We start from the raw sequence: 134,559 nt of genomic DNA on the forward strand, positions 1-134,559 counted from the left end.
TGCTACCTAGAAGGTGGACAGGTAACACAACATTCAAGTGATATTGCTCTTTTTTTATATAGGGATTGAAACTCGGTTACAATATCCCCAATTTTATGAAAGTTAAAAAGTATCGCTACTGTCAAATTATAAGTTATTCTTTTTCGTTAGCTTTTTGCCATTTTTTTCATAATGCTCTCAAACATTTGTCAAGGGAAGGGTAGATTAGTCGTGGAATTTTTCTTTGATTTTAAATATATTATACTTTATTGCAGGCGATTGCATTTTTACGATAGAGTGAACTTCTGTTATCTGACAATATTAAATGTCATGCTTTCTGGCTATAGGTTGTTCAATATATGTATTGATTATTCAGTTTATGAGGAATTCGAAACCTTTTCATTTTTTACTTTCGTACTTTCTTTTTCTTTAGCTTTATTTCTTTTGTTGTCTGTTATATCACTTTTTGAAGAATTCAGGACTGATTTTCAGGTGGATGGTATGGTGAAGCAGTGTTCTGGTTCAGTTGACAGAACTTTGCCAAAGGAGATCATGCGGAAGACTTTCCCTTGTGATATATTCTTTGGTCGTGATTCGTCGCATTCATGGGGACTGGGAGGCGTTGCATTTCTTAATCCTGAAAAAAAGTTTGAAGGCAAGACCTACATGTGCTTGTACAAAATTTCGTAAGTAAATAGTTCAAATTTGCTTCTATTTGCGCAGATAGTATGTCCCTTTCAAAGTTTTCCTGTTAGAGCGTGACATTGTTGAATCATTTATTGGGGGGCTTTCTTATGTAGCCAATGGAAGCGTTGACTTTAGATTTTCGTCCACATTTGTTACAGGCTAGAGCAGTTCAATGATATTTTATTTCAGGAGAACATTTTAAGCCTTGATGCGGCCTCTCCTTTATTTGATATAACTACCTTGAATGCTATCTCTGACAAGGAGTTCAACTCCCTGGAGGTTGTCAAGGTATGTATCCCTTGTTCCGACTCAATTTTCTGATAATAATTAATGCATTTTTTTTTATTTTGTTTAATTCCAGCGTCTGCTCATTACCTTTTTTTCTTAATGTTGTGCAGGATGCTTGGTATGGCAATGTTGTCTACTTAGGAAAGGAGCAGGATATTCCTGTGATTACCATGACGTGAGTAACATTATAATTTGTATTTGTGCATTTGGGTAACATAATTGTTGGTCATTGTCATGACATTTATGTTACTTTATCCAGGTCTTCGTTTCTTGATATTGAACGTTTCAAATCTGGGAAGCTACCATTACATGCCCCTAATAAGGCGTATGCCAACTCCTTAATTAAAGGGTTGGTAGAGGGAGAACAACTTTCGGAGCAGGAAGCCATTGCTTATATAGAAGGTGCTGCTAAATCGTTATAATAGGCGCGTCGTTTACTTTAGGTGTAAAATCTGCTAGTACAACTTGTACAGAAAAAGTATTCCCTTAGAGATCATTCATCCCCCACATTACAGTGCTTGAAAAGTTTGTATTTTATCGTATTTTCGTTCGTGAACTACAGTTTTATTTGCAACTATGATGGTGCCTGCATTGCATGTATATTTGTTATTATATAGTGTTTTTTGTTTTAGCCATATTCTATAGATTAAATCTCCGACCCTAGCTAAAGCAAAGTTATAGATTATCTGCCACCGTCCATGAGGGAACTCGATGGTGTGTTTGTCTCGACTGCCACAACAAGGTGGTGGCGAAAATGATTCCATCTCTATAGATTATCTGCCACTCCTTCTGCCAAGAAACAGAAGATTGGTATGCTGGCATTGATAGAGCGCGAAGTGATCGGGGCTCGTTCTGCCCCTCCTTTGAAGGGGTCCATAAGTGGTGGTCGAAGTGGTGGCCTTATCATCTGGTGATACTTCTGAAGAGCATGAGGGGAAAGGTTGTGTGTCTGAGCCTGGGGTCAACGAGGCGTTAAGGGGTCGACCGTTCAGGTGAGTACATCAGCTATTGGTCCGTCTACTATGCCTTCCCCCAACGTGGGCCCCTTCCCTGGCTTTACTTGCCAAGGTTCGAGTTTTCGCCTAGAGCACCCCATGACGCCGGGTGTAGAGTCGTTGTGGCATTTAGACATGCGGGGGAGTGATATAGAGTGCAAGCACCTACCCAACCCCTGTGACCGTCAGATGATCAACAACGTAGGCATGGTGGAGATGCTTGATTTGAGCTTGGTGATGTTGGCACGGGTGTTTGCGATTATAGTGTCGCGAAGGAGTACGCGAAGGAGCATCCCAAGTGGATGGCCCAGCTGGATGCAAAAGAGGAGAGGGTTCGACAAGAGGTCGAGCTAGCTGTTGCAAACCAAAAACTGAAAGAGAAAGACACTCAGTTGGACAAGCTGGCGGTGGAGGCGACCATGTTGGCAAACATTCTTAGGCGTTGTAGGCTGAGGTGGTGGGATTGAAGGCTACCAATGAGGTGCTGGCCAAGCAGGTGGCAAGCAAGGACGTCAAGTTGGATGCGCGTGCCACCAACTTACTAAGCTAACAACAGAGAAGAGCAACTTGGAGATGGATCTAGGCAAGGCCAAGGTGGCCTCCGAGTTGTTGACTGCAAGAATTGGCGACCTTGAGGTTGATGTGAAACGCTTGCAGGCAAAAACCACAACTCTGGTGGAGGGAGGGCTGGAGGCCTACGTTGCTGGGTTTTAGAAGGCCAAGGGGCAGGTTGCCCTCTTTATGCCTAATCTTGATATGGGGAAATTTGATGTGGACAAAGAGGTGGTGGATGGAGCCCTGATGGTTGAAGTGGCCGTGGAGGAGCCTGTTGAAACTGTGTGGAAAATGGTAGAGCTCGACGTGGATGTCTAAGTGGCCTTTGTGATTGCTGAAGTGACCCTGCCAATTTTGAAAATATGAAATTGGTTATTTTGGTTGATATCTGTTATCACTGTATTTTATGTCTTAGGAGGGGTTAGTACCTCGTTGGGACGAGCTCTCATTATTAGATTGTACATGCACTGAATGGATCGTCTAAAGGACAAGCTCTCAGTATTAGGTTATAAATATTTTTTAGTATCTATACTAAACGATTTTGACGCAACAATCCGTTTTGTTGGAAGAGCCGTCAACAGTAAGGGACCATCACGCGAGTGATTCCCTTTTGATCAGGAGCTCAATGAGGAAGTCAACTAGGAACTATGATTTTATTGGGTCCCTACTTTTGTAGGTCAATCCAAATTCAGAGAGTTCAACGGACAATGTTGTCATGCGGCCAACCAGCTCAAGTTTCTACAAGTTCTGTTTAGTAGGTGTGCGGTGGGTGCCAAATGGCAAGTTGGCTTTTTAGCTCTCGTCGAGGAACTACTATTGATCTTGTTTCTTTTGCTTTTTAGTAAACTCTTTTTCGCCTTTATGCCTTGTCCCCTTTTCCAATAGTGTTTATTTGTATTTATAGAGGGGTTGACATGAACTATGCGCACGAGGCGTCGAGGTAGGCTTTTGCTCCCCCTCTTGCACTCCCTCTTCAGTTAGTTAATGACTCGGACGTGAACCAGACACGAGTTGAGCTTCCTACGATAAGGAAAAAGGCCGGCCCAAGAAGGTTGGCCTTGAAGCCCAAACCCGAGCACGTTGGATACTGTGTTCCCTAGCCCGCTTCCTCGTCCAACAACCGTTTACTTAGTTAGAGCTTGGCCCACGAGTACTTCCAGGATTTTGTAGTGATAACCGAGATCTTGACAGGACGATGAATTAAAAATAAAATTTGTAAAAACAAAGTTTGAAGTCGCTACAATAGTTTATTTTGAAAAACTAAGGAAAAACAAAAAAAGATAAAATTAGGTCTGCGAAAAACCAGATTTTGGGTTCGGAAGTCGGTTATGCGTGAGGAAGCTATTAACACTCCACAACACCCATCCTAAGACATTACCTTTCATTAAACATGCAAAAAGATGTGGTTTTCAAAATATTTAATTTTCCTCAAAAATAGCAATAAATGAATGTACACAAAAACAAATAATTTTTTGGTTTTTTTGGACCCGACGAGGATTAATCATCACTCCTACGTATCTCCATGTGAACAGAGAATCATGGTTACATAGTTTTTTATGAAAAACTATTTGAGAAACTTTTTTATTTGATTTTTGTTTCTAATTTTGAAAACTTTTTTTAATGTTTATTTTTTGAAATTTGGAAATAGGTGTCATGTGACGTGAGCGGTCAAATAGACACTAGAAATTAAACAAAGAAACATTTTTTATTTTAGTTTTTTATATATTTTCTGAAGAAAAAGAATTTTGAAAATTGGTGTTAAACAAACACCAAAGAAACGAGGAAAACTATTTTTTGTTATGATTTTTAGAATAAGATAAAAAAAGAAGCTCAAAAGTAAGTGAAAAAAATGTATAATATTAAAACAAAATATAGTGAGAATTTGGGAATGAATAAATGAAAAAATTTGCCACTAACATACCTTTTAAACTTTTCCGTTCCTCCTTTTTCTTATCAATCTCTTTTGTTCCCTACATTATAACTATCTTCTCTCCTTATTTTTTCTACTTCCTCTAGTAAGAATTTTGCTCTTCTCCCCCAAAAGAGATAGAAAGGAGGTGTGACTATGTGAGTGGTATTGACAAAAAAAAGAGAAAGTGTAAAGAATATTTTTGTTCCTCATGACAAAGTGCGTATCTATATTCACACATTGCAATATCAATGTTATCTGCTTTAATTGTAATGAACAATATAAGGAAGTAATTGATTATGATAGCAGCACATTATGAGATCAAATTGCAGTCAATCAGAGTACAAAATCAAATTAAGACTGGTAATATTGATTCTAATCATTAACAAATCAGAGCACAAAATCAATCTCAATTAGTAATATTGATTATTATCATTTGAAGAGATATTGCTTCTAATGATTAGAATCATATCACTAATTCCTCTATCAGGAACAAAGAACAAAGGGTATAAAATATTTGAGTTGTTGGACTCATGAAGATGAGTGTGATAATTAATAACAAATTGGGTTCTTCCTTCTTCCTTTTTTTTTTCATCTTTTTTTTTTCTAAAATTAAAGTTTGAAAAATCTTTAAAGAAAATTTGGTTTTATATTTTTTTTTTAAAATAAATTTATTCACCCGGACGAAATTGGGTATTGACAATTGTGTTGCTCTCCGTGGAAGGTACAATAACCATTCCCAGGGATATCTACTTAAGTGCATGTAAACTTGGTTTCATGCCAATTTATTAATTGATTAAATTACTCTTTTGGTCTCTCTATTTGTCAAGCAATATATGGTGTTAAAATCTAACGTCACGTGTCAATTTATGCTTTTTTGAACTTTTTAATTTCTTTTAATTTCTTTTTTATTTTTTGAATTTTTACACGTGTTACTTCACAGTTGTCTCAAGTGTTAAAATGACTCAATTTGATTTCTATATTTGTTTTTAGTTTCAATTTAATCCCAATTTTTGTAGACATGAAGCAATATTATCTCTTCTTAAATTGACTTTCAATTTAATTTTTTTATAAATCTTATGATAATATTCTTAATAAAATATTTTTATTAAGAATTAAAAAAAAACAAAAATTGATACATAACTTTAACACCATCTAATCAAACTAACAGTAAAAATTAAATTGAATATTTTAAAAAAAATGAGAACCAAATTAATATTAATTGACAAATAATAATTTAACTTTATTAATTTTACCACTTTACAAAATATTTGATGTGACAATGCTTAAAATAATTGACCATAGACACTTAGATTGCATTATCTCTAAAGTGCATAATTAGATCAACCTGATAGAAGTGTTTACAAGAGATTGTTAGGTGGATTCAATATTCGTTGAGCCTGGTGAATATTTTAAAAGATTAAAAAGATCATCTATAATCATTCAAGAATTTCTTACACTCTAATTCGTTTAAACACTTCTCAGCTCTAGACATGAAACTATAAAAATTAACGTAGTAAGGGATCCAGCAAATTAGTGCAAAGACCTCTATATCCATGTCTCTCTCAACTAAACAAATAACAGAATGCATTCTGCCGAAGGATTACACAAAAATTCTTATATTAAGAATTAAAGAATGGACCAGTATTTTTTGCTGGTCAATATCTCGAACTGGAATAATACTCGGGAAAGCGCTTGAATTGAATAACTTCAACTGCAGTTTCCTTTATCGACCTCTTATTATGGTCGCATGCCCAGAATCGCCAAGATGTTTATGTAATTTATTTCTGCGTAGCAAATCAAACGAAGTTATGCAACAGTTTAGTATGATGTAGCAAGATTTATTATTAGAACAATATGAAATTTGATTTTGATAACTAAGAGAGGCATAAAGTTAGTTACCTTGAGTCAAACTCCTCTCCACACGCATCACAAGTATTACCAACGTTTTTCGATGTCACCTTATTCAAGAAACAAAATCACAATCAGTTAGGAGCACAAAAAGCAGATTGTCAAACTATAACACAGAATAAAGATGACAAAAATTGGAAAACTAAATAACCCAGATTGTCATGTCAACAAATTACGTCAGGTATTGCTCGCTAATCGATCAGAAGATGGCTAAGTGGTGTCTGGTCCTTTTAAAAGCTCTGTTTTTGGTTGAAAGAAAAGAAGGGACAGGGAGCACTATGTAGTAGTGGAGGTGAATGAAGGGAAGCAGAGATAAAAAAAATTCCTTATCATAGTTAGAGCTTAGAATAGTCAAATAAAACTAAAGAATTTAAGATAATTTAGTCTAATTAATGTAAAACCCAATCTAACATTCAAATCTCCTCCATTTTGGGGGAAGTCAAAGTTGAACGAGGAGGGAATTTGGCCCCCGCTACTCCATTTCCCAGCATTCTACTGTATTTAGGTAACTAACGACTAATATATCCCGCATAACCACAATTTAAAATCAGGTTAATTCAACTTTTAAAATACCCTAAACATAACGCAGAACCCATATTGCAGGTGCATATATTCATTTAAAGACAAATTAACAATTCTAAACAATTCACGTAAAGATATGATAGGAGATAAAATAAAAACATTCTCAATAATACATCAATAATCTAAATATTCGTGTATAAGATTCTTATATAATAAGTTTAAGAATTTTTAAATTATGTTGAAATTATTTCAATGACTTATGAGGCAAGAATAACAGTCCAGGTATACTCCGAAGTTCTTACCTTGGCTTTTCTTCCTTTGGATGAAATTTTGGCTTTGATTTTTGTGTCCTTGCCAGCTCCCTTTTTATCAGCAGGTTGGTTTGAAATCTTATTACCTCTACTAACCTGCTGCTCATTTCCTATAATGTTATCCCCATTTTCCACAAAATGTTGGGAACAAGACTCCTCTGCACGAGAATTATCATTTCCATTACCGTTTATATTCTCATCATTGCAACTGCCAGCATTCCCCTGAGATTCTTCCCAATTTTCCCTACCCTTCTCTTTCTTAGCTCTACGTTTCTTTCTTGTGCTCTTCCGGTTGCTGTATTCCATAGGGCCAAATTCATCCTCCTCAGTTTCAATTTGAGATTGAGCTATTGCAGCCTTGGATTTGTGGGTTGAAGCTCGTGGCTTTCTGTTCTTGTGGCCAGCCACCATTGCTTCAAGAACACCATTTTCATCGTTATCATCATCTTCATTGCCACTATCATCAAGATTAACCGACCCGTTGGAATCTTCCCCCTCCTTCACATGCGAAGCATCGTAAAACTCATCACCACCACCATCATCATCATCATCCGATTCACCCCCGTTTTTAATTACCCCCTCTTCAACATTAAGACCATCCCGAATCCTCGCCTCCAAATCACCAACACCATGACCACCATCACCATCCACTCCAACCCCATCTTCCTCACTTCCCAGTCCCTCCTTTCCTTCTTCCAAATCCTCCTCATCACCAATGGAATCCCTGAACTCCGCAACCCTCTCCTTATGCTTCTTGGACTGCTCATGGTTTTTCCACTGCTTTTCACTCTTAAACTTCTTCCCACACAGCACACAATAAAACTCCTTATCATTCTTCTTCTCCTCCTCACCCTCCTCAACCCACTCCTCCACCACCTCCTCCTCCTCAACCTTAGCCCAATCAGGCTCCTCATACGCCATGGCCCTCTCCTTCTTCTCCTTCTCCAACCTCTTTTTTTTCTCTCTCTCCTCTTCCTTCTTCCTCTCCATCTCCACACTCTTCTTCACCCTCATATCAATCACCCTCTTATCCCTCTTCTTCACAAAATCCCCCAACCTCCTCACAGTATCATTATACTCCTTTTTCGCCTTCCTCCTCGCCTTATTATTCTCCTCTTCCATAAGCCGCCGCGACTTCCGGTTCGGCCCTGCCATAGCGTCATACTCATCCGCCCAACAAAAGTCCATCACAGTACAAAACCCTAACCAGTATCCATAAAACGCAGTGACCTGAGCGTAGGGGCTATCCAAGTTCCCCATTACAGGAGCCTGTCGAACCGCATCAACTCCAAGCCCCATTTTCCGCGCGAAATTGATCTCGTTAGCGTGGATTTTATCGAAAACATCAGAATAAACTTTATAGAAGCCCTTTCCGGTGTCAGAGTAGCCGGAATAGACGGTGTTGGAGAAGAAGGAGAAGAGGTCCGGGACGACCGATTTGGAGAGGGAATTGGGGTCGGAGAAGAGGATTTGAGAACGGTGGGAATCGTACCAAGCACGTTCCTTGGGATCGGAAAGAACTTCGTATGCGTGTTGGAGTTCCTGGAACTGCGCAGTGGCTTCTTCCTGGGAGAGACCCGATTTTATGAGCTTGTCTGGGTGGCGCTGAAGGGCGAGGCGGCGGTAGGAGGAGCGGATCTCCTCGGGAGAACTATCTTGCGAGAGATCGAGCACTTCGTAGTGGCATCGCTTCGTCAGCGACGACGAAGACGCCATTGATGCTTGCTAGGGTTCCGGTCTTGTGTATTCAGGTAAAACCAATAAAACACACCAAATCTTCTATACAAAAGGAACAAGTGCATCTATATATATACATGTTTACACACTGCATTTGTGGATTTCTAATGTCATCATTTTAGTTTAATTATTTTAGTTTAAATTTTAAAGATATGATTCATATCTTATCTTATAATACAATTTTCTTTTATGCGTGACTATATTATTTATTTGTCGCTTTGTTTTGCATCCTTAAAATTTACAACAAATAAATCTTTTTTAAATATGCAAGTTATATTGTGAGTGTAATTTGTAGTGACATTTCTTTAAAGATAAAGTTGTATTTAAATTATGATATTATGTGTATCTATCTTTATTGAAGAATAACACCTAAAAATATTCTTATTAGTAAAAGTATTCTAATCTTTATATAACTTTTTTATTTATTTTAATTTACACTTTTGATCTTCTTTTATCTAAATAATTAGATGTGATCTATATGTTATAAGAATATTGAATATATGATATACTGTTTCTAAAAAATATCTAATATTTCCCATGAATCCTATCCCATTAACGTTGGGAGTATTGGAAGAAAGGTTACATCAAATATATTGTTTTAAAAATTTATAGTATCAAATTGAATATTATAAAAATAACCAAATCAAATCAAATCATTTAAAATAAAAATCTGAAAATATAATTTAATATATTATTTATTACTTTTCTTTATCTAACTAATTTAATATTTACTTTAATAATTTGTGTTATCCGGGTATATTCGAGTTTTTTATATCTTCGTAGTATTTTAATTTTACATACATCTTCTTCCTTTGTTTTTTTTGTTTTTTTGTTTTAGTTTTTTACATATTTTTCTATTTCAAATACTTAGTTACTCCTTCTAACTTCATTCATTGTTTCAAGAAACTTTTTGGAGAGGGGGAGTATAAGTGAGAAAAAATATATTAAATAATTAATTAGTTATTTTTTAGTTTCTTAAATTTGAAACCATTTTCTTAGCCTATAATTAAAGAAAAAAAGTCCACCAATGACGATAGGTCGACAAGAGTACATTTTTATGCGACCAATTTACAATACTTTATTATATTTTATTGAGTAATTAAATTTGCATGTTATTATTAAAAATAGTTGTAATTTGATAGCAGATGAAAAAAGTTGTCTTTATTTAAAGAAAGTCATCTTATCCTAGCTAAAATGATCTTGTTAGAAAATTTTCAAATATGTTATATATAAGATAATGAGATATTTACATGTATACATTTTTATACTTATTTTTATATTGTAATTTTATTTGATAATAATTTATTATCACAACTATTTTTTTATGGACAAGATATATGTAAACTTCAGGTGTTATGCGCTTTGGGTCCTCAAATTTCAGAGCATCCATATTGTGACCCTTTGAGCTTTTATTAGAATTGTCCTAGAAATTCAAAATTTGTTTTATGTACTTATGTAATATAAAACAATGTCACTTGCTTATGACAATTGACACCAACGTTTCTATATTATATTTCATAAATAATTGATCATGATAAACTCATTAAATCAGTGTTACATTTCAAATCCGTATAAATAGTCCAATCTGATTAGTTCGTTTAATCAAAGAGAACTCTTGTTTTATAGATAGTAGAGCAAAACTTTATCTGACCAAGTAGAAAATGAATGGAACATGCCATTACTTTGTTTTAAAATGTCTTAGTTTCAAGAATAATTAATTATAACATATATTTAATTGGATTTTGTTTTAGATGTGCGAATTATATGATTACTAAGATATGATCATATGCATGAATGTGTAATTGTTAAATAATGCTAATTTTGTGATAGAATCTTATACATGATATATCAATTATTGTGAGTATAATAAATGTTATGGGATAGTTTAAATAGAGTACATGCATTAATTTTTCCATTTTTTATTTATTGGAAACTAGTAGTGATGTTTTTGGATTCACATTATTCGAGGATGGATTAATACTCGATCAATAAATAATAATAATAATTATACTTATTGCTAATATTGTTGAAGTGTTAACATGGACTTAATATATTACTCAAATGTTGAGATGTGACAATGGTAGAACTCATTATTTAGTGAGTTTTTGGAATTGTTTCTCTACTGAGTTTTTAAAATACACTGATGTTGATATATTAAAAAATTAATATATTTTAAAACATCAAAATCAATATTCATCCAACTTGACAATGTTACATAGTGTTTTTTGAAGTTTAGTAGAGTGTGCAAGTAATAATCTTCTTGAGGAGAAGGTTGTGCATACTATTTTTTAAACTTGTAGTATACTATAAGTATCGTGATTTATCCAATAGTCATGGAATGAGTAAAGAGGGTTTTAATTAGTCTTCAATAATTAAAATAAGATCTACTTTGAATGTAAGTTTTAGATTGTAAACAATAATTTAGTATTTGGGTCTATTCAAGTCTAACAAAATTAGGAGATGAGCATTGAAAGGCAAGGAAACAAATGAAATTTTGAAATTCAACCCACTAAATTCTTGGTCAAACATTAAGGAAAAATATAAGAGAAGACTAGACATGATACACATGACTTTGATGACGAAAATGTAACTCATGAGGACCATGATCCAAATTAGTTAATTGATCTAGATCTAGATTTAAAATTTAAATTTAAATAATTTATAAAGTTTTCATTCAAAGTAAATTATAGGTACTCATCACAAAGGCACTAATATAATGCTTGAGTGATGCAAAAGGAAGGATCATCACTTAAGCGATGATAAGATGACACTCAAACAAGAGAGAGACCAAACCAATAACCTCTTCTATAGGTGTTGCTCAAGTAATGTAAGGTTACTACAATGTGATAAATGTGCTTAAGTGATGTACACGTAATAGTAATTGTGTTATTTTGGTATATATGTGTGTGCACACTTGAGTGAGAATGATTATGATATACATATATGTGGTACTATAATTTAGTGTGGATGAATATATTAACACCTAATATGATGTTGTAATCCTTTCATGAGTTTGTAATGAAAAATACTTAGATAATATTTTTACTCCAATTATGGTAATTTTAAGTAGATGATCTCATTACAAAAATGAGATGTTTTGATCTCACTTATAACCTAAATCACAAATTATGACACCTATGATATAAAAAATTAAAGAAATTTTATGCACCAAATTGTTATAAATTTGACAAACCACATTAACATGAAAATTAGAATAAATTTTCAACATGTTTTAAATTAATCAAGTATTAGTTACTAATTAGACATATTTAATACAATTTTTGTTAAAATATTGAGTATGTCAAATTATTCAGGATGATCCAATATGTAATTGAAGATATACGTAATTTTGGATGATAGTTAAAGTTTAACTTGTCGTAGTATTATTTAAACTGAGATTATAATATATGATTAATATATTATATGTTGTCACCGATTGTTTGGATTATTAACTTAATCTTATATAGTGAGACTTTTATAATCTTGGTGTGTAGAAAAGTAGGTAACATTAGACATGATAACATAGAAGATGTTACGTGACATTAACAAAATTTCTTTCTAATGTATGTATAAATACATATTCTTTTAAATATCTATAATTCCGATATTTATATATTATTATATGAAGAAAATTGAATGTACTTTTTAACTTATTTATAAATTTATAAATATTGTATGATATTTTTTTTTCAGGCATTATAATGTTAGGTACAAGTTTAAATTATTCTTTTATTTGAAATTTAAAGTTTTAAAATTTTATTAATAATTGACTATACTATTATGTTTGATACAATCAATGTCAAAAATATTATTTTTATTATAAAAAAACATAAAATAAAGCTTGACAGTGTTATGAAGACACGGGCACAATGCATTACATAGCAAAGAATTAGAGAAACTGTTCGCAAATAATCTTCTGTAGGAGAGCATTCGTATCTACGCTCTTAAACTGTTTTACCGAATTTTGTAAATAAAAAGTGTGGGATTCGGCGAAAGTTGGAGCAGAATCGGCTTCGGTGCCTACATGACTATGAATTTATGCCACAACAACGCTTTTTCCCTCTTCAACCCACCATTTCAAACCACACCTCAACTTCCTCTCACTTCAATCTCATCCCTCTTCAACTTCAATTCCCTTCAAAAATCCAAGTTCCCACGCGCCACCGCAAATGCTACCGGCGAAGCAACTCTGCCAACCATGTCCCAAATTCTAGAAGCGTCGCGAGCGCAGAAACTCGACCTTCACCTCAAAACTCTGGGACCCTTTTTCAGAATCACAGCAAGGAGCTTGGTAACCGACGCAGAGCTCGGAAGGGCCGAGGGGTTCGTAAGATTCTGGGTAGATGGCAAAATCCTTCACTTGGACTCGATTAAACTACGGAGAGAAACACTGGGCATGGAGAAATCAATCTTTGGCCTTGGCCTGTTCATTGGAGCCGTTGCAATTCGACACGGTTATGATTCTGGCTGCAGAACAGCGCAGCTATTGGCCATCAATGACTCCGATCTTTACCATTCCAAGGTTCTCTTCTCACCAACCTTATCCAAAATCTCACACCTTTTACTCATTATATTTTCTACTTCTTTTACACTTTTATTATTCTATTGTTATGATTTTAACTTTTTTTAATATAAAAGTTACTAAATTTATTTTAAATATCGATGTAAGAAATCTTTACATTATCGATTCATAGGTTTTTTTCTCTTCCTTTATGGAACAACGTAGGCTTTATTTCGATATGTATGGTTATGGACTGGAGAGGTTGAATTTGATACTGTTTTCGCAGTTGGTTCGATTCTACAGTAGACTTGGGTTTAAAGCAGTGTACGAGGTAACGGGGTCATCCCTTGGAGATGTTGGGCACATGCTTGTGTGGGGTGGTGTTGGTACCCGCATGGATGCTAGTGTTGAAGAACTGATGGTAAAGTGGTGTACAAGATTGAAATCTCCTCATAAATAATTATGTCACGGTTGGAGGAGCAATTGAATTACAGCAAAAGTAACATAGTAAGAAATAGGCATAGCAGAAGAAAAACAACGTTTTTTTGTCGATTTGATCTTTGTTCTCATCCTAATGAGAAATGAATCTAGAGAATATGTACAAGTTCTAGTTTGTTTGATGGTTGGTTGTATGATCACTAGTTACTCATCACTTCAGCTCTGTGTAAAAGTTTGCTGCTTAAAAATATGAGAGATTGTAATGAAAAGGGGATATAGATTAATGTTACAAGTAAAGACCGGATAATTACAAAGTATGGTTGTAATACTTTTTGTAAAATTTATTCATCATTTATATTTCTCCTATACGTATGGTTTGCTACTTGAGGTCTATAGGAAAAACCGAAATGTAATGGATAGATACTCAACTTACAACGATGAATGAGGACTAAGGTATTTTCTTTCATTCTTCAGTTGCTGAACCACTCCTTCAATTTGGTATGTAGGAGGCACCAGAGCAGCAAATGTATTTACAGATTCTCTGGCAAAACAAAAGGAAGCTGCCCGAGATTCTGAAGGTAACCCTACTTGGTACAACAGGTGTCATTCCTTCAGAAACAAGTTTAATAATTTTCCTTGTGGAAAACAAATCTAGTTGTGGTTTTGGTGGAAAATTTGGTGCACAACTTCGTCAACTCTCTTGCTAATTTAGATGGGCCACAGTAGAAAACCCCTGTGGAAAAAAACCAACATTATTAGTTAGGAAGATAATCTAACCTCTTTGGAACAGAGTTGGGTAAAACTTTAGCCTCCAAATTAAATTTCCATTTCAATGATTAAACTAGACACAAAGTAGGGAATGTATACCAAGTAAGAAGTTTCAGAAAAAGAAAATTAGTAATCCTGATGAGGGATAATTTTCTCACCAATCTTAGCTCCTCCATGCTTGCGAGCCAATCTAGAAAATATGTTGAACCAATTTGGTCGAGCAAAATGTGTGTGTATCTGAAAATTTCCACGGAGAAATGGTTTTTTAGTGAAGCAGTAGCAAAACATGCCTGAATGTGACAAATTATTCACTTTTTGGTAGTTGATGTCAAGATTCTTCCAAACGACTTTAAGTTAGAGTAGTTAATAACAAGATTGTTCGAAATGACAAATTGAAGAATGTTGTCTTGATATGCCAAACTTAACATACGCGAAAAGACAATAACATATTCTAGCTTCAACCAGAAGGCATCAAACATAAAGTATCTTGAGTGTTTTTCATTAAAGCCACTCCATCAAGTTTAAAGCTTGCTTGTAATTTACAGAGTTTGGCTACATAAATTGGCCAAAACTGAGGAGAAGTGCACTTACAGGAGTCCTGGAAACTATGTCAGTGCCATTCTTGGCAAGATGCAAGGCCTGAATGACACTTAGCAGAGCCGAACGAATATCTCCTTCTGGATGTACACTGGTCAGGAAATTGTGCATCTCCACAACGGACTTCAAGGTTATTAGAAAACTAGATTGGTAAGAAAATGCTCGAAGATCTTAAATTGCATCAAAGATATAGTTTCTACAGTGAGCATAATGCCAATGTCATGGCCAAAACAAAATTGCAGTTAGGCATACCTGCTTTTTGGTTGAATTTGAGATTTCTTTCATGACATCTCTGAACCAGTCAAAAGAGTTTGGCTCCCTTGTAACCCAATAAAGATATGCTTTTAATGGACCCTTTGTTAAGCTGCATTTTCTGAGACCACTCTATTTCAAATGCCCAAGTGTGGCATTTGTTCAAAGAAACAGAAGCAGAGCAATTGAATTTTGGTGAAGACATTATCATCACAGTAAGAAAATGCTTACATGAATAAACACAAAGAAACTTACATGATCAATTTCTGTTGTCTGGACACCTTTAGCTACATCTTTTAGGATGCTAATGAAAGGTGTGGCTCCTATTCCAAGACCAATTAATACCAGAATGTCATACTTTACATGGTCTTGAGCAGCACAACCATAAGGGCCATCTATGTACAGTTTTGGACATCCCTGTGATCGTGATAACACTGCCTGCAGATCGAGGAGAAATTGAGTCCAAAGAATATAAGAAGCATACAATTTAAAATTTGTTATCTTCACCTCTTGGAATAGATCATATATTTGGTAGCTCCAGTCTCCGAGTGTTCTAATGTGCACACTGAGGTAGTCATCTTGTGGCCCTGAAGTCAAGGAAAATGGATGCCTGAAAATTTAGACAAAAGAAACTCAAATAGAACATCAATATTCATTGACCTACTTGACATCACAGAACCGAAAGAATGCATTGAAATAGGATATGTTTGAACATATTTATCAATAAACACTTTTTGTTTAGACAAAATAAAAAATATATATAAATTAAAATAAAAATTTAGAGAAGTTAAAGTATAAATTTTCTACATATCACGTAGTCTATAAGTTAATTTTAACTTATAAAAATGTTTTTTTTTTAAGTGTTTAAGGGAAAATTTGTTCAAACAGTCTTAGTTAAAATAAAAATGGCAAAATATCTTGAATGAAATTGTCACTTGAAGGAAATAAAAGTACCATTCGAAAGGCGAAATTTGAGGGCACTGGAGGAATATATACATGCCACTGTGGAACTTGAAACCTTCTGGTTTTTGCATTTTGAGGTACAGAACTTTCCCTGGATAGAGACTAGCCTACATGGAAAAAAAGAGGGGAGGATAACATTATTATTATCATTGACAAAAACAATAAAAGAAATTGAAAATTTTCATATTTTGGGCTGTACCATAAATTTTTTACAGAACTTTAAGCCCACAGATTTTACAAAATTAGTTGAAAATGGAAAAAGCTGATCAAATACCTTCAAAATATCAACTTCATAAGATCCAGATCTAAAGGCTCTGAAGATCCTCTCTCCAGTGTACAACAAAACTGGAAAAGCTATGTACATCCATGTCTGCACATGGAAAGATAGATGGAAATTGAGTTTCTACACCAAAGTTTGTTCTGTAATTTTTTAAATTATACAGCTTTTATAAGAACTATAGCAATCCTCTAAATCACAATGTGTGCAACTAGGAATAAACTAGTAACGAGGAGTTCAAATAATTCAGAAGAGCTTATAATTCACACAGCACATTCTCAATGTCAAGTTTTTATATATTTTTTTCGATAAAAATTATGTTCCAAAATAATGCACGTTAGAAAATAGAAAGAGCTAATAAATTGAAGAGCTTTATAACAACTTTTGCTACTGTCTTAATCAAAATGGTAAACAACTAGCATAAACTAGTCGTCGCAAGGACTTTAAATAATTCAGAAGAGCTAATAATTCAGCATGCACATTGGCCGCATTATCAATGTCACATTTTTATATAAATATTTGTGTTCCGGTGAAACAAGAGAGAAAAGAGTTACATGCATGTTAAAAAATGTAAAGAGAAACACACGCGATAGAACACCAAGTTCGAATGATTTTGACTTTTTACCATTGCATGCACTGGTTTTAGATTAAAAAACATCTTCACCATGTAAAACTAGATATTGTAGTTTCACAGAGAAAGACCGTTACAAAGGTAAATCACCAAAATCAAGGCTAGAATCACGAGAAAGTAAACAGTAACAGGTAGAATAAGGACGGAAAAAGACATGAAAAAGGGGTACCGTTTTCTCCATCAACTTGTCGGTCAGGAACAGGAACATGGAGTGAATGATGAGGAGGGCGTAGACAAGGACAAACAAATGGTGGGAATACCAAAAGGTGTTGTAGCCAGTGACACGACGGAGAGACACCGGTAACACAGGTGAGCGACGCCTTGGCCACTTGGTGGCTAGTGAAAATGCAACGCCCATTAACACCACCATGGCTATTCCACTTGTCACCTCCGTCGTGGCCAAAATTTCTGTGTACGTTGGTCGGTGGTACCCAAATCCTGCGGCAATTGTTTGCCGGAATATTGATCTGTCTGACTCACTAATTCTTGGGAAATCACACGCAAGGTGCGTTCCTCCGTGCAATATCACTCCCACCACTATTCCTCCTGCAATAACCTGCACACGTAACCCAAAGACTTTGTGTATTCACATCATTGTTATTGTCAATGGTACAAGGTGGTTTTGCTCCTATTTCTCAGAATTTTGGTAGGAACTCAATCTCAAAAGTCCAACCAATAATTAAAGATTGTCCCCTCTCTGTATACATAATTCCTCACACATTATTCTAGAGTACGAAAAAAGATTGAATATCTGCAAGTAATTCAATATACACATGATCCTACAGCCCATCAAACAATAGTATTGAATAGGAACAATCTTTAATATTTCAGTCAAGTTCAACTGTTTAAGATCATAATTTAGATAAATACAAAAATGTATACACATCCATCATTTTGGTCTGCTAATCAATACTTGAAACAATTTTTTTTTTTTTACCAAAAATACAAAGGAATCGGCGATCATATACATCCATCTAACAATAATATATTTCCTATCTGTTTACCAGTGCTTCAATCCAAAATTTGTTTACCAAAACACAGAAGGAGTTGGTGGTCGTATACATGCATTTGATTAACAACCATATATTGTCGAACCATTTGGTGAATATGACAGCTTATCTAACTATTCATATAATATTCAATGTTGTTTATCGATATTAATCAAAGTTTAATATGAATAAGCCTTAAGAAGTATAAACAACTTGCATGAAACGAGGGGGGAATTAGAGAAGTTTACCTTGTGGAAGTTGATGTTGTCGTTAAACGGAATGACAGAGTTTATGGGACGGTGCTTGCGGAGCCATGTGATGGTGTTTCTACAAACAGGGAGAAGAACAAGTGCCATGTTGAGTTTTAAGGTCTCAGCTGCACCTTTAGCAGTGGGAAGGCAATAACCCATGACTTCAAAACCTGATCTATGGCTGTACTGAACAAATTTCCACACAAATAACCCCAAACATGCAAGGAACCAAAGCAGAACAACCCAAGCACGTCTCCAATAAGTTCTGAACAACACTTCCGTCCTTGACATTGGTTCTTGCTCTTCACAAAAGTCACCACTGCTACTGTGAACATTCTGTGTGCTGCCTGTTGTTGCTGATACTTGTTTCATTGGAGAGTGTGCCTTTGACAGACTTGCCTTGAATAGAGACCCCATTTGGGATATCTACAAATGATGACGACTCTTTGTATTTAGATTAATAAAATATGGAATAGGGTTGGATTGTAATGGGGGGTTGAGGCTTGATTGGTACCTCAAGGTAGCCTTTGTTTTTCTTGTCCAGAGATTCCATTATCAAAGAAGCATAGTTCTCTGCTTCATCATGTGTCACGGATAGCTTATTTGTAGAAGCAGTTAATAAAATTGTCTGTATGAGTACAAAAACAATCATACTCACATCAAACACTTATATACAGAAATATGCAAATTATAATTGACGGTTTGTATAAACAGCACATAGAATTAATTATACAAGGTTTGTCTGCGGAAGAGCCAAAATCAACCCAACATGCGGAACAAGACAACTAACACATGCAAATTTAAGCAGCCTCACGCCTAGTGAAGTTAATTATGAATTAAGACATTAAATAAATAATAACCTGCTTTATATCTGTCTCGGTAATTCTTCCATCCTTGTTTCTATTGCACCTAAATTAAAGCCAAGGAAAAATTAATACTTGATTTCAGAATTGGGCATAACAGAGTTTAGCAAAGTTTTTTTTTTTAATTACATGTCAAAGAAGATTCTCATTCTTGAATTAAAAGAATTATCCTTCATGCGAAACCAGAGATTGTACAAATCAGCTTTGGTGATTTTGTGTTTCCAATTCTCGCCGCCTCTCAGTGCACAGAGTAATTCGTTGGCAAACTCTGGTGATGACTGCATCCCTATAAAATAAGAAATAATTGAAAGTGGAAAATTAACACAATAATTGGAAGAATAAAATCAGCATTAAGTAAGAACTGGTAGGTGTAGATAAGGCATCTGGTTTCATATTATACTTAGAAATGTATTAAGCTAAAGGAGACTTAAAAAAAGAGAAATAAAGTGTTGAACATCGATCATTGAAATAAATAAAGTAGAAAGAATAACAATGATAAAAATGAAACAAGTTGTCTTATATTCCGGCACTATAGCGTATCCGAAGAACATGGCTAAGGTGGCTAACTACTTTGCTCACTATGATTCTCTTGTGTTAATTGCCAGTGCCAGATGATAAACAGAAGAGACACCGAAAAGGACTTGTGAATGTCACAATGCATTAATGCATCATGAATTATTGTATTTGTGGTCGTGAAACCAAGCGATATAATGTTACATGAACTGTTGACTTTAGTTTTCTTTTCTCACCAATGCAGAAGCCAAATTCGGACCATCTCACAACCGGTTCGGTGCTCCTTCCGGTTCGGGCCACTTGGTCGAACCGCTTCTCCACATCCCTCCACTCCATTCCACTTTGACCAAAAAAGGCATCGATGAATCCGACTCCTTGAGTTGCTTCATTTTCTACTATCTGAGAACGGGTTTGTTCTGAACTCGAGTTTGTTGTATCGTTAGGATCACCTTCATGCAGAACCTTTGACCCGGTCGGAACCGGAGACAAGGAATGAAGGACTTGGATCCAAGAAGAGGAGGAGGAGGAGGTGGTGGCGGTGGTGGTGGAGGAGGACAAGGAAGAAGAAGAAGGTGATGATTTGAAGAGAGCAATGAGGGAGCGTTCATGAGGAATTTTGGACTTTACAAGCCCATCCATTGATGGGTTGTGAAGAGAATTGAAGCTTTGATTAATTTGTCATTGAAAGTGGAGGTTTTGTTTCCATCATATTGTAAAGAAAATGCGAATTGAGTATGTAGTGCACAATGGTGGAATTAATAAAAAAAAAAAAACTTTCAGGGAAAGATGGTGAGTAGTTTTCTTGAGGAGCATTGAATAATAATTGGTTTGACCAAGGAAGGAGGTAGAAGCAGGTAGCAAGAACTGGTGTATATGGATTTGTTTATGTTGTTTTACAGAGAGATGTACAAGAAAAGTGGAGATTTTGTTCCCTCTCTCTCTTTTCATGTAGGAGGGAGTGTGAAATTTTGTTTGGAATTGAGTGGTTGAGTGAGGGAAATGAAAAAAAAAGGTAAGTTATTGAAAAGAATAAACGATGATGCGTATGGTTTGGTAAGAGTGTGTGGACTACGTTAGAGAAAACGAAGTTAATAAATGGAGGTTTTGTTGGAAATTTGCCAGATTGGGAGAGAATGGAGATTAAGTAAGAGCAGGTGAAGATTGAAAACAGATCCACGCAATGGAAAGGGTGTGTGTGTGTGTGTGTGTGTGTTGGTTGAAGATGGGAGGGAAAAAGAGAACATGTTTCATTTGTAGCTAATATATGCATCAAGAACAGCTCAGAGTATTACAACGTAAGCAAGCAATAGAAAATAATAGAACAATCATTAATTGTGAAAGGAATGACGTGTCTTGGCTACTTTTTTTTATTATTCTTTTTCACCCATGCTACCACGGAGCCACCGAGGCCTTCAGAATTTATTTATTTATTTATATACAATTAATTTATTAAAAAATATATATTAAATTGCAAATTACTTCTGTAATTTAAGAAAAAAAAAACTCTCAGTGCCAGTTCAGGTATAAAGAGTTGAAGATATAATGACATATGCTATTTAGAAAAAAAAAACATGTCAACAAATTAAAAACAAAAAATTATATTTGGAAATTCATACTCACGACTAAAGGATAAAAAGGATCTTTAATTATATATTTTATAGTTAAATATATTTTTAGTTAAAATTTGATCCAAAATTAGAATCTTTCTTATATACATTTTAGCTCTCTAATTTTAAAAATAATGAATATTTTATTTTAACAGTAAAAAGAATAGATACGATGATTTTAATTTAATTATATTAAACTTTTTTTTTATATACTATATCATTTGAGTTATTTAAATTTTAATTTAATATCAATTGAAAAACACATTTAACATGCAAAAAAAAATTAAATAATTGAAATAAAATAATTAGGATAAAAGAAATATTTATCATATATTTTTTTAATTTGAGACCGAAATATATCAATAAATTAAAAAATAGACTGTTAAACCATAAAGTTTAATTCAAAACCGTAAGTCAACGTAGTGAAAATTATATTTACTCGTAAACTCTAAATTAAACGTTAAGAAAAAAATATGTTCAATATAAAGTTTTTTATATAGTTTTATTTGTTTGAGGAATTTATTTTATAACTTTTATACATTTATTTATGTATATTTTATCAAGATAAGAGGATACGGTAAAAGTTATCTGACAACTTGTTATTAGAAAGTTTTTTATCCTTTCTATATGTTTGTGTGCAAATTGGAATCATGAATCAACTAAGCGCTATTTTCTTTTGAAAAAGTGGCATAAATGATCATATCTTAGATAGGTTAGGAAGCACAGTGCACCATTCCTAAATGAACAATATCAGCATACATCACATGCATCAGAATAATTCTAATTTCTTTTGGAATATCTTCTTACAATCTTTATTAAACGAAATAGAAGGGTAGTGTGTTAATCCACTAAATTACAAAAGAACCATAACAATGAAGTAGGTTAAAACACCCAACCCATAAAACAAGTGCGTTTGGTTTCACAAACCAAACTATTAAAATATAATAAAAATAAAAGTAAAAATATTACATAAAAAATTAAACAATTCCACTAAAAACGATGACACGGTAAAAAATCATAAATATTTCATTGATAGCGTTGAAAAATAAATTTCCACCAGTCCAGTAGTTGTTCGCTTACAAAGACAAAATAAAAAATAAGTTGTTATAAATAATAGTTTTAATGTGTTAAATCACTTCTATAAAGCCAAGTTAAACAAACTAACATCGATTGCTTCCTAAGTTAAAGAAAAGGTTTTTAGGTTTTGTATTATAGTAACATAATTTAAAGTGAACTTTAGATTTTAGACTGATTAATAGTAATAGATAAATTAAAAAAAATCCAATAATCTTAAAAATATTTAGAAAAAAAATAAGACAGTTATATCTTCAAGAAAGGTAATTTAAATTATCGTTTTAGAATTTATATTTTTTCATATATTAATAGGATAAGTCAATTTTTTTAAAAAAATAATTTAGATTAACTTTTTAAGATTTTATATATTTTTATTTACTAAAAGCTACGTAGACCACATAAGTAGTTATTTAGTCTGCAACTCTCCTGGCCATAAATACGAAAGTAATATAAGTTTGAACATTTGGATTTTCTAACTTCAAATAACATCGACTTTGAACCAGAGCATTCATAAAAATTAATTCTAATTATTTGTATTTGATATGGCTTAAAGGTGGTAAATCGGCTAGTTCGACTCATTTTGTCCATTCCATCTTTGGTTTGGTCCGTAAAAATGGGTTGAGTCGGACTAGTCTGTTACTAAAAAAAATACGTTAGACATTGTAACATGTTCCACCAACCACTTTTTTAAAAAAATTTGTTTATAAAATTGGTTTATATATATAAATTTGTTTATATAATGTAAAAAAATTAATTATTTTTAATTTTTAAACATACAAAAAATAGACTAGCGGGTCAAGAATGGACTTATCCATTTTTGGTCCGTCAATTTGAGAGGTTAAACTAACCGAATCAAATTGAGTTGGTGGATTGGAAACTCTAACATAATTCTTCATTTTTTGATACAATCTAAATACAATGAAATCCTAGAATATATTTATTTGTTTTCTTCCATTTTTTAAGGAAAGGATCAGCATGGTATAGCAGGTTAATGATAAAAAAAAAATAGAGTTTAATAAGTGAGTGGGTCAATTTTTTAATATAACGAAACAATTAAAAGCATTTATCTTTTTAAGATAATAAATAAATACATACACTTTTTTATTTGATATTTACTGATCTTTTTAGTTTTTACAAGTCACATTCTGGAATCTTATCAGTTTAAAAAAAATTGTTAAAATGAAATGTTTTTTGAAGTATGGTACTTCATGTTTAAAACCACTTTTAATAAATTATTCCCTTTTTCTCAATATTGAAATGTATAGGTATATTGAAATTAATGGAATAATATAAATGTAATTAAGGTGAAGAGAAAAATTAATGGAATTGGAGAGAAATTTTAACGATGATTTTGAAAAAACTTATGTTAGTTTTTTTTTTTTTGTAAGACTGCTTTAACTAATTTTAACAATCTTCCACTGGTCTAATTAGTTAAACTTTTAAAGATTAACGTTAGTTAATGTAAATATCATTTTATATGAACTAAAAATACCTTCATTGCAATTAATTAGTGGTAGTTAAGAGAAAGACGCATGATGTAAGTGAAGAAGACACATGAATAATTAAGAATATATTATTGGGAAAAAAATGGACTTTAATTTCCTCTAAAACAACTAGAGATTTGAAGATAAAATGGAGGTTTTGAAATAACAGTAATTTAAAAATGGAGGAAGTGTTTATAGAATATTAATATTTTAATTTAATGTGATATAATTCAAACTTTTATGCGTTATATTTTAATAAAGTTTTGATGATTGTGTTCGTGTTAATTTTATTTTTCTGTATTTTGTATTAATACTATTATGTAGCTACTTGGTCCGTATTACTAGTTTATTGATGCGTGTTCACATAAGAAATAATATTCTAAGAACAAATGAATTATTCACTAGGGTTTTTGTCATTGGTATAGACTTTTGTTCCAAACGTAGATATTATATATCTATCCAAATAACATAATGTGTCATCCTAACAAACAAATTCTCTATGTACACAACTATCTACTAATATAATGTGTCATTCTAACAAACAAATTCTCATAGTACAAAAATTATTTGTCTAGAGTTTATGACACATCTTCAATTATAATTTGTCAATGTCTATATCATTATCCACAATCTATAATGTTGCATAAAGAGATTTTTCCTTTTATCTCTTTTTTTTTAATAATGTTCTAAAATTATAATACATAAATCACAACGAAATATAGTAGTAAGAGAATAATTATTACAAAAATCATCACTTTTTACAATATATATATATATTGCATACCTTCTTAAATATGGTTATATTTAGGTTTCTATTAAAAAATACTGAACTTGTAGAATTACAAATGCATTGTATTTATGTATATATTTACACTCTTAATTGTGTACATATTAATTATATGATGATTGTGATTAACAATATAATATTTGTTAGTTAGAATCGTCACATAATTTATTTTGAAATAAATACAAATTATCTTTGTCAAATTTACTTTGAGAAAAATAGTAACCTTCTTAAAATTGCGCTCTGTCATTTATCAAACATGATATAGTACTTTTCTTATTAATATTTTTAAGTGATGGTGGTTAAATATAAACTCTTATAAAACCTTGATCATTAATTAAACAAGCATTGAATAAAATTCGGTCAATTTTTAACCTTGATAATTAATTAAACAAGCATCGAATAAAATTCAGTCAATTTTGGCAGATGGTTTAGACTATGTTCACGAATACAGATATTAGAGTAAAGAAATTAGTTCTTTAATACTATTTCAGATACATTTTATTATTGTTTGAATATATGTTTACGATCTTTTAAAGTACGGAATCATTAGCTTTTTGTTTATAAAAGAAATTTAAATGTGATTGGACCTTATAAAGTTATTGTTGGAAGGTTTTAGGTTGAAAGTGGTGTCAATACCTTATGTGATTGGACCTATGTCTCATTTGTATTATATCTCATCAATAAAACTCTCTTTGTAAACCTAACACTAATATATAAGGATCTTATAAATATTCACATCAAATTGACGTAATTCACTTGTACCTTTAATAAAACAAAAAATTAATCATAATTGGACGGTTTAAGTGGTAATTATTGGAAAATCAAAATTGGAAGTTGCTCCTAATCCAATGACTACTTAACGGCAAAAACTTATTTTTTAAGCATGTTTCCTAACTCTCAACACCACATGTGCTTCAACACAACTTTTCAAACAAAGATAGAGAACATTATTTGCGAAGAGGCATTGTAAAGCGATCAAAATTTATTTATTTGTATTTTTAGTTTGCAATGATGAATTGTTAATCTTAAGATCATATATGATTATCCTAATTTTGGTGGCTTAATGCAACAAAAAAATATACCTGTAAATAAAATATCAACGGCGTTCTTTGACTTTGGTATGCGTCTTGACACCGTTTTCGACAACTTGTATCTATTTTTTTTTAAGAGAAAAACTGGGTGCAAAGAAAGACACAAAGTATAATAATTAACCATATTCATAGGTTTGAGTTTTAGTTGTCATAATAATTAACCATGCTATAGGTTCTGCCTATATGATTTTTTTAAGTTTTCAAAATAATAATATAACATAATTAAATTATGTAATGCTCATTCACCAACTTCCAGATCATCTTCATGAAATTTAGCTTAAATTAATAATCTAAAAATCAACAGAAAATTCAAATAACGTGAATAGAAAAATGTTATTAGCATATGTTAAAAAAATTAGTCAAATCCTTTTAATAGACATTAAGTTTATATTTTATTTGCAATTGAATGGTGAATCACTATCTGTCTTAAAACTCAAAAGTTGGACATTTTCTTTTCTTTTTCAATTAAAACGGAAAATGTTAATGATAATTGCGTTTCATAACTAAATAATTAATCTATATCTTAAATTACCTGTGTTAGCAATTTCATTAATTATTATAAATTTTAGGATACGATTGGATGTGAGATTTTGGAAAAAAGAAAAGACAAAATTTAAATTTAAACTACCGCTAGAGGACATATGTAATAGTTATAAAAATCAAGATCGCCATGTTAGTTTACTCTGATATATCATTTTTTTCTCTCTTCCATTTTAAAAGCACCACATTTTATTTTTATTATTCATTACTTTAAAATTTTAAGATAATATTAATTATTACTTTTAACGTGTCTTCCTATGAAAGGAGAGAAATAGTGATTTATATTGAATTAATAAAATGAGAATAATAATTAGAAATTAGAAAATGTATTTATAGTGGTATCAAATAACTAGGCTAATGATATATATATATATATATATATATATATATATATATATATATATATATATATATAATGTGTAACATTAATATTTAAATACATGTAAGTAATATATTTTAATTTTTAACATAAAATGTTATATATTTATTTTTAATTATTTAATTTAAAACTAATGTGTGGAATATAGCGTGTATGTATAACTTTTAAATTAAATATGTGTGCAATATAATTGTAAAATAACATAGTCATCATTCACATTATAATTTCCTAATTAAAGGTATAAATTGACTAACAATTATTAATATTATTATTTAAATTTTAAATTTTGAAGTGAAATCTAAATTTTAATATTTCAAATAATCATATTTATGTGTACTTGTAATCTTTTATAATAAGTAGTTAATGATATATATATATATATATATATATATATATATATATATATATATATTAATTAGAGAATTATTGTTTTTGTACCTAAAAAAGGAGTCATTCTTTTTACAGCTTCGCATTCTCTTGTTGCATTCCCATTGCCCTATGAAAATGGTTTAACCATTTTGATTAAAAAAAATTAAAATTTTAATATTTCTTCCTTCTTTAACAATATTAGCGCCACCTCATTATTCTCGGAAGCTTGTATGTTGCGTAAAAAATCTTCGGAGAATTATCCTATTATTAGATAAATGAAATAAAAACATGGAACAAGAATATATCATGAAAACCCCAAAATTAAAGAAAAACTATAACTACTAAAAAATAATAATTATGTGTAAATTTATAGAGAAAACACTCACAACTCTTCAGAGCAAGATTTAGCTACACTTCACAATACTTATAACAAGAAAAGTCAAACACTAGATCAAAGTGTCTTTCACTTGAGGCAAGCAACATCATGAACTTAGGGCTTATTATATAGTCACTAATATTCATCCCTTTGGTTATCCCAGATAGGGGTGTCAAAACGGGTCAGCCCGGCCCGTTTTGGTCCGGCCCACTTGTGGCCCGCCAAAAACGGGTCGGGCCAGGCTGACCCGCCATCAATAAACGGGCCGAAAACTGTAATCCGTCCTGTTTTCGGGCTGGCCGGCGGGCTGGCCCATCTTTTTTTTAACTTTTTTAAACTTTTTATTAAAATTTTGTTTATAAATTTATTATATATATATATATATATAAATTTATTTATATAATATAAAAAATTATTCTTTTTTAATTATTTTTAATTTTAAACATAAAAAAAAAGTTGGCAGGCCGGCCTGCAGGCTAGCCCGTTTTGGCCTGCTAAACTGGCGGGTCAGGCGGGCCGGGTTGCAGCAGGTTGACGAGTTGGAAATTCCAACTTGGCTCACCCTTTTTTGGGCGGGCTGGCGGGCTGGCCCGACGAGCCTGGCCCATTTTGTCATCCCTAATCCCAGACAATGTAAGATTTTTCAAGACATATTATTTTCATCAGCCCAACATTGTACTTCCATTCATTTGCTCCCTTCTTGCATGACATTGTAATGGCATTCTCTTAGAATGGTCAAAGCATAATCAATAAAAGTTGGTATTATATTAAACTTTTATCATAGGCCAATAGTAAATATCTTAGTAATATAGATTTATTTTAGATTTTGTATCATGGATCTAGTAGTGTAAGATTTTTTTTTTTTTGGCTTTGTATATGGACCAAATAACATAGGATTTTAGGCTTTAGAAAGCTCATTAGTATGGAGCGCATTTCTGATCGACTTCTAAAAGGATAACTTTGATGGCATGGGAGAAAGTGACCATGTGTCATATACTTTCATTGGAGAGATTTCCTCCTAGTGGCCACATGACACTATGATTGGAGTGTATTTTTCACCTTATTGGGTGGTCACATGACACTCTAGGAATGGAGAGTATTTTTCACCTTCTTGAGTGACTACATGGCACTCTAAGAATGAAGAGTATTTCTCACCTTGAGTGGCCACATGTTCTCTTACTATCGAGGATTATTTTTGTCTTTGACACCAAACTAGCCAAGTTAGAGTTTTTAGGATTTGAATTTCAAAATTTGGAGACACCTTAGGCCATAAATAGAGGTGTCTCCCCTCGTAAATTCACTTTGAGACGAGTAGAATTATGCCGCCAAATTATTATGTGTCTTCATACTTGTCTCCAAAGTATTGGCTAGAGCATATCATGTGGTCTCCTCTAGTCATCCTTCCTTTTGAGTGTTAACCCTACCTTACTTGAGAACACCAAACCACACCATTCTACACACCAAACCATTAAAACTGAGAGCATCATTTGCCTTCATTCAAGTCTTATGCACGCCACTTTGCTCCATAAACTTCGTCTTCTAGCTTTGGAACATTTTAGCCTGAGGAGGGAGCCATCACATTCGTTCCCCATTTGCCTAATATCTGCATGGCATTCATTTCCCATAAGCACCAACTTCTTTCAATGTCATTCATCATCCCATTTGCTCACCTGCATTGTTTACAACAAAAACAACTTTCTCATTTTGTTTCGTCTTTTTATTGAAATTTTAATTTAAAATGTAAATTTGTATTACAAATGGTACATTATGGATTGACAATTCATAATATAAAATTGGATTACAAATGGTACAAATGTAAATCTACATACAATTCAATAAAATTGTATAATCCAAAATGTGTCAAATGAATATTTTTGAATTTTAGATTGTGTAATCCAAAATATCTATGGATTGCATCATCCGAACCTATAATTAAAACACGAAAGAAAAAAAAATCTTATATTATCATTTTCTATTAATTTAAGTAATGGTATAATTGAAATTTATGGAATATGGGAGTGGGGAAGAAAACATAGGGGTACAGGAAGAATTTACTTTAAAAAGGAGCGCAACGGGGGAGGTTATTGGGCCCATGATAACTCTTTCTTAAAGGGCCTCTCATATGTATTTACTTTCTTTGACATGCTAATAATCATATGCACCTTCTGATTAAGAAAACTAATATCGTATACTATAATGTTTTTTTTTAGGGGTATAAAGTACGCTATGATTTTTAACTTGTGCATAGACATGAGTGAATGTAGTGTGAATTCATAAACCATTTTATTGTGGTACATATTTTAATAACTTACAATAACCAGTTTATTTTCATAACATACAAATACAAATATTTTACCCTTCTTTACACTGAAATATGCACTGCACACCTAAAGTAATGTAAACCAATCATGCCTTTTTCCTGATATTCGTTTTACTTTTTTCATTGTTATAATTTAACTTTAAATTTTCTAAATTTGGGCATTTAATTTTAAGAAAATATTAGGGTCTCTCTCATGGAGAGTTAAACCTATTTGTTGAGATTATATATAATGAACTAAATTCTTGTGTAATTTATGTTGTTAATATATATATATATATATATATATATATATATATATATATATATACTCTTCCAATTCAAGTTAGTATTTGATTTTTTTCTCAATGTTTGTTGTGACTTGTTCACATATGGCTTGTTTGTTTGGTCTTGAGACGTTGAAAAATGTCTTTTGAACTTTTTGAAATGAAAGTTATATATAGGGATAGAACATGATTCATTAGTAATCTTAAGACTCTATAACTTAACGCATTTCACTTGTTAAGGATTCAAAGAATTACAGTTTGATGAATTATCATAGGCTCAAAGTCACTAGAGATAGGATTTTAGTATATTGGTGAATTGATTTTGACTTTAATATGGAATTGAGATGTTTATGAATGCATGAGGATGAAGTGAATGAGAATTGTACATATCCTATGTTAAATGCATGTTGCACACTAACTGTTTGATAAAAAAAATTGTTTTTTTGTATTTTTGTGAGTTGGTTGTCTAATTCAATTGTGAATTGCACAAGTTCCTTTAGAGAGAACAACATTTATTAATTGTTATGTATAACTGATGCACTTGTCATTTTTCGATGGGGTACAAATATCTAAATTTCATATTTTTAGATACTTTTTCAGACGTATTGCCGATACTAAGTAGCAGCCAAAAATTTGTATCCATTTTTCATGATATTATGCATGGGTCAGATATATTATGGCGAATTCGTCAGATTCCATTGTGTCTTCCACAATGGAATCTGATAAGTGAGATTCCGGGTAATTGTTTCCATAATCTTCTTTTGTCCGAAGAAATGACTCATCGAAATAATGAGTTACTATTGATATCGACACATCTGAGATCGCTAAATGTTCAGGAGTTCTTCTATTCAATCCTTTTCCTTCTCCTTGTTGTTGGATATCTCGTTCGTACATATCTTTTCTTTATTTCTTGAGTCTATAGTGAGTTAGAAACAATATCTAAATTAGTTATTATAGTGACTAATTATTTTTTATTATTAAAAATAATTATTATTTAAAGATTTTCTTACGGTGTTAAACATATATTTGACAAAAATTCTAAGAATTTCATCGCACTCTTATTTTTCATGATCATGGTATTTTATTATTGTAATCAATATTATTATTTTGGCATGTATGTTGTTGATGTTAGACAATTATATTATATAACATCATACATGTATATATTATATTTTCATTATATTTGTATGTTATACTAAAGCACAGATGATTATTAATCACGAATTGAACACTCCAGTTTTACATAATTTCTTGTTCATAATTGTCCTTGTTTTAGATAACTTTTTATTTTCTACCTGCATCATCGACGTTCTTTAAATATAAGTAAGAATGGACTATACACTGTAGTTATTGACTTACATTTATTGTGTATTACACGAGGGCGTGTTATGACAATATTTTAATTAGACAATTTTTTATTTATGTATAGTGCATACAATTAAGGGATTGTTATGTCAATACACTTTCCCATTTTTAAAGAAGTCTTAGTTATTTTTAAAGACTTTCCCATTTTTGTTTATATTTTAACAACAACTAAGCATGCATATTTCAATTATTTTACATTTGAAAAAAATCCTATGTGTAAACCATAATATCCTTATATAATCTCACATTTCCTTTTGTTTTATTATTTTTTTATAATATTAGTAAAATTTTGAACTGCATTTACTTCCATTGAGATTTTAATTGGGTGACTTTTCCGTCACAAAATTATCTGTGTTTTCCCTAAATATTATGAGCTTTTTTTAATTTTCACTCAATATTAAATTAATGATAAGTCACCTCCTATAATTACATCATTTGACCCACTCAACCACCATTGGATATGAATTCGTCCTCTTATACTAAAGTTGTTTTACAATATTTCTTCTTCCAATTTTCTAATGAAAATTCATTCAGAGAATAAAAAGTTTATTAATATATATTTTTCGGTTTTAGTTTGAGTAATTGTAATTGAAAAACCTAAAAAATGTTCGTTACCTTAAGAGGATTAAAGGATAATACAATCTAAAATTATTCCTCTTACTACTATATCAATTTCTAAGAATTTTCCATTCAAATTTTTGAACAGTGATGCCTAAAAACTAAAAACTCTTATTATAATATTATTAAGTATTGGTAGCTGGTGTCATTGTTTGTTTGAAATCAAAGCTGCCAAAGTTGAGGGTTTTTGGTTTGGTTTGGTAAGCTTATTGTGTGTCGTAATCATGGGCATTCATAGATTTTAGTATCGACACCCAACTGCCAGATGCCATGATCACTTCCAAGTTTTGATTTAGCACTGAACAATTATGATTTCTTACTGTTACCGCAAATTTCCATTCTTGGCTGTTTCTTCGTAAACGGTTTCTTTTGTTGTTTCTTCTCTTCACAAAACCCCGTGAATATTTTCAATCCCCTTTTCTTATTCTTCATGTTTATTATTATTTCTTGTTGGATTCTCCATCCACCAAGTTATGGAACAGTGAATGACAGGTTTCTTAGTTGACAATAAGAGTTGGGAGAAGAATGTCTTTGGTCAATGAATCAGGGATATTTGTTTTATTTTCCTGGAAGTGGTGTCCACAATTTCTCTAAATTTATGGAAAGTTTCTTCCTTTCCTGTTTGTTTTCGATGATATACACAAAGAGGATTATATGTTTTGTGGAGTTTGGGTAGTGATCATGTGTGTATGTTGAAGAGGTAAAATGGATTTGTGGGTTGTTGCGGCCATTGCTGGAGCTGGGTGTTTGGCTAGATATTTTAACAAGCTTTCAAACAATGTCGATGGTTCATCTCCTTTGTCATTAGAGGATTCCTATTTTGAGAATGATGTGTCCCCAATCCAACCCTTCTGCACACAAACAGGGAGAGATGCTTTATATAGAAGGGCCTCAGATGTGGATTCAGAGGATTGTCTTTTGGGTTCTGACGAAGGGCTTGAAAGTGAAAAAGTAGGGCTTTTCAGGAATTGCAGTGAGAGTGATGTCCTTTCTGTATCTAACTTTAATGGTTATGGAAATGAGCAAGGCACCAATGTTGTTGGCAATTGTGGTTTCTTACCCTATGATCTGTCTGCAGGAAAATTGGGCCATAATCCTCATGGAAATAGAACCTCTCACAGGACTAAACATCTGTATGGGCATATTAGTAGACCTTCAAACTCCTTGGAGAGTTGCCTAATGGCTCAGCTATGCGAAGAGCAAGTCAAATTGGAAGAATCTGTCTTTTCGCCGTCCATGGCAATAAGGTCATTTATTGTTGGTGATAGAAACCAAGTGATCAGAAGAGCAAATAATGATGAGCCTTTCAGTGGAATTACCGGAAGTGAAGAATACAGGTTGCATAGAGAAGCCAATAAGGTGAAGGATGAAAGTGCATTATTCGGACTTCCTTCCTTGTCCAAGATTGGATCTTCTAATGATGCCAAGAAGATGAAGCTTAATGCAGGCAATGGACGAAAAATAAGTGGAAAGCACATCCATACTCAACATGGTATGTTTCTTGGATCTATACCTTTACAGTCTCTGTTGTGCTGAATTTTGTTTTTCATACGTTCTTTTCGGGCCAACATTTAGATTTTTGTTTTGTCATGAGAGTATTTCACTTGTAAATATACTGTGTTTTAGATTCTTCTGTATTTTCTGGCTAGTTACACACTTACAACATCTTGTAAAGGAATTTTGTTTCGTTTACACACTCTGGTCATTCGGGTTTATATACATTTCTTAGTTTCACACCGAATGAGACTCCTATTATGAGTTTTTGAAAATCAAATGGTTTTGAACAGGTCTAAACTCCCTACAAATATATTGGAAGGATGTTATAGAATCTTGGTTTTTCTATTCACAGACCAATTTTTCCCGAGAAGGCCAAGGTTTCTGTTCCTTTGCAAGTGGGTTGTTTCGATCTGGAGGAGGGAAATTGCTTCATGACCTTAAATGGCTTTACCAAAACTGATTAAAAAATGGTTTTATTATCCGGGCTTAACATGTTTATCACAGCTAACTCAAGCAAGTCACGTGTGTTAGTTCTTCACCTGTTGATGAAGTAGGTTTTTAGTTATTTCATGAGTCGATATCAAGTCTCTGGTGCTTGTTGTGTGGTGTGTTTTTGCTTTAACTATTCTTGTTGACACGTACATAATCATCAGATGCATCATTTCTCTTCAGTCTTGGGATTTCTTTTGGGATAATAACCTCCATGTTGGCAAATAAAAGAGAAATGGACAAGTTAAGAGAGTTGTTAAAGCAGACAGAAAACTTTGTTGAAGATCTACAAGATGAACTTGAAATGAAAGATTCAATGAGAGTGAAAGAGTTACATAATGAAAATTATGTTTCAGAGGGTACTTATGGTCATTCCTTATGTGATAAAGAGCTTAATGGATTTTCACCTGAAAAGCACATGGATAATTTTCCAATAACTGACTTCAAAGAATCATATGGTCAGAAGGAAGAAGAAAGTTCAGAAGCTATGAGCAAAATTGAAGCTGAGCTTGAAGCTGAATTTGAGAGATTGGGATTAAACATGAATGAATCTGACCCAGAAAGACCGCATTCTGAGCTTGTAGAGGTAAGCTAAATTGTTTATCTTCTCCATTTCCTAGTATTAGGAATAAGATCCTATAGGCACATTTCATTTTCTTTGAATATTTCTGTTGAAATATGCTTCATTATTTAGCCTCTTATCCATGGAAATCCTAGCCCCATACCTGATAAGTTTAAAGCAACAAAGAATTAAGAAAGTGAATGAAAGTAGTGTTTTCTGATTACGCTCAAGAGATATTATATTAATATTTCTCGGTTCCCCCCTGTTTTCAAACCTGTTTCGTGTAAGACAGAAGCCTTGTGATATTGTGTCCTCTATATGGTTTGTTTTAAGGCACTCTTTATCAATCATTTCTTTTATGTTTGGTTTAGTTACCATAGTACAGCATATCCCATAGTGTTATCTTTTATAATTAAAAATATCATTGCCCGAGTGAAATTATCTCGGATGCATGTTGAGCTCCAAACTATGGATACTATGAATGCTTATTGTCAAATAGAATCTCACTCTCTTGAAGGATTATATGGTTCTGGTTGTACCATTTGTATATTTCTCATTCCACCAATAAGTAAATTAAAAAAAAAAAAAAAAACACAAGAAAACTAAAGTGGTAATCTAATAATATTTACAAATCTTGAATCGGTGCTGTTGTGTCTAACTCAACTCTAAAAGCTAATGCGTGAGATAAAACTTGCCTAGCCTTGAAAAGCTCTACATTGTTGATGTGAGATCTCAACACACCCTCTTTTCCCAAAGTTGGATATCTAGTGGATGAACATTATAGAATTGATTTGTTTCTAATATTGCTTTGGGTAAGCTGTGTGAGCAGAACAGTTGAAGGTGACCCAATAGTAGTTTTATGATAGACTCTGATACCATCTTGAATTTTGACTAGTTCTAATTCAACTCCAAAATCTAACTTAATGAGGTGAGGACCTGTCTTTTATAAGCTCTACTTTGACTATTTCTTTAATTGATGTAAGATTTCAGCACCAGGAAATTCTGCAAGCCCTTTGTGGTAGGCTTTTTCCTTTTCCCCCCATAGCTCAAAGTTGTTGTAAACCTCTGTTGTATTTGTAAGCATAGGAATAGGAAAAGGGGAAGAACAACATTATGCTGTTTTGACTGGAACTTTAAGTAAGAATAATGGTCTTCAGACAAGCTTCAAACTGAGTATTTATCATATGACAATTAACTTCCATATTTTTGTATCGAGCAAAATTATGCAGAGATCTATTAGGTATACATTATAGTATGTGAAACAAATCTTAATACAAGTGACAAGTTATCTATGTTAAGGACCTATATGGAGAACTTAAGGTTACTGAATGCATTTGTTACTGTTACTTGAAGATCTGCTTCATTAGTTTTAATTTGAAGTACGGGTTTCTATTTTACATTATTGGTTTTATTGAATTTTAAATTGGATTTCTGACACTAAACTTGCATTGGTGTAAACTAATAAATATATGGCAATGTTGTAAACTTTATCCCATTCTATATTCCATATTTTCTCTTAACCACTTTGTATATCTTGTTTTCAAAGTCATGAAAGTTGTCATTTCCCCTTATATTTTTCTCTTTCACTTTATTCTGAAACTTCTTGGAATAGCTGTAGAAAGGGTGTATGGGTTTTACAATAAATTTACATCCTGCTGTAATTTGCATCAAGGGTTGAGAAAAAAAATTGGAAGAAAGTATAAACCTTATTAGAGAAAATATTTTCTAAATTAGTTGGATAACCTCTTTGAATTCTTTTAATTTGCCAGTGTAGTTCACTTCCCACTCCTGTTTTATAATGTCCTCAAAAGTTTACCTCTTTTGTTTGCCTTCATTGGCTTAAAGCGAAGTCTACTTAATGGTCCATGGTGTGCTAATGTCACTAAAATTCTTGCAGCATGTTCCTGTCTTCGTAGCACATTTTGCTCAAGCTGAATTGCAAACTAACGTGATTGGTGGGAAAGATTTTTTCCAGTCAGAACTAAATGAGGAAGATAGTACCACTGTGGTTCCTGTAAATTATGCTGTTTCCCCTCATGAACTAACACTGCGCTTACACGAAGTTATCCAATCCAGACTTGAAGGACGTGTAAAGGAGCTTGAAATTGCCCTTGAAAATAGTCAGAGAAAACTATGGTTCATGGAATCAGAGCACAAGAATCATTCCCAGAAGTTTTTCCCAAGAAAAGCATCCTCCTTTAGTGAAGGAAATGTGTTGGCTTGCAATGAATGTGAGCCTGTGACTGAACCCTTAGTTATGAATTTATCTGCAGGTGCTTACAATGACTTCAAAGAAAATTCTCCATCAAGCATGCATATTCCTGAATGCGAAGCAGCAAATGATATTCTTGCTTTTCCCAATGCTAATGAAGAGAGAGTGTCAAGGGAACTCTCTTCTGGTGAGGTCACAATGTTGGAAGGGTTAAGCTCTAGCAATTATGAATCAAATGATGTTACTGCAGATGAAAATTGTGAGTGTGATTATGAGATGGAAAGGCAATTAATAAGACAAATTGTTGAGAGGACCAAGAAAGGTTCTCCTGTGTTCCAAAATGCTAGAAGGATATTGTATTCTATGGATAAAGATGAACATTAGTATCAACTCTTTTTAGTTGACTAGAAGTAAAAGAGGGTAGTAATTTCTCTCCCTTTTTCTGCATAATGAACCAGATGATATAGTTTAAGGAGCTTAAATGAGTGTCATATTATTCACATTCTTTTATTGAATCGGTTAAATTATATAAATGATTCTTTCATAAATCTGTTGGAAAAACATTTGGTTGGGGTGTTGATTTTGATTTCATTAAGGTTGTTGAGAAATTTACCTTTGCGACTATATTAAATATAATACGCCTCAATCTTGTGTATGACTATATTTTAGAGTATTACAAACAAGTTTGAAAAGAACCTCATATAAGTTACCGTAATAAAAATCACGATGAAGAAAACATAAAATATTATTATTCTTGGTATATCTCTTACAATGTCTTAACTTATTTGATTGATTTTAAGGTGGGGTAGTAGGAAAGCTCCATGGTGTACTACACCTTTTTAAAATATGAATGATGATGTTTAATAGATATAAGTAACAATTAAGACTGCAATTTTTTATGAGTTGATATATATATATTATTTGTTTATAATGAATGTCAAAAATTTGCCAACTTGTAATTAATTTGTCATTTTTGTCAACTATAGCCCTACTTTGAACAACAATAATATGCATGTTTTTGTAAATAACCACGGAAAGTAATGCCTCTGTTTAATTACGTTTTAAGAATCAAATCCCTCAAACATTTTAAATCACAAGACTCTGTCTTAAATATTGTAAACGTTAAAATCGATCAACCAAAATTAATATTATTCTGTTATTCGATTGGATTTTCATTTCTCATTCAATATTCAAAATCCAAACAAAACGAGTATAAAAATACTAGCAAAATAAACAAGTTCAGTTTCAACTCTCAATTTACTTGAGATAGGTTAGCACTTAGAATGTGTCACTGGATTTTTTTTTTCAGCTTAATTTAATTGAAAATTTAGGTTTACACACTTCAGGAAAAAACCTTCCACATAACTTAAATATAAATAACCTATAATCAATAATTTTTTATATATTATAAGTTCATATATTAAAAAAAATAATTTATTACAAAATTACTTTGATTATTGATATTTAAAAAAATCATCAAAATTCAAATTTAAAGTAGAAACAAAAAAAACACACAGATTAAAAAATCAGGTATACTGAAATTGCATTTGCCAAAAAATAGCAAATTATATAAATCTAAAGAACTAAACTAACTAATCCAATCTAAATTGGAAAATAAGAAATTGGATTATATCAAACTTGTCATTATGTTAAAACAATGTCAACACGTTAATTTCAGCAATCACTGATCCAGGAGGTTTTTAATTTTGTAAAATAAGATGAAATAGGGTTTTGGAATTAATCTCCCTTGTGTAAACCCTACACAAAGGACAGTTTATTTATATTGATAATGGGCCAAATCCCAGAAATACATAATGGGCTGAGCCCAACTATTAAACACAATATTATATCATCTAACACTCCCCCTCAAGCTGGTGCATACAAATCGTATGTACCAAGCTTGTTACAGAAATAATCAATTCTAGGTCCTCGAAGAGACTTAGTGAAAATATCTGTTAATTGATCACTTGAGTTGACAAACTCGGTCTTGATGTCCCCAGATAGGATTTTTTCTCGAATGAAGTGACAGTCAATTTCAATGTGTTTGGTCCTCTCATGAAAGACAGGATTAGAGCTAATATGAAGAGCAGCCTGATTGTCACATATGAGTGTCATTTGAGTGACATCTCCAAATTGCAATTCTTGAAGCAATTGCTTAAGCCAAACAAGTTCACATGTGGCTAAAGCCATAGCTCTATATTCTGCTTCTGCACTAGATCTTGCCACAACACTTTGATTCTTGCTCTTCCAAGAGATCAAATTACCACCAATTGAGACACAATATCCGGAAGTAGATCTTCTGTCGGAAGGAGATCCTGCCCAGTCAGCATCTGAATAACATACAACTTTTGTATCAGAGTTGGAATCATATAGTAAACCTTTTCCAGGAGAGCTTTTGATATACTTTAATATGCGAATAACTGCATTCCAATGTTCTTCACATGGGGAATTAAGGAATTGACTCACCACGCTAACAACAAAGGAAATATCAGGACGAGTAACAGTAAGATAATTCAACTTTCCAACTAACCGTCTGTACTGTTCAGGATCTGAGAAAGGCTCCCCCTGTTTAGGTAGAAGTTTAATATTAGGATCCATGGGTATTTCTACTGCTTTAGAATTCATTAATCCAGTTTCCTCCAGAATATCCAATGCATATTTCCTCTGAGATATGACAATACCACTATTGGATTGTGCTACTTCAATACCCAAGAAATACCTGAGTTTTCCAAGATCTTTGGTCTGAAAATGACGACAAAGATGTTGCTTTAAGAGGGAGATGCCAAGGTTGTCGCTTCCTGTGAGAACAATGTCATCAACATACACTATTAAGTAGATACATCCAGCACTGGAGTGACGATAAAAAACTGAATGATCCACTTCACTGCGAGACATGCCAAATTGTTGAACAACACTACTGAATTTTCCAAACCAGGCCCGAGGAGACTGCTTTAGGCCATATAAAGATTTGTGAAGACGACAAACCAATCCAGAAGACTCCCCCTGAGCAACAAAACCCGGAGGTTGCTCCATATAAATTTCTTCATTCAAATCGCCATTGAGGAATGCATTTTTGACATCAAGTTGGTGAAGAGGCCATTGGCGAAGAGCAGCCATGGCAATGAATAAGCGAACAGATGCCATCTTGGCCACTGGAGAAAAAGTATCACCATAATCCAAACCAAAGATCTGTGTGTAACCTTTGGCAACAAGGCGAGCTTTAAGACGGTCAACAGTGCCATCAGGGCCAACTTTGATAGCATAGACCCACCTGCAACCAACAACAGATTTCCCGGATGGTAATTGAACAAGATCCCATGTTCCACTATGCCTGAGAGCACTCAATTCATCGAGCATGGCCTGACGCCAACCAGGGTGGACTAATGCATCACCTAAAGATTTTGGAATTGACAAAGAGGAAATAGACGAAAGGCATGTATAGAAAGAGGGAGAGATTCTATGATAACTCAAAGCAGCATAATGAGGGGAATGATTACGGGTAGAACGCATACCTTTACGAAGGGCAATGGGAAGATCAGACTCAGTTGTTGGAACCGGAGGAGACAAATAACTCGGCACTTGATGTGAGTCATGAGTTGGTGGTTGGCAACGATGTCTTCTGCTATAAACCTGAAGAGGTGGTCTATCCGCAATAGGTACACTCGAAGGTGGCTGAGGAGAATCCGAGGTGGCACTGGAAGTGGGCACACTAGGAGGATCACACACAACAGGGATATCTATAGTAGTAGATGGTGGCTCACAACGAGAAGAGGGGTGTGTGAAGTAAAAAGAAGACTCGTCAAAGGTGACATCAGCGGAGATAAAATGACGGTTGAGGGAAGGAGAGAAACACTTATACCCTTTTTGTGAGCGGGGGAATCCTAAGAAGACACATTTGTGGGCTCTCGGAGACAACTTATCCAAGCCAGGACTAAAATCATGAACAAAACATGTGGACCCAAAGACTTTAAGAGGTAAAGGGTAAAGAGGGTCGTGAGGAAATAAAATAGAATGAGGAACTTGGTTATGCAAGACTGAAGAAGGCATGCGATTAATAAGATAACAAGCAGTAAGAACCGCATCACCCCAAAAATGTGAAGGAACTGCACCATGAATTAAAAGAGTGCGAGTTGTTTCAATAAGGTGCCTATTCTTGCGCTCAGCCACTCCATTTTGTTGGGGTGTATAAGCGCATGATGTTTGATGAAGAATGCCCTGAGAAGCCATAAAATGTTTGAAGGATTGAGAGAGATATTCACGACCATTATCACTCCGCAAATTTCGAATAGAAACCCCAAACTGTGTTTTAATTTCATGAAAGAATGATTGAAAAATAGAGAACAACTCAGAACGATTTTTCATTAAATATAACCAAGTACATCTTGAATAATCATCAATAAAAGTAACAAAATACTGAAAACCTAAAGTAGACTTAACACGACTAGGTCCCCAAATGTCCGAATGAACTAATGCAAAAGGGGACAAAGCTCGTTGTGAGACACTACAAGGAAACGAACTACGACTATGCTTTCCTAATTGACAAGACTCACACGACAAACTAGATAACTTGGACAAGCTGGGGACAAGTTGTTGCAGTTTGGCAAGGCTGGGATGACCAAATTGTGCATGAAGAAGGGATGGTGATTCCATAGCCGCGCCAACATGTGAAGGAGGACGAAGATGATACAGACCATGAGACTCACATCCGGTGTCAATCATGTGTCTCGAACTCCAGTCCTGTAAACAAACAAAATCTTTGGTAAAGGAAATAATACAATCAAGAGAACGAGTTAGTCGACTGACAGATAATAAATTGAATGGAGACCCAGGAACATAAAGAACATGATCAATGGATATGGATGGAAAAATATTAACAGTACCAACACCATGAGATGAGACTCTAGACCCATCAGCCATTGTAACTGAGGGTAAATGATCCGGACAAGACAAAGAAGAAAACAAAGATTTGTTACCAATAATATGGTATGTGGCGCCCGAGTCAAGAACCCAAGGACCAAGAGAATCAGAGTGAGTCAGGCCAACGAATGATGTACCTGTGCGTGCAACAGAGGCAGATGTAGTGGAACTAGAACTTTGACGTTCCTCATACCATTTGAGAAAGTCGTTGAAAATGGCAGGGTGCCCTGCGGTATCAGATGAAGCAGGATCCACAGTCGCTGATCGGGGAGGAGGATCAGAGTGAACTACTGCAGCAGACCGAGGAGGACGTCCATGTAGAGCATAACATTTGTCAATCTTGTGGCCTAATTTGCCACAATGGTCACACTTGGGTCGTCCCTTTCCCGGCTTGCGAGAACGATTGCGATCATCCCGCTGAGAGACCAAGACTGAGGAATCATCAGCACAAGTAGATGTATCAATGATTTGTTTTCTTGGCACACGTAAAAGGGCAGAACTAGTAGCAGTGAAGTTGGGCACAACAGGAGACCCCAAAATCTGGTCGCGAACATGGGAATATTCATCAGAAAGACCATGTAATGCCAATAACATAAAGAACTTTGACCGTTGCTCAAGTTCTTCAGCTGGAGTGGAGGCCAGAGGCAATAACTCATTAAACTCATGCAGAAGGGCATGAATTTTGCCCAAATATTCAGCCATGGGTCCAGGACTCTGCGGAGCAACAACTTTGAAAAGATCCTGACAAACACCATAAAGACGCTGAGTGTCATTGGTGTATAACAACTTGGCCTGTGCCCAAACGTCTGAACATGTTTCATATGAACGAAACATTTGTTTCAGCGAAGAGTTAATGGTGGACTTAATGACGATGCATAATTGGGCATCAATTTTCGTCCAGCGGGAAACTTCATCTGCAGCAACTATAGTTACACTCTGGGTGAGATGATCTTCATATCCTTGACTCTTGAGCCAAAGTTTGATATCGGATGCCCATGTCGCGTAATTTGTGCCATCCAACTTGTCAATGGATAAATGCACATTGACGTAGTTGGTATAAACAGAGGGTTCAGACAGCGGAGTGCTTGAAGATGACACACTCGAATTGGCAGCGGAAGAAGCCATAGAGGGAGAAACCCTAAAAATTCAAGGTGCTCCGATTGAAACAACAACCACAGATTTAGAAAGAGCTCAAGAAGGCGATTCAGGCGAAGTTGATCGGCGCAGAAAACGACCGGCGACGCGCCGTCACGCGCGGCAGAGAGGTGGCGACTGCCGGAGCTTGCGGCAGCGCATGGAGGCGCGTGAGAGCTCCGATGGCGGCGGTCGTTGGAGTCGCCTGGCCGAGACGAACAAAACCGTCTGGTCGTCGGTCGAAACTGTAGCTCCGGCGACGGCGGCAGCGGAGGCGACGATGACGACGACAGAAGCGGCGGCAATGAGCGGCGGCGAGACGGTGGCTGTAGTAAACTAACCTAAGCTCTAGATACCATGTAAAATAAGATGAAATAGGGTTTTGGGATTAATCTCCCTTGTGTAAACCCTACACAAAGGACAGTTTATTTATATTGATAATGGGCCAAATCCCAGAAATACATAATGGGCTGAGCCCAACTATTAAACACAATATTATATCATCTAACAAATTTAAATCAATTGCATTCTAACAAAAAGTTATCCTCCACTGCCAAAGGAGCTTAGGGGCACACAATATTTGGAATGACAGTAAAAGCCAATAATTTGTGCAGAACAAAGTCATCGCTTGAAATGAATAAACTGATCATAAAATTCTCACACAAGTCTTTGATTATTGTTGCAACTAGCAACAATTCATAGATTTACATGTTGTATGAGGATATCGTTTTGGTTAATAATAAAATCACCTCAATGTAAGCAACAAAAATGAGATAGCTGAATCTTTACGAAAATAAAGGAAGAAACAAGCTTAAAATTATCCTACATTACATCCTTCCCAGCCATGTCCAGCTGTGCCATAACATGCCTGAAATGCACATAGGGTTGATAGTCAAAAAGATTTAGGAACATGTAGGATTCATAATTCGAATAGAAAACTACCAACCATAAATTCCATCAAGCCCTTTTGGCAAAATTATCAGCATCGTCATTGTCATCCCTATAATCTCCAAAATCCTCATCTCCATTGCTGCTTGCTTTGCTATCAAATTGACCACCGCCTAACCCTCCACTTCCATCAGCAAAGCTGGTTCCAGTACTTGCACCGCTACCATCCACAGCACTTCCATCATATCCACTACTGCCAAAACCACCAGAGCTTTCATGATTTCCTATTCCACCAGCATCACCAAAATTCCCACTGTAGCTGCCACCAGCACCACTAGTTCCAAAATTGTCAGCAGCAGGATAGTTATTCCCAGAGCCACTGTCCCCAAAATTGCCACCTGATGCATAGCCACCGGCACCACCACCATAACCACCACCAGCATTTCCACCATAGCTACCACCACCATAACCACCTCCAGCATTTCCACCATAGCCACCACCACCTCCATAACCACCAGCAACATTTCCACCATAGCCGCCGCCACCACCATATGCACCTCCATAGCCACCACCACCACCAGCGCCATATCCACCACCATATCCACCGCCATAGCCACCACCTCGCGGTCTTTCATTAGCATAATTTACCCTAATCTGGCGACCATGAAGGTCCTGAAAATGATATATAGAAACGATGTGGCATTAGGTAACAAACGATATCTTGTTAACCATAAAAAAATGCATCATTGAATCGACGAAATGGTTAACAAAATACAAAAAATATAAAACCACAAACTGATAAGCATCGCCAGGAAAGTATTACATTCACATATATTACAGACATGTTATTGAAAGCTCATCCTGATAAAAATACAAGTAGGTAAACCTGTTCTAGCGCCTGAAACTTAAATGGAAAACCAATAAATCTTGTAATTGCATAAAGGCCTATCAAGCAGAAGGAAAACTAATAACAGCCTGGATAGCGGCTTCCCATCCTAAAGATGTTCTAATGATTAACCAAAATAGCCTGCTGTCATTCAAAAATAACAAAAAGGAGCCATAACAACGAAGTACATGGGAAGCATAATTCTCAATCCCAAATTGAGGAAGAGAGCAGTCAATCCAGAAAATAGACAAAAGAACAAGGGATAAAACTTAAGAGAGAGAGAGAGAGAGAAAGACAGTAAGATGGTATATATGCTTCAGAGACATTAAAAAACAGCACACAGGAAAGAAGCAAAGGTCACAGTCCGCGGCAAACAGCGACAGGTTCACCAGAAAATAGTTACATATGTTGGGAATGACTGAAACCTGTCAGAGTTGGCCAAAAATGCTAGAAACAATGTAAGCGATGTGTGGGCATGTGTAAGAAAGAAAAGGAGTGGCGGCTACTTCAAAACAGAGTGCATTCCAGTGACTGAGAAAATGGGGTTGAAGTTCTGAATTAAAGGTGTGTGTGTGTGTGTGTGTGTGTTGAGGGGGGGCGGGTTGAGGGGGAATCCAAAACTGAACAGCCCAAACAACAATCACCTGGTCAACATAGATTTTTTCCCAACTCACTCAATTGTGCACCACTACAGCCAGATGTGTACTATTACAGCAGCAATAGCCACTGGTGAGCTATTATTGACAACAATGCTTACTTGTAAGAACAAAGAAGAGTAAACTAGTGAGGGCACAGTGAAATGATCCCAGAGAGCATCAGTGATAACAGTCCTCATAGATATCACCCAAACGTATGCTAAATAGGGCCATTATCTTCGCTTAAAACAACATTTAATAAAACAAAGATTAGAATATGGGACCGCATCACCTGATGTGGCTGTGACAACCTTGAGTCCTAAAGACCCCATCATTAGGCCACATCATGGTGACCATGATCACAACTTCAAAACGTGCCAGGCATAAAGAAAGTCTGAGTAAACAAAAATCAGCATTTCACACACAACATGCACACTCCCACGAATTGCACGGGTCACTTGTGCAGCTTCAGCCCGTGATCATTTTGCAACAAACCATTACAAACCACGCTACTCAAAATATTGTAACAGCATGAACAAGTAGGCTGTGTTACCTGACCATCCAAGGCCTGGATAGCACTCGATGCCTCCTCAACAGACGTGTATGTAATAAATCCAAACCCCCTGGATCTACCAGTTTCACGATCCATAATTATCCTTGCTACAAAGAGCATACATTCAAGAGAAATTTTTACTGAGTAAAAAAATTATTTACATAAAGGCTGTCAACGAGATTTCATCAACTCCTCCCAACAGAATAATTATTACAGAAAAAAAAAACTAAAGAAAGCATAGAACCCAACTATTTACCATCAACAACTTCACCATATTTTGAAAAAGCTTCCCTCAAGCTTTGCTCATCAGTGGAAAACGAAACACCTGCAACAGACAGAGACAAGCGATGGTTGCATATACATAAATCATCACTTCAACCAAACACAGAAGAACAAACATAAAACGCATTAAACCAAAAGGTACACACCTCCTATAAACAGCTTGGAGCTAGGAGCGGAAGAGAAACCGCGTATGGCCTGGAATAAGGAAGGGGACGACCGCAACTCTGAAGTAACCTGTCTGCTAGCTGTCTGTCTTAACAAATTCCCAAGTCTACCAAAGAAAGCCATTGCTGTAAAGGAAGCGATAAACGTCAACCACTCTCGGTACAACATCTAACTCAAAAACACAAATTGAAAAAACTACTAAAAAACTGAAGCATCAGAAAATCCAACCGTGAAAAAAACTAGAGGAAATAAAAGTGAACTACACGAAAACTTAAATCATTTCTTAGTTTTAATACCAAACTAGAAGATAAATCCCAAAAGACAGCCAACAAAACTAATTTTAAAACAAGTTCAACCATCAAACTTTCTGATCTCAAGAGGAGATCAAACGATTACCGCTGAAAGCATGTTCGCCATCGAAAACGGAAAGGAAAAACACGTACTATACCATCCCAAACTATATATTGATCAACACTAAAAATTAAACAAATAAACTGATTATGAAGGATAAAAGAGAACCAGCAAAATGAAAGAAAAAACGAAGAGAACCGTGGTTAAAGAAGAAAATTGCATAATCGTATACTACCTGTGTTCACTTCTGAGAGCTTTTCTAAAACCCTAGCGTGATATCAATAGATATATGAGAAAGGGAAATGGGTTTAAGTAGAGCTCATCAAGACTCTGCTTTTCTACTGGCTTCTTAAGTAAACGGACCTAAGCCCATTTTTCGCTGGCCATTTTAGAAAATCAAATTTCCCTAAATCGATAAAGGTTAAATTATTACATTACGTAGAGAAATTTTAAGTAGATTTTTTTTTCAATTATATTCTTATTTTTGGAAAATTTGTTATAGGTGATTTTCATTAGTAATATATTAATCGCGTTAGCGTTAATTATGTGTGTTATATGTTAGTACGTGATTTTTTATTTTTTAAATATATAAAAAAAATTGTCACGTGTCAAACTAACGTTGTGTCAGGTGACGGAGACAGTATGATCTAGCAGGAGTAGTGTTATGTGTCACGATTGAATGTGATAAGTTTCAATGTTTTGGACCCAATTTTTTTAAAACTAAATCAATTTCATCTTTAAACCAAATTTAATTTTTATATAAATTTAACAATGGTATTTTTATTATAATAGATATTTTTAACAAAATTAAGTTTTTTAATTATATATTTTGTACCGAACATTATTTTAATTTTGTTTTAAATATTTATATATTTGTAATTTATAGATAAATGTTAGAGTTGTTTTAAAAATAACAACTTTATAAATTCAAATATAAAATTTTAAAGAAATTTAAAAAAAATATTTATTTAAAATTTTACAATTAAATTAATAAAATTGTTTTTAAACCAACTCTAACATTTGTCTATAAATTATATAAATTTTTTATATATAAATATTTGAAGGGTTAAATATGTTTTTGGTCCCTCACGTTTTAGTAAAATTTGGAATTGGTTCCTCTTTGAAATTTTTGACCAATTTAGTCTTTCATCTTTAGAAATGTATGGATTTAGTCATTTTAACCAGATTTTGTTAAATTCATCTAACATTTCAAGCGCATTTCACAGTAGTATTTGAATTGTTTACCTCGTTTGACCCATTTTCGTTTAAATGCTAAGTTAAATATTATTATAAAACGCGTTTGAAACTTCAAATTAACTTAACAAAATTTGATTAAAATGACTAAATCCGCGTATTTTTAAATATGAAGGACTAAATTGGTCAAAATTTTTAATGAGAGACTGATTCCATATTTCACTGAAACTTGAGGGACCAAAAACATATTTAACCCATATTTGAAACAATATTTAAATAAAGTTCAATACAAAATAAAAACTTAATCTGGTTAAAAATATCATTGTAACATTTATATAAAGCTTAAATTTTGTCTAAATTTAAATAGATGTGAAATTACTTTAATTTTAAAAAAATTGGAACCAAATTAAGACAAAATTTCAAATACATGGACTAAAGTGAAAATTTTCACATTCAATAATGACACATGGCATTGCCATTACCACATCACACTGCCTCTGTCAAGTGGGACATCGTCAACTTTACACGTGTCAATTTCTTTTTTAATTATAAAAAATAAAATTTAAATTTTTTAAAAAATAAATAGAAAAAAATACATGTGCTGATACGTAACACATAATTAACTCTGTTAGTATATTACTGACGGACATGACCTAACTCCAACAAACTTTCCAAAATAGAAATCTAATTGAGACAAAAAAAAAAGAATGAGACCTATTTGATATTGTATTCCTTAAATCCATAAATTTATAAGATTATATCTTTAGCAAATTTAATTTTTGTGAAATGACCATTTGATCATTCACATATTAAAAAAATAATGGTCACGACAAACATTCAACTTTAAAATGTTTAACTTGCCCCACAAATGCATCACAATTTGCACACTTCATCACACATGTTCTTGTACTCATAACAACTTTCTAGTACTACTTAAAAGATACAAAGGAATTAACACCATAGTTTATTATAGAAAAATATTAAAAAATTTGGGTTTGGGATTCAGTTACGTATGAAAAAAGTATTAGCACCTCAAAACATTCGTCCTAAAACGGTTCCCTTTAATTAAGTTTGTAAAATAAAAAGTAATTTTTAAGATATATGTTTTCCCAAAACAAAACAATTCATATATAAAATAATATAGACAAAAAAAAATATTTGGATCCGATAAAGATTGATCTCACTCATATTATTCCTATTCAAAATGGAAACTAAGGGTACTCATCCATATGAGACAACTTATCAACCTCCCTCATTTGATATTTTACTATAAATTTAGTATTTTATTTATATATTCAACAATCATAATTGAAGTAATTGTAAGAGATATCACAAAGTAAGAAATGATAAAGTGACCTAGTGGTTAGAAGGAAGGAAAGAGAGGATGGTAGTGGTTAGAAGGAACGAAAGAGAGGATGGAAGAGATTGTCGTTAAAAAAATTAACAACTAACAATTGCCATTAAAAAAATCACAAAGTACACAAAAAAATTCATGATAGGTCTTCAAATTACATATAAAAGTTGATTAAAAATCATAAACTCCAAAAAAAAAAAAACTACAAAATGAAAGAGAAATTTACTCTCCTATGATGTTTTCTCTTCACCATAAATCCAACTAATGGAGCATACCGAGTAAACTACAACCATGAAAGTGTGTACAAACACTAATACGAATTTTAAATGTACAACAAGACAATACGAATGCAATGAATATCCTATACTGCTATTGAATTTCATAAGGATAATTTTTAAAATTTAAAATTTAAAATTTAAGGAGATGCATATGGAAATTACGGGGATGCAGAAAGAAATGGCTTTTTGGTGATGTTTCGGCCCGGCCCATGAGAGAAGTGAATCCAGCCAGCAAACCACAGTACTTCCCAGTCACCAGTTTCGATCTGAGTCAGTGTGACTGTCTTTCTTTCTTTCTCCTTTTCAAATCTTGCAATGGCACAAACCCAAACCCAGAGACCCTGTTCAAGCATCATCGATTCTCTGGGTGAAGAAATTGTGAGAATCATCGCACCCGTTTCAATATGCATGTTCTTGGTCGTAATATTGGTGTCAATTCTGAACACGGATTCTTCTCTCTTCGACGCATCGATGAGCATGGTCACCATGGCCTACACCGAGACAACCTCGGACTCCACCTGGGACAAATTCCTTGGTGCCCTTTTGAACTCTCTGGCTTTCGTCGTCCTCGTCACTTTCGCAACCTTCATCCTGGTTCTCCTCTTCTACTTCCGATGCACCAGGTTCTTAAAACTCTACATGGCTTTCTCCACTTTCATCGTGCTGGGGTTCCTCGGCGGTGAAGTCTCGCTGTTCTTGATCCAACAGTTTAGCACCCCCATTGATTGCATTACGTTTTTCCTCTTGCTGTGTAATTTCGCCGTTGTGGGTGTTTTGACTGTGTTTATGTCAAAAATGGCGATTTTTGTGACGCAGGGGTATTTGGTTGTTATTGGAATATTGATTGCTTATTCGTTTACTATGTTGCCTGAGTGGACAACCTGGGCCTTGCTTGTTGCTATGGCGCTGTACGATGTTGCTGCAGTTTTGTTACCAATAGGGCCGTTGAGGCTTTTGGTGGAGCTTGCAATATCAAGGGATGAGGAAATTCCCGCATTGGTTTATGAGGCTAGACCTGTGAACCATGGTAATTTGAGTCCTAGGGATCTTGTGCAGAGGAGGCGGTTATGGAGAGAAAGGAGGGTTGAGAATTCAAATATCCAAAGTGATTCGAACTCAGCGTTGGGCCATGGCCCCAGTGTTGAATTCCGCACTGATTCTGACGGAAGCCCCAGCAATAACTCAAACATGGTTAGGGAGAATGCCTCTAGAAATGCAAATCTGACAGCTAATAGTTCTGGTGGCTCTTATGGTTGCATAAATTTGGTGAATGCAGAAGAGGAACCAGTGCGCGTTCATGAGACTGATTCAGACCTTTCTGCGCCCTTGATTGATCGTGGAATGAATGTCCAGCACGGTAGGGGGGAAGATGCTGTACCAAGCGAGAATTTAATGCTAGAAGGAATTGGATTGGGTTCTTCTGGTTCAATCAAGTTAGGGCTGGGAGATTTTATCTTCTACAGTGTTTTGGTTGGCAGGGCGGCAATGTATGATTTTATGACGGTGTATGCATGTTATCTTGCTATCATTGCGGGTCTTGGCATAACTTTGATCCTTTTGGCTTTATATCAGAAGGCTTTGCCTGCTCTTCCTGTGTCAATAGCACTGGGTGTGTTGTTTTATTTCTTGACCAGGCTCTTACTTGAAGTATTTGTAGTACAATGTTCCTTAAATCTCCTGTTGTTCTAAGGTTAGAAATCATATTGTTTGGTTTGGTACTTGTGTACCGAACTTATGACACGACCACGAATATTGTTAGTTAAAATCTTGGCTTTATGCCCCATCTTTAGTTGTAAGGTTTTCAGGAAATGTATATTTACTTTATAGCAATTTTCTTTTGATGCCTTCTTATTTAGCTCTCTAAGGATGTCCTGTGTATCTTATGGCGAAGGGAAATGCAGATGTGGGGATCTAACCACCCACCATTACCATTGTGCCACTCAAAGATCAGGTGAGAGATATCAGTTGTGCTTATAGCGTGGACTTTGGATTCCTTTTTTTATTAAACTGTTTGTTGATGTTGTTCTATAATTTTATTTTGTGGTTGGTGCTTAGAAAAGGCCTTGCTTATTGCAGATTTAGAATCTGTGACTGCAAACATTCCATTCCTGATATGGAAAGTAGAAGAGGTGCCAGTTGTTTATATTATGCTTTAGCTATTGAATTCATATTAGTGTAGAAGAAGTCCAAAAGCATGTCATTGTTTGTCCAGCTAATTGTGAAGCGTAGCATTCAATCACTCTATTGAAACACTTAAATCCAAATTTTTTCTTTAAAACTATAGATAACTGTAAGTTTGTAGATGATATGAATTCACTTTCAATAAAATAAAATAAAATCAATGGAAAGCACCGAGCCAAATAGAGTGATTGAATTGTTATGCAATGTAACTAATTTAGAAAACAAGAAATTTTACATGTCAGACAGAGCCAAATAAAAGGAGGTAGGAAACCTTTGACTTGTAACTATTTCCTTATCTGAAATGAAAAAGCATGTGATATTTTTTAATATTTGGTTCTATCAACATGAATAGCAGATTTGGTTAATTGAACCTAGTTTTGAAAGTTTAACATAAAGGAACTTATATGTGATCCAGCAAAGACTGGTACAAACTAGAACAATGAGGATAAGTAACTCTGAAGTTATGTGGTATTGATAGGAATCTACCTTCTAAGTGGGATAGGGCTTTTTAGACATATATCATCGAAGGCCTTAATTTTTTCCATCAGGGGAGAGTTAGCTAGAGCATAAAGGAGTGTTGTGTGCTTCTGTTATATTGGGATTGCTCACTTCATTCTGTGTCGGATTACCTATTCTTCTTCTTTATATGTTATTTCCTTTGTTTTCTGCAGTACCTGATATTCAGTAAAAAAATCCAAATTCGTCTGATTAACAGGTTCTTATGGAGTTTAAGTGTATTTATAAGAGCCTAGTTGGTATTTACTTATTCAATTGTTATTTTGAAAGAGATGGAGGATTGGAGTGTGAGGTTCTGGTTATCATTTTCTTTCATCTGTATAGGGAAATACTTTATGATTTAGATTTAAAGAGAACAAATTCCGGTTGGGTACGTTGAGGCTTGGAAAGGCGAAAGGATTATAGAGTAACATGTGTCACAAAATTTTCAGTGCTACAGTTACTTAAGCTTTATGGGCCTTAGCTTTATGAAAAATAAAAAACAGAGGGGAAAGGGTTAGTATGTACCTAGTTAGTGAATTACAAAATTTTTAAGGAATTAATGTACATTAAATTTGAATTTCTTTTATTTTAAATTATTTATTTGAAAATAATTTGCTTTGATAAAATAATGTTAAATTATTAAATAGTTTAATATTATTATAATTACTGTAAATGTAAATTTATTTTAATTTAAATTTTAATATTAAAGGATATTTAATAACTCAAAAATATAAATTGGTTAGTTTTTAATTCATGTTATGTTTAATTCAAAAATGTTGATTTTTTTGGTTAAAATTTGCACCATTTTTTTCGTGAATATTTTTCTCTATTGTCATTTAGGTTAATTACTTTATCTTATATCAATCAGGATTGTTTTTTCATCAGCCTTAATTGAGGTCATTTTGGCTAATTTTGTCAGTGTTGACTAAAAATGTTTTCAATTAACTTTTATCAAATTAATCATAGTTTGATTCAAAGTTTCTTCATTTAACTTGGAAAAAAAAGTTATGACAACTTTGAACAAAAGATTAACATTGATGACATTAATAGAAAACTAATATTTATAAATATCAATTAAAAAAATTCATGAAAGGCATTAACATTTTATTTGACATTAAACAAATAGTCTTGTCGAAATAAAACTTACTAATGTACGGAGAAATGATTAGGACCGGGTTTGTCTCTTTCTGCACTTCATCAAATTCTTATTCCACCTTTCATTCTTTCTCAAATGATGTTTTTATGGAAAACATTGTTTATATTATGGAAAGTTTATTTTAGAATAAATGGGAAGTAGAGGGAGATTAGATTAGGACTCTTATCAAGTGGGTGATGAAATTTTCTATAATTTCTTTAACCAATACCCAAACGTTTTTCTAAAAAATAAATGAATAGGTTGGATAGTCTAAAATTGGCAATAATTTTAAAAGATAATAGAGTAAAGTATAACTTTTTCTTGTTTTAACTATAGTATTCTATTAGTTTCATATCCTATATTAAAATATAACGAAGTTAAGTACATAAATTTTTTCCGTTAAACTTCTGTAGTTTCCATTAAAATAAATGTTACTATAAAAAATCTTTTACAGTTCCATTTTCAAAGAGATCCAGTTCATTGTCTTATTTTTATTTTCTTACTCTAATGACTAAAAATATGTTCTGCCATATTGAAATTTGAATTACATACTTCTCTTTTAACAAATGAAAATACATGCCAAATCTATATTATACTTTAAATCATAAATTATTTGTCTAAATTTGCTTACACATTTGTCACTCCCAAATGTTCGGTTTTCCTATAGCACCTCTCACAAACAATGCTGGTGTTAGGTGATACGGACTAAAAAAAAAGTAATCATCATTAAATTAACATATTTATTAAATATTAATTACCAAAAGTGGGGAGCTTTTTACGGTAAAAAATTCCAATATACACGTTCATTAATTTTTTTTAGGCTTAAATACCTTTTTAGTCCTCATTTTCGTAGTGTTTGTTGCGGATGATCTTCATTTTGACAAAGTGTTTAAAATGGTCATCATTTTTACATAATGTTTAAAATGATCCTCATTTTCGCAATTTGTGTTTTATTTGGTCCTTTTATGTAATGTCGTTTAAATCATTAACGAAGCATTGTACAGGTGGTACGATTTGTATTAGAGTGTGTTACGTGTATTGTACAAGTGTGGTAATTAGATATTTGGGGATAAATAAGTGAGCTAGGGTTTTGGTAAAGAATGTTTGGGCAGTTGGTGAGTTTTGACAATCTTGTTCCTCCATTCCCTTGGTGTTGTTGCAATCTTCTTCTTCCTGTAATCCCATTATATAGATATGTTACGGTCCCAATCTTCGTGCACTGTTAGTAGTTCAACGAGAAATGGATTAATCCCGAGTTGTATCTGCGAAAAGATGACAGCTTCGAGGATGGCAAGAACTCAAAAGAATATTGGTAGAAAATTTTGGGTACAATCTGTTTTTATTTTGTGTTAATAATAAATTGGTTTTAATTTTTGGTTTATTGATTTACAGAGTGGTGGTTCCAATAATGTGGGCTACAATTTTTTCTAATGGTGGTGTTGATGTAAAGGATGTCATCACATTATCATGACACAAATGAGACAAATTAATGATTTGGAGAAATCATTGAAGGTTGCTGGGAAGAGGCTGTAATTAGTATTAGGGTTCACTTGTGTTGTTATTGTATTATTCGTACTGTTATTGTGTGTAATCTTTTAAAGTCCAATCTATTTTGTACTATTGTTAAATGAAGAAATTAATTAGTTTTATTATGCTGATATTAGTCCCAACATGTTCAAAATGACATCTTAATCTGAGCATTGAAGTAACTGATATTGATCTAAGCTTGGGAAAAATTAAATTTATCTAAGTCTGAATTTATCTAAGTCTGGAAGAAGTTAAATTTATAACGTTAATTAATCCTCATCAAAATGCACTACATCAATGTTTGCCAAAAGTGAAATTGAACGAAGTTTAACTAAAGTCAAAATGCAGTACATCAATAATGAATTCTACATCAGAAATTCCAAAAAATAACTAAGATGTTTGTAGCTGCTATCATAGCCTCCTCCTAATTTGTAATTTCATCATAAATTGTTGAAATGGTTCTTCTGGTGTTGGTAGTGGTGCTGCTTGACTCTCCACTTCATTCCATGGTGGTTGAGTTGTTTGAGTTTCAGCAGTTGGTGCATTCTCAGCAGTTTGAGCAGTTGGTGCATTCTCAGTAGTTTGAGCAGTTGGTGCATTCTCAGCAGTTTAGGCATGTGGTGCAGTCTCAGCAAGTAATTTAGAAACCATGCAGAACATCACAACAATCGAAAGACAAATAAACCCAAGATAGAATTATGAAAACCCTAATCCACGAGCAAACACGACCCAGAAAACCCTAAACCCACTTACCTCGTTGATGATTAATTGGAAAATTGAAATGAAGAGCGCAACTGCAATCCAATGATGAAATGACAAGTATTAGTTGATTCCTATGCAAATCCGAGCGTTACAGACAAGGACCAAATAAAACATGAATTGCGAGAATGAGGACCATTTTAAACATTCGGTAAAAATGATAACCATTTTAAACATTGTAGCAAAATGAGGATCATATGCAACAAATACTACAAAAATGAGGACCAAAAATGTATTTAACATTTTATATAATTATTTATAAAAAAAAGGTTTATTGAATAGATGTTAAATTTACTTGCATACTTCGACCATATCATATTTTTCGTATTACATATACTTTTTGTCCGAATATGTTTTTTTTCCACTAAAATCATGAATTAAGAAAGAAATTTGAAGCAGTAAAAACTGTGACAACGAAAATTGGTATCATATAAGGAATAAGCCACCTCACATGCATGATCAATGGTCAAATGTCCAACATCACAGTTGGCATGTTGGGGTGTGCATGGCAACCAGAGTTCGTTAGTTGTTACTCGATAATGCATCCTCCTAAACTTGTGCAACACCATTCGTTTTATTTAACCTTTTATTTTTTTTTCTCCTTCCAATTCATCACTTTCTCTCTCCATCTTTCATCTTCTTCAATATAACTTTCTTCCCACCATTTTCTTGAAATACCAATAATTTGACTCTGTTAGTACTTTGAAGGAATTTTGGGACTGCTGAATTCTTGGGCATATCTTGCTTGATTTCAGCAGGGGCCTGATCGGCAGTCTCCTTTGGATCTTTCGAACACGCTGCCGTTTCATGTAATTTCTCGTTCTTTCTACACTTAATGAATTGAGGTTTTCTTGGAATGTATTTTTCTTTTGTAATTTTACTTTCTGCATGAAGATAGGGTTTAATTGTTTCACCCCCATGTCGATTCAATTTCAATCTTCCTGGGACGTTCGTATATACGATGATAAGGCGAACATTTTTGTTCTATTTTCATTTGGATGTTTTGCAGACAAAATGTCAGTTTTAATGTCTTAAAGAAAAGGTGATGAGAAATTAATAACCAAAGTGCACAACTTGAAGAGTTGGGAATTATTATTGGTCATTCCTGTTGTTTATCTCATTTGGCCTGGTTAAGGGAGTTATACGTTCTTCCACCTTCATGTGACTGCCAAAAATATTGCTTCTTTATGTTTTTCCACACAAAAACACTTGTTGATCATTATATTTTATGATGTGAATTTTCATTTTTGACTTTGGTTTTACAGCAACTGAACTTTCCACTGTAAAAAACCTGGACCTCGTTGACCGATGGAAACTGGAGGTGATAACAAAAATATAGGTAACGAGTGCATAATGATTAAACGCTCCCATTTATCTGTCATAACATCTGCAAATGAATCCTGACCAGGAAGTTCATCCCATGAACAAACAAACGTTGTTCCCACAAAAGTTGAATCACACGGTCCAACAAAATCTAGCGAAGATGTTGCAGGTGGGGTGATACAAATCCCTCCAGTGCAGGTGATGGAGCGTCCAGGTGAAACAAACACCTCTCCCGATTACACCTTTCCATCTCATGTCTTCTCCAAGAGCACTGCAAATTCCCAAGTGGAATGGAGCACTGCGTCTAATGAATCATTGTTTAGCATCTACATGGGAAACACGAGCTTCTCAAACGACTTAGGTTGTTTTAAATCCTGGGAGATGGACAAGCCTGGTGATGTCTGCGCGCATGATCAGCCTTATGCTTCACCCAATAACAACAATGTAGATGCCTCAACAAATAAATTCAATGCTATCAGCAAAAGAACTCATGAACTGCAGAACGAACTTAGTTCCAAAAATGCTGAAGCAAGAGCTGCTGAGACAATGAGGGAGGTCATAATGGAAAGTAGTAAAACCACAGAGAATGTCGGTAAAGGAGATGATAAGGCTTTCGAGCCTCAACGCCAATCAAATGACAGCACCAATTCCTATGCGTTTCAACAGTAAGCTTTGATAACTAACCAATGCTTAAATTGTTTTAAATTCAAATGCTGAAGAACAACTATCATGAATAATTTTGGTACCTGCATGCATTGTTATAAAAATATGAGTAAAAGGATGAATATTCATGAGACATGCATGTTTTTTTGCTCTTGAATTAACGTGAAGGCCGTCGAAAGGTCCAGAGAAGAGTGTTTCGTCCCTGAGTGCTGCAGAGAAACAAGAACAGGAGTCATCAAATACAGCTGATCAGGCCCCAAAACCAACCACAAATGCATCAAACGGGTGGAGTTGCTTTTCGTGCTGCGGTTTTTGACAGTAGAAATCAACACACCAGAGTTTTTTGTATTCTTACAGAGCCATTAACTATTCATGTCGTCTAATTAAGCTAGTATCATGGGTAATCTGAATAGCAGAATAGATCTAGCTAGTTAGCTTTAATTCTTATTTTACTTGTCTTGTTTATTTTGTATATCTTAGTTGGGAAATCAGGGACGAAACTTTGTATTAACTTTGTAAGATACTTTAGCCGACAAAGGAATAACAGAGGCAATTTATGTGGTATTATGTTGCAGCCTTGTCATTTGAAACCCCTCGTATTTTATTTTATGATAATTTTACACCACACAAAACAAAAAACTACATTTATTTAACACTACAAAATAACAATAGGTAAATGATAATACGAATTTATCTTTTTACTTTTAATCTTTACTTTCTAACATAATTTTTAGTATTGACCATGTATCATTATTTTCTTAAAATAATCAATAATTACGTCAGAAATTAAAAAAAATAGAAATCATATTATACATTTCCATAATAATATTTTAAACTTAAGTGTCAAATGCACGTCGGTTTAAATAGTCCATCAAAAGAATATTTTCAACCTTTTTTACTTTAGACAATAATACCATGAATTCCAAATAAATTTGTCACTTTATACTCATTGTTTTAATCTTTTAATTTTCTTAATTTTAATTATAATATCTTTTATGATTACATTATCCTTGAAAATAAGTTATCAAATAATTATATAGTTATCATTATATGATTTTTCTTCATTTTAATGGTAAGAAAGATTATGATAATTGAAAATTAAAATGAGAAAATCATATTTTGATACCTCAATCCAATAACAATAATATAATAATATGTATTAAAATTAAAATTAAAATTTAAAAATGTAAGACCCCATTTTTTTTATTCCAGCCCTAAAGTCGGTGGACCGCCCTTGTAAGTGGGCCTAAGGCCGGCCCAACATATAAGTCCTTAGGTCTGTCCTAAACCTAAGGTACCCTACCATTTTCAGAAAAGTTTGCCCTTGCCTTGAGCTGCAGCCGCCTTTCACTTCCGCTAGGGTTCCGTTCGACTGTCACATAAGCTAAAGGGGCTTCTACTCCATGTAAGTGTCTCTCCCAGCCGTACCGATTCCCTTTTCGCTATCTTGTTTCATATTTTCAGTTAAAAGCCTCTGTTGACTCAGTTTCCCTGGCTCTTTTTCGCTGTCCTGCCAGTTCTGCGAGCCATCCTTGGGTTGGTGCACTCCGAGGTCCCGTGTCGAAGCTCCGTTAGCCCTCTTCCAGATACGGGAAGTTAGGGTTCTAGTTTCGAGTCTTTTTTGGAATTGTTTATGCGTTATTTGTTGATTGTATGGTTGGATCTGTCGTTTGGATGTGTGAGAGTACTTTGCATGTGTTGTTTGGCCGGAGATCATGGCTGTTGCAGTGAAGAACAGTGGCGAGACCTGTTAATCTCGCCCAGGCGAGTCAGTCTCGCCTAAGCGAGATGAAACAGGGAGCTCGCCTAGGCGGCTCGCTCAACTTTTGAGCGAGCAGGCAACTCGCCCAGGCGAGAGGGATCTCGCTTAAGCGAGATCCCGCGTTGCCCATGCTCCTGCTCCTGTGCCCTCGCCTAGGCGAGGGGGAGGCTCGCCTGAGCGAGCATGTCTCGCCTGAGCGAGACCCCTCAGCCTGAGCGAGGTGCTGGGCGAGACAGTGTTGTGATTGGGATGTTTGATGGTTCCCGAGGGATCTATCTTGGTTGAGTATGATTGTGTGATGATGGATATGTATATAATAGCATATTTTGCATGTTTGGCATGAGTTATGAACGACGTATGACGGGTTGGGTATGATATTGACGTGTGAAATGAATGAGTGGGTTGGAATTAAAGGAATACGTGATTAATATGAGATGAGACCCTAGATTCATGGGGTGGTGATGGTCCGAGGTATGGATTCGAAACCTGACGCGTATGAGGAATTAATCTCAGGGGTTGGTATGGAAATGTAAATATGGTGTTAATATTTTCTTATTGTTGAATTATGAATGTTTGTCCGTGTCAGCGTGTAAATTCCTTGGGGTCTCTAGGTGAGACCTCCGGGGTCGCGCTTCAGTGGTCGGGACGTAATTCCATGGCCCCTGCTAGTGGGTGTTCATGGTGGTGCCCCATCTGTATAACTAGGTAAGGATTCAAGGTAAGGTTGCATCCTGACACTCCGAGGAGCCAGTTAGTCTCACTTAGAGCGGACTGACTCTTGTGGTGGGAGTAGCAGGAGGCCTGAAACTCATTAAGGGCTAACCTTGTGGTGGGAGAGATTTTGATTCATCGTAACACTAGTAACACATAGCTCAGGATCGAGCAGCTCAGGGTCGAGCAGAGGTATCTACCACAAGTGCAAGCATCCGCTGAATCCGACTGAGTTATACGTATCCGGATGAGTCAAGTCGAGTCGTAGTGTATTGAATGAAGAGTCATAACATGTTTGGTTGCTATGTGGATGAGATGATGAAAATATATTTGATTGTATGTTGAATATGTTGTTGGCTCTAGCTTACCCGTTTTGTTGCATGGTTGTGATTGTATGTGGCTGTTCTTTCTTGCGATGATCATCAACTTGGTTGATGGGAGCAGGTGGGCGAGGCTCTCGTGGTCAACCAGGGAATGACGACTCCGCTACTTAGCCATCTGGGTTAGATCTCGAATGTCTTTCTTTCATGTTTTCTTTAGGGCTATGGCCCCTGTATTCGTGGTTATTAGATTGTAAACTTTTAGTTAAACAACTATCCTACTTTTGTTGGCATCGTGGTGTGCCTAGTCTTGTAGGGGTGTTGAGAACCCCGGGACTGCGTTGTTATGCTGTTATCACGTGATGTTTCCTTTAATTTCGTTTAATAATTAAATGGGACGTTACAAAAAGCAAAATATACATTATTAAAATATTATTATAATGACTTGTTAGATAATTTTGATACTATCGCATGTGTGTCTATTTTTTTAGTCTAATAAAATATTTTTTAGTAGAAATAATAATGAAAAGAAAAAATTTGTGTAATTTGTTACTATTAAATAGGTTTTTATGATAAATAATTTTTAAAATTTTAAAAAATAATTACAAAAAGGATAAAATGGTAAAATAATTATTTTAATTTATAAAATGATTAAATTTAAATTAACAACTAGTTAAAAGATAAAAATGAAAATATTATTATTTTAATTTAAAATAATGTTACTTCAAGATAAAATTAGAAAAATATGTGACCAAATGAAATGAATATTTTTTATATATAAGTATAGATACATTTTTTAAATAAATATCTTCAATAATGTTTTTTATGAAAATAAGTATAAGTTATGAGATAAACTTTGTAAAATTATAAACAATAAGAATATCATAAATTTATAAATAAAAGTATATGCATGTATATAAGAAATTCAATTTGTCTTATTTTTAAAAACTAAATTCGATATCCAATCTAAACTACAATAAAATATTGATCCATTCTGTGAATATCCTTACAATTTAGAATCAAATTTAATAAAGCATTACATTTCTTAAAAATACAGTGACACCTACCATTTTAATCTGTTTTATATTTTCAGGTACAATTAGGGCGGAGATATATTTTACGGGGGTTTCTACTGCATCTTCAGAAATATGAAAATAAAAATATTAATTTCCCTTTTTAGAAGATTTGTAAAATATTTTTTCAATCATATTTTATTCCTGAAAAAGATAATTTTTATATTAATAAAGTTTGTATTCTTTTTTCTAACCTTATTAAAACTTGATTAAAATTTTATTTTTTAACCTTATTAATATAATTTATATTATAACCTTATTAAAACTTTAATTTTTTTTAAAATAGTATTAAAATTATCAAATTTAACCAGACATAACTTTTAGATAAGTTTAAAGTAAAATTCCAGTTAAAATATTAAAAAAAGATAGTTTCTGAAAAACTAGCAGCATAACTTCAAACAAATATATATATATATATATATATATATATATTATTATTACCGTTTGTTACACAGAAGAGAATATTAAATATATATATATATATATATATATATATATATTTTCTAGTGCGCGTTCCACGAGAAAAAAAAAAAAAAAACTAAGGGCGCGAGAGGTTTGCAAAAAGGAAGCGCGAAAAGCCCTCGAATTGAAAACGCCGCACACAAAATTGCGGTTTCCCGCCACACTCCCCACTATACAAAACCACTCTCTCTGGCTCTCAACCTTACTCTCACTCTAAATCTTCTCACTTCATTCCTTTCTCTTCTCCAAAACTTCCCTCCAATGGCCGCAAAATCAATCACACCCGACGCCGTTTCGATGCTCCTCGCTAACCCTTCACCAGATTCTTCGTCGGATCTTCCCGACATCGTTGTTCAAGTAGTTGATCTCAAGCCGAGCGGCAACAGATACATGTTTGTACTATCTAACCTACGCGTTTCGTTACTCTTCCCCTTTTTCTGTTCCGGATCTGTAATTTCCTGCAATTTTTTTTTCACTGTATGTATTTTATGTGGTAATCTAGGTTCACAGCCAGTGATGGAAAGAAGAAACTGAGGGCAATTCTTCCTTCGAATATGTATTCTGAGGTTCTCTCTGGGAACATTCAAAACCTAGGTCTTGTTCGAATTCTTGATTACACTCTCAACGACATTCCTAACAAATCTGAAAAGTAAGACCTAATTTCGTTGCAATTATCGCTTCGTATCTAGCTTTTGAAGATGATTCGAGGTATCTGATTTTTGGTGTGTGTATATTTTTTTGCAGGTACCTTATTGTAACGAAATGTGAGCCGGTAGCTCCCGCTCTGGAAAAGGAGATCAAGAGCGAGGAGCCTGGTATTCTTTTGAAACCCAAAGAAGAGGTTGGAGTAAAGAGTGAAGGTGCTGCTGGGATTGTTTTGAAGCAAAAGCAGGAAGTGGTGACAAAATCTGCTGCGCAGATTCTAAATGATCAACATAGAAAGTGAGCAGTATTCTTGTGTTCTTTTTTCATTTCAAATCGTTCTGAGATTTAAGGGTTTTTCATTTCATTTTTTTTTAAATTTTTTCTCTCCTTTATTTTAGTTCGGCTCCTGCTGCCCGCATGGCAATGACACGTAGGGTGCGTCCTCTCGTTTCGTTGAATCCTTATCAGGGTAATTGGACGATAAAGGTTAGCGTTACGAACAAAGGAAACATGCGAACCTATAAGAACGCTAGGGGTGAAGGTTGTGTATTCAACGTTGAATTGACGGACGAAGAAGTAAGAGTTGTTTTTTAATTTGTTTGGGAATTAGATTCTGTTTTTCTTGTTAAGGATATGTGTTGATGTTTTCCCCCTAATTTCAGGGTACTCAGATCCAGGCAACCATGTTTAACGATGCCGCGAGGAAATTTTACGACAAATTTGTTCTGGGAAAGGTTTACTATATTTCGAAGGGGACATTGAAAGTTGCCAACAAACAGTTCAAAACTGTTCAAAATGATTATGAAATGACGCTGAACGAGAATTCTGAGGTGGAAGAGGTGGCGGGTGAAGCAACTTTTGTCCCGGAAACAAAATTTAGCTTTGTCCAGATTGATCAGCTAGGTCCTTATGTCAACAAGTCTGAACTTGTGGGTAAGTATTGATTAGAACATGCGCTAATTGTTGTGGTTTAATCTTGTTCCATTATTGATTGTATCTGATGCAATTTCAGATGTCATTGGAGTTGTTAAGAACGTGTCTTCAACAATGAGCATTCGTAGGAAGAGTGACAATGAGAGCATTCCAAAGCGCGACATTACTATCGCTGATGAAACGTGAGTATTTACTACTTATCACCTGGAGTGTTTATCTCTTCAGCTATTAAAGAATTATTCCCGTGAAACTTTATATATAGGGAGGAGTTAAGAGTGTTCCTATGTTAAATGTGCATGCCTGACATTTCAGGAAGAAGACAGTAGTTGTGTCCTTGTGGAATGATCTTGCTACAAACACAGGACAAGATTTACTGGACATTGCTGATCAATCTCCAGTTGTTGCAATTAAGTCTCTCAGGGTTGGGGACTTCCAAGGTATGTTAAGGTTCAGGCTTAGATAAACATTATGTAGCACTTGTGCGAGAGGCTCATAATTTACCGTTCTTGAATATCTGTCTCAGGCGTTTCTTTGTCAACTATAAGCAGAAGTGTAATTCTGGTAAATCCAGACGTACCCGAAGCAAAGAAACTCAGAAGCTGGTATACCAATATTTGCTACGCTACTCTTGCATTGTTATGGTATTTTTATGATAGTCGTACTTATATGCCTGTTTTGGCTCACAGGTATGAATCTGAAGGCAAAGATGCTGCAATGGACTCTGTAGGTTCTGGTTCAAGTCCAACGTCTAATAATGGAACCAGATCAGTGTACTCTGATCGTGTTCCACTTGCTCACATAACCTCCAACCAATCATTGGGGGAGACGAAGGTATTTGGTTGCTAATTTTCTTGAATATTGGACATTGTTAAGACGGTTCCATCTGGTTGTTAGCATATACTACTGAAATTCTTGGAAGTTTGAAATGATTGTTATGTGAATCACTAATCTGATTGTAATCTCTTAATTTTACTTTGAGCAGCCTGCGTTTTTCAGCCTTAGAGGATATATAAGCTTCATAAAGCCTGACCAGGCAATGTGGTATCGTGCCTGTAAGACATGCAATAAGAAAGTTACTGAAAGCATTGGTTCTGGATATTGGTGCGAAGGATGCCAGAAAAGCGATGAACAGTGCAGTTTAAGGTAGTACACTGGTCATCTTTTTTGTTAAATTTTCTATCTGATGCATGCATTTGAAGTTTTCATTGTCCTTTTAGGTATATTATGGTTGCCAAGGTTTGCGATACAAGTGGCGAGGCTTTCGTCTCCGTCTTTAATGAGGAAGCTGAGAAGATAGTTAGATGCTCTGCTGATGATTTAGATGACCTTAAGTCGCAAGTAAGATGAGTTACTCCGTTAATTGTTGAAAGACGATGATAAAATGCTTTATTTAACGTTACATGGCTTGTTAATGTCAGGAAGGAGAAGATAATCCTTATAGTCTGAAATTGAAGCAAGCAACTTGGGTTCCGCATCTTTTCCGCGTTAGTGTTACCCAGAACGAGTATAATAACGAGAAGCGGCAAAGGATAACGGCTCGAGCGGTTGTTCCTGTTGACTTCGCTGCTGAGTCAAGGATGATGCTGGAAGAAATATCAAAGATGAGAGCTTAAGAGATGGATATGCAGATTTAGAGTTTGTAGATCTTTTTTAAACTCTTTGAGTAATGTTACTGGTTGTAATTATTAATTCCCTATGTTTATCATACATTTTGCCGACATCTGGAGATATTTTAGAAATTTTAGTCATCCACATTTTCATGATTTTCCATCATCACATTAGCGTCTCCTAAAAAGTTCTTCCTCGATTTACAATAGTTAATAATTTGCGCTCTGTTTTATTAGATTTTTCATTCAGTGTCGCTATAATAATTATTTTACTAATCTTACTGTTCAAAGATTGTATTTTAGTGCATGATCTTTATTTACAATTTTAAATAGATAAAAACAATTTCCCGTTTAAATAAAATTCTAGATTATGATTAAAAAACAATTCTTTATTTATTTACCAATACTCTTTTGATTTAGTTATTAATCATAATTATTTTAAAAAATATAGATAATGCTATATATATATTATTTTATTTTTAATTTTTTTTATAAGTTTGTTTTGTGACAGATTTGTTTTCAACTTGAAATTGTTTATTTACAATTTAAATATTTTATTTTATGAATTTGTTTTAAAATCTGGATTATTTTATGTATTTGCTATTTATCATCTGTTGTGGTCATTTGGAATTCAAGTTAATATTTAGTAAAAAAAAAAGGAGGCTTATAATTGTGCATCCAAACTATTTTTTTTCCTGAATTTATATAAATAAATGATTTGGAATACTTATTAGACCTTAACATGCAATATATTCATTTTTCTATGCTAATGTACTACAAACTATGTTTTTATCTTTGTGGTAAGAAATTTACAACAAATCATATTCAAATTAACTATAACCTTATTAAATATAGATTTCGTTAAATATAAACTTAGACTCGCCAACTTTCTTAATAAAATATCTTTTTTAAAAATAATTCACTAAACTACTTTAGTTCTAGAATTGCCATTCTTTTTGCTTTACTAATAATTGGCTAATTAATATTGACATTGATATCTTAAAAAGTAATAAATAGTTTACAAGAAAAAATATTAGGCATCTTTATTTATACATTTTATTATGTTTTTTTTTTCAGTATGTTTTATTTGTACAATAATATTGAAACGCTCCATTTCATTAAAGGTGGTACAAAATCAATACAAATAAAAATATCCCTTCCGTGTTCGTGTCTTCCTTGCCCCTTTGTTTTTCATAATACCGAGCCCCTCCCTCCCATTTTTGTTTGCATTATTTTCTTGCCTTCTCTCATCTTGCCTCTTTAGGTATCTCTTGTTTCCTTCTCTTTAATTGCTCATCGAATTCTACATCTTGTAGCATGAAAAAACAAATTTGAAGTAGGTAAAACAATTCACATCTATTTTCTATAGTTCTTTATTTGAACTCTCAGGTAAATTTTTGAGTTAGATAAACAGATTTGCATTCATATATTAACTGTGGGACGTCTAGATGTACAATTTTCAATTCTCAAAGATTTTAGTGTTCCTCTCCAAAAGTTCCATTACTCCCTTATATTACTCCCTTTTAGTGCAATCCCCAAACCCTACAATATGAGGACAATGAAAAAACTATTTGTATTCTTCTATCTCTTTATTTCCTTTCTAGGATAATTGTAACACCGCCTAATGCTTTCAGAATAATATAAAGATAAGCATTAAACTAATGGAAATAGACAAAAGTCAAAATATGCACTTATGATGCTTAGTGATGCTTAATGGGCCAGTGTGTATCTTCATTAGAGAAATTCCAAAACTTTATGTGGAGATTTATATTGTGAATAGTGATTAGTTATGCTTAATTTTGCTTAATTGTCAGATAACCTTTTAGTCAAAAACTCACTTGTAAATAATATTATAAGCTTTTTTGAACACATAAAATTAATCCCAACTCTAAATACAACATCTGAATTTTCGACATCAATTATAAGAGGAGAGCAACAATGCAATTTTATGCAATATCTTGGATGCGTTGTTATCATCATCGTCACTATCATCGTCTTTGATGTTTAGAGGTCCATTCCTGAAAACGATGAAGGCTACCAGTGAAGTCTGTAAACAGACCATCAACACCTATCTTATTGATCCAGTAATCATACTCCACATACGGATCTTGACTAAAGTTGAAGTGCAAAAAAAGGTTCTCATTTCGGTAAGTATATGGATGCACCTGCACCACAATAGCAATTTATATTGTCATTTCTTTGGCTCCAAACCATTGATGAATACAAAGATTACAGATTAAAGAGGAGAAATGTCACAACAGATAAGGCAAGAGAATAAAAGAATAATCCGCTCAATCTTCCAAAAGGTATCAAATCCATAAATCATGAGAAAATAAGCTTTAAAGAACTGTACCTGCAGATTATGAGCATGTGCCCTGGAGACAAGATCAGTAGGAGTTGCCATATAATTATTTACCACAGGTACCAACGTGTCCTTCCCTGGTCCTATTCCCACAACATATTGCTTTATGTAGTTTAGGTATTCATCAGATATGATCTCCCAGTATGACTGCATATAACCATTACAGTACTATTTTGTTAGACTTAGGTATAGACAATCAAAACAGGAGTATAACATAAAATGGAAACAGTATTACTTCTGAAATGCTGCTAAGATCTAGGGATAGCCAAGGATCAGTCAACTAAGAATGGATAAACTCCTAGGAAAGGTATTTTTTCTCCAATTTCAACATTTTATTTAAGGAAGCTAGCACTGAGTGTACCGGAAAGAATGACAGTGGAAAGCTGAAAATAAAAGAGGAGAAATTGAAAAGGTAGTCTGAATTACATTCCTCCATTTATACAAGAATAAGAAAGAAAAGTGTTGTATATAGCTGCACTGTCGGGACTACTTATGCTTTCACATTGTTGTTTAATTTTTTAAGGTCTGAATTATGATATAAATTATTAACTTCACAAGTATAGCGAACTCCATTAACAATACATTTTGTTCTGAAAACTTGCAGACAGTACAGAAGTTCAATAATCCTACAGAAGCTTGCACATATGGGGTAAAATGTATTACAAACCTGATTGGTGTCTTGTGTTGGAATATCAACATCGCCAATTAAGAAAATTTTGGGCAAGTCCGTCTTATTTGCTATATACACGAGTGAAGTTGGAGCAAATGACTGAATGAATACAGGTTGTCTCAGCCAATCTTTTGACAGGTAGGAACCCTTTAACCCATATTTCTGAAGTGTCTCCACAAACTTGTCCTCAAATATTTTGCCATCTGACCATTTAACCTGTTGATTGTATCAATTCGACTTAATGAACGGAAAGAAGACAAAACCCCTAAAGAACTTGGCTAAAACATAATACTATTAAGACGAAATTAGCAAGCATGACATTGTAAGATTTTTTGTAGAACATTCTAATAGGCATAAGAATTCTTAATCTAATCTGCATTTAGAAACATCCAACAACATAATCTCACCTCCAGTAATACTCATTAGCCTCAATTTTGAAATTGGTGGATTCAATTATATTCTTCAGTTAGATGAATTATATATCAATAGCTCTGCCTTTCAGAATAACGTATCTTTGTCAATACAAGTCCACACCCCCGTTCCCCCCCGAATCTATTCATAACAATTTAGGCATTTGTTGGATTCTACAAAGAAATACTCACATGTTGATTGATAAATACTGGATTTTTTATCTCTGGATATATTCCAACAACTCTTGGTGCATCCAGTGCTATGTTAATGAACTCTTCAAAAGTGATGATTTGAAACTTTCCTGAAATAGATTATCTATATGAAGTTATAGACTAACGGTTAATTTTGATGTGTGCAAAAGCAATATTAGTTTCATGCACGAATCACAAGAAAAAAATGAAGAAGTCATCAGCAGTACGCTTCCCTAAAAATAAAAAGGAAATAAGTCTACTCTTCAATGAGTAGGGGAATACTGCACCATGACGCACAGTTAGCAGCAAGGCATTGAAGAAGGGAAAAGAATTTGCAAGATGGGGAAGGAAAGAAAAAGTGAATGAATAAGGAGAGGGTGGGAGATAGTGGAAAGGATTTGGTGCCTTAGACCAGCGAGGGCAGAGTCTGTGTCTCAGTGGTTGTATTGTCTTTACTGCATTTTCTTATTGGTAACATAATATTTCTAAATTAATGAATGAAGAACTCAAACAAGCAAAAGAAAATGACAAATAATAAAATGAGAGAGACTACTCTGTGGAAGAAGGGATTAACCATTGAACTGTTGATCCCTGTATCCAAACCTCTGTTTCACCCTCAATGACTTTAACTCCTTTAATGTGAAATCAACTGCAAATATACAAACAAGTAAACTTATTTTGAAAAATTAGATAATTACAACATGAAGAAACATTGTTTAGACGGTAAATAGGACTTTCAACAAAACTAGAGAGCTTGAAACATACGCAAACCTTCTATGATACGATTTACTAAAAACAATGAAAGCAGGTGAATTTCAAGCTTATGCACTTATGTCATAGACAATAGCAATCCTATTAACCCCCGACTTATTTTATTGAATAAATTTGCAACGAATCTGAACAAAGAATAGCAAGTTTAGCTACTCCACCAGTAAAGAATCCAGTGCTGTTTTTCCCTTCGACTTCATACGTTCTTTTACGATCAGCAAACTCCTCGTGATTTGCAATGTCAGTAGTATTATCAAGGTTGAAATCATGGAAACATATAAGAACACCATCTTTGGATGATAAGATATCAGTTTCAATGAAGTCTGCACCTTCTTCAATAGCTTTCTGCAGGAAACATTCGTTTTTGGGCAACCGTAAGCCGACGATAGAAATGGTGGTTACTATATCATCAACATTTTACCTAATAATAGTTTGTGCATAATTAAATTTACTGAAACAATAATTACAGTCGATTTCCAAATCAGAAACAGAATAATGAAAAGAATAAAGTAGTTCTGCACAAAAATAGTCTTCACCGTATATGCAGCAGAAGTTTCTTCAGGAAGCTCTCCATTTGAACCGCGATGTGCAATGTTATATGGGCGAAAAGTTTGTAGGGGCTTCCTACTTCCCCCATCACCTTTGTTGGGAAGAGGATAAAAAGGCCTTGCAGTGCAACCAATAACAAGCAATAGAAACACAAAAGGAGCAAAACCTGGGAAAAAAAATCATTCTCACACTCAAACATACATGAAAAACACACATCTCAAGAGAAGAAAGTAAACGAACACAATGGCATGGATATTATGGTAAATTTGAATGTTTACTCAAAGGAGTGATAAAACTGTGGCACGATATTCAGTGATCTGAAATCTATGGCAGAATATCCATTTAGAAAGTAAATGCGAAAGTGTAGTTGATTAATTGAGAACAACAACGGTTATAGATCACATGCACTCAGATTTCCATCTTGCTAAGATCAACAGGAACAAATAAAGTGATAACAAATAAAAAGAAAGAAAATACGAAAAAGAGAGGTGAAGGGATCCTGAATAGTGAGAGAGCCTTACTGGGTAAGAACGCCATGGAGATTGGTATGGTTATGTTGTGTTCCTCACTTCAATCTCAAGCCCAACAAGGTTTCAAGTGTTATATAACAGTATTGGTGAGAAAGATTTTATTTTCCGAATGAATGAACGACGATCAATGATTGGTCAGTGTCGTTTGATTAGCGCCGAAATACTGGACTCCACGAATATTCTCCACATCTTTTACAAACAGAATTATAATTTCCCATCTTTTTTTAATTTTTTAATTTTGTTTATAGAATGATATTGGTATTATAAAAGTGAAAAATTCAAGTATCAACTCCTTTGTAAGAAAAATAAAATCTATAAACGTAATTTTTGAAAAATTTTCATTAAAAATGATGTCAAATCTTTTATAACAATTATTACTAGCACCTTGAGCTGATGTAAACTCAGTATTTCTCTTTTAGCATGATTTATTGACTCAGAAGTATCTTAACTCTCTTTTTTTCATTTTAGTTTGATGCTGCTATGTTTAAACTTTTTTATTTCTATCTCAATCTTTTTCTTCATTTTGTGAGATTCAACTATTCATCATCATGTGAATCAAAATTAGTATTGTTAATATAAAAATATGATAAAAGGATAATTTATCATATCATTATTTTTATAATCTTCTCTTTAATTTGTATTATTCTATCTCTTTATTTCCTTTCTAGGATAGATTGTAGGACCGCCTAATGCTTTCAGAATAATATAAAGATAAGCATTAAACTAATGGAAATAGACAAAAGTCAAAATATGCACTTATGATGCTTAGTGATGCTTAATGGGCCAGTGTGTATCTTTATTAGAGAAATTCCAAAACTTTATGTGGAGATTTATATTGTGATTAGTGATTAGTGATGCTTAATTTTGCTTAATTGTCAGATAACCTTTTAGTCAAAAACTCACTTGTAAATATTATTATAAGCTTTTTTGAACACATAAAATTAATCCCAACTCTAAATACAACGTCTGAATTTTCGACATCAATTATAAGAGGAGAGCAACAATGCAATTTTATGCAATAGCTTGGATGCGTTGTTATCATCATCGTCTTGATGTTTAGAGGTCCATTCCTGAAAACGATGTAGGCTACCAGTGAAGTCTGTAAACAGACCATCAACACCTATCTTGTTGATCCAGTAATCATACTCCACGTACGGATCTTGACTAAAGTTGAAGTGCAAAAAAAGGTTCTCATTTCGGTAAGTATATGGATGCACCTGCACCACAATAGCAATTTATATTGTCATTTCTTTGGCTCCAAACAATTGATGAATACAAAGATTACAGATTAAAGAGGAGAAATGTCACAACAGATAAGGCAAGAGAATTAAAGAATAATCCGCTCAATCTTCCAAAAGGTATCAAATCCATAAATCACGAGAAAATAAGCTTTAAAGAACTGTACCTGCAGATTATGAGCATGTGCCCTGGAAACAAGATCAGTAGGAGTTGCCACATAATTATTTACCACAGGTACCAACGTGTCCTTCCATGGTCCAATTCCCACAACATATTGCTTTATGTAGTTTAGGTATTCATCAGATATAATCTCCCAGTATGACTGCACATAACCATCACAGTACTATTTTGTTAGACTTTGGTATAGACAATCAAAACAGCAGTATAACATAAAATGGGAACAGTATTACTTCTGAAAAGGTAGAGATTACATAAATGCTGCTAAGATCTAGGGATAGCCAAGGATCAGTCAACTAGGAATGGATAAACTCCTATGAGAGGGCTTTTTTCTCTAATTTCAACATTTTATTTAAGGAAGCTAGCACTGAGTGTACCGGAAAGAATGACAATGGAAAGCTGAAAATAGAAGAGAAGAAATTGAAAAGGTAGTCTGAATACTTTCTTAGTTTACATTCCTCCATTTATACAAGAATAAGAAAGAAAAGTGTTGTATAAAGCTGCTCTGTCGGGACTACCTATGCTTTCTCATTGTTGTTTAATTTTTTAAGGTCTGAATTATGATATAAATTATTAACTCCACAAGTATAGCGAACTCCATTAACAATACATTTTGTTCTGAAAACTTGCAGACAGAACAGAAGTTCAATAATCCTACAGAAGCTTGCACATATGGGGTAAAATGTATTACAAACCTGATTGGTGTCTTGCGTTGGAATATCAACATCGTCAATTAAGAAAATTTTGGGCAAGTCCGTCTTATTTGCTATATACACGAGTGAAGTTGGAGCAAATGACTGAATGAATACTGGTTGTCTCAGCCAATCTTTTGAAAGGTAGGAACCCTTTAACCCATATTTCTGAAGTGTCTCCACAAACTTGTCCTCAAATATTTTGCCATCTGACCATTTAACCTGGTGATTGTATCAAAATTCGACTTAATGAACGGAAAGAAGACAAAACCCCTAAAGAACTTGGCTAAAACATAATACTATCAAGACGAAATTAGCAAGCATGACATTGTAAGATTTTTTGTAGAACATTCTAATAGGCATAAGAATTCTTAATGTAATCTGCATTTAGAAACATCCAACAACATAATCTCACCTCCAGTAATACTCATTAGCCTCAATTTTGAAATTGGATTATTCAATTATATTCTTCAGTAGGATGAATTATATATCAATAGCTCTGCCTTTCAGAATAACTTATCTTTGTCAATACAAGTCCACAACCCCGTTCCCCCCGAATCTATTCCTAACATTTAGGCATTTGTTAGATTCTACAAAGAAATACTCACATGTTGATTGATAAATACTGGATTTTTTATCTCTGGATATATTCCAACAACTCTTGGTGCATCCAGTGCTATGTTAATGAACTCTTCAAAAGTGATGATTTGAAACTTTCCTGAAATAGATTATCGATATAAAGTTATAGAATAACGGTTAATTTTGATTTGTGCAAAAGCAATATTAGTTTCATGCACGAATCACAAGAAAAAAAATGAAGAAGTCACCAATAAAAAGGAAAATAAGTCTACTCTTCAGTAGGGGAATACTGCAACATAATGCACAGCTAGCAGCAAGGCATTGATGAGGGGGAAAAAATTGCAAGATGGGGAAGGAAAGAAAAAGTGAATAAGGAGAGGGTGGGAGATAGTGGAGAGGATTTGGTGCCTTAGACCAGCGAGGGCAGAGTCTGTGTCTCAGTGGTTGTATTGTCTTTACTGCATTTTCTTAGTGGTAAAATAATATTTCCAAATCAATGAATGAAGAAGTCAAACAAGCAAAAAAAAAAATGACAAATAATAAAACGAGAGAGACTACTCTGTGGAAGAAGGGACTAACCATTGAACTGTTGATCCCTGTATCTATACCTCTGTTTCACCCTCAATGACTTTAACTCCTTTAATGTGAAATCAACTGCAAATGTACAAACAAGTAAACTTATTTTGGAAAATTAGATAATTACATTATGAAGAAACATTGTTTAGATGGCAAATAGGACTTTCAACAAAACTAGAGAGCTTGAAACATACGCAAACCTTCTATGATACGAGTTACTAAAAACAATGAAAACAGGTGAATTTCAAGCTTATGTATTTATGTCATAGACAATCATATTAACCCCCTAATTATTTTATTAAGGAAATTTGCAACGAATCTGAACAAAGAATAGCAAGTTTAGCTACTCTACCAGTAAAGAACCCAGTGATGTTTTCCCCTTGGACTTCATACGTTCTTTTACGATCAGCAAACTCCTCGTGATTTGCAATGTCAGTAGTATCATCAAGGTTGACATCATGGAAACATATAAGAACACCATCTTTGGATGATAAGATATCAGTTTCAATGAAGTCTGCACCTTCTTCAATAGCTTTCTGCAGGAACATTCGTTTTTGGGCCAAGGATAGAAATGGTGGTTACTATATCATCAACATTTTACCTAATAACAGTTTGTGCATAATTAAATTTACTGAAACAATAATTATAGTCGATTTCCAAATCAGAAACAGAATAATGAAAAGAATAAAGTAGTTCTGCACAAAAATAGTCTTCACCGTATATGCAGCAGAAGTTTCTTCAGGAAGCTCTCCATTTGAACCGCGATGTGCAATGTTATATGGGCGAAAAGTTTGTAGGGGCTTCCTACTTCCCCCATCACCTTTGTTGGGAAGAGGATAAAAAGGCCTTGCAGTGCAACCAATAACAAGCAATAGAAACACAAAAGGAGCAAAACCTGGGAAAAAAAATCATTCTCACACTCAAACATACATGAAAAACACACATCTCAAGAGAAGAAAGTAAACGAACACAATGGCATGGATATTATGGTAAATTTGAATGTTGACTCAAACGAGTGATAAAACTGTGGGACGATATTCAGTGATCTGAAATCTATGGCAGCATATCCATTCAGAAAGAAAATGCGAAAGGGTAGTTGATTAATTAAGAACAACAACGGTTATAGATCACATGCACCCAGATTTCCATCTTGCTAAGATGAACAGGAACAAATAAAGTGATAACAAATAAAAAGAAAGAAAATACGAAAAAGAAAGGTGAAGGGATCCTGAATAGTGAGAGAGCCTTACTGGGTAAGAACGCCATGGAGATTGGTATGGTTATGTTGTGTTCCTCACTTCAATCTCAAGCCCAACAAGGTTTCAAGTGTTATATAACAGTATTGGTGAGAACGATTTTATCTTCCGAACGAATGAATGATTAACGATGAATGATTGGTCAGTGGCGTTTGATTAGCGCCGAAATACTGGACTCCACGAATATTCTCCGCATTTTTCACAAACGGAATTTGCCTATAATTTCCCCTCTTTTTATATTTTTTTTTTTAATTTTGTTATAGAATGATATTGGTATTATTAAAGTGAGAAATTCAAGTATCAACTCCTACACAAGAAAAATAAAATCTATATATGTAATTTTTTTTTAAATTTTCATTAAAAGTGATGTCAAATCTTTTATAACAATTATTACCGGCACCTTGAGCTGATATAAACTCTCAATATTTCTATTTTAGCATGATTTATTGACTCAAAAGTATCTTAACTTTTTTTTTTTTTTTCATTTTAGTTTGATGCTGCTATGTTTAACATTTTATTATTTCTATCTCTTAATGTTTTTCTCCATTTCGTGAGATTCAACTATTCATCATCATGTGAATCAAAATTAGTATTGTTAGTATAAAAATATGATAAAAGGATAATTTATCATATAATTATTTTTATAATCTTCTCTTTAATTTGAACAAGTTATTATTGATATAAGTTTGGGTTTATATTATTTTAATGCTTGTGAAGTGGATATTTTAAGAGTTCAAAAATTCATATATGTTTATTTTCATTCACACGAATCATTTATTTAATATATATATATATATATATATATATATATATATATATATATAATATATAAGGGGTTAAATATGTTTTTATCCCTCAACTTTCAGTGAAAATTAGAATTAATTCATCTTTGAAATTTTGACCTAATTTAGTCTCCTAATTTTATAACTGTGTGGATTTAGTCTTTTCAACCAAATTTTGTAAGTTTATTTAACGTTTCAAACACATTTTATGATAGCATTTGAGTTTTTGACACATTTTTGCTTTAATGTTAGCTAAGAAACTATCATGAAACGCATTTGAAATATTAAATAAACTTAACAAAATTTGATTAGAATAACTAAATCCACGTAATTATAAAGTTTGGGAACTAAATTTGGCTAAATTTTCAAAAAAGGACTAATTTCACTTTTTACTTAAAGTTGATAGACAAAAATATATTTAACCCTATATACAATTATATAATATGAATGTTTTAAATAACTTAACATTAAATACAATAAATGGGAGTCTAGGATTTGACTTATAACATGTGGTTCTTCTTCAAAATTCACAAAAATTAATTCCTCTTAACATACTTATAACTAAATGATAATTTCACTAATCAAGTAAGTTCAACTATTAAGTATCATATTCAAAATTATTTGTCACCTACTAATGTTTTTTAGTCAAACATTGGTTTTTGTTCTAACACTTTCTCTTAAGATGAACCCAACTTTTTTATTGAAGCATTTAAATATGATTTTCTTAAAAAGTCATTTGCATCTTTCAAAACATAAGTGTGATCAATAGCTGCATATCTCTTTATGCACACCTTTTGGCCGAAAGAGGTAATCATTTCTAATTGATTCAATGCTCTCTCAAAATCTTCTCATACTAACTTCTTATTATTCAGGATTATTATTTTATTATTTTATGAATAAAATTTTACTACTTTAATTTTAATATAAGACATAATTATTAATATTTTGTAATCTCCATTTTTATTATTATTTTACTTCATTATATGATTATTTAATATTTGATATTTGTTATTTATTATTTAATAATATATTACAAGATTCAATTTAATTTAATTTAATTCAATTATATGTAAACACTTTTTTTATTGCAAAGTAATTATGTATGCAATAAAGACATATATTCGAAAGTGTGTTAAGTCTTTTGATAATATTGTGATAAAAATAAGTATAGAACATTTGAGATTATAAGTTATCACTAAAAAGAACGAGACATAAATATTTTTTTAATATCGACAGACTTATTTTTTTCAATACTATTTTTCAGCTTTCAAGATACATGTTTTTCCATGTTCTTATAAACTCATAATTTTAATTTAATGATAATATTATTATTAACCATAATAGTCATTATAATAATAACCATAATAATAATAGTACCAGATATTTTTAATGTTTACAAGTAAAACATATACTTATACTTATCAATGTCATGGGTGATTGAATATTTACTTTTATTATATAATCACCTAAACATAAATATTGAACTTCAAATTTCTTTAATTTAACTTATATATTAATGTGCATTTTTGGTAAAGTGTAAAGTGATTAGGTCAAATTTAAATAAATATAACACTTAAAAAACATAATTGATGTTCACAAAATAAAAAATACTTTTGACCTTTTTCATATATACTTATATATCTATCAACTTAAGAAAACTTTAATTGATTTTGGAAAAATTCAAAATTTAGTTTTTGATAGTTTGATAAACTAAAAAGTTTGTTTCTTGTTTTAATTTAACTTAGTTTCTTAAAGAAGCTTTGTACAACTTCCTACACTGCTACATTACAGTTTTCATCATTAGTTATCAAAGCAAAGTGTACATGTTCTTGAAATGATTACCAAGTTTCTCCTTTTTTGTCTTTAGGATTTGAAATGAACATTTTGTATTATTTGCTTACTATACATTTTAATTTTTTATTTATTTTTATATTAATAGTTTTATTAAAATTATTAATTAAATTTGTATTTCAGTAATTTAAAAATTCAACTTCAATTTTGTATTGGCAACTTAAAAGTTCAATCACATGTCAAACCGTCGTATATTGGTAAGTGTAGTCTACATTTAATTGTTATGTTGACTCATTAGTTCTTCATGTTTTGGAGGAAGGCATATATTTTTTAGATAATGATATTTTGACCCCTTTTTTTTGACTCACTTCTTTTAACCCATCATTATCACCCTTAGATCATCACATCATATAGAAAAGAAAAATAGATAGGTAAAGAGTGATTTGATTGAAGTGGTGGATTAAAAGTGCGTACAAATATCATTATCCATATTTTTTTTTCACGTTAAGAGTCACAAAATTAACATCAATGACAAAATTCTTTACAATATATTATAATTGGAAAATATGATTTTTTTTTTTTATTTTCCAGATTATATATTACGAAAATATGTGTTTGAAATACATTGCTTAATGATTAATGCTCAAATGTTGGTTACGTTTTAATATTTGATTTTATTTTTAGTTAATGAGAAAATTATGAAAATATTACTTTCAAATACATTGCTAAATAATTTTCGGTTGCTTAATGGTTACGTCCATCTAATAAACAATTTGTGATTTATTATATAACCTTTAGGTGAATTTTAAATACAAAAGATAGTTCAATGCAAATAGTATTATTAAATTTTATAACCAAAAGAATAAATATACAATTTTCCTTCTACAATATGCATTGGCTGAACATCACACAACATACCAACCATTATGATTTTGTTGGACTCGATGAACATCGAGAAAAATCAATAAATTTTTAACATTTGACTTACCTTATCTAGATTAAGTAAAGAAATAGAATTTTGGAAAGAAAAATTGAAACTATGATGCCTGGACGACATCTTCCTCAGAAAAACCAAAGCATCAAAGCACAAAAGCCAATCAACTCTATGAAAGAAACCATAAATTAAAGCGTAAAGATTTTAAAAAAAATCAAACTAGATACTTTTATTCAATTTTTTAATATACATAATGATTATGCATGTAATCATAATACTAAGTGTAAAATTTTAATTAAAAAACACTAAAGTATTATATAGTAAGAAAAATAATTCTTAATACATATTTTAATTTAAAAATAATAAATAGTAAATATATGTTATAATACATAATAATAAAAATAAGAATAATAATATTTAACAATAACATAATAATATAATAGCACTAATATAATAATAATAAGAATAATTAAAATATGGTGTAAAACAAAAAATAAATAACTGAATAATAATGACATTGTAAATAAATTAAATATTAAAAAAAACATATCCTTTTCTATTTATTTTATGCAGTTATATTTTAAAACAAAATCAATATTAAGCTAATTATACTATTTAAAAATTCTTATTTTAAAGCAAAATTTATAATTAAGAGTTTGAAATATAAATTTGTGCTAAAACATAACTATTTGTGCTAAACCATGACAGTTTCAAATAACAATTTGTGCTAATATATATATATATATATATATATATATATATATATATATATATATAATTTTTATATTTCTTTTGTTTGAAAATTAATTTTTAATTTAATTTATTTCAAAAGTATTATTTATGTCGTGTATATCATATAAAAATAAATTAAATATATGTATATATATATATATATATATATATTTATTATATTCTTAAAATATATATTAAATAAATTAAAAAATTTAAACAAATTAAACAATTAAAATAAAAGCCAATTTTAAAAAGGTTAACCGTAAAAATAAAAGTAAATAAAAAATTATTAGAAAATTAAATATTAAAATTGGAAAAGAAAGATGTTGACATTCTGTATATATATAAAAATTGATTTTGAAATTCGTTTTTATTATATATATACTGTGTGTCGACGTCCGATAAAGAAAAAAGAAATAAAGTTACATATGTTGATATTTGTAAAATAAAATTAAATACCAGATCTTAATATTTATAGATAAAAAAAATTATAACTGGGATATGATGGCTGTAATGGACAAAAATTAAAAATAAAATAATAAAGTATTGAATATCAATAATATGTGAAACAAAGTAATATACCGGATTAAAAAAAAATCTAAAGTAAATCAGTGAGGAGAAAAAAAAAATTATTTTACCGAGGGTCAAAATGAGAATTTAAAAAATTTTAGAGGTAGAGAATGGGTGTTTAGAGGTGCATGGAGAAGTCGCCAGACAATCACGAGATATTGCATTTCCTTTCTGGACAATTGATTCCTACACCCCATCAATTTCTTTCTCCATCCTGTCAATGTAAGAAAAATACTTAAATATGCTTCACCATTCCATCACAATCCAACTCCCATTGTCACGTCACTTCAACTGCTGTCACCGTATAATATAGAGATGTCAAAACGGATAATTCAGTCCTATTCGACCCACTACGAGTTAATGATTTAGTGAGTTAATCCAACCTGATTCACTTTTTAGCGAGCCAACAAAATTTGAACCTGGTCCGGCTCATCACGGGTTAACGGGTTAAACAGGTTGGCTCACGAGTTCATTTAATTAAAAAAAAATATTATTTTTTATTTTTTTTAGTCAAAACTAAATTGTAATTCTAATTAAAATTTAAATAAACTTTTATACAATCTAAATACAAATCAAAATAAAAAAAATACAAATTATTTATGGGTTGGATAAAAAAACAACCTAACATGACTCAAATGTAAAACCCAACTTAATATAAATAAATAAAAAATACTTGTGTGACCTTTTATCTGCGGGTTGGTGAGCCAACCTGGCTTACCACGAGTTTAACCCGGATGAGCTGGGATCTAAATGAGCCGGGTCAAAAATTAATCTGTATTGAAATTTGTAAAAAAATTTCAACCCAACCCAACCCTAATCCTTAATGAACAGAATTGACTCGCAAATTCTAACTTATTTTGACATTTTTAGTACCGGACCACCGTTGCAGAAGAAGAAGAAAAAGAGAGAAAATACTTAACAGAATCTATTCTGGACAATGTTTTCTGGAAAATATTTCCCATGTTTGAAAAACTCTTTCCGAAACCCATTTCACGCGGGGGTATTTCGGAAAATTCATTTCGAAAATTATTATATGCATTTCGAGAAGCGTATTCTGAAAACTGTTCCAGAAACTGTGTCTCGAGATGTGTTTCATGTGTTCTGAACATTTTATTCCTAAAATCTTGTTGCGAAAATTGTTACGGAAACTTTCATTCCAAAATTTCTGATTATGAATTCCGAAACAGGTTTTTCCAAAATAATTACTATTAGTGAAATTAAAATACGTGACAATTATAAAAAAATCTAATAATTGATAGTTACAAACAAATAAATTCAAGATTTTCATGTTTTAAAACTATGAGCAACGTTAAAAGAACTTCTTCATTCCAAACAACACCCGCATGTTTTTAGTAATTTTTAATAAATGAAATAAAGAATAGTAGTTGACAGAAAAATATATAATCAAAAACAAATTATTTTTTTTTGAGAAAGTATTATATATGTACTCTTAATTATCCAAGTTTCGGTCGATATTTTTCATTTTTCTCAACACTAATACGAAGGTTAGCAAATGCGGAAAACCATGTTTTACAGTGTTGTCATAATAAGAATCATGGATAAGATAACTACGGAAACTAAGGATTCTTAACTGCTTCAACACATTCTAGAAGGGATGTGTGGTAAAAGCAGCCCCATCTCCATTGATATAAAATGAATCAGAAGAGACAGTGATGTGTTTCATGGGATCTGCTACTTCCTTGCCACCAGCATGCATCACAAATTCTGTGGGTGAGAGGAAGCAGCCATGGCAGACGCATACAATACAAACTTGGCCTCTCTTATACTTGTAAAGAAGCCCTTCTATTCTCTTCCCACTTGCTTCATCTCCAGCACTAATCACACAAGGCATTTCTCTCACAATCTTCATTGCATCACTTTTATGATACGAGCTCACATGTTTCAGCTTTTTCGCTGCCTTCTCAGATGCCATTTCCAGCTTTGGTGATATTTGCAACTTCGAACTAACTCCTCCTTCAGTATAACACAAAAATGTTTATCAGTAATTTAGATTTATCATAATGTTCTGTGAGAAACTTCTGCTACAATTCCACATACATGTAATTCATGCATGTATAGTTGTCAAGTCACTGATTTTTGTCTGGAGAAAAAACATTAATTTTAAGAATGTTTGCCATAAACTGGTTTTCAGTGTTGTGGAACTATTACATAATTCCAAAATCTGACAGTGAAGAATGATGGAACTATGGACATGTATTACTCAGAACATACAACAATTTTACATCAGCAATTTTGTTGTTTTTCTGTCAGTGCATGTTTTGTTCCTAATAATTTCCATACTTATCATCCTTCTCACCACGTCACGTGGGATACACCAACAACACTGTACTAAAAGAACTGTGTAATATGAGGTCTATCATATCAGATTGTAAATAAGCAATCATAGAATTTTTTTTTCAGAAACGTTAACTTAAATCTAACATCCACAAAAATACAAGAACTATGCTAAAAAGTGTGTACTTGTGATGATGTGGTTATAAACAAACGAAAGAGAAAATAAAAATGGTTACCTTCATGCCATGGATCCGAATAAGAAGGATGTGCAAACATCTTGAAATTATCATCAATTGAGGGTGGCAGTGGCTGAGCACCCGCCGGAGACACCGGAAAAGAGTTCTCTGCAGCCGCTGCAGCCACCATAGCCATCTGCATCTTCTTCATCAATAATCTCTTTCCGGTCCTCACTCTTCTCATTGACTGCAGGTCCCCAAACCTCACCAGACCCTTCTCACCCTCTGCTACACAAACAGCAAAGGGATTCTCTTGAACCCCATTTTCCATCTTTATGTTCTGGGATTTCTCCCCAACCATTTCTGATGATGAACTTGTGAGAACCATCTTTTCTTCTGCATTTTGACCGCAGGGAGAAAGCTTCAGAGTAAGGTCTATCTGCTCAGAGTTAGTGTACGATTTCTCAGAATAAAATCCCTGCTAAAGCAAAAAAGAAAAAAGGTCACTTCCTTCTTGTATGAATGAATAAATCAATTTAATCAGCTTTATATTCTTTCTTTTTTTTTTCTGGTTTATCATCACCTCCATTGAAATCCAAGAAAAAGGTGAAGTCATAGAACAGAACAACTAACTCCTTTGGAGAAGGCTTGTTCCCTCAGAATGAAAAAGGACATAAAATTTGGAGGAACGAAAGAGTATCACTTCCTCCACACTGGAAAAAAGTGTTGCTGCCAGGATTATATACTACATGTGACACAAAAGATAATAATGCAGAGGAAATAAAACAGGAAAGTCAAAATCTAAACGCAAACTCTGTTTTAATTTTAGGGACTGAACGTCACATCAAGAAAAACAAGTGGGTACTGTGGGGACGAAAGAGTTAAAAACACGAGGATGTGTGGGTGGTGGCTCACGGATCACACAATGTCAGCATTGGACTCATCAAGTGACGTAGAAACAGTAAAATGAAACAAGTAAAGAAAATTTATATCTTACACAAATTTTCACACACAGTGTTTCATGAAAAAGTGTGATGAGAGAGATCCAATTAGTATAAGAAGAATTAGTAATAGTAATTTGGGGAAGAATGAAGAAAAAGAAGGAATCCAGCTAAGGAAAGCTTGGACGCATAAAGAAGTGGACCTGAGTGATGTGAGAAGTGAGAAATGCAGAGAAGGGTTCGCGAGTTGATGTCATGTTGTTAGGCTGGTTATGGGTAGAGCGTGAAACTTGACAATGCATTTCAAATTTTCCACGTGTTAATCAATGGAGATAAAGGTGCACGTATCTTCTCACACAAGCTTCTGCTGCTCAACACAAATCCTTTCTCTCTGTTTGTCACTGTCATCGCTTACAATACGACACACACCTTGTACTTCACCCTCGTACGAGGTTCCTCTGTAATTCGGGAAACATCGTAGGGGTATTAAGGTCAACTTAAATTCCAGAACCAGGAACCTGTGTGGAAAACTCCCACCTTCTTTGTTTCTTGCTAGGAATAATTAATCCACAGTCAATTTCTGTCATTATTTCAAAGAAAATACTTTTTTAATAATTAAATTTTGATAATTTTTTATTATCGTCTGAAGTGATATTTTTTAATGTCAAATTTACGTTTCCACCACGTTAATAATTTTTTCCTTAGATAAGCTTTTTATTTATTTATTTATATAAGTCAACCCTTCAAATTTTATTTACTCTAATATAAACCTGTTTATTATTTTTGAGTTATAATTTCATTCTTGAAAATTAAAATTCTATGTGAACAACGATCGGTATATCAAGTTTTTGGTATGAATAACCAACCACAATTCACATGTAGCCGAATTCTGACATATAAACAACACACGGATCTATTTATATAAATAAAGTTTTAAAATAGTTAGTTAAGTAACTTTTAGAAAAATATATTTATTTCAAAAAAAAGTATATTTTAATTTTAACTAATGATCATTTTTTTACACAAAGTGCGTTTAGCACGTTTTTAATTATACAGTGTTTCTTATTTTTCTTTGTGACTACTTTAATCTTGATGTATTATTACACGTGAAAACTACAATAATTTTTCTCTTAAATATTTGAGAAACAATATTATGTTGTTTATTCTTGTAAATATATTATTGTGGTTAAAAAAGGGTGAGAAGTGGGAATGAAATATTCCAACTTTGATGCATGGAAATGAAATGATAAACGTGGTGTTGAACAAGAGAGCACTACTAGGGAGTACGAATTTTCTTTTCAAAGTTTTGACAAATGCACATGTCGTTTAATTTTTTTCATAAAAACAAAGTCGTTGGTACGTCTCCACATGGCCAAGATAAAATAAAATAAATTTTGAATCTGATGTATTTATTTATAAGTTCTTCTTAAAATGCATTATCTGGTCACTTTTAAAGTATTCTCTGGTCTACAAAATTGAAGTTTTGTCATAGATTTCTTAAAGGATGAGTTAGATTATTATATTGTTAGTCATAAATAGACCCATTAATAATTTAGTTTTTTCTCATATTATGTCATTTATGTATTGAATATATATTATGTATAATTATATGTACACAATACAGTATAATAATTATTTAAAAAAAAGGTATAAATTTAGTTTTTAATAATCTTAAAGGTTTAGTTTTTTGTTTAAGTCAATATGGTCAGTTACTAAGAAAATCAATATAATAATACTACTAAGCAATATTATTTAAAGGAAAATAATATTATCACTCTCGTTGTTTGACTCACATACTTTCATTTCCGTCGTGGTTTGTAGTGTGGATCACTGATCTCTTTTAAAGGAAGAGACAATGCTACATTAATTAATGGTCTACACTAAGTCCACGTCAGAAAATAAAGGATGACAGTCAAAAAATGAAAGTCATGGTATATTTTTTCTTATTTAAATTTAGTTAATTAATAGACTAGTGTTTTAGACTTGTTAATGATATTGGACACGTTCTTGTAATAAAGTAGAGTTTTATAAAAATGTAGACTTTACTTGTTTCCTAAATTAGCTTTGTTTCTTCTGGATGTGATATAGGTTGATTTGTGTTCTTGTTTAGTAGTGTGGCCTATTTCTTGTTTGAGAACAAATTATAAGAGCAACATAACCTAAATAATACTAGTTGTTTATATGAAACAAATAATTGATATTTTAAAACAGGCAAAATGTATCATTAATGTGTATGTCGATACATAATCTTTACTTCTTATTTAAATGTAAAAAAAGAAATGAAAAATAATTACATTTATATCTTCAATAAAAAATATTAAAATAAAAATAAGTTCGACATTTAAATATAACAAGAATTTTTTGTGTCATAATTTATTTATTTGAGTCTTTACAATAAAAAAAATTATTCATGTAACTTTAAATAAATTATTTTTAGTCATTAGAGTAACTTTTTATTATAAAAAATACTGATAGTGATGATATCATCAAGTACTATAAAGTTTTTGCAAAAGATTCGTTTATTTTTTCACCAAGTTTTAGATTACCATCAAAGTTAAGATATTTTTTTAATAAGCTTATGTCCTTAATATTACAAACACAATTGATCACAAGCAACCAAACAATATACAAATAATGAATATTATATCATCACATTTCATCTTGTCATATACATTTCATATAAATTTAATTCAATCATATCATATAAACCTATAACTAAATAAATAAAACAAGGGTTAAATATGTTTTTATCCTTATCTTTAAGTGAAAATAAGAATTAGTCCATCTTTAAAATTTTTGTCCAATTTAGTTCTCAAACTTTAGAAATGTGTGGATTTAATCTTTTTAACTAAATTTTGTTAAGTTTATTTGACATTTCAAACGTGTTTTATGATAGTGTTTAAGTTGTTTATATCGTTTGACTCATTTCCGCTTCAATGTTATCTGATAAACGTGTTTGAAACGTCAAATAAACTTAACACAATTTGGTTACTCCATGCATTTCTAAAGTTGAGGGACTAAATTGGGTCAAAGTTTGAAAGATGAACTAATTCCAATTTTTAGTGAAAGTTAATGAACCAAAAATATATTTAATCCATAAAACAAATATTTTACTACCTTATGCATACAAAAAATAGAGATGAGTCCTTTTAAACATATTACTTTTATGACGACCTAAATTTTTGTTTGTTTTTTTTGTTACTATTATTTTTTATATTATACTTATAAAAAATATTTTAATACATAATTTTACAATAACATATAACATACATAAAATATTCACATATACATATATTTATATATTTTACAGTACTTTATGCATCTTAAATTCACATCATTTGGTACATATTATATTTTCTATACTAAAGGAGGAAGGAGTATTATTTATTTACAATTTTCCCCTCATATACCGACCTTCAAGCATTTGGAGGAAAAATGTTATGGATAGGGTTTACTTGGACTATTGGATGTAAATAGAAAGTAACTCAAATCTATCCTTCAAGGGTAACTGATGCATTTGGAGCATTTAGGAATATGATAGTAGAATTTCTAGTTTCTTGAAATGTTATCGAATTATTTACCATGTTGGTTTGCCATGCGTTTCCTGTAAAGACTGCTACTATATCATCAAAGAATGGGTCGGGCATGTTAGGGGTAGCCATCTAGAATATAATATTTTTTATACACAATTATAAAATAGGGAAGTGAGACAAATATCACATAAAAATATGGCATATCTCAATAAAATAAAATAAAGTAAACTGAAAGCTCTTTCAAATTCATGAAATTAGGTTTTTATCATACTTTATAAATATTTTGATTAATTTTGTAGTGACTAGTCAGGATAAATGAGTCTCATCATGACAACAAAGTAACCCAAGAACATCTCATTTTGAGTAATATCCACTGATTTAAATCTCCAAGGTCATACCTCCAACTACAATAATCAAATCTTTATTTATCATACATTGTATCTCGATATTAAACAATATAATTGTATAAATAAATAAATATGACCAATACTGTCAGGTTTTACAGAGGAGATTTCACTGGGGAGAACAACACCAATGAGATATGAGCCTAATCACATAAGACACTGATACCACTCTCAACCCAAAATCTTAAGGCAATGGGTTTATGGGTCTTTATTCTTATATAGTACTATACTTTCTCATTTCTGGTCAATGTGGGACTTAGACTCACACTTTGATTCCTAACAATCTCCCCCTCAAGGGTGAGTCCCTTCAACCACATTGGTACATTTCCCCTCGAGCGGAAGCATTCCCAACTACGAGTACTCCTTTTTCTACCCTTTTCTGTACTGCCATTTTTCTTAACGGGACACACTTACCTGGAACCCTTACCTGGAACCCTTACCTGGGACCCTTGCCAGGAAGACTTTCGATACTAGGACCATATTGCACTCGTCTGAGCCGGTTTTAACCATCGACTCTGATACCACTTGTTAGGTCTATAGAGGAGGGGGTATCACTAGGGAGAAACAAGCACCGCGACAATGGTATAAGAAGTTTAATGAGTTTATGAGAAACTCAGGATTTCACAGATGTGAAGAAGATCATTGTTGTTACGTGAAGAAATATGTTGATAGTTATATCATTCTTGCCTTGTATGTTGATGACATGTTGATTGTTGATGCTAATATGGCAGAAATTGACAGGTTGAAGAAACAATTGTCAGAAAATTTTGAAATGAAGGATCTTGGTCCAACCAAGCAAATTCTTGGTATGAGAATTTCCAGGGATAGATCTAAAGGTATTCTAAATTTATCTCAGGAAAAATATATAGAAAAATTGCTTAGCAGGTTCAATGTTGGAAATGCTAAAACCAGGAATACACCTTTGGGAACTCACTTAAAGTTCTCAAAAAGGCAATCTTCTCAGACAGAGGAAGAAGAAAATCACATGTCTAAAGTGTCATATGCATCTGCAGTAGGGAGCTTGATGTATGCTATGGTTTGCACCAGATCTGATATAGCACATGCAGTGGGAGTTGTGAGTAGGTTTCTATCCAATCCCGGAAAGAAGCATTGGGAAGGCGTGAAGTGGATATTGAGATATTTGAATGGCACTTCAAAGATGCATTTGTTCTTTAAAAGAAGTAATATCACTTTACAGGGATTTTCTGATGCAGATTTGGGAGGTGATTTGGATGGTTGAAAGAGCACAACAGGTTATATTTTTACGTTGGGTGGCACACCTATCAGTTGGAAGTCCAAACTTCAAGGAAGAGTCTTCCTTTCAACCACTGAAGCTGGATATATAGTTATCTCAAAAGCAGCAAAAGAGATGATATGTTTGAAGAATCTTCTAAAAGAATTAGGAAAAAGGCAAGATGAACCTTCATTGTTCAGTGACAGTCAAAGTGCCATTTGTCTTGCTAAAAATCCAATTCTTCACTCCAGATGCAAACACATTGAATTAAAGTATCATTTTATCAGAAACTTAATAAATGATGGAGATTTGATTTTGTTGAAGATTCTAGGTGCAGAGAATCCAGCTGATATGTTGACCAAGACTGTCACAACAACTAAGTTGAGGCTTTGCATTGCCTCAACTGGCCTTCGGGAAAATTGATGATGAAGGCACTACACTAGGTGGTAATGTAAATCAAACCCCAAGTGGAAGAATTGTTAGTATTATGGTGCTTGATTTAGTCCCACATCGCTTAAAATAGTGAGATGTGGTTCTCTATTTTACTATATAAGAGACTCTATGTAAAGCTTTAAGATACACCAGAAATACAAATATTTCTTAGTGTAGTCGTGGACGTAGGCATACACATTGTACGCCGAACCATGTTAAATTCTCTGTGTTTTTCTCTCATTTATTCTTTCTTTTATTGCCTTGTTCCTAACAATTGGTATCAAAGCCGATGGTTGAAACCGGCTCAGACGAGTGCAATATGGTCCTTGTATCGAAAGTCTTCCTGACAAGGGTTTCAGGTAAGCGTGTCCCGTTAAGAAGAACAACGATACAGTAAAGGAGTACTCGTGGTTGGGGATGCTTCCGCTGGAGAGAGAGTGTACCAATGTGGTTAAAGGGACTCTCGAGGGGGAGATTGTTAGGAATCCAAGTGTGAGTCTAAGTCCCACATTGACCAGAAATGAGAAAATAGAGCACTATATAAGAATAAAGACCCATAAGGTTTTGGGTTGAGAGTGGTGTCAGTACCTTATGTGGTTAGGCTCAGGTCTCATTGGTGTTTGTATCTCCCCAATAAAAAACCCCTCTATAATCCTAACAAATACATAATTGAAAATAAATATAGATAAATAACAAGGACCAATACGTGACTAGAGGTAAATATAAATAAATAAATGAGAGTAATATAAATTAAATAAATAAGATCAGCGCAAAACTGTAGATGAATATAAATAAATAAATAAGAGTGAAAACTAAATATAAATTAGAATGAGGTTAAAGACACCTTATATAAGGTAAATATAGAAATAAAAATAATTGTGAAGAGGTAAAAGATACTAAAAATAAAAAAATAAAAAATGATAAATGTCTCTTCCCCTTACCTCAGGGATCATAAGAGATAAGTGCAAGTTTCTCCTTTTTATACACTTGCACTATTGACTCTTCTTTTGTTAACTACGTCTTCATTGTTTTTATTTTTTCACTTCTCTATATTACTTTGGTTTACTCCCAATGTCTTTTTTTTTTTCTTTTAGCCATTTGAACCTTTGTTATTTATAAACATCTTAATCTATACATGCATATATATAGATACACTTTTGCATTCAATTTCTTTAGATTTGGTTTATCCCCATCCTTAAATCTCTATAGAAAACTCTTAAGTATTTAATGTACTGACACTTTGTACTTAAATTTTATCCATCATCATTCTTTGTGATTAAGAACAGGGGAAGTTATGATTATATTTTCTACATCCTAAATTCTTACATATGGAAAAGGAATAAAAAAAACTAACAAAAGTCATATATATATATATATATATATATATATATATATATATATATATATATATATATATTACAACTTCATTTGAGTGTGTGTGAGAGAGAGTCACAATTGAAGGTCCGCTTAAGACGACCTCGACCAAAGATCGATCCAGTTAAAAGTCGAATGTTAACACCTGTTGAATCAGCCAAAGGTCGTCCAAGTCCGTCCTAATTAAAGATTTTTCTATAAATACTTTATCTTTTTATCTAATTTAATGTAACATATGCTTACTCTTTAACTCTTATAAACATGATATGTTTTTTAACTTACATGACATCATTATTTTTATTGCAAACAAATACTAAACATAATAATTTTAAAATATCATGAAATAAAACATTACATATTAAAAATAAAATCCAATAATATTATAAAGAAAGAGGATATTTTACCCATAAAAAAGTAAAAGAAAATAAAACAAAGCATGTAAGGGAGTTTAAAATTGGTCTTGATTAAGTTATAAATCATTTATAAATTTTGATATTGGTTGGTTTTCTATTAAATTTTTTTAATTGATTGATTATTGAATGTTTTTATATTTTATATATGCATTCAAGTTTCTCATTTCTATTTAAAACGAGACATATTCAAATTCTTTAAAAAAACATGTAAGAATGACATCATATGGTGTGTGGTGCTTCTTCACCCATTTTCATAAATTCTTTTCAAACTATGACTTTTTTTAATTAGTTTCTTACCATTGTTTCCATAGAATACAAAAGTGAGAGATAGTTGTTTGATTGACGTTGAATACCGTTCTAAGCCACACACCTTTACAAATACGCAAATACGCAACGGAGAAACTTGCGCATTTTGACCATTACTTTGAAGTTTAAATCACTATGTTCAAGGATATCAAAAAAATTCGTAGGTATCTGTGGATAAAATTTGTAATGAATAAAAAATGAATATCATAAATGGATATCTGTGAGTAACGGGTACATGTATTTTTAATACTCTCATGTTAACAGGATAGATACATATATCATTGTATTTGTACATGTGATTATCCGTATCTGCTACACTCTAATTTAAATTAAAAAATAAAAAACATGATTAAAATATTAATATATTGATTTTGAATGAGTTATTTTTTTATCAATTAGTTTTAAGAAAATTTTACTTTTTTGTAAACTGTCATTCAACACTATTTAAATCGGTTATTTGGATTTTGTTTAAAATTTATAAATGTTATTTATTGTATTTTATTTAAATTTACGATTAAAATATGTTGTTAAATATTTATTTATTTTTAAATACCTACAGGTATTCGTAGATATTAAAAAATTATGCGGGTACCCGCATAACAGATACCCGACGAATATAGGTACGGGTACCAAGCTGATATTTATCCAAAGAATAAGATACAGGAAACTACTACCCGTACCCTATCCGTCCCATTGAAATCCCTAACCATGCCTAATAAATTTGATAGCTTTTGTAATAATCATTTCAAAAATCATCTTAACAATGTTTTTTTAACAATTAAAGAGTGTAAAAAGTGATATAATATCATACTAAATTGGAGTTTCGCTTCTATAATACACATGATGAAAATTACTAAGATGAAATTGCAATATGGTATCTAAGTTCTGGCATCCAAATATGTTAAAATATATAATGATAAATAAACTAAAAGCTCCTAAAATAAAACTTACCAATCCCTTTTTGTCTATAAAACTTCTTAGAAGTTAGTCAAACACACCTAGGATATCAACGGGACGGGTAGGGTACGGGTAGTAGCTCCCCCGTACCCTACCCGTTGGATAAATATTTGTCTCGTACCCGTACTTATATCCGTCGGGTATCCGTTATGCGGGTACCCGTCTATTTTTTTCATATCCGCGGGTATCCGCGGGTATTTACAAAAATATTTTAAAAAATAAATATTTAATCATAATTAGTGCTTAGATCAACAAGTCCCCTTTCTCCGATTGATTCTTGAAAAACAAACAAATAAAAAATCACTACCAATTTATATTGTAGTTTATTTTTGAATAAAATATTAAAGAAATTACTAACTTCATCAATGTCCACCTCTTGCAACATTGTATAAAGTTTCATATTGTCCAATTTTAATCTAGAAGAGCCTTAAAACATAAGAAGTTCAGTAAAAATTTCTAACAATCACTTAATTAAAATATCTAAGTAAAAGTGCTAATTTCATTACCTTCCATGTTGGTCCATAACCAGTCTTAGAGACACATCAATACCACCTCCACATTATATGGAAGTAATTTACTCATACCCGCAGTAGCGAGTATCCCTTTTTAATATTCATTTTCTACCCGTTGCGGGTTTTATCCGCGGATACCCACGAGTACGGATTTTTTTGACATCCCTAAACACACCTTACCAAGGGCACTTTAAATACGATAAACAATTCCACAAATTTCAACTAACAAATAATATTTTAAAAACAATTCCATAAATTTAAGTAACAATTGTATTAAATATTTTTAATAATATCATAAAATTAGAATACATGATATATGAATTATTTATAAATAAATTCTCTTCCTTTTTAAAATATTATATTTATATAAAATAATTACAATATTTATATTTTAGTTTTCTTTATTTAGATAAAATAATTAAATTTTTCTTAACTATATTTATTTTAAAATATTAAATTTTCAAATAATATTTAATAAATTATTTTTTTTGAAACATATATATATATATATATATATATATATATATATATATATATATATATATATGCATGTGTGTGTTTACATAGAGATAGTACCTTGTGAAATTTTAATTTTTTAATTTTTTTTAGTAAATTTCAAAATTAATTGTTTTAGTTATTTAAAATACATTTTTTTTAATTATTAAATTTTAATTTTCTCATCCAAACAATTCATTCTACTCTAAAAAGTTTTAAATTCACCAAATAAATTAATAAATTAGTTATTCTCTACAATTGACTCATTTTACAAAACTTTTACTTTCATTCAAACATGCAGGGGATTTTCATGCGAATATAACAGCTTTGATCTGCAGAAGCAAAAACAACTTACTAATATAAGAGTTTTTTCTTGTACAGATGAGATTTGACCTAACTATTCCAGCCCGCTGCAAATATATATAATAATTGTTGATTCTTACTACTACTATTAGTATTTTATTCACCGAATTGAATTAAATCTATGAACATCCAAAATAGTTACTTCATATCCAAAACATATTTTGCCAAAGGAAATGTGAATGTACTATAACATAACCAATCGGAAAAAGATTGTCATCGCTCATCAAAAGCTTCATGCCAATGAAGCTCACTTCAAGTTCAAATTACTGAAAAGTAAATTAAAAACAAAAAACCTAGACATCACAATACTGTTTAAGTAGGTTATAGCAACTCATGGCAGAGAACTTGTCACTTGTGCTACTTTCAGATTGCCATAAGGTCACCATAATTTCGCATAAGTACTATTGATCCTGCAAAAAGTCCCGCAGCACGCAGCAATTTCTACATGCCAAATAAAGAAGAGAATCAACATTCATTCTAAATTAAGCTTCAGGATATAAAACACGAAGAAATTCCTTTACAATTATGTAAAAACTAAAAGACACAAATCACTAAATAGCCCGTGCAACAATCTTATTCATGTTCTACAACCAACACTTACTACCTGCATTTCCTGTAAAACTAAGCTCATGAACATCCCAATTAACCAGAAACTTCGGCGGTTGCTTAGTCTAGGTGATAAGTTACAGCATCTATCCATTACTCCTAGGATAAGAAATTTATAGGGTTCAATTACCCATACTACATTTTCATCAAACAGATGTCTTAAGAGCTTCTTGGCAAAACTAATAATAATGTTTGACAGCAGAGTGCGGCTAAATTCCTATGAAACTAATGCTCTCCATGGGTGAGAGGAAAAGAGAAATAGAAAGGAGGGGAAAACCGGACAATGATGTATTCACTTATGCTCAGTAGAAGAATAAATATAGAAACGACAAAAAAAAAAAAGAGGAGAAAGTTGACTGTTACAAACAAAAATTCAAATTATTCTTTCTTTTCGTTTTCTCTTCAATTCATACTTCAAAATGTTCTTTCTGCCTTCATTTTCCTCTCTAAACGAACAAAGGGTAAAAGACAATGCCATTGTCATTAAGATGCAGTCAATGAGAAGAGGACAGACATTTTCAAAACACCAAAGTAATGTAATACAACAAACAAGTTAACACCTAGCCAGAGGAATAAATATCCAATAGTCACAGGATCATCAACAGAACGACTTATAAAATTAAGGCATGTAATTGGAACATAATGCAATCAACAGTTGTTTCATAATCCACAAGAATCCATAAATTCGCAAGGATCTTCGAGTTCAATCAAGAATTGAACCAACCCCATATAAGCATTCCCACCAAATAACAGTGACAACGGATCCAACACCACAAGGTATAAAATCATGGACTCGTCACAGAGCTATTATGTTGCAACGATGAGTAACATGGGGCGGAGGGGGTAATGACAACACATTCATACCACAATTAATAAATAACTAAATAAATCAAGTTTCTTCCTAAGAACCTTATCATAAAAGCACACAGAACAGCTCGAATTCAAAAAGGGTCTCATTTCATATATAAAAACTTAAAATTTTAAAACACTCTTGGAACCATTGCTTGATTTCATTCACCTATCTCTGCAGAAAAACAAAGCACAGACCCTAGCAATTTGATTTGTTGACATCGCAGTCAAACCAATCTATATTGGAACCAATTACCATTTAAAACAAATGGGAACGTGAGGAAAAAGAAACGATCTGGACGAACAGGTGCGAAACGAATACAAGAATGCGTTAGAAAAATAGATTACCACGTTGAAGGCCCATTTCTCTTCGTCGTAGAGTTGAGAATTGACGAAATCTTTGAGGTACTGAATCGAAACTACAGAGTCGGCCATTGATGTGAAAAGAAAGGCAAAAGCAAAGCACCACAGGTGTTAGGGTTCTGGGTTTTGTGTTTTGCGTTTTGCTTACTGCGCTCTGAAGTCTTTTTTTCTTTTGTTCCTTTTTATCTTTGCTTTAGCTTCTTTTGTTTCTTATTTTCTATACTCTTTTTTCCGGGGCGCAAATATAAAGGTTTATATTTAATTTGTTAAAAGAAATTTATAAATTCATATAAGATTTTATTTCATTTTAAATGGATTTTAATATATAAGGTTATTTTTATGTTATAATTTTACAAAATTTGTTTTAGCAGTTTAAATTTTGTAACAACTAACACTTTTATAATTTCTTATTTGTATTCAAGTTTAAACAGTTATTAAAATATTGAAAATAATATTGTAAATATAAATATTCATATTAAAATATTTTTATTTTAAGATTTTATGTAATATTAATTTTTAATTTTAAGATATTTATTATGACATGTGAACTTGTTTTAAAGAGTTTTTTTTTTCTTAAGTTTAATATTTTTTAAAATATTTGTATAGAAAAATGATATCTTCTTAAATTATTTGTCCAAAATGTTCTAGAAATTTCTTGGAATATAAAGGAAAGAACCTAGATAATATTGTTAGCATAAAATAACCCTTCACTTAGATATTGGAGTGATAAATAATATGAGAATTACTTCATTAAAGATTAAATAAGATTAAAATATCCTAAAATTATCTAAAATAGGCTTGACTTAAGTAACCAAAGTCCAATAAAATAAAAATTCATTAAAAAAAATTGTATTTATAATATATAATTATTCACTCAATTAATTACCATATATATATATATATATATATATATAAATAAATAAAGGACCGAGTGTCATTGTAAACACTCCGACCTACCTAAAATTCTTGAATATAAAAAAAAAGTAAAAAGATAATATCTTAATCATTTAAACGTAAAAATGATTTGTTCATTTTACATATCTCTGGGAGATATATCATTATATGAGAACATGTAGTATAAATAATTTAAACTGTTTTAAAATTTATGGACTGTTTTAATTCAAAATTGAATGTCATTGTTTGCTTTGGAAGAACATGAAATATGATGGGAACATTGAACATTTTTTCCAATGTTTGGTATATGTCAATTCAATCTTTGAATAAACGATTTTGCTTTGTACGGAAAATATAAATTAATCTCTAAATTTTATTACACAATGTGAATTTAGTTATACAAATACATTATTTTAATCCTAATTATACAAGACGTAATTATAACTTCTTCTTTTTTTACTTTTTCAACAACTAGATCAGACTCTTCATGGTATAAAAACTAAATAGAAAGGAATTCACTTTATCCATAATTCACTGGTTTTGATAATTGATATGCATGAGGAGAAGTTTGTTTTGAAAGAAATGTAAAAGATTGACTGAATCTTTGTAAAAACCAATCTGTTTTAATCATAATGTTTTTGTACTTTTTTTTAATCAATCAATTTTTATGTACTCAGATTGACAAATGTCGACATGTAATATCCATTTTATATAACAATCATTCTAATAAATATTTTTCTATATATTTATATTAAATTTATAACGAAAAAATTATTTTATAACAGTTAACTTGAATTATGTATATCCTCTATTAAATAATACTAAAATTCTTTATAAAGAGGATTAAAAGTTTCTGTCAGTCACACACCATCTTTCATATTCTATAATAATTGATTATTTAGAATACAATAAAATAAGACGTCTTTATTATTTTAGATTTTATGGGTACACTACATTTCAGGTATTTTTAGAGTTGAACTACAAAATAATTATATAAAATAATTATGGTTATTTTTTGTTATTTTTGTTGTACCTCACCACTTTTTTTATCACCATTTATACTATTGTTATTATCACTTTTATTCATATTATATATATATATATATATATATATATATATATATATATATATATATATATATATATATATATATATATATATATATATATCACCTCAACTAGTATCATATTGTTATTATTATCTCACTATAAGTATAATTTTTATCATTGTTGTCACACAGCTACAAATCTTGTGATTGCTATACTCTTATTATAATTATTTCTGTGGTTATCATTTCACATATTATTTCATTCATAATAATTACTTATTATTTGTTAGGTTAATTTTTTTTTTCTTTTACTCTTATAAAAAATTCAATTAAATCCTTAATTTTTATTTAATTCAATTTAATTCTTTAATTTTTAAAAATAATTTAATTAGATATTTTTTATTAGATTGGTGATAATTTTTTGTTAAAATCTATACATCAAATCATTCGATTTAAAAAGCGTAAATCACTTCTTCTTTCTCAATCCTATCTAAACTAAACAAAACATATTCATGTTATCGTAAAAAGTAAGTTAAAGCGCAACTCTGCATTATAATGTAAAGTTGTAAAATGAAAATGCTCTCTACTTATATTATGTATTTTGCTACCATTACTATTCTATTTAATCCTAGCACCATTTATTGTAATCTTATTTTTATCAAAATGCGCTCTAAATATTACATCAGTATACGTATGGTCATCTTATCCTTGAATATTATACTTTTATTCTCTATCAGATTGTAATCATCCATCAAAATTTCCTAATGGATGGTTTAAAACTATTGGGAAAAAAAATAAGACTTTAAAAATAATAAATTTAGGATGCAGGCATGAGATTTGTATCATGAATGTTTGTCCAAGTTACGACGACATCTCTCGTAGGTTTCTGCAACATTGCAACCACTTTTGCTGTACGGATAAAATAATGACTCTGAGAACATGACCATTGTAGTCGTATAGTCGGGGGCTTGCTCATGGGTTAAAATTGTAGGGACAGTTTTCATTAAGTTTATGAAAAAAGGAAAAGAATACACATAGTACCAATTTACATATAAACCCTCCACAACAGAGATTCGTGTAACAACTCAATCGCAGGAACACATCTTGCTCAATAACTTAGGAAAAGGGAAGATGGAAGAAGAGTGCATTGGTACTGAAAAAAAAAGAAATACATGACCTATCCAAAACACCTCTGCAAGTACTAATGAACTCACTAATCTTCCATTGAATGATTGCACTGATGATAGTCAGAAACCTGAACTCGTGCCTAAATAAAGGGAAAAGAAAAAGGTGTTTGGTTTCCTTTTCCTATAAAAAATAATCAACCCACCAGATTCTTTTGTATTGTTTTTGTTTGTCTTTTTTCTTATTTAATTAGCCAATATGGTCATGCTGCTGAAGATGATGGTGTAGAATTACGGTTCCCCACACCTTGACGTCCACCACCACGCCCACCACCATTTTGATTTGGCCGTTGAGAACTCCTAGGTTGCCCTGAGAATTCTCCTTGGTTTCTGAATTCATTTCTGCCATAACCTCGTCCACCACCAAATTTCCCACGTGCTCTGAAACTGTCGCTTCGGAAACCACCTCTACCTGGAGGATACCTCCCTCTCCCACTACCGCTGACTAGAATAAGAAGAAAAAGAGCATAATCAACATCTAAAAATGGATCATGTTTAACTCAACATTAAATGTAAAAATGAAAATATATCAATGTACCTCGTGTAGTAGTTCTTTTTTCCTCAACAACAGCTTGTCGCTCACCAACAGTGATAGGTGAAGCCTGAAATTAGTTTTTTGCAAGGTTCCTAGATCAGCATCATGTCGGTAAAAAACCAAACCAGAAAAAGAAAATGCAAATGTATATTATACTTTTAACGAGAAAAGTAAAGTTAAAAATGATACTCAGCATAGGCACTGGGGTGAAAAGTAAAAAAGTTGGTTGACTTGTTTTTGTGGTTGGCGAAAGGAACAGTGTTACAATGACGAGAGAATGCAAAATGGAAATCATGTGTTGCAGGTGAAATTATTGCCTTATTGACACGTACACCAATAAGTAAATAAAAATGATAAAAGAAAATTTTCTGTAACAATAATATGCGTGAGGTAAGAAGCAAAACAATAAAGAGATGCCATGTATCACCAAGTTTGACAGATTTAATCTAACAGCAAGAATACAATTCACAACATCACAAATCCCACTTGGTCTTCATCTATATAAATAGCCTACAGAGTCAAGCCGCAGCACAGTACCAAGCTACTTCCTCAAACAGTTAGCCAAAGGAATCTATGGCTTCGTAACATTAAAAATGAATTTATATTTTATGTAGTGCAACAACGAAACCATTGTACATAATTTTCTAATTATGACAAATTATTTGCATCACTTTACCAAACAAAGAGAAAATCGACTATTAAGTTTACTTGTTAACTACTCTCTGATTCTTCTAAACCATGTTAAAAGAAATTTTTATACATGTTAGATTAAGACTATCTTTTCCTATGGTCGTGAGTGAGTATTGACAATGAAGGGCACAGAAAAGTGTAGCGGTGATGGGAATGCTGAGGTGGGGGAGAAGACACAACAGAGAAGAGAAGATTAGTTCAGGATCAGATATATCAGAGAGAGTTTAAATGGCACTTACTAAGTAAGAAGATGACTGAAACTCTCACGTATGGTAATTCAATTATGTGAGAAGAAGACTAATTAATATAGGCTTTAGTTAGAAAAAGTGGATTAAATGGGACACTTTCCAATGAAAAGGGTAAAAGAAAACCTACTGAATTTTTTATTTCCAGAGCCCAATGATGTTCATTAAACCATATACGCAAGGCAACCCCATCCAGTAGTATAAACTCTATCTCTAGGCAATGTGGACTTGGGATAGGACATGGTGCCTAAAGAATATGTCACGTGATCCTTTTAAATAATGTAAAATGTGCTCTGCCACCACCTTATAATTTGGGTTCAATCACACAAGACTAGTTTGTGAAGTGAGCACCGTCATACTCGTACTTTAGTCTTATCTCTTGTTAACGTGAGATTTGAGTTTTTTTCCAATGCATCCCTTTACCTGACTTGATACATAAATAATATGGTAGGTAACCCTTTTAGTCGAATTAGGATAGACTATGATATTATTTGATAACTTGGATTTTGACCAACAAAACTGGTTGGTGAGGTTAGGATTGTCTCCTATTCATATATTCTTCTCGGATTCTATCTCCACTTAATGTGTAAATTGAGTTATCCCTAATACTTCTAAATCATAAGATCCCATTGACGTCTTTCATAGCACTACAACACAATCATGCTCAATAAACATCTAACAATACCACCTGTAAGCTAAACACAAAAAAATAGTTCCATTTCCAAAGGCACTCACATATTGCTTTAATCTGATTTCTACCAACACCTTCCAGCTTAGAAGCATGTGCAATGTATTAGTAGCAAAAGATGCAGATAATACTCATCTCAAGCTAAAGCTTGGTAATTACCGGCAACATCATACAAACTCATGCTAATTTGTACCACAATCAATAAACTAAAAGATATTAAAATGTATAATCTTATGGACATCTACTTCCGTAGGCAAATAAACAAACAACAATGCATGGCTACAAGATCAACAGCTCAAAATACACAATATGTACCTCAAGTGCACTTTGCATGGAACTCAATTCTTCAAATTCAACAAAGCCAAAACAGAATCCGTGCTGCAAGAAACCAAAAATATAGCATAGCTCATAAGCTTGCCTCAAATGCTTAGTTAATTTGAAAATGCAAACAATAAAATCCACAGACCTTGCTACTTCTAACTTGAATACCACCATGCTTAATAGGACCAAATTTCTTAAAGACTTCTTCAAGTTGCTCAACTGTTGCACTAAATGGCAAGTTTCGTATATATATGGAGTGACCTTCAACTGTTAAAAATAAAAAACAGATCAATTGATTTTAAAAGTAGAATTTGATGCAACAGTATATATGTAATTATTTTGCCTCCTTTTCTTTCATGTATTGATTTGATCTCTTCTGCTCACAAGTTATTTTTAGGTAAACAAGTAAGCCAAGGAGGAAAATGTGTCTAGCTCATAGTTGACTGATCTGAAAAATAAAATGACTGCCAAGCATGTCAATGAGAACCAATGTATACCTTCTTCATGAAGGTCACTACTCTCAGGTGCACCATCACCAATAGGAGCAAATGACTCAGGCACAGGGGTTGATTTGGCAGTAGTAGGCCATTGTTCACTGGATTTAGCAGATGCCACTCTAGCAGCTCGGCTGGGAACGTAGACATGGCCAGATGCTACATTACTTTTCATTACCTTCATGTAAATGAACATCATTAATCTAATAAAATATAAACAAGCAGAAGAGTAGAAGAGGCAAGAAAATATAAGAACAAACTCACAATGGCTGCATATGATCTCCTTGGTGCATCATCCTGGGCTGCAGAAGTTGAATCATGAACCGTAACAATATCATTCTGACTTAAGTCGGTAGGCGGTTCAGCGACCTCTTCATCAATAACTGATCCTTCTTCTTCATCCTGAGGATGATAAACTTCACCACCATTATTATGGTTTTCATCCTCTGCCAAAGCTGAAGTTGCAGTGTCTTCCACAAGATGTTTGGGAGCATGTGTTTCCTCTAGAAGTATAGAAGAAGAAATTATGAAACGAGAGTTAAGTCAAATACAGTTGAATATATACAAACATAGATATTATATACATGTTTGTATGCGTGTGTATTGAGAAAAAATGCAAACCTGATTCTGGCTCATGCACTGTCTCAGCATTTTCACTGATGACATTTACTGAGGCAGAATTTAGCTGCGGTGCATCATTCACCTCAATGTACCTAAAGACATCATTTAAGACAAAATATCCTTTTTCTTGTGGAGCCAGAAAGAATGTCTGTGAGAACTTCCTTCTCACATTATCCTTCCCAGTTAAGCATCCAGTTACTAAAACTATCACACCTCCCTTGTGCGACTCCTGAGCATCAGCAGTTTTTATTTCTGCTGTATATTCATCATAATTCAGGGAAATAATCTTCTCATGGATTTCCTGATCCAAAAATTAGGCAAAGAAATTCGTCAGAAACCAAGCCACTGATAGGAAGCTTACTAGGGTCTATAAACATTACTCAAACACAGACTACACATAATACATGACAAATTTATTTAGCAAGGGAGCAAGCATGCTATCACATTATAATAGTATTTAGCTAAGTATACCAAAAAGTATGAATATTGCCATATGTTTGAAGAAAGTGGTACATGCCCCAAATTCATAATGCAAATTATATGGATAGTAGTTCTATAAATAGAGGTAGAGGGAGATAGAGAAATTATAGATGAACCAAATATGATTCAAACAGATAGAAGACTTGACTCAAGATGGGCTGATAGTAATCATCTAACGTGGACAAATGTAAAGTATCCATGCTGCCTAAACATTGTGCTACTAAGGCAGAAAGAAATCAATAATTTAAGTTAACCATTATAGTACAAGGGCAGGGCAGATAGTCATGATTACAAACTATCGTAATACGTTATAACATAATGATAAAACTAACTCTTTTGTGCATATAGTTACTAACATTCTTTAATCTTGTTATCATCTTGTTTGAAAAGTGCCCTTTATCATACCTTTAAGCAAAGTATGGACGACATATGAAGCATGGTTAAGTTTAGAGTTTTATTTCAAAACAAACCTAACAACCATCTCCTTATTAAGTATACAATATAATATTCCTACATAAATCCAGAAAATTATCCTCTCCCAATTAACCTTGTATAGTTTTAATTCAAAAATTAAAACCGAAACATCATTCAATAATTTTTATTTTATAAACAGTGGTAAGATAAAAAGCATAATTTAAAATATGTCGCATGTCAAAAATAACTATTTTCAAAACGATCATAGATATTCCAAAGAGTTAAAAACAATTCCACTGCATTTTGTCCTTTATATCTTTCACAATCTTAAAAATATTTATCTGGATAATTATTCTAGATGTCGTCGGATGTAAACCATATATGGTTTTATCATGAAAAAACTGAACTACAGATGCATGACCTGGTAGGTCATATACTTACTTGTACAGTTGTCACAGTTGTCATCACACCATTGTTGTCTGATCTGGTTAAGAAACTTGAATCCTGATAAAACCTGTGCACCAAGTTTGGAGATTGGTGCAGAATGTGATAATATTGCTCCACAAAGGCATTTCCAACAACTTGAGCACTGGGAGTAGTCAGAGGGATGGTTTCCGGCATTGCCATCTGCAATAAATTTTACATTAATGTAAAGCAGAAAAATTTATTAATTATGGATAAATCTGGATTATGGAAAGTAAGAGACATATATCAGCTTGCCACACAGCTACGCCCCACCCCATCTCAAACCAACAAAAAGAATTTGCATAACAAGGACAAAACAAATCCTTTTAAAAAATAATAGCTTTTTTTTTTTACAAAAAGACTCTTAAAAAACTGCAAAAAAAAAAAATGTAGGGCGAAAATACACTCGGTGTCTTCAAATCAAAATTTTGGGCGAAAAGAATTGCAAAGCTTCAGATCAGAATCTACAAATAGAGGGAAAAACACAAATGTAGGGTGAAGAGATAAACCAGAATGAAATTTCACATTCACTAACTATCAAACGCACGAATCCCTTAAACAAGAAACTCTCGAGACTGCTAGTCAGTGTCACCACATGTTGTTTCGTCCAATCATCCCTAAAACAAACGACGAAGCTGAATATCATGAATCACACGCGAAAGGGTGAAACACTGCCAATAGCAGTTCGAAAAACGACAAAGATAGGTTCTCTGGAAGAAATCTCAGAATGCCTAAACCAATGCCCCGGTTCCAGGTCGAGTGCGAGGACTACAGTAAATTTGCAACTGTATATAAGTGTTAACGCAATACAACACCCTAATCAAGCCACTAAAGAGCAGTATATTCATTATCCTAACTTAGAAACGTGAACATTGGAACAGTTAAGCAATTTTACACAATTTGGAAGGGGAAACCCAGAAATCACGAGAACCAAAAAATCTTAGTAAAAACCCTAAACAGAATGAAAGTCTACATCGGAACCATTGGAATCGTGGAGAGTAAAGAAAAGAGTTAATGAATTTTGAAAAAGTGGGAAAAGCCTGGAACGAAAAACCGCGTACATCCTGAAAGGGAGAGGAATTGGTCCAAAACGACGTGGTATTGACAGATCAGGTAGGAAGGAAGCTAGTAAAGAAAACCATAACCGAAAACCAGCGTATCCGACAACTATAATTGGGAAAAAAAAGAGTTTATAGACGCACGTGCGTACCTGGTTGGTTGAAGACACGAGTTATGAAGGAGAAAAAGAGAGAGAGAAAGAGATCGAACAAGACAGAGTCCTTGAAGGGCGTGGGAAGAGAGAGAGAGAGAGAGTAAAGATTCTGAAGCTTAGTATGTGTTTGTGTTGTGTTCGGAGATCACAAGAGACGATGACTCCCGCTGTTGCTTTTTCCTTTTTTCTAAGATGCCTTTCCCACGTTTATTATCTATAATCAATAACAATAATTTATTCTAATCTACTAGTGCGTCTCGCGTATAATGGGTATAAATAGTTTTAAAACATTAAATGTTTTCAAATATTTTGTTATGATATGATTAAAAATTTGGTAGAATAAAAACGATAATAATTCTATGGAAATCTATACTTTTTTAATTAGATTTCTTTCTGATTTATTCGGTTGGTTTAATTTATATTATTAATTTTTATATACATCATTCTTTACTAATCTAAAAGATACGATTTGAATTGAATGTGAGGTGAAATTTCAAGTAGTTTCATTAAATATACTTTCTCTAAGTTCAAGGTTTATTTTCCTCGTCAATTAAAACAAGTCATAACAATAATTAGGGTTACATGAGAAATTACCATCTATTTGTAGGTAGAAAAAGAGTTCAAGAAACATCCAAAAAAAAAGTCAAAGAAGTAAATAAACAAATGCAAAGTCTTTGTACCAAGGTATGGTCAGATTCCATGATGATGAACATGGGAAATTTAATAACTTCATAATTAACTAAAATCTAAGATGTTAAGTTCATGAACATATACATAATCAAATGTATTTAACTATTTCATTCTTATTTTAACTTCCCATAAACTTCAAAACATTTTTTAAAATATTCTTCCTTATTTTGTAAACAATTTAATTTTACATGGTATGCTTCCTAGTTTTTCTTAATTTCTCAAATCACAAAAAATATATTTTCTCTTAAATAATCTTCAAATTGTTGCTATAAATTATGTCATTCCATGAAGTAAGTCTATATCTTCTACATTTGAAGCATCTAGTAAAACTAGTTGTTTTGTTTCATTCTTTTTTTTTTTCACAAATTTTGAATGATGTATGTATTTTTCTTTTAACCAAATGTATCTCATTGTCATAAAAATGATTTATTGATATTCTCTATTTTCCTTTTCTCATTTGTTCTCTTTCATTCCTTTTTTTTATATTCATTAATTTTGTTTCCAATATATCTATTTTGTAGTTTTTGTTTCGTCTTCTTATATTTTTCTATTTCGATTTGCATGTAATTTATTTGCATTCACATGTTGATCTCTCTTAAATTGAGATAAAGGAAAAAAAAAGGAAAAATAGAAAGTGTATTTTTCTTGGAGTACAAATCTCTACTACTCTTTTAAGTGTAAAAACAAAAATTGTTTACACTTTTACACTAAAAAAATATTAAAGATTGTGACTTACTTTATTTCATTTGCAAAATCTTAAAGAATTTGAAATTTTGATTGACATACCAAATAAGAAAGCATTTCTTTAAACAAAAAAAACGTTAACATAATATTTGTAAATATTTTTTTATTTAAAAAAAGAAAAAAAAACTACTAGATGAAAGATAAAACTTTAAAGTATAATATTTTAAAAAGAGCTAAACCAACATATTAAAAGATACAAAGAAAATAGTCGGTTAAACCAAAACAATAAAACTTGAAAAAAAATTAAGTAACTAGAATTACCAAAAAAAAAAAATATGGTGACTACTTCTCAACCAAAGTAAACAATCTAGAAAAAGACAAAACTTATAAATGTTTCAATTCGGCTAATTCAAAGAAAAATAACTACAATTTGCCTAAAAAAATTATGGGAAAGAGATATTTGAAAATTTATTTCTAAAACTTCAACCATTTTACTTCCATTTTTCCTTTGTTGGTATTAGTTGTATATGTCTTCAATTTTTTCTTTTCTTTAATCCTATGTGAAGAATTTTAAAACTTAGTCGTAAAGTAAGTTTCATGTTGAATTTTCATTATAAGAGTTAAAAACATTTAAATATTCTTGTTTTCATTTTTAAACAAATTTGATAACAATCCATATTATAGAACTTTGTCAAGAACCTTGTCATGAAAATAACTTTTCAAAAAATAGAAGAATAATTACTTTCTTCCTACATAAACTTGTCCAAACATTTACAAAACAAATAAATAAATAAAAGACTCAAAAGCAAAAGGTTAATGAATTAATGATTCTTAAAAGAACATTGATTTATACAAAATAGTTTAGTCCCCAATGTTAGAAGCTAGATGAATTAATGATTCTTAAAATGTAATTAAATAAGGTGATTTGACAATAGCAATACTGATCAGTGTGGTAATCATTTCTTGATAATTAATTTAAAAAATAAAAAGGACCAATTTAGTCATGTTAAATTCAAAATCTACAACTTTTACTGTAATATATAATCATTACGGGAAAATCATTCTATATATTAACTAATAAAAAAGGTATGCTAAATATATTTTTTGAAAACAAATATTACAAAAAAAAAAAACTGTCATACGTATAATGTATTACAGTAAAGTACATTTTCCATTCATCTAAATCAAATTCACATTCAGAATTGAGTAATATAATTGATATGGAAGAATCTCCCACCTCATCAGAATATGAATTTGAATTTTGTTAGTAATATAAAACATTTTTCTAATGAATTATCTATGCTTTCTGTTTTAGTTGAATATGTATTACGATGTTCATATGATTTTATGGGGATTCAAATTTCAAATTTGAGTATAAGTTTTCTAATGATAGAATAAAAAAATTAAATAATATATAAAATAATTTAAATTTTTTATCGCGTTAGAGTTTTAAAGTGGAGATGATAGATACTATATGTAAATTAGATTATGTTTTATTAGTAGTGTATTTATTCTGTGATATTGTTTTTTGAAAGATCTACTAAAATGTATAATTAGACTCATATTTATAATTGTTGAATTTTCCGTAAATTCTCTTAAAATATCCATAATTTTGAACTTATGTTTTTTTTTTTTTTTGTAACTTTCATTGTGTAACTTTCAATAGGGATGGCAACGGGGCGGGGCGGGTACGGGTATCATGATCCCATCCCCATCCTCATAATAAAAATTCATCCCCATCCCCAAACCCAACGGGTATACAACTTTTGACTCATCCCCATCTCCACCGGGTAACAGGTATTTTCTTATACCCATCCTCATACCCATTTTTTTATTGTTCCATATATCAATTAAATATTTTTTATAAAAAAAATTTAAAAATCACACCAACGGAATCATGATACTATCAAAATATTCAATATTAAAATAACATACTCTTTTTGATTTTCATGATGTCAAATATTAAGAAAAATATTATAATAGTATAAATCTCAAATTAAAGTATCAAATAACAACTAAATGAAATTCAAATAATTATATAAAAGCTAAAAAATTACACATTACTAAAATTTTATAATAACCAAAATATTTATTAATTTTACAAATGATCAGTGGTTTCATTTGCATTCGATCCACCTACACATAGAAAAAAAATGAAAAATTAGATATGATATAATAATTGAAATTGAAAATTTTAATTACTAGAATATAATGTACCTTCTTCATCAGATTCATTTTCACTCATGAGAACATCTTTTCCTTTTAATTTTTTAACACCTACAAACACCAAATGTAGAATATTAAATGAGAATTCACAAAAAATACTAACAAAAAATATTAATAAATTTGAGTAACTTACCTAGATGGTTTGAGTTCCATATCCAACTTCTTGTACACATCAAAGCCTCTATAGTAATATGATGAAGTCGACTACGGTGAGAAGTTAATATCTGACCACCAGTACTAAAAGCAGATTCAAAAGCTACAGTTGTTATTGGAATAACTAAAACATCCCTTGCAATTGCTCGAAGGGTTGGAAACTTTAATCCATTTGTTTTCCACCATGATAGGATATCAAATTCTTGTGTAACCGGTAAATTATCTTCTTCCAAGTAATAATCCAACTCTGTTTTCATAACTGTAGTTCTAGATTTTTTCTTTTTTGCCATAAACTCTAAAAATTCATTCGCATCATTATCAACATCCTTTCCCAACTCCAATGATGTAGCTCTATAAGAAGAAGTTTCATTCTTTTTTGATTGATATTCCAAAACCAAATCATAGCACATTTGACGAATCCTACTAAGTTTCAGATCAAAATCATTACCATACAATTTATAAAAATAATATTCTAACATGTCCATCTTGTACCTTGGATCTAAAACTGAAGCAATTGCCAATATGTTATATAACAAAAAACAAAGAGAATGAGAAATATGTTATATATATATATATATATATATATATATATATATATATATATATATTATATTATATTATATATTATATTACTATGTATATATATATATTATATGTGTGGATATCTTATGTTTATATATATATATATATATATATAATTATTTATATATATTATATTATATTATATATTATATTATTATTAATATGTATATATATTATATGTGTGGATATCTTATGTTTATATATATATATATATATATATATATTTTTTTTTTATAGATATATATTTATTTTAAGTATATATTATATTATATTATATAATAATATAAATATAATAATATATATTATATTATTATGTATATATATTATATGTATATGCGTAGATATTTTATGCTTTTATATATATATATATATATATATATATATATATATATATATATTTCTTTTAAATTTTTATAAATTTGTAATGTTATAAATTTGTTTATAAAAGATCTCACTAGTTAAATGATTAATTTGTTTTATACGTATATATTATATTATTATGTATATTATATTATATTATATTATATTACATGTATATGTGTAAATATATATATATATATATATATATATAAGTATATTTTATTTATATGTATATATACTATATTATATTATATTATATTATATTATATTTTATGTGTAAATATATTATTTATTTATATATATTTTTTAGATTATTTAATAAATTATAAATAGTTTAGTAATTTAAGCGGGGACGGGTATTTGGGCGGGTATATATATATCCCCATCTCCATCCCTAGTTGAAAATTTCGGGTATTACCCATACCCATACCCATACCCAGTCAAAGCGGGGATTCCCCGTCAAAACGGGGACGGATTCGGGTGATACCCACGGGCACGGGTTTATTTGCCATCTCAACTTGACGCGTATTAATTAAGCAGTGTGTAACTTTCATTGTGATTTGTGTATAGTTGGTAATGGAAATAAGCAACAAATTTAGGTAGGTGTTCTTGGCGTGGGCCTTACGAATAGAAATAATTATACAAAGAGTGGTGAACTTTTGTATATGCCTTCATCATGGATCCCTAAACACAATACACCTAAATATTTTCCAAAGACTTATGTGCGTATTTATGACACATGATGCCAACATGCTTACATTTTCAGGTTTCTCCGATCAATAATATTAACCAGTCAATGCCTTCACACTCAAACTGTTCCCAAATTTACTAACCGTGTAAAAAATTCTTAATAATCAGTGTATTAACTAACAGCGTACAAAGGGCAGTGTTAACCGGCGTCAAGAACACCGGTTAACACCGGTCAAATAATTAATATACTATAAAATGTATAAAAGTTAATAATGATATTAAATGAAATCTGATTTAATCATAATTAAAAAAAATTTATTTTATTTAAAATATAAAAATATTTATAAATATTGTATAATTGTTATAATATTTTATTTAATATTTATCAATAAAAAATGTAAAATAATTAAATAATAAAATATCTATATTTTAATATTATTAAAAAGTTAACAGAAAAACTAATAAAAAATAATATTAAACATCTAAAATATTTATAAAAAGAATATAATTAAAATATCAATTTAAAATTTAATTAAATTTTCAAAATATTTATTTTTATTGTTTACAGAATTTATATGATATTTTTATCTTTATAAAATTAATTATTTATATTTATATTATTTTAATTAATAAAATTAATTATTCTAGTTTTTAACGTAAAAATAATAATTCTAATATACATTAATTATTATTTAATCGGTACCCTTAATACATGTTCTCTAAATCTTAATATTGACTATAATATATGTGGAAACAAAATCCGACTTGATTTTAAGTAGTTCTTAATACGGTCAGAAGTCGCGCACAGTATAGGTAAAGAATATTATCGTCTCTCTTTATTATTTAGTGAATTTTTTCGATCTATTCGTCTTCACGTATTTGATGATATTTAAATACTTAAACTGTATTCGTTTGATGGTGGTGAGATGGATTTGGAGAACAGCGTAAAGATTGATTTTTATGAATTTAAAAATATAGGTATGTATGTTTTTTTTAATAAATTTAAAAGATAAAATTAATGAATTTGAAAATAAATTCTATAAAAATTAACGAATGATTTAGTTGATACGATAGATTAAAAATAAGTTATAATAAATAAATTTTAAAATTTACCTTCATAATAAAAATTTAATAAAATTGCAATTGAATGAATTAAAAGTAATAAATAAAAAATGTTAAAATTTAAGAATATTTTAATTATATTTTTATATATAAATTATTATATATTCTATATAAAAATTAATAATAAAAACTACATATATATTATTAGTTTTTAACAATATTATAATTATTATTAATTATTATATACTTTTACTAATTAATAATAATCATTTTATATATATTATTAGTTATTATATATTAATATATTAATTATTAAATTTTTAATGATACTTTAATTGTTAATGAATATTAAATATGTTATTAATTAAATATATATATATATATATATATATATATATATATATTATTTATTATTATAATTTATTATATATAAATATATTATGTAATCGGTTATATACGTGTATATATGTAATAAATTATTATAATAATTAAAATATAATAATAATATATGTATATATATTTATATATTAAAACGAGGTAAGGAATAGAAATAGCCTGAATTGAGGCACACGTAGTGTTATTCTTATAGAGAAAACGTCCCTATTGCTAGAGATGGCAAATAAACCCGTGCCCGTGGGTATCATCCGAACCCGTCCCCGTTTTGACGGGGAATCCCCGCTTTGACTGGGTATGGGTATGGGTATGGGTAATACCCGAAATTTTCAACTGGGGATGGGGATGGGGATGGGAATATATATATATACCTGCCCAAATACCCGTCCCCGCTTAAATTACTAAACTATTTATAATTTATTAAATAATCTAAAAAATATATATAAATAAACAATATATTTACACATAAAATATAATATAATATAATATAATATAGTATATATACATATAAATAAAATATACTTATATATATATATTTACACATATACATGTAATATAATATAATATAATATAATATAATATAATATAATATAATATAATATATATAATATATATAATATATACGTATAAAACAAATTAATCATTTAACTAGTGAGATCTTTTATAAACAAATTTATAGCATTACAAATTTATAAAAATTTAAAAGAAATATATATATATATATATATATATATATATATATATATATAAAAGCATAAAATATCTACGCATATACATATAATATATATACATAATAATATAATATATATTATTATATTTATATTGTTATATAATATAATATAATATATACTTAAAATAAATATATATCTATAAAATATATATATATATATATATTATATATATATATATATATATTATATATATATATATATATATATATAAACATAAGATATCCACACATATAATATATATACATAGTAATAATAATATAATATATAATATAATATATATAAATAATTATATATATATACAAACATAAGATATCCACACATATAATATATATATATATACATAGTAATATAATATATAATATAATATAATATAATATAATATATATATATATATATATATATATATATATATATATATATATAACATATTTCTCATTCTCTTTTTTTTTTTGTTATACACTTTGTTTACTCTCTCAATTGTCTGGTTTGTTTTTCAAGATTTAATTTTGAAGGTAATTTTTCTTCTTCTTATTACATAATTTTTACTCTCTGTACATGGTTATGTTCAAATAGGTGTTCCTCAATTTCATTCTATGAAATAATTTTTAGGTTACACATTTGATTATCTTTATTTATTTATTTATTTTCATGAAAATGTTTGACTCTTATTTTGTAGCTCTTCTTTTTGTTACTTTGGTTATACACTTTTTGTTACTCTCTTTTATACGTTGATAATGATGCGAATGAATTTTTAGAGTTTATGGCAAAAAAGAAAAAATCTAGAACTACAGTTATGAAAACAGAGTTGGATTATTACTTGGAAGAAGATAATTTGCCGGTTACACAAGAATTTGATATCCTATCATGGTGGAAAACAAATGGGTTAAAGTTTCCAACCCTTCAAGCAATTGCAAGGGATGTTTTAGTTATTCCAATAACAACTGTAGCTTTTGAATCTGCTTTTAGTACTGGTGGTCAGATATTAACTTCTCACCGTAGTCGACTTCATCATATTACTATAGAGGCTTTGATGTGTACAAGAAGTTGGATATGGAACTCAAACCATCTAGGTAAGTTACTCAAATTTATTAATATTTTTTGTTAGTATTTTTTGTGAATTCTCATCTAATATTCTACATTTGGTGTTTGTAGGTGTTAAAAAATTAAAAGGAAAAGATGTTCTCATGAGTGAAAATGAATCTGATGAAGAAGGTACATTATATTCTAGTAATTAAAATTTTCAATTTCAATTATTATATCATATCTAATTTTTCATTTTTTTTCTATGTGTAGGTGGATCGAATGCAAATGAAACCACTGATCATTTGTAAAATTAATAAATATTTTGGTTATTATAAAATTTTAGTAATGTGTAATTTTTTAGCTTTTATATAATTATTTGAATTTTATTTAGTTGTTATTTGATACTTTAATTTGAGATTTATACTATTATAATATTTTTCTTAATATTTGACATCATGAAAATCAAAAAGAGTATGTTATTTTAATATTGAATATTTTGATAGTATCATGATTCCGTTGGTGTGATTTTTAAATTTTTTTATAAAAAATATTTAATTGATATATGGAACAATAAAAAAATGGGTATGAGTATGGGTATAAGAAAATACCCGTTACCCGATGGGGATGGGGATGGGTCAAAAGTTGTATACCCGTTGGGTTTGAGAATGGGGATGAATTTTTATTATGGGGATGGGGATGGGATCATGATATCCGTACCCGCCCCGCCCCGTTGCCATCCCTACCTATTGCACAGGACTAAACAAATAAATATCATGTGTTTCAAATCACATTTATTTCTCTCCTAATATACAACAACCCGTCAGATCGATCAAGTGCAACTCCGAACCTTATAAACATTAATGGATTAAAAAGATATTATAGAGAAGATAAGGAGAACAATCTTAAGAAAACTCTAGTGTTTTTTGTTGTTTCTGTTGTTATATTTTTTTTTCATGCACCTAAACGGTATTTATAGATAGATAAGAAAAATAAATAAGTAAATTATAATAAGAATATAGCGGTTAAACATAAAAAACATTAACCCATAAGTTAAAGGTGTATAAATATATCAGTAACAATAAGTTTTTTTATTTTAATTATTTATTTTTTAAATTATATTAAAATATTTCTAACAATATATATATATATATATATTTATATATTTAATAATTAATATAATAATTATAATATGATGATAAAATACGAGGAATAAAGAGTACAAATTGATATATGTTTGTATAAATCTTCGCATCTGGGGTGAAATTTATTGTAAGATATTTTTTCAAATCTATATACACTTTTTCGTGTTCATTTATCGAAATAAACACAATTTTTTAATCTATCCGTCTTTCAGCTTGAATAGTGTAATCCGTATAAAGAAAACTACGTTAATGTCTGCTTATCTCACATAAGTTTTTAATATAGTTCTAAATCTTCATCATTCAGAGAGAATGTAAGTTTTAATGACCTCTTTCTAAATAAAAAGTGTTTTTGGACTTATTTTTGAATTTTTTTATATTACTATCATCACATGTATTATCTTTTTTAATACACATTAACCATTCTTGTTTATTTTTTCAACTCTAGTCTTAATTTTTATTTTAGACTAATTTGATTTAACTCCAGACAACTTTTTTAGTAATCTCAAATGACTCTTTTTTTTACAATTATTCTGTACTTATTTTTTTTAAATACTTGTATTTTAAAATAATACTTTTATTTCGAAATTAAATTTTAACATTTTTTTAAATTCCAATAACAAAATATAATTTAATATGCAAAATATTTATTTAAAAATTTAATGAAATAGAAATATCCATCTATTCTATTCATTGTAGAAGCTAAAAATAAAATAGTCCAGGTAACAAAATCATTAAAAATAACTTTTTTTTTTTCATTTTTTTAAAAGAATTTATATTATAGAAATAAGTTCTTAAACGAGTTGCTACACCCGTACCTATCAAATTTCTTTTCTGCACCCATTGCATAATTTTTTTTTCTTTTTGGAGCATACTAAATTAATTCCGAAATTTTTTGTCTGAAATAAAAATAGGCGAGTGTCTGTAAATTGATTTAGTATGCTGAAAAATAAAAAAAATCCGAATTAATGAGACAAGAAATTTGATTGGGTGAAAAAGAAACTACCACAAAGTAAACCCTTCATGGCCCATTTTTTTTCATTTTTAGTTACGATAATTAAGGTTCGGATCCGGATCCGGATACGCTCGGGCCCGGGCCGGATACGTTTGGGATTGAAAGGAATGAAAATCAAGGGGGAGTGAGTGAGATTTGATCCGGTTGATTGAGAAACCCAGTTTTCTTCTCTTCGTAGTTTTGTTGCTTTAATGGCGAAATCGGCGTCGAATTCAGTATTGCAGACTCTGAAGCGCTACATAAAGAAGCCATGGGAGATCACGGGTCCCTGCGCCGACCCTGAATACAGATTGGCTGTGCCCTTGGCCACCGAATACCGCCTGCAGTGCCCCGCCACCACCAAGGAGAAGCCGTGCATCCCCAACTCCCTGCCTGAGACCGTCTACGACATCAAATACTTCTCGCGCGACCAGCGCCGCAACCGCCCTCCCATCCGCCACACCGTTTTGAAGAAGGGTGACATCGAGAAGCTCGCCAAGGAGCAGACCTTCTCCGTCTCTGACTTTCCCCCCGTTTACCTCACCTCCACCGTCGAGGAGGACATCAATGCTATCGGCGGCGGATACCAGAGCTGACTTCCAGGTCACTTTTCCCCGCTTCTGTTAATTAGGGGTTTTCGTGTTATTGTGTTTGGGTTCGCGAGATTAGCCTCAGAAGCTAATATTGGATTCATCACTTCCAAATGTTTGTTTGTCGAGCTTTATGGTTGAGTAAAAAACCGGGGAATTTTTGTTTTTTTAACGATCTCTCTGGTGTTTGGATTGTGGGGTTATTTAACTTAATTTTGTTTCAATTTATTTTTTTCAGAAGGCCTAGCGAAGCTGGTTATTTTTTGTTTCGTTGTGCTTTTCACTTAAACTTAATGTAGCCAGATTAAGTACAAATGAAATAAGAGGTTAAATTAGGCTGTTAGGGATTCTGTGTAAAACTTTGTTGAATTTATTAGATGGATTGTAAATAGGATTTTGCTAATGCTAGTCTTATACACCCAAATGATAAGTATTTTTTTAGCGACATACCCCAGATAGGGAAGCAAGTATTAATGATACGTGGAATTCTCGTAGAAATATCTGCTACGCGTTTTGCTGCAAGATCTTTGTCAATCCGTCTCCTTTTGTCCGTCTTATTTTGCTGTCTTTCCTTACTGCCGGCACTATTCCTTGGGGGTTGGGGTTGGAGCTGGAAGACCCGAGTCATCTCTGAAAGCCTCAGATATGAGAGGTGGTATATACCCCAAAAGCCATTATCTTTGATGAAGGAGACACCATTGACGATGTAAGGCACATTCTTTGCGGATGAAGCAGTAGAAAGCCAATGAATTATCTTATATGAAAATCTACAAATGGCTAAATCCTTGGATTGCGTTATTCTTATGCTCATGAGGAAGTAGGTGCTATCTTCAAGTTCAGTCTTTCATTCCTTGATCAGGTAGATGGAGAATCACTAAAGAGCCAAATAGGCCACCCTCTATTAGACAGCATTTATTAGTTAGCTCTTTAAGTGTAGTAGCTGTGGCAGGATATACAGAGGAAGTGAATGCAGGTGTGTTCAGTTAGTTAGCTAATTAGTTTGGAGTGGCAAATATCAGATTTCAACTTAAAACCAATTGTCGTTAAATGAAATTGCCACACTTCAAGAATTGAGGCCAATGATGTAGGACTTCTCAACACCCCCTTACACATGTGTCTGCCAAATCAAACGAGCCAACTAGAATAGACAATTACTAAGATAAGCTATAGGCTTTGATCCATTATCTTAGATTTCAACTTAAAACCAATTGACATTATGTGAAGTTGTCCAACAGATGTATAATCCACGCTCGAAGAATTGAGATAGGCGATGTGGGACTTCCCACCAGGAGAGACCAGGCTTTTGATTTCTTGGAGATTTCTGTTGTTAGTCATTGTTGCTCTTCACCTTGAATTCCATTGATTCAGAGCAAGGGGAGAATGTTGAATAAAATTCTCTTTTGGTTAATCTTTACATTCCATACAATTATTGGTTGCAGCCATGTGAAGAATCAATGAGGAGTTTGTAAGAATCAGAGGAAAGAAGAAGGGGAAGGATTGAATTACAGAAACTGTCTTACCTTTTGTCTATTGGCTGAACCTAATCCGCTGGAGAAAAGTAATGATTATGTTGAAAGGAGGTATACCTGATTCCCTGGCTAATAGTGAGCACCATCCTGCAGGTCACACTGTATTTGATGATATATTAGGTTCACTTTACCATGTAGATGTTCATGGAGTTGGATTGGCTGCTATCGATGTCCCTGAAAGGAATTCTTCCTTAACATTGTGGTTCAGACCGAATTCCGTATTGCTATTATTTCTTTTTCAGGTTTTGAACCTAATTTCTGAAACAATGAGGAAGGCTTAAGGGTAGTCCACACCCTACTCTTGGTGTTTGGCATGCATCAAATGAGGGGGACTATAGCTCATGCTATCCATTTAGATATTCACCACCGAAGAACCTCTGCACTCTAGCTCACTCTGGTGGCCAATAGGTTGATAGCTTTCAAATGGTAGTTAGTGTCTGTTAGGTCAATATACTCAAGCTCTGGGTACAACTAATGAATGATGTTGCTCAGAAGCTATAATTTGTTAGGAACCAAGAACAAAAATACTGAGATGTAAAGAAAGTGTTGGGAATAATACATACCTCAAGAAAGGATGATCTATGGACGTAGTTGATGCCATGATTAGGAGGAAAGGATGATCTATGTGCCTTAAACCAAGGGGGTTGGTGGAAATATTTTAGGGATTGGACACATTAGAATTTGGAACTTTGGCACACCGGTGAAGATGAAGCTAGAAAGAAGAGATATGACAACATCCTAAAATTTGTCATCAATCAACAAATATTTACCTGATAGTGTATTGCTCCCAAAATAAGGCTAGAGGAGCAACAACAATTGGATTCTGGGAAGATTAGAAGCGTTAGTCTGAGAAATACCATGGGAAAATATTTTCTTAGGAGGGGATCTAATGGGTACCTGGTGTACACAACTAAATTAGAAAGTTCTTCGTTCGTGCAGTCTGACCACAATGGAAGTGGTGTTTCATTATGTTTTTGTGAAGTGCTGATAGCAGCCTGTATGGTGGCTGTCACAGCCACTATGTTTAAGATTCCATTAAATTCCTGCTTTGCGCTCCTTTTGTAGAATTACCACTCTGATTAAGGTGGTTTATGAAATTTCATAATTTTCTCCTATCAGAATAAAAAGGAGTTGGAAAAACCCTTCATTCTTTGAAGAATGATGCTGGGTTGTATTACTTTCCATCATTGGCTGCTAATGCCTCTTCTGGTAAGCCTTGCTTTTCCAGCAGTCCTATATTTTCAGGCAGCTCCTTAACTTCTGTTGAGTATACCTTCTTCCTGACTTTGGTCATAGTTCATACTTGCATTACTTTTCTTGCTGCAACTTCTATTCTTGTACAATTTTATCCTTTTTTTTTTACTGTGAGACAGCCTCTGTTTATTCTCTTTGGCGCAGCCAAGGCACCATCTCAATGACATCTTGCCCAGGTGCTCAGGAGAGCCCCTGATCCTCTGCTTTAGTCTCTTGTTATTGACTTGTTAAACTTGTTAAATATGCCTTATATCGATGGTACTTCTGATAAATAAATTACATTTTCCCCATTTTTCTCTGTGTAGTGGTTATCTTACTATCTGCTATCCCACTGGAGTGTTTTTGGGTTGGTAGCTCTGCTCTGATATCCATGTTAATAAACGGTCTAAACAAACAGAAAAGCAAGAAAGAAAACTGTGATGCATCTGGTATTATTTTAGAAAGAAAACTACCCCGACTCTGTCTTACTCGTGGCGTTTCTGCTTTAGTGTAATGTCATTCTTTTAGTGTGGAAAGAAAGAAAAAGAAATCATTCTTGCTGTGGTTGGATTCTGCTACTCAATCGTATAACTATAATGCATTAATCGTAGTATACACTTGCTATCATAACTCTGATCCACTACTTTTCTGTTTTTGTGACCAGGTTTGTGCTCTTAATGAGGACATTATTGGCCCAGTCAACTTTCTATTTTTTGTCAATGGAAAAAAGATCCTAGTAGTCTTTTAGCACAGGCCTGTGATGGCCGTCCATTTTAAGGAGGTGTGTAACATTTGATATGAATAAAGTGTAGCTGGCTGGGGTTATGTTTAACTATTTGTTTACTTTGTGAATGTGGGATAAAAAAGTAAATTGATTCAATGACTTGATAATGGGCAAATTGAATACTTGCCCTCGAAATTTCCCTGTTTATTTTGATTACGAGAGAAGCTTTTGAATATCACTTGAAAATTTCTTTAGGATGCAGCACACATATCTTGGAAATGAAATCCATATTTTGTTTAAAGCTTTATTCTTGTTGTAGCTATAAAATCGTGCCTTCACCTAAGACATTTATTTGCTTTTGACAAATTGCGTTTCTAAAATGATATCAAAGTATCTGTTGCCTCCATTCTTCTAAATATATTGAAGAGGTGGGGGCAATGTAGTGTTCATGATTCATGGCCCCCTTCTGTAGGAGGTTTTAGGCATAAAACTATCGGTGTTTCTTCCTGCACCCCATCAAACCGGATTTTACTTTTGGAACTCTGTTCTACCGTAATTGTTCACGTAGAACACCTACACGAGAATGTAATTGCCGCTTAAATTTGTTTTTGATCTTTTAAATTTCAGTGAATTTTGGAATTAGTCATTCTTCAAAATTTTATATCAATTTAGTCATTTATCTTTATAAATGCGTAAATTTAGTTTTTCTTACCAAATTTTGTTAAATTTATTTGACATTTTAAACGTATTTTATGATAATATTTGAGTTAATATTAAATTGAAAATGTGTCAAATGAGATAAATAATTTAAATATTATCATGAGATGTACCTGAAACATAAGATAAACTTAATAAACATTGATTAAAATGATTAAATTTACATATTTTTAAATTTAAAAGATTAAATTAATTAAACATTTTAAAAATATATTAATTTTAAATTTGATTGAAACTTAAAAAATTAAAAACATATTTAATCCTGTATAGAAACCACTCGGCCAACTTATAATATAAGCTTTGGTTGTTCCATAAATGGCGGAAGTGTAAATTGCGGGAGAAGATTCTCTCACGTGCAAAACAACCTTGGGATGTTCAAGAATGATGATTTCTACCATTTTTTTTTAAATTAGCACTTTTTTATAAAAATATATTATATTAATAAATTTTGAAGCGTCAAGATATAATCTAATGAAAATGTTACTGGAGAGATCCATTCCAATACATTGCAGAATGTACATAAATGGTTGAATCCTAACTCATATTTCTAACCTCTATTTCCACCAATTATTAGTATAGTTACATATTGGACCCATGCAAGTGCAACAATTTTTATGTTCATCAACTGATTGACTGCATTTATAGTAACGAGTCCAAATAAATTTATTTTCTATATAATTTAAATTTTTGATGGAGACATCTTTTAAAATTCCAATTCATTCAAGTCAAGATTCAAATACATGTGATACATGTGGATGAATTGAGTGAACCAAGTTTTTACATAATATACAATTCTCACTATTATGTATGATTAAATTGTAAATAAAAATATAAAACTTGGATTAAGATATATTTCAAAATAATGTTATCTATTAAACGATTTTTTTATATTCATATGTATTTTTGCATTTGCATATCACAAACAAAAAAGAGAAAACAACTAAGATATAAAGTGAATGATATAGAGTACTTTCGAACTATAATCAACCCTGATCAATAAGACTTACAAACCAATCAAATTCTTACTATGAATAATGCTAGATATACTTGAATTTTGATCTTTCACAAAATTCTTTCAAAAAAAAGTTCTAAGAAAATGTTTTTAGCTTAGTGTAATCAAACTTTACTTTCTGAAAGGTTCTTTTCGACTTTCTAAAACCTTTTTATTTAAATTAGACCACTAGCAAATAAATTGAACCAGTAAAATCAACTAGAAAACATTTTCACTTGATTAAAACAAAATAAAAATAAGTTTCAAAAGTCAATTCAAATATCTGAACTGCGTTTTAACAAGTGTTGAAATTACTTAAAATGTGATTTCAATCAATTTATTTTATTCATGTCTTAGTTGGTGCAAAATAAGTGAAATTGAATTTTTGCTAAATATTTCAAGATTTTAATAGGTTGAAATCATGTTTTAATCGATAGAAAAAAATGTTTAAGCATGTGTTATCACAAAGTTATGAATAATTCAACTTATTAAAGTGAGATTTTAACCAATTGAAATGGTTGAAAAACAATTTTAAATGCAAAAAATGTTAAGATCTAGCATTACCCACTCACACAAATCATAAGCCTAAGGAATTTTAACAAATTCATGCACATGGTCTTCATCAAGCACATCTTCTTCAACGAGGTCAGAGACATCAATTAATTTTTCAAAATCAATATGACAAATACCTATGTTCTAGAATATGAATTAAACAATTTTCTTAAAATAAATTAAAAAATAATTAAAATTTCATGACAAATTATAACATTTATTATTTTTTCAAATGTTGAAAAGTATCTTAAGGATTTAAGTGAACATCAAATTGCTTGAACTATCAGAAAGAATGAAAAATTAAGTAGCAAAATGAGTTCTTAAATTAAAGCGAATAGTCAAAGAAAAAAAAAGAAAATAATTTTTTCTTAGGTTGCTTAATAAAGTAAGGTTTACACATTGAGCATTAAAAATTGATAGTAAAATATTTTCATGTAACTAAAAGTAAAAGATAAATAAAAAATATTATGCAAATAAATAAATAAATATCAAACGTGTGTTTTAAAGATAACTTAATTTGATAAAATTGATATTTAAGTTTCATAAAATGTACTACATTGCTTAATAAAACCAAATAAAGAAAAAAAAATAATAATTGAGACTATGATGAGAAGCCGATTAAAGTAAACTTGATGATATTGAATGAGTTAAATATAATAGAAGATTACTTAGTAAAAGAATAATTATTTAAAACAAAATGTGAAAATACTCCTAAGAACGAATTTATCATGAACTTTACTTCATTTAAGTTCCTCTAAATATTAATTCAAGACTAAGACGATTTCTTGTATATCCAAATTGTAAATACAAAAGATTAGGAATGTTAAAACATGTCAGTTCGGTCCATTTTGACTTGTTTTGCCTTTGGCCTATCAAAAATGGGCTGGATCGGATTGATCCGTCATAGCAAAACAAGTTGAATTTTGTAATCCGTTTTGTCTCAGGACGAGCGGGTAAACTGGCCTGCCACTTTTTTATTTATTTTTCAGTTTATTTTTAACTTTTTTAAAATTTTGTTTAAAGATTATATATATATATATATAAATTTGTTTATATAATATAAAAAATATATTTATTTTAATTATTTTTAATTTTTAAATATAAAAATATAAAAAAAGAAGTTGGCAGGTTAGAACAAACTAGTCTACCACTTTGACAGATTAAATAAGTCGTGCTACTACAATAAATTGAAAACTCTAACCTAATTTATCATTTACTTAACGTGACGACGGATAAGTACGATTTGACATATTAAAAAAAACTAATTTACTTCCATTAACGTCATTAACGTCATCCCACGTAAGGTTTATTACGAGCTTAACATTAGCAAACAAACAATTATATCTTGATATGATATATGAGTATGCCACAAACACCTTTTTTTTTTGTGTTCTCATCATCATCACAATGATTATCATTCATTCTGTAGCTCAATATATACCCCACACCTTGATACATGTACAATGTTCAAATTCTTTTTTATATAATATTTAATTAATAAGGAAAACATATATTCTCTTGTATTTCACACTCATCCACACAATATTCTCTTTTGTAAATGAAACTTTTATTAACCCACCAATTTTCTGTATTATAATACAACTAATAAATTTGTCAAACATATACACCTCACCTAGGCTTTTTCTACGTTATTTTTTAACGTCTTTTCAAACATTCTTATCTAAAACTTCACAATGTCCTCTAATAAATTATTTTATACAAATCAAAATGTTGAAATTAGGATGCACTTAGAAAATTATTTTATATATCTACTGTTTTCTTTTATTTAATGGTACCAATAATTCTTAATCAGTTGATTGAGAATCTTTAGGTTGAAAATGTTTCTTACTTAATTAATTAATACAATTATTATGAAAAATAAAGAATATTTTTATTTTCTGAGAAGTTAAAGGAGACAGAGAGTGCAGCTGGGTAGCATGAAAAATTGAGCTCCATTGTTGACCTTATATAAACGATAATAAACATGAAGCAGAAGCAGAAGAAGCAGAAGCAAAGGTATAGGCCACAGCAATGACCAAACATTTGGCTCTCTTTCTCAGTCACTTTCATTCACATGGACACACTCACACACTGCTAACCTTAATACCCAAGAACAACAACCTGTCATTCTCCTCCACTTTTTTCTATCAACATTTCAACCATTTTTCTTTTTTCTCTTCTCTTCTCATCAAATACCTTTTGCAGATCTCTGTACACCGCAATAACTACTCAGCATCAAAATTTTGTAGTTATGCAAAATTTAACACCTAAATTTTTATTTCTGTCACATTTTTAAGATCTAAGTATAGATTCCTCTATTCCCAATCCACAATGGGAAACTTGTCATTCATGCAAATCCTCCTGAATTATCTATTCATTTCTGACCACACATTTATTAACTCACTCATATCTTCAAGCTAAATAGCAGAGATCTCACAGTCCTTGACAGTGATAGTATATATATTCATTCATTACAGAGTTACTCACTACTACTCACTCCACAGTGTTGATGGTGATGCAACACTGTTTTCGGCATGCACCGCCAAACAAACAAACATATCCATTTCTTTCTTCTAATTTCCCTCTAAAACATTACTTTTACATCTCCATATCTTTTCATCAATCTGCAACCTACACTTTAATTTCTCCTACATATCGCAAAAGGAGAGGATGTTATGAGTAATAACCCAATACAATTTCAAGAAATACAGTTCTTTTAATTTTTATTAAGTAGCACAATCAATATTCATTCCAGTTCAACATACTGTTTTATCGCTTTCCACTTACAATTCCAAAAGAATTTTTATTTTGTGTATATGACTTTGGGATATTCTTTATACTACTTACTGATAAAAAAATGTTAAATCCTTGCAGAGATATATGGTTGAATATAAAATTTGAACTTAATTAACTTCTTAATCCAAAGAGAGACTACATTATTCGAGGTTTAGAAGAACTGAGGGTAAATAATTGCATCATCATCATCATCGATTATATAAACTCTTATTATTGTTAAGTTCATTACTTTTTCTGCAATAGGTTGCAGACATAAGGATAACGCTGGGCACATAAAACTAAAAAACCCTTGAGAAAGAGAAACAAAATGACAACAATCTTCGAAGTCATCATTTTCTGTTTTCTGCAAACGAAAACTGAATACTTCGAATGGGCCATCTTTATCTCAAATGAATTGAAATTTTAGGGTTTCTTTCTTGTGTCCTGCCGCAACATTTGCATTTCTTATTTATTTATTTCAAATCTGATCGATTTTGAAACTAATGTATATCCTGTAAGGTGGTTGCAGAAATATTAAATTTTCATCTTACTTATTACTGCAAGGTTCACATATATGTGGTTCACAAGGTCTTAACCCCACTTAGGGTTTTGAGTTTAAAAGTATTGGTTCAGCTTTTGAACAGTACTCAACAATGGCAGTAGCAGTGTGTCCTGATGATGAACACCTCAATAATTTAGGCCAAGATTCCTATTTTGTGGATATTTTGAAGGGAAAAGCTGAAGGCTCTTACTCCTTGTCTCTAACCTCAGTACACAACATTAGAAAGAAGATTCATTATGTTTTTTCTTTTTTCGACTTTCCACACAGAACACCCAAGAGTTAGCTAGCTAGGGGTTCTACATATACACATATCTTCTCTACAAACATATACGCGTGATTGTCTTTTTGAAAGCAAAATATTCTCTCTATAACCCTAAGTAATCCACATCAATTACTCTTATAAGCATACAACAACATGCACAACACAAAACCCTAATTAGGAAACGGTTTAGAGATACTATAGTAGGCAAAACTACTTGATTTACTGAACCATATGCTTCTAGTTTTTGGTTCATCTGTGCTGCAAGTTCATATCAGCTAAAGAAACCCATTAATCTTATAGTTTACACATTAATTAATATTGTGAAACTAAGTAGCATAATTAGAGAACAAAAATGAAACTAATTATTACAATGTGACTCATATGTATATATATATATATATATATATATATATATATATATATATATATATATATATATATATATATATATATATATATATATATACACATATATATACAGAATTCTAATTGTGCTGTGTGCAAATCTCACTGGCATATGTCTGTGGTCCCTCTCTTTTTTTCCAGCTATAAGTTGAGTGGATGCTTTTATGAGGCTAACTTGGTCCCTCATCTATGGCACAGCTATGAATCTATATCATCTAATACAACAGATCAGACTCCAACAACATACATCATAACTTTTCAAAGTTTACCTGTGAGGGTTTATTTTTTATTTTTACTTTCTTCATATATACACTTCTATAGTAACTGCACTATTTATTTTGTCTCTTACTTTTCAGAATTCATTTTCTTAAAAGCCATAAATCTCTTCTGAAACTAAGAAGGTATATAATAAATTGTTTCTGCAGAATTTTGTACAGCAAAAAAAGAGATTAAAAATGATAAAAGAGAAAAATATAAAATATGATCAGTGCTATATCATGGAGAGATAAAAATGAATAACATTGTTGTATAAAGATAGTATATAGCTCATAGCTGAATGCAAATAAATCGTGACATTATTATAACTTTAGATGCATTATTTCTCATGGATACGTTTATATATATATATATATATATATATATATATATATATATATATGTATGTATGTACGTACGTATGTACCAACAATTCTAAAACTATATCTTTCTCTTTCAAATAATCCCTTTTTATATTCTTTGTCCCATTTTTTCTTCAATTAAAAAAGGGACATGTGAACAAAGTTAAATAACTTAACTATAATAAAAGAGTATACCTTAACTGGCCATGAAAAAGACTGAAAATAGGAGCAAAGTAATTTGTAACATAGATTCAAAACATTTGTCCCCCTTCACGGTCTCTTCCCCAACCTAACTAACACTTGGCATTTCAATTTAGAAAAACTAACAATTATTCCCTATATATGTAATATAACATTGAGTTTCATCCCTAATCTACTTTTTATTTAATTTGCAAGTATTTATATCCATTTTAAATTTTAATAGAAAATATAAGAAATTTGTATTAAATTGTGAAAAAATGTAATTTAAATATAGGAAAATGGAAATCTTTTAAAAACTCTTTGTAAGAATTAATTTTAAATTATGGGAACGTAATTATGATTTGAAATAAATAAGAGGAATTTAAATGTAATTATAATTTTTTTTATCATGTATAAAGATTGAACACATACCAAGTTAGAATAATCCTTACCCATCTAAACTAGAATACTTTCACAATTAAATTTATAAGTTAAGAATTTAAGTTTTGACAAAAAATAAACTTTAACACAAACAAGAATTATCATAAGAGGAACAATTAATCATTTCAAAATATAAAAATAATACATAAATAACAAGGAAGTCACGTATCATAAACAATAAAAATGACTAAAAACGCCTTAATTACTATTAAAACAAAAAGAGAGAACTTAAATTTATAATGCAAGATCACGATTAAAACTACATTATATAGTTTCCTAACAATTTATGCACAATTTTGTTTATTTTCTTAACTATGACAAGGCATTTATCAACGGAGTAAGTTTAATAAAAATAACGAATATCTAAAAAAATAATATGTAAATTGCATTTAAAATATTGGCCATACAAATTAAGAGCTCCATATTTGGTATGTCTACATTTTAAGAAATTCTTGGATAAAATGTAATGTTGCTGATGCTTTATTTTTATTAAAATAGAACTCAAAATAGTAAATGGATTAATAAAGGTACAATATTATATATTTTTCGGAACTTTTCATTGTCAGTCCTGTTGGGCTAGCCGGCACAGGCAAACCTAAATTAGTCCGACACTGAAGCTATCTATAATTAATAACTAAAAAAACCTCTTTTATATATATATATATATATATATATATATATATATATATATTTTAAATTTTAGCGAATTATTTGAAAAGTACTTGGATGATAAATGAAAATTCTTATTTGGCCACTAATCCTACGGCGATTTTAGTCATCAAGTTAATTTAAAAAACGATATAAATCTCTGATATTCATCTTCAAAAAGAATAATATTGACACAGAAAGTGTAAATTTTTCTGTATTTTGTAATTTTAAAGGAGTAACCTAGCCATAAACAGTTTGAAAAAAGTAATGTAATTAGACTCCAATTTTGAATAATTAAGCTAATAATTAAGAGTTGAGTTTGATTAATGGTGATTATTAATTAAGGCAGTGGGTAATATTAATTGTTGATGAGCATGTGGTGCAAAGAGATTGAGAAAGTCAAGAGAAGCTATGGTTGACGTGCCACTTGACATGGATGCCACATGGTGATGGTGAAGGTGAAATAATTCTTCTTCTTATTATTATTATTTTTGACATTTACACCCACATGATGCTGTAAAATGCTAACCTTTCTTTACAAAAATTCTCAATTTGATGCAACATTATTATTCCTTTGCAGAAAAAAAGGCTGAAGTCGAAACTTGAGGTCATCTGCTCCACTAGTTAACATTGAAGACTTGTACGAAGTTTCTACTTCTGCACTCTCCTCCATTTCTTCTATGCTCAAAACCTTACAACATACCATCTAAACTTTCCTCTCTCACGTAAGTTCATCTTCTTATCTCACTACTCACATCACCTTTCACCTCATGCTTCTAATCTTTTTCTTTTCTTTTTCTTCTCTCAAAACCTAACCATGCATGTCTCAATTTTTCCACCAAACTCATGTTTCTGCCTTCGATTCACTCTCATAACACTATCAATTCAGTCACTAGACTTGTCTTTGCCCTAATTTTGGAGCACCATAACTTCACTGCTCTTGTAGAATTGGTAAAGCTGATTTCAGTGTTCAACTTTTTACACTACCTTGTTGTTTCTTTCTCACACATGATTTTGGCTCTCAGATTTTTTAATCTATTCTGGGGTGTTTCCCAGTCAAGTGAGCAACAAACGTATAGTTTGCTGTGAATATAAAAACTTTGCAATAAGAAAAGAAAAAAAGGAAGTTTTCTGATATTATAACTTGTTCCTTTCCCCATTGTTTATCAGATCGGGTTAGTCGGTTGCAGTGCATGAGATCGAAGAGGTTGATCTTATTGTATGATATTATCGAGAAGAGAATGATGAGATTATAAGAAAGATGATGAATGAAAGTTCAAGTAAAGTTCAGGAAGGCAACGAAGAAGAGGGCGAGAACATTAAAATTGAGAAGTTGTCAAAGGCAGGGTCGTCCTCAAGATCATGGTCAGCATTCAGAAACCCAAGAATTGTACGAGTGTCTCGTTCTTTGGGAGGAAAAGATAGGCACAGCAAGGTTTGCACCATTAGGGGACTGAGGGACCGAAGGATTAGACTGTCTGTGCCCACAGCAATTCAGTTGTATGATCTTCAAGACAAGCTTGGACTGAACCAACCTAGCAAGGTGGTAGATTGGTTGCTTGAAGTCACCAAATCTGATATTGATAAACTCCCACCACTTCAATTTCCTCACTGTTTTGCTCAGTTTCATCAACAAACCCCACTCTCAGCTACCTCTCACTTCTCTCTTGGAAGCTTGTATGATGGTGTTGGGGGAAACCAAAACCTCATCACAAAGTCAACAAGGTATTGGGATTTAGATTCTCAAAACCGTACTGAGTTAGCTGAAGGTGTCTCAGCCTCCCAGAAGGGCAAGTTCTGGACGAAACCAAATGAACTAGAGAATCATCAAAATGGAATTGTTGGTGGTAGTGGTAGTACTCGTAATAGAGAAGAATCTTCTTCATCTCATTGTAAGGTGTTTCCCCATGGGACTAATAGCTCTTATTTACCTGGTGGTTTGTCAAACAATGGCATTACACATAACTCCTATCACCATTCTGAGCCTTCAACTCTATCTTTATCCCACCTTGGAAGCCATGAATTATTTCCTTCCCATCCAAGCAGTGGCAGTAGTGTGCAATTTTCATCTGGTCCCCAATTACTTTTTTGTCCACCTTCTGCTACACCATCTGCTTTTTACTCAGTGGAAAGCGATCCAAGACAATCCAACAATGTTCAGATCTTTAGCTCAAGTTCCCAAGTCATGATGCCTCATCCTCTCATCCAATCTATTCATTCCACCACTTCACCCCTTAGACGCCTTCCAACAACATTGAGTTCCAAGCTTCTTGATTCAGATAACAACCATCGTAGCCAACAAGGTAAGGGTACTACTCGTTCTTGATTCAGATAACCTTTCTGTCCCAAGGCTACTACTCCTTCCAGGACATTCCTCATATCAGTATTCCACAGGCTAAAGCACATCAATTCAATTTTCCCACTCAGCCGTGAATCTTAGTTTTGTAAGTATGGCAATGCTGGCTATACATATACAATATTTATATTTCAATTGAACTTTGTGGTTGCAACCTTTAGATACCTTGTTGATCAATCATTATGAATACGAGGTATAATAAAACATTCTAAAATAGTGCTCCTGTCCTTATATGTTGGGGCTTTCATATGAATTTGCTGGCATGTTTTAGTTTAAATCCCTAAATAACGATCGTTTTCATCATAGCTAGACTTTTGTTACCTAGACTTCAAGCCATAAACTATAAAAGTATTCCTGTGTTTTCGTTTAAACTTGAACTATTTTTGGTTCATGACACCATATACACAACCGTGAGTCATGTATATGAAAATGGTTTAACTTTGGACAAAAAATCATAATGTAAAATATTTTATCTGATCAGCCTCAAGTGTTTTCTTGTGCAGAATAGAAAGTTCGACATGAGACTTTCTTATCTGATGATTTAATCTCTTAATTAGATTGGATTCTCTCTCATGTTATAAGTGATAATTGATGATTATGTTGAAAGTGAGATTAGAAAAATGATTACTTGGTTAGATTAAGGTGTAATGTATATACAAGAGTGAAGCAACCAGTGTACTATAAGAGAAAACTCGTGAAAGTGGGGTAGCCTTGTACTCCATCTTTCATTGACATATTATGCTTTATTCAAAATGCTATGATCCCATTTGAGTACAAAAGGAAGCTTAAACTGGTACAATTTCACAGCACTCGATAATTGTAATGTTTGTTTGAAGAGAGTACAATTGATTAATTATGAAGTAGACCAACATGCGTACATAATTGATATAGCTTGATCAGCATATACACTGTTGTTGCTGTTTGAACTTTACGTGCTCTCTCTCTCTCTTTCACACACTTGCATGCTGTCCTCTGGTTTCAAATGGAAGCTTTAGGAGTAATGGGGATTTTCCAAATGGTCTTGAACTTTTTTCTCCTAATATGTGTTGCTTTTTGCGCACGATTTGACCAAGGAAGTTTTGTTGAAGGAGTCGGGGAAAGCAATCCCAAGAACGGTTCTCTCACTAGTACACATCCATGCACTCATATTTAAGCTTTCTGCATAATTGCTATTTTCAGAATGTCAGATTTAAGCTGAGTGAAACCAAGACATGTGTATGATGCAAAAAGATGACAACGGTTCCGCCTAACACCCATAATAATTACCTCGTGAAAGGTTTTATGTTTTCTGTTTCATCATTTATAGTATAGCTTCAAAAATATCTACAGCCAAAAAGCAAAATCTAACAACACACAATTATAAACAACTTGTAATTCTCATGACTCTACTAACCACACGAGTGATGGAGGAGAGAAAAGAATAAACAAAGGAATTATCATTAATTGAAGGAAATGGGAAAAGATATTAAAGGAGGAGGATACACTTTTTCATTTCATACAGATAAATGTAGATTTATCTTCATTATATTATTCATACCTACAACTACCCTTTTTAATTTTTTTTATTTATTTATAACACATTTACGGACCAAATATAAGCATTTATTCATATTATGGCTTGATGTACCTCAAGTACATATTTACATTTATAAATTCTTTTTGCTGATAAAAGTAAAATGTGCATTTACATTTTTTTTCATCTACTGATACGGTTGCACAGACGAAGATTAAGTAGTTATCTTATCCCAACAAAAAAAAAAAACAGTAAGCAGCAATGTAAATTAATATATGCGTGTATGCGCATTAAGTTTACGCGTTTAATTTCATCGGTTACATCATATACATACAAGATGCAAACTGGTTTCTTTAGAGAAACTGTACGCGATTTCTGACAGTATTAAGAGCTACGTACGTAAAATCAAGTCAGATTTTGTTTCCACATTTTTCATACATACATATACATGTACGTACGTGTATATATATATATATATATATATATATATATATATATATATATATATATATATATATATATATATATATATATATATAATTCTTTTGTTTGTAATAAATATGTTATTGTTACTGGATGCATGTTTTTTTTCTCTCTTTAACTATCTAAATGGAAACAAATGAAAAGGCTAAATAGTGTATACCTTATTTGGAGTTATGATATTAAAAGCACGTGCTTGTAACAACTTGTATGCCAAATGCCTTTTCTTTTACGAAATAAAAGGACGCTAAGGTTTTCTCAAACTGCACTCAAAACCACAAAAATAATATGCATTAATCACTTCTAAAATGCCACATTTTAACAAGGTTTTACATTAAATCGCCTACTAATTGTATTGTGGACACGAATGCTTTATGTGAAAATTTATAATAAAAAGTCTTATTTATTTTATGCAATCAATCACATTCATTTCTGAAAATTATATATTCCTAATAATATTGTAATAACAATTTTTTAGTATATTTAAAAAGGTGTTTGGTTTCATTTAACTGTTTCTCAATATATTTTTAAATTTCAAATAAATAAACATAAAATTTATAAGTGTAAAATATTAAATAACTTTTCATATTTCTATGAAAATAGTACTGTTTTCGATTCTTCACAGGGAGAATTAAAAATGATTAAAACATAGAATCTCTTAAAATAATTTGTTGAGAATAAAATATAACCTTCAAAATGTATGTTTCTTAAAACTATTACACAACTTTACCTTCAAATTAAAGCGTTAAGTTTTAACTTTAAAGATAAAAATACTAAAAGAAATGAGACAAGAAAAACAACTTTTGAAGCCCTGGTCCAATGACTGCATTCCTGGACAAGTTAATCTCTCATGCATGCAAGTAACCATGCATGCTTACCACCCAGCTTTGATAGAGACAAAAAGCAGTGAAGAAATCATAGTCCTCTATTTATTAAAATGGTATAAAATAACAACAACAAAAAAATTAAGATGTATTATGATGAAGTGAAGAAAAAAAAGTTAAGAGGAAGATAAAGATGTTATTAGAGGAGGGAAAAGAAAAGTGTGTATATATATATATATATATATATATATATATATAGTGAGGGGAAATAGAAAATCCTATATTGGTTCATCTTTGTAGCCTCTTTAACAGCATATTGATGAAGGCATGGAAGTGATAGAAGCATGGTTGTAACACAGAAAGTGAAAAAGTGAGAAAAATGTTTTGGAATCTGCAGTTGTTCTGATGATGAAAAGGAAGCAACATGAAATGTGAAGCAGAGTAGACAGTAATATATATCACAAGATCCAAGATAAAATTAAAGAGACTCAGTAGTTGCAGCGAGTTGGGTTTTTAAAGGCTCCTTTAAAGGTGTCATCAAAGAAAAAAGCCAAAAATTTACATGGTGGTCCCAATTCTAAGGTTTTTAAAGTAACAAAGAAAATGGGAAGCAATAAAGACGAAGCAGTTACATTTATGGATATGCGATTTTTTTTTCTTACACCACTTATCACTGCCATGTGAAGTTTGGTGTGCTGCATTACCCTCCACTTAATTCTTTTATATATATATATTACCTTTGCTCAGCTTTGCAATTAATTACTGCACCCTCATAAAGCTTCCATAAAAGTAAAAAAGTAAACACAGACAAACCTAAATTATGAACTGTGTTCTTCACCAGAAAACTCATGTTATGTTAGTAAATCTATATTTTGATTCTGAGAAACCTTGTTCCTTCTAGTTCTGTTGAAAGGGTTATGTTATGGATCAAGATAAATAATATTATTGTTATTGTAATTAATATGATTTAAGTCATACATGTTATACTCTTTGTCAAAGAAATTAATTTTAATGTTTGAATATTAAATTAGAAAACTTGATGTGATTAAATAATTGATTAATTATAAATGAAATATTATTATATTATTTTGTTAGCACTAAAAATATAAATAACGTGAAAATGAAATATCAGAAAATATTTTAGCTATGATAAAAGCTTTGGACTTGGTCAAAGTTTTGTTTCAATTTTGATCATGAAGAAAGTCCGTATACTTGGTGCAGACCTACATAATTATCATACTATAATTTTACAAATCGTTTTCTTATATATTAGAGTAGTACATGTTCATATTGTACTTTATTATATTTACTAAAAAAAACTTACAGATTGTATAATTTTTTGTTTCCAGATTGTATTGTTTAATTTGTGCAACACTAAACCATTTCTGCTAACTCTAATGTTTTGAATAATTTTCGAAAGAAAAATTGAGTTTCAACTCATTAGTTCTAGAGAATTTCCCTCAACTTAGTACACTCAAGTGAATATATAGGTTTAGTTTTGAGACATGGTTGAAGTTATGAAATTAATCATATCATCTTGCTTAATAATAATGACAATTTAAATATTTGGTCAAGTTACTGCCTCTAGACTTGCATACAAGTGATATCACTAATTTCACACTAATTAAGAATGTTATCTGTTAAAAATTCTTATATTACATGAGAATTTTTTTACAAATTTATTAAAGAAATTTTCAAAAAAATATATTTTTTTGTCATTTTTTTAAATCTTAATTGACAGGTAATTCTTTCGTGGATATTTATTTTCTATCAAATTATAAAATTCGTAAGTATTTTTTGCAAAATTTGTTGCAAAAAATGTTTTATATAAAATATTTTGCAAAAAAATTGGTAGTAATTTTTTGTAAATAT

The 134,559-nt window shown here is 31.7% G+C and overlaps 15 protein-coding genes, 1 long non-coding RNA gene and 1 pseudogene across 29 annotated transcripts in view; 9 read left to right on the top strand and 8 right to left on the bottom strand.

The window, feature by feature from the left end:
* HDA05 (histone deacetylase 5) overlaps window positions 1-1,589 on the top strand; it is a 5,210-nt gene extending 3,621 nt beyond the window's left edge. Inside the window, exons 10-14 of the mRNA XM_028064056.2 lie at window positions 1-21; window positions 472-665; window positions 825-954; window positions 1,065-1,129; window positions 1,214-1,589. The exon at window positions 1-21 is cut by the window's left edge and continues 101 nt beyond it. Coding sequence (XP_027919857.1) covers window positions 1-21; window positions 472-665; window positions 825-954; window positions 1,065-1,129; window positions 1,214-1,376 — 573 coding nt within the window. The 3' untranslated portion in view covers window positions 1,377-1,589. The remainder of the gene's footprint in view (window positions 22-471; window positions 666-824; window positions 955-1,064; window positions 1,130-1,213) is intronic.
* A 4,232-nt stretch (window positions 1,590-5,821) lies between these two features.
* Window positions 5,822-8,950, bottom strand: LOC114178357 (DNAJ heat shock N-terminal domain-containing protein). The gene is made up of 3 exons (XM_028064200.2): window positions 7,149-8,950; window positions 6,316-6,374; window positions 5,822-6,200 (listed from the first exon to the last, which is right to left on the bottom strand). The coding sequence occupies exons 1-3, from the start codon at window positions 8,871-8,873 to the stop codon at window positions 6,140-6,142; spliced, it is 1,845 nt and encodes a 614-aa protein (XP_027920001.2). The 5' UTR covers window positions 8,874-8,950; the 3' UTR covers window positions 5,822-6,139.
* A 3,821-nt stretch (window positions 8,951-12,771) lies between these two features.
* On the top strand, window positions 12,772-14,199 carry LOC114178541 (uncharacterized). The gene is made up of 2 exons (XM_028064518.2): window positions 12,772-13,416; window positions 13,682-14,199. The coding sequence occupies exons 1-2, from the start codon at window positions 12,919-12,921 to the stop codon at window positions 13,853-13,855; spliced, it is 672 nt and encodes a 223-aa protein (XP_027920319.2). The 5' UTR covers window positions 12,772-12,918; the 3' UTR covers window positions 13,856-14,199.
* On the bottom strand, window positions 14,091-21,156 carry LOC114178540 (respiratory burst oxidase homolog protein A-like). Of its 2 annotated transcripts, XM_028064517.2 has the most exons (14): window positions 20,174-21,149; window positions 19,554-19,710; window positions 19,422-19,470; window positions 19,076-19,189; window positions 18,559-18,987; window positions 17,491-17,877; window positions 16,688-16,783; window positions 16,405-16,520; window positions 15,958-16,060; window positions 15,706-15,888; window positions 15,451-15,582; window positions 15,193-15,321; window positions 14,760-14,838; window positions 14,091-14,566 (listed from the first exon to the last, which is right to left on the bottom strand). In XM_028064517.2, the coding sequence occupies exons 1-14, from the start codon at window positions 20,574-20,576 to the stop codon at window positions 14,457-14,459; spliced, it is 2,487 nt and encodes an 828-aa protein (XP_027920318.2). In that variant the 5' UTR covers window positions 20,577-21,149; the 3' UTR covers window positions 14,091-14,456. The 2 variants fall into 2 exon arrangements, 1 of the variants encoding a protein (XP_027920318.2); XR_003603338.2 differs by lacking the exon at window positions 14,091-14,566 and having other exon boundaries at window positions 14,759-14,838; window positions 15,451-15,571; window positions 20,174-21,156.
* An 11,210-nt stretch (window positions 21,157-32,366) lies between these two features.
* On the top strand, window positions 32,367-37,518 carry LOC114179706 (uncharacterized). 2 transcript variants are annotated; one of them, XM_028066123.2, is made up of 3 exons: window positions 32,367-33,702; window positions 34,361-34,782; window positions 36,656-37,518. In XM_028066123.2, exons 1-3 carry the CDS (start codon window positions 32,916-32,918, stop codon window positions 37,352-37,354), a joined length of 1,908 nt encoding a protein of 635 aa, XP_027921924.2. In that variant the 5' UTR covers window positions 32,367-32,915; the 3' UTR covers window positions 37,355-37,518. The 2 variants fall into 2 exon arrangements, with proteins under 2 accessions (XP_027921924.2, XP_027921925.2); XM_028066124.2 differs by having other exon boundaries at window positions 34,553-34,782.
* Window positions 37,519-43,645: 6,127 nt separating this feature from the next.
* On the bottom strand, window positions 43,646-47,157 carry LOC114178575 (uncharacterized). Of its 2 annotated transcripts, XM_028064570.2 has the most exons (6): window positions 47,017-47,157; window positions 46,412-46,555; window positions 46,240-46,308; window positions 45,984-46,090; window positions 43,968-44,581; window positions 43,646-43,889 (listed from the first exon to the last, which is right to left on the bottom strand). In XM_028064570.2, exons 2-5 carry the CDS (start codon window positions 46,551-46,553, stop codon window positions 43,979-43,981), a joined length of 921 nt encoding a protein of 306 aa, XP_027920371.2. In that variant the 5' UTR covers window positions 46,554-46,555; window positions 47,017-47,157; the 3' UTR covers window positions 43,646-43,889; window positions 43,968-43,978. The 2 variants fall into 2 exon arrangements, with proteins under 2 accessions (XP_027920371.2, XP_027920370.2); XM_028064569.2 differs by having other exon boundaries at window positions 43,646-44,581.
* A 2,720-nt stretch (window positions 47,158-49,877) lies between these two features.
* On the top strand, window positions 49,878-51,437 carry PS2 (Presenilin-2). The gene has a single exon (XM_028060041.2). It carries the CDS (start codon window positions 49,923-49,925, stop codon window positions 51,294-51,296), a length of 1,374 nt encoding a protein of 457 aa, XP_027915842.2. The 5' UTR covers window positions 49,878-49,922; the 3' UTR covers window positions 51,297-51,437.
* Window positions 51,438-56,342: 4,905 nt separating this feature from the next.
* LOC114179870 (uncharacterized) lies at window positions 56,343-58,257 on the top strand. Of its 6 annotated transcripts, none has more exons than XM_085671755.1 (5): window positions 56,343-56,516; window positions 56,717-56,749; window positions 56,973-57,046; window positions 57,116-57,695; window positions 57,862-58,257. In XM_085671755.1, exons 3-5 carry the CDS (start codon window positions 57,016-57,018, stop codon window positions 58,007-58,009), a joined length of 759 nt encoding a protein of 252 aa, XP_085527881.1. In that variant the 5' UTR covers window positions 56,343-56,516; window positions 56,717-56,749; window positions 56,973-57,015; the 3' UTR covers window positions 58,010-58,257. The 6 variants fall into 6 exon arrangements, with proteins under 6 accessions (XP_085527881.1, XP_085527883.1, XP_027922154.2 ...); XM_085671757.1 differs by having other exon boundaries at window positions 56,973-57,028; XM_028066353.2 differs by lacking the exon at window positions 56,717-56,749.
* A 3,884-nt stretch (window positions 58,258-62,141) lies between these two features.
* RPA70B (RPA70-kDa subunit B) lies at window positions 62,142-65,375 on the top strand. The gene is made up of 12 exons (XM_028061096.2): window positions 62,142-62,413; window positions 62,524-62,670; window positions 62,766-62,963; window positions 63,065-63,242; window positions 63,329-63,599; window positions 63,679-63,781; window positions 63,912-64,036; window positions 64,123-64,201; window positions 64,286-64,430; window positions 64,582-64,742; window positions 64,817-64,937; window positions 65,018-65,375. Exons 1-12 carry the CDS (start codon window positions 62,283-62,285, stop codon window positions 65,210-65,212), a joined length of 1,854 nt encoding a protein of 617 aa, XP_027916897.1. The 5' UTR covers window positions 62,142-62,282; the 3' UTR covers window positions 65,213-65,375.
* A 1,651-nt stretch (window positions 65,376-67,026) lies between these two features.
* LOC114178454 (glycerophosphodiester phosphodiesterase GDPD6-like) lies at window positions 67,027-70,889 on the bottom strand (annotated as a pseudogene). The gene is made up of 8 exons (XR_014993364.1): window positions 70,679-70,889; window positions 70,145-70,323; window positions 69,770-69,953; window positions 69,415-69,489; window positions 68,841-68,950; window positions 68,236-68,454; window positions 67,560-67,715; window positions 67,027-67,371 (listed from the first exon to the last, which is right to left on the bottom strand). The product of XR_014993364.1 is annotated as a glycerophosphodiester phosphodiesterase GDPD6-like (transcript).
* LOC146887979 (uncharacterized) lies at window positions 67,715-69,421 on the top strand. The gene is made up of 2 exons (XR_014993365.1): window positions 67,715-67,980; window positions 68,173-69,421. It is a non-coding gene; the product is annotated as an uncharacterized LOC146887979 (long non-coding RNA).
* A 683-nt stretch (window positions 70,890-71,572) lies between the features above and the next one.
* Window positions 71,573-75,396, bottom strand: LOC114178453 (glycerophosphodiester phosphodiesterase GDPD6-like). Its single transcript, XM_028064371.2, has 8 exons — window positions 75,201-75,396; window positions 74,667-74,845; window positions 74,303-74,486; window positions 73,954-74,028; window positions 73,404-73,513; window positions 72,799-73,017; window positions 72,093-72,248; window positions 71,573-71,904 (listed from the first exon to the last, which is right to left on the bottom strand). The coding sequence occupies exons 1-8, from the start codon at window positions 75,214-75,216 to the stop codon at window positions 71,668-71,670; spliced, it is 1,176 nt and encodes a 391-aa protein (XP_027920172.1). The 5' UTR covers window positions 75,217-75,396; the 3' UTR covers window positions 71,573-71,667.
* Window positions 75,397-81,469: 6,073 nt separating this feature from the next.
* Window positions 81,470-83,238, bottom strand: LOC114177547 (uncharacterized). Of its 2 annotated transcripts, none has more exons than XM_085670954.1 (3): window positions 83,070-83,238; window positions 82,547-82,967; window positions 81,470-81,989 (listed from the first exon to the last, which is right to left on the bottom strand). In XM_085670954.1, exons 1-3 carry the CDS (start codon window positions 83,100-83,102, stop codon window positions 81,622-81,624), a joined length of 822 nt encoding a protein of 273 aa, XP_085527080.1. In that variant the 5' UTR covers window positions 83,103-83,238; the 3' UTR covers window positions 81,470-81,621. The 2 variants fall into 2 exon arrangements, with proteins under 2 accessions (XP_085527080.1, XP_027918736.2); XM_028062935.2 differs by having other exon boundaries at window positions 82,547-82,964; window positions 83,070-83,230.
* A 10,350-nt stretch (window positions 83,239-93,588) lies between these two features.
* Window positions 93,589-95,474, bottom strand: TOM5 (mitochondrial import receptor subunit TOM5-like protein). The gene is made up of 2 exons (XM_028062230.2): window positions 95,254-95,474; window positions 93,589-93,891 (listed from the first exon to the last, which is right to left on the bottom strand). The coding sequence occupies exons 1-2, from the start codon at window positions 95,338-95,340 to the stop codon at window positions 93,814-93,816; spliced, it is 165 nt and encodes a 54-aa protein (XP_027918031.1). The 5' UTR covers window positions 95,341-95,474; the 3' UTR covers window positions 93,589-93,813.
* A 2,712-nt stretch (window positions 95,475-98,186) lies between these two features.
* Window positions 98,187-104,776, bottom strand: LOC114178715 (Nuclear transport factor 2 (NTF2) family protein with RNA binding (RRM-RBD-RNP motifs) domain-containing protein). Of its 3 annotated transcripts, none has more exons than XM_028064770.1 (9): window positions 104,559-104,776; window positions 103,325-103,510; window positions 101,990-102,290; window positions 101,633-101,871; window positions 101,372-101,546; window positions 101,020-101,141; window positions 100,869-100,931; window positions 98,934-98,997; window positions 98,187-98,840 (listed from the first exon to the last, which is right to left on the bottom strand). In XM_028064770.1, the coding sequence occupies exons 2-9, from the start codon at window positions 103,508-103,510 to the stop codon at window positions 98,599-98,601; spliced, it is 1,392 nt and encodes a 463-aa protein (XP_027920571.1). In that variant the 5' UTR covers window positions 104,559-104,776; the 3' UTR covers window positions 98,187-98,598. The 3 variants fall into 3 exon arrangements, with proteins under 3 accessions (XP_027920571.1, XP_027920572.1, XP_027920573.1); XM_028064771.2 differs by having other exon boundaries at window positions 104,551-104,763; XM_028064772.2 differs by lacking the exon at window positions 104,559-104,776 and adding an exon at window positions 104,410-104,535.
* A 10,653-nt stretch (window positions 104,777-115,429) lies between these two features.
* Window positions 115,430-119,559, top strand: LOC114178897 (furry). Its single transcript, XM_028065044.2, has 2 exons — window positions 115,430-115,891; window positions 119,305-119,559. Exon 1 carries the CDS (start codon window positions 115,501-115,503, stop codon window positions 115,882-115,884), a length of 384 nt encoding a protein of 127 aa, XP_027920845.1. The 5' UTR covers window positions 115,430-115,500; the 3' UTR covers window positions 115,885-115,891; window positions 119,305-119,559.
* An 8,506-nt stretch (window positions 119,560-128,065) lies between these two features.
* Window positions 128,066-130,119, top strand: TCP17 (TCP domain protein 17). Of its 2 annotated transcripts, none has more exons than XM_028062376.2 (2): window positions 128,066-128,465; window positions 128,685-130,119. In XM_028062376.2, the coding sequence occupies exon 2, from the start codon at window positions 128,776-128,778 to the stop codon at window positions 129,838-129,840; it is 1,065 nt and encodes a 354-aa protein (XP_027918177.1). In that variant the 5' UTR covers window positions 128,066-128,465; window positions 128,685-128,775; the 3' UTR covers window positions 129,841-130,119. The 2 variants fall into 2 exon arrangements, with proteins under 2 accessions (XP_027918177.1, XP_027918176.1); XM_028062375.2 differs by having other exon boundaries at window positions 128,067-128,239.
* The last annotated feature ends 4,440 nt before the right edge of the window (window positions 130,120-134,559 follow it).

The sequence above is a fragment of the Vigna unguiculata genome, chromosome 3 (genome assembly GCF_037176805.1).
Source record: "Vigna unguiculata cultivar grain cowpea cultivar isolate G323 ecotype 2 chromosome 3, ASM3717680v1, whole genome shotgun sequence".
Lineage (NCBI taxonomy): Eukaryota > Viridiplantae > Streptophyta > Magnoliopsida > Fabales > Fabaceae > Vigna > Vigna unguiculata.

Bases quoted from the DNA above. Each gene is read 5' to 3' on its own strand.
- LOC114178357 (XM_028064200.2), bottom strand. From the start codon at position 8,873: ATGGCGTCTTCGTCGTCGCTGACGAAGCGATGCCACTACGAAGTGCTC. The intron at 6,375-7,148 runs GTAAGAACTTCG...TTCTTGAATAAG, and splicing joins CCAAAGGAAGAAAAGCCAAG to GTGACATCGAAAAACGTTGG. The intron at 6,201-6,315 runs GTAACTAACTTT...TTTGCTACGCAG, and splicing joins GGAGAGGAGTTTGACTCAAG to AAATAAATTACATAAACATC.
- LOC114178541 (XM_028064518.2), top strand. From the start codon at position 12,919: ATGACTATGAATTTATGCCACAACAACGCTTTTTCCCTCTTCAACCCA. The intron at 13,417-13,681 runs GTTCTCTTCTCA...CTGTTTTCGCAG, and splicing joins CCGATCTTTACCATTCCAAG to TTGGTTCGATTCTACAGTAG.
- LOC114178540 (XM_028064517.2), bottom strand. From the start codon at position 20,576: ATGGATGGGCTTGTAAAGTCCAAAATTCCTCATGAACGCTCCCTCATT. The intron at 17,878-18,558 runs GTAAACTTCTCT...TTACGTGTGCAG, and splicing joins ACAACATCAACTTCCACAAG to GTTATTGCAGGAGGAATAGT. The intron at 14,839-15,192 runs GTAAGTGCACTT...GGAAATTTTCAG, and splicing joins ACATAGTTTCCAGGACTCCT to ATACACACACATTTTGCTCG.
- LOC114179706 (XM_028066123.2), top strand. From the start codon at position 32,916: ATGGATTTGTGGGTTGTTGCGGCCATTGCTGGAGCTGGGTGTTTGGCT. The intron at 33,703-34,360 runs GTATGTTTCTTG...CATAATCATCAG, and splicing joins GCACATCCATACTCAACATG to ATGCATCATTTCTCTTCAGT. The intron at 34,783-36,655 runs GTAAGCTAAATT...AAATTCTTGCAG, and splicing joins CGCATTCTGAGCTTGTAGAG to CATGTTCCTGTCTTCGTAGC.
- LOC114178575 (XM_028064570.2), bottom strand. From the start codon at position 46,553: ATGGCTTTCTTTGGTAGACTTGGGAATTTGTTAAGACAGACAGCTAGC. The intron at 46,309-46,411 runs GTGTGTACCTTT...TGTCTGTTGCAG, and splicing joins CTCCAAGCTGTTTATAGGAG to GTGTTTCGTTTTCCACTGAT. The intron at 46,091-46,239 runs GTAAATAGTTGG...TGCTCTTTGTAG, and splicing joins ATATGGTGAAGTTGTTGATG to CAAGGATAATTATGGATCGT.
- PS2 (XM_028060041.2), top strand. From the start codon at position 49,923: ATGGCACAAACCCAAACCCAGAGACCCTGTTCAAGCATCATCGATTCT.
- LOC114179870 (XM_085671755.1), top strand. From the start codon at position 57,016: ATGGAAACTGGAGGTGATAACAAAAATATAG. The intron at 57,047-57,115 runs GTAACGAGTGCA...AATCCTGACCAG, and splicing joins AGGTGATAACAAAAATATAG to GAAGTTCATCCCATGAACAA. The intron at 57,696-57,861 runs GTAAGCTTTGAT...ATTAACGTGAAG, and splicing joins AATTCCTATGCGTTTCAACA to GCCGTCGAAAGGTCCAGAGA.
- RPA70B (XM_028061096.2), top strand. From the start codon at position 62,283: ATGGCCGCAAAATCAATCACACCCGACGCCGTTTCGATGCTCCTCGCT. The intron at 62,964-63,064 runs GTGAGCAGTATT...CCTTTATTTTAG, and splicing joins CTAAATGATCAACATAGAAA to TTCGGCTCCTGCTGCCCGCA. The intron at 64,037-64,122 runs GTATGTTAAGGT...TATCTGTCTCAG, and splicing joins CAGGGTTGGGGACTTCCAAG to GCGTTTCTTTGTCAACTATA.
- LOC114178453 (XM_028064371.2), bottom strand. The intron at 74,487-74,666 runs GTGAAGACTATT...ATGTTCCTGCAG, and splicing joins AAACTTCTGCTGCATATACG to AAAGCTATTGAAGAAGGTGC. The intron at 74,029-74,302 runs GTAGAGTAGCTA...GTACATTTGCAG, and splicing joins CATCACTGGGTTCTTTACTG to TTGATTTCACATTAAAGGAG.
- LOC114177547 (XM_085670954.1), bottom strand. From the start codon at position 83,102: ATGACTTCACCTTTTTCTTGGATTTCAATGGAG. The intron at 82,968-83,069 runs GTGATGATAAAC...TTTTTGCTTTAG, and splicing joins TTTCTTGGATTTCAATGGAG to CAGGGATTTTATTCTGAGAA. The intron at 81,990-82,546 runs GTAACCATTTTT...GTTATACTGAAG, and splicing joins TTCGGATCCATGGCATGAAG to GAGGAGTTAGTTCGAAGTTG.
- TOM5 (XM_028062230.2), bottom strand. From the start codon at position 95,340: ATGGCCGACTCTGTAGTTTCGATTCAGTACCTCAAAGATTTCGTCAAT. The intron at 93,892-95,253 runs GTAATCTATTTT...TTTGGCATGTAG, and splicing joins AGAAATGGGCCTTCAACGTG to AAATTGCTGCGTGCTGCGGG.
- LOC114178715 (XM_028064770.1), bottom strand. From the start codon at position 103,510: ATGGCAATGCCGGAAACCATCCCTCTGACTACTCCCAGTGCTCAAGTT. The intron at 100,932-101,019 runs GTCTGTGGATTT...GGTTTCTTGCAG, and splicing joins TTCAAGTTAGAAGTAGCAAG to CACGGATTCTGTTTTGGCTT. The intron at 98,841-98,933 runs GTACATTGATAT...TTCTTATTCTAG, and splicing joins AAAAAGAACTACTACACGAG to TCAGCGGTAGTGGGAGAGGG.
- LOC114178897 (XM_028065044.2), top strand. From the start codon at position 115,501: ATGGCGAAATCGGCGTCGAATTCAGTATTGCAGACTCTGAAGCGCTAC.
- TCP17 (XM_028062376.2), top strand. From the start codon at position 128,776: ATGATGAATGAAAGTTCAAGTAAAGTTCAGGAAGGCAACGAAGAAGAG.